Raw genomic sequence first — 101534 nt, 5'->3', positions numbered from 1 at the left:
AGGTTGGTGCACGCTCCTAGCAGAGAGCCAAAAAAGGCTCACAGGTGCTGAGAAAGCATCAACTTTTTCTTCCCCTGCTTGCTTTCCCCTTCTCCTGCCCCTGAAGCACTTCCCTTTGGGGCTTGGAAGCTGAAAGTTAATGCTCCATGTGCCCCAACAGAGTATGGGGCAGCCAGGAACTTATTATTACATTAATTATTAACAGTGTATATATATACCGCTTTTCAACTAAAAGTTCACAAAGCGGTTTACAGAGAAAAATCAAATCACTAAATGGCTCCCTGTCCCAAAAGGGCTCACAATCTAAAAAAAAATGCAAATGAATACCAGCAGACAGCCACTAGAACAGACAGTGCTGAGGTGAGGTGGGCCAGTTACTCTCCCCCTGCTAAAAAAAGGAGCACCCACTTGAAAAAGTGCCTCTCACCCAATTAGCAGGGGTTCACTGGGACTGGGAACTACCCCGTTATCCCTTCAGAAGGCTTTCTTCCCACAAAAATAATGCAAATGGAATCAGTTTTCTACTGGGGATTCTGGAACTGGTAGTGCCAAGTTTATTCCACTGAAGCTCTGGGTGTACCTTCTGTGGCCACCACCTTACCCAGGCCCTAAGATAAGAACAGGGCTGTGGGGACAGGGGCAAAAGAAGGTGGCGGCAAGTTGCAGGACTGAGGTGAGCACAAGCCTGCTTGAAATAGGTTGCAAGCAGAGCCTGCATACCTTGTTCACCCTTGCAAGCATTCAAATAGACTTTCTGAGTGTTCTGAACAAATGCTTGCAATGCGTTTACCATCTCCTCTTCATCCCTGTGAAACTCTCCCACCCCTTGTCTTCTAGGCCCTCGTACTTCACTTCTCAGGCCACTACCACCCTTTGCCTGGCCTGTCCTCGCTCGTAGATACCCTATGGCAGCCAGAGATGTTCCTCCCTGCTCCACCTCTCTATGACATCATGACAGCTCAGCCAATCACTGTCAAAGGCTTCACCACCACAAAAGCAGTATACAGGTGAACACAAGACACTTAAGCAAAAGAAAGCCACAGAAATAATCCTATACCCAGAATGCCCCCCCCCCCCGTTTGTAAAAACTCAAATTCTGTGCTTTGAGCACTCACAAAGAATGCATTCCCTCTCCCTTCCCACTCTGAGGCAAGGCTGAAGGAGACTAGGACTGCAATCTTATACACACTCTCCTGGGAGTAAGTACCATTGAATAAATTGAGTCTTACTTCTGAGTAGACACGCATAGGATTGTGCTGTAGGGTTGCCAGCCACCCTTTCTCCAGAAGGGTTTTTGTGCCTGGGGCTGTGGTGTGACAAGCAGATGGTATTCAGCAAGTGATTCCCTCCCTCGCAAACGGGCAGTGACAGGAGATCTTCCTCTTGAATTTCTCCCTGTCAGGAAATCCTGATGAAAGGCCCCACAACCATCCCAAAAAATAAACTGGGAGCCACAATAGATGCAGCAACAACCAAGGAAGCCTTAAGAACATAAGAACATAAGAACAGCCCCACTGGATCAGGCCATAGGCCCATCTAGTCCAGCTTCCTGTATCTCACAGCGGCCCACCAAATGCCCCAGGGAGCACACCAGATAACAAGAGACCTCATCCTGGTGCCCTCCCTTGCATCTGGCATTCTGATATAACCCATTTCTAAAATCAGGAGGTTGCGCATACACATCATGGCTTGTACCCTGTAATGGATTTTTCCTCCAGAAACTTGTCCAATCCCCTTTTAAAGGTGTCTAGGCTAGACGCCAGCACCATATCCTGTGGCAAGGAGTTCCACAGACCAACCACACGCTGAGTAAAGAAATATTTTCTTTTGTCTGTCCTAACCCGCCCAACACTCAATTTTAGTGGATGTCCCCTGGTTCTGGTATTATGTGAGAGTGTAAAGAGCATCTCCCTATCCACTCTGTCCATCACCTGCATAATTTTGTATGTCTCAATCATGTCCCCCCTCAAGCGTCTCTTTTCTAGGCTGAAGAGGCCCAAACACCGTAGCCTTTCCTCATAAGGAAGGTGCCCCAGCCCCGTAATCATCTTAGTCGCTCTCTTTTGCACCTTTTCCATTTCCACTATGTCTTTTTTGAGATACGGCGACCAGAACTGGACACAATACTCCAGGTGTGGCCTTACCATCGATTTGTACAACGGCATTATAATACTAGCCGTTTTGTTCTCAATACCCTTCCTAATGATCCCAAGCATAGAATTGGCCTTCTTCACTGCCGCCGCACATTGGGTCGACACTTTCATCGACCTGTCCACCACCACCCCAAGATCTTTCTCCCGATCTGTCACAGACAGCTCAGAACCCATCAGCCTATATCTAAAGTTTTGATTTTTTTGCCCCAATCTGCATGACTTTACACTTACTGACATTGAAGCGCATCTGCCATTTTGCTGCCCATTCTGCCAGTCTGGAGAGATCCTTCTGGAGCTCCTCACAATCACTTCTGGTCTTCACCACTCGGAAAAGTTTGGTGTCGTCTGCAAACTTAGCCACCTCACTGCTCAACCCTGTCTCCAGGTCATTTATGAAGAGGTTGAAAAGTACCGGTCCCAGGACAGATCCTTGGGGCACACCGCTTTTCACTTCTCTCCACTGTGAAAATTGCCCATTGACACCCACTCTCTGTTTCCTGGCCTTCAACCAGTTTTCAATCCATGAGAGGACCTGTCCTCTAATTCCCTGACTGTGGAGTTTTTTCAGTAGCCTTTGGTGAGGGACCGTGTCAAACACCTTCTGAAAGTCCAGCTATATAATGTCCACGGGTTCTCCCGCATCCACATGCCTGTTGACCTTTTCAAAGAATTCTATAAGGTTTGTGAGGCAAGACTTACCCTTACAGAAGCCATGCTGACTCTCCCTCAGCAAGGCCTGTTCGTCTATGTGTTTTGAGATCCTATCTTTGATGAGGCATTCCACCATCTTACCCGGTATGGATGTTAGGCTGACCGGCCTATAGTTTCCCGGGTCCCCCCTCTTTCCCTTTTTAAAGATAGGCGTGACATTTGCTATCCTCCAATCTTCTGGCACCGTGGCCGTTTTGAGGGACAAGTTGCATATCTTAGTCAAGAGATCTGCAACTTCATTCTTCAATTCCTTAATAACTCTTGGGTGGATGCCATCAGGGCCCGGTGACTTATTGATCTTTAGTTTATCAATGAGGTCTGAAACATCTTCTCTTTTAACCTCTATCTGACTTAACTCCTCGGTCAGGAGGGGCCGTTCGGGCAATGGTATCTGCCCGAGGTCTTCTGCCGTGAAGACAGATGCAAAGAACTCATTTACTTTCTCTGCCATCTCTAAGTCTCCTTTTATCTCCCCTTAAGGAACCTGGCATAGATGTCAGTGGTGTGGTTTATTCCAGTTCAAGCAGCCCTTTCTCTCCACTGAGGCGGACATGCGACAAGCTGGCTCCAAAGGCTTAGAGGCACATTTCTCCACCAGGACCATATAAAGCACAAATCAGTTCTGTTTATAGACACTGAGACAGGAAAGCTCAACAAAGCCATTCAGAGACTGGAAAGCTATAACACTGTTTGATTGGACTTACACCAGGTGTGGGCAGACTTCAGGCTTTTGACACCTACTCTGTTTTTTTACAAGAAGACTGAGATCCAGCAGCCACAGCCAGGTGCATACAAAATATATGGCTTAGGAAGGAAGAGCCACATGCCAAATGGTGGTTCACAGTGGACCCAATTACCTGTCACACCCGATGACACTGAATTGACTGCAGATCAGGGATTCTACAGCCTATTTAGGGGGGAGCAGCTTTCTGGTTGTTGCTAACAAGGTCTCTTGTTATCTGGTGTGCTCCCTGGGGCATTTGGTGGGCCGCTGTGAGATACAGGAAGCTGGACTAGATGGGCCTATGGCCTGATCCAGTGGGGCTGTTCTTATGTTCTTATGTTCTTATAATGTGAAACAATTAGGAGTTGGACACAAGTGCCAATCACTGCAAATGATCCCACAATCTACTAGCACAGTGGTCCTCAAACTGAGGGTCGGAAGCCCATTTTTGGTGGGTTGCGAAACTAACAAGCGGATAGCCGGCAAGGAAAATGTAACGAGCCCTATGGAGACTGAGATGCAGCAGTACACGCACATTTATGTGCAAGTAGGGGAACATGCCTTGGTCCACTTTGAAGAGCATGCCGAGGGGAACTCAACAACACCAGAATGATCCTGATCCGATGAACGCGGCCCCAACAAACTCTCAAGAAGGAAAGACCCCCCCATCTGACAAGGAAAATGTATTTGCTAAAAAAAGCAAAACTGAGCCACCCATGGCATTCACTTGTAAGCAGGCGACCGTACCTTGTTCCTCTCAAAGGCCAACAGAATGGCCCTGATCAGATTAATGTGGAGCTCAACAAATGCTCCAGAAGACGGGGGTACCATAGTATAAATGATTTAGTGACTAGTAGAATGATTTTTTTAAAGTCTTATAAAGCTAGGTGGGTCCCAATAGAGCGTCATCTTATTAAGTGGGTCCCAATGCTAAAATGTTTGGGAACCGCTGTACTAGCAGATCAGAACTCCTTGCATATCCAAGGCTAAGTTTGGATGACCTGGACTAGGATCCATCCTAGTCATCCTTTGCCAAGGGTGGGCCGTGACTCAGATGATTCGGACTCGAGTTACGAAAACACACATTTTTTGTGACTCGTATGGATTCAAATCCAACTTGGCACTGACTTGGGATTTGTGGGTTTTACCCTAAAAATGAATAAACTTACTTTTGTGTGTGCGTTTGCGATGCTGTTTTGTGTGTGTATTGCTTGCTTGCTACTTTTGCCGCTTCAGCAACTCAACTTGTTTCTCAAAAAGACTCAGACTTGAGTCAAAAAGGCTCAAAAATAGCTCTGTATGAGTCACGATGGCCACCCGCTCTGACTTGTAGGAAACTCAAGTCAAGAGGGAGTGGACATTCAGGCCTCAAGACTCAGTGCTGTGACTCCAGCAGATCCCTGCTATTTGCCTAGACAGCTTACATAAGTCTAAATTGGTATTCCCATGCCTTTAACAAAGCCTCTTACTATAAATAGGCAAAAGCATCTGTAGTCAAAAATAACTTCTTACTCACCACACACCTTTTGGTGCCAATACTATTAATTTGGCGTTAACAACATGGAGGAGGCACTTGGACTAGGTGGGAAAGTTACAGAAAAACAACAATGCCAGATTAGGGCAATACCTTTATTGGAGCCAACTTGAATGTCACAAAGTCATGAGCAAACTTTCAAGTTTCCCAGAACTAGACATTTTGGCTGGTTACAAAGAAATGACTGATTTCCCACTAAATACCACCTGGAAAAGCAGCAGTCCCACCTTGCAATGGAGGCTGGCGATGGCCCTGGTTCTTATTGAACCTCCTGTCACATTGCAAAGCTGGCAGAGTCCATAACAGAGACAGACAGAAGACCGATGAACATGCTAATGTATTGTTATGGAAGGAGGAAAAGGGTTTTGGGGTTAAGGCTATCAATATTAGGCCGACTGGTTGCTTAAACGCAGAACGTTGGATTTCTTAACCACATAAGGCTGGCAGTGGCTGGTAGCAGAGAATCATATTCAAGCAATAAGAACATAAGAACAGCCCCACTGGATCAGGCCATAGGCCCATCTAGTCCAGCTTCCTGTATCTCACAGCGGCCCACCAAATGCCCCAGGGAGCACACCAGATAACAAGAGACCTCATCCCTACCCCTGCTAATTGAGTAAGGCACTTTTTCAAGTGGGTGCTCCTTTTTTTAGCAGGGGGAGAGTAACTGGCCCACCTCACCCCAGCACTGTCTGTTCTAGTGGCTGTCTGCTGGTATTCCTTGACATCTTTTTAGATTGTGAGCCCTTTTGGGACAGGGAGCCATTTAGTTATTTGATTTTTCTCTGTAAACCGCTTTGTGAACTTTTAGTTGAAAAGCGGTATATAAATACTGTTAATAATTAATAATAATCCTGGTGCCCTCCCTTGCATTGGCATTCTGACATAGCCCATTTCTAAAATCAGGAGGTTGCACATACACATCATGGCTTGTAACCCCTAATGGATTTTTCCTCCAGAGACTTGTCCAATCCCCTTTTAAAGGCGTCCAGGCCAGACGCCGTCACCACATCCTGCAGCAAGGAGTTCCACAGACCAACCACACGCTGCATAAAGAAATATTTTCTTTTATCTGTTCTAACTCTCCCAACACTCAATTTTAGCGGATGTCCCCTAGTTCTGGTATTATGTGAGAGTGTAAAGAGCATCTCCCTATCCACTCTGTCCATCCCCTGCATAATTTTGTATGTCTCAATCATGTCTCCCCTCAGGCGTCTCTTTTCTAGGCTGAAGAGGCCCGAACGCCGTAGCCTTTCCTCATAAGGAAGGTGCCCCAGCCTCGTAATCATCTTAGTCATTCTCTTTTGCACCTTTTCCATTTCCACTATGTCTTTTTTGAGATGCGGCGACCAGAACTGGACACAATACTCCAGGTGTGGCCTTACCATCGATTTGTACAACGGCATTATAATATTAGCCGTTTTGTTCTCAATACCTTTCCTAATGATCCCAAGCATAGAATTGGCCTTCTTCACTGCCGCCGCACATTGGGTTGACACTTTCATCGTCCTGTCCACCACCACCCCAAGATCTCTCTCCTGATCTGGCACAGACAGCTCAGAACCCATCAACCTATATCTAAAGTTTTGATTTTTTGCCCCAATGTGCATGACTTTACACTTACTGACATTGAAGCGCATCTGCCATTTTGCTGCCCATTCTGCCAGTCTGGAGAGATCCTTCTGGAGCTCCTCACAATCACTTCTGGTCTTCACCACTCGGAAATTTTGGTGTCATCTGCAAATTTTGCAACCTCACTGCTCACCCCTGTCTCCAGGTCATTTATGAAGAGGTTTGGCCTGGGGTTAAATGTTTGGCCTGGGGTTAAAAAAAGGGGGGGTTAGCAAGCGCTAATGATTGATGAGGGTCTCTGAGTGGAAGCCCCTGTCAGGGATCCTCAGGACTCTCAAGTACGTCCTCTCCTTCTCCCTCTCTGAGTTAGTGAGAAGTGTCACCTGGAAAACTGGCTCTCAACCAGTGCCTGACCTGGCCAACCTCTGACCCCACCCTTGCTGTGATCCCACACCAAACCCATCCCCTTCCCACGAATGTTTTGATGCTGAAAAGGATCATTCCAATCCAAGGCTCTCTCTTAATGACAGTCCAGGTGTGTGGCAACGTGAAATGGCTGCAAAGTGTAGCTTGTTCCTAACACGTTCTGCTTTAGACAACAGTGCAAGGCAAATTTTGGCAGAGTAAATAAATAGAGTAGGCAGAAAAGAGTCTTCAGCAACATGTGACAGCAGAGGAGGAAACTCAGGCAGCGATCTCTGGAGTGAGATAGGGCTGCCCCAAGCATGGAAGAGTGTCCCTCCTTCCATCCCAGAGAAGGGATTGGGCTTTCCCTTGCTCAGTTTTTCTTGGTGGTGCTGTATGTGCTTGCATAATGCGCCCTGATGTATGCCACAGACTCTGCACCAGGGCGGAAGAGCCCTTCGCTCCATCTCCTGCTGCCGGCTGCCTCCTTGTAAGGGGAGAAGGCAGATCTGCGGGTTCCTGCATGCTCTGCTTCGAGGGCTGGGCTCCGGCTTTGGACGGGAGCTGGATCTGGGAGGGGGTCATCCATATTGAGGAAAGGGAGGGGAAGATGACCCCGGCTGGATCTCCGCCAGTCTCGCTGCTTATAGTGGGGCTCCTTCTCGTCGGCATCAGTGGCCACAGGCTGGCCGTCTTTCTGCGCTTGGTCCGATCCTGCAGTTTCTTTTGCTGTCACCAGGATCCGTGGAAGCTGACCCAGGGTGAACAGAAAGAGAGAAGCAAAGGCAGTGTGAACTTGGGCTGCACAAACAGCGTGGCAGGTACCTTCTCTAACCACACGGCCCTCCCCCCTTTCCAGCGTCCCACCTTCCCACCTATTCTGGGCTGAGCACCAGGCCTCACTCCCACTGGGAATCTGCCCAGCCCAGCAGCTCTGCGCCGTGCATTTTCAGCCCTGTATTTTCAATGAAGGCTGAGTCAGATGCTACATGACCCATCTTGCAGTTGGCTTGTGACCCATCTAGCGGGTCCCGATCCACAGTTTGAGAAACACTGGAGGATAACATTTGTGCATCTACAAGAAATGTGTCAGTGTTCCCAAACTCTTGATTGTTTTAATTGCAATTGACTAATGTGGCTATCTCCCTGGCAGTGAAGGTAACGCGGGTGTACGTGTGAAAAGAGGCCGCGGAGTGCGCAGGCAAGGAAAGATTCAAACTATCACGCACAGCCCAGCCCTGCCTACCACTCCATGCGCCCATCGTTGCCATTGTGGAGCAGAGATGTCACTTACCGGTACATAGCGAGAGATGGTCCCCAGCAGGCTGCCCGTGACACTGTGCAGGGTCTCTGGTAACTTGCCCACCTTTGCGCTTGCCTCGGACACTGCCTTGAGTGGAGAAACGTGTAGAAGTTGCCCAACCACATTCCAGGCAGCAAAGGGGGCCTTCTTCATGCTAGAGATGGCGGAGAGAAAGACTGACTGCAGGTTCTGAGCCTGGTTGTCCATCAAGGCCTGTGCTGCGGTACTCTTGGCTGTCTAGTACAAATAGACAAGAACAGCAATTATCTTGGTGACCAGTGGCAATTTTCCATGCATGTGTCAGGTTTGTCTGCTGACACATGCGTGTAAAATGCGTGTTAAGGGAACTGAACGTCTTCGAACACAATGGTGCGCAGAGGCCCTGTGCCCTTTGGTGGCCCACAAAGTCTGTGGAATCAGATTTCATGCATATAATTGTTTATGATGCTGAATGCAACAAAAAAAAAAAAGACTACTCTGCCATAGGGCTGTGAATACATTTTTGCTGGCCTGACCAACAGAGAATAATAGCTCTGTTCCAATCTTTGAAGTGTTTGTTTCTGATGCTATGAAACCCACCCACTTCAATTTCAGGATGAATGAAAATAGATATGAATGGGCCTCGTTCCTATGCATTTGTAGTCATTCCAAAGTGAATGCGTCCTAGAACTAATGAGGCAGCCATCTTTTACGCTGGTGGCCATTTTTGTTTAACCCACAATGACTCCACGTCATGGAGAACACAGGAAACAAAGGGCTGCCCAAAGAGGTGTCAGCACAAGCTCTGCGCAGCAGTTGAGATGCGTAAGATGTACACAAGCACTGTAATTTTTTCTTTAAAGAAAAGTAAAACCACCCCACCCCCCAAAATGCAAAGGAAGGCAAAAATGAATGGAAGTCTTGTAATAGCAGAAGGAAAATTAATTGCATGAAAGAAAAATGAAATGTGTTGGGCAAAGCCTCCGCAACAAAATCAAAGGAAAATGCATGGAAAACAGTGCACATCGTTCCCCCATGCTCTGCAAAACGGTCCTTTCCCTACCCTCCGGCCCCCGAGTTTAGCAACTCCCAGCTTTGGAACAAAAACAGAGGTCATGATATCAACAGCAGTGGCATTTCCAGGGTCATCGCTACTATCAAAGGCCCTGCACTAGGCCTTTTAATTCCATGGTCCTTTGGGACAGAGCTACAGCCTTCCCCCCCAGTTGTTTAGTCAGAAGCTGCATTGCCCATCGAAAGTGGACCTCTGCCCTGACTCCCCCAGTTATTCCTCTTACAGCAAGAAGGAGCTGTGTGGGATGCCGATTCCCTTGGCCTTTCAGTCACAAAACAGCTGCTGGGATTCAGCGGATAAACATAAGCCCACGATCCACAGAAGCTGAGATCTCAGCCCCAGGTAACGAATTCTACCTTTCTGAAACAGAACTAGGGCCAAACGACAAGTGAGGTTAATAACATAAGTGCAGGGCTATTTTCATTTTGCGAGTTGCAAGTGCCTGGGGGGCCCAATCCAAGAAAACCATGCAGGGTAAAGAAGGTGTGAACTGTTCTTCCACATGCCATGGGTCCCAGTCTGGATTCCTTCCTGAAGTTGTCTTTTGACTAAACAAAAACCCAGGTCCTTTCTGTTTTAAACCTGTCACTTAACGACAGACCTAGGGCACAATCCTAACCTGGTCTACTCAGAAGTAAGTCCTATTGTGTTCAATGGGACTTACTCCCAGGAAAGTGAGGTTAGGATTGCAACCCTAATGTAATGCATGATTTAGCCAAGGTTCCTCATTTCTTTTGCCATCTTCCTGCTTTCACTGATGCCTTTCCCCTTTGCTTAGCCATCCGGTTCCATATCTGTTCTGCCCATAGGAGAGGACCTGATGGGCCTGGCCAAGCCTCCCTGTACAGAAACGATTGTGCCATATAATTTTCCCTGCCCCGGCCCAAAAGTGCGCAGATCAAATGAATTAGTATCACAATTCATCACTTCTGGAGACTGCCCAGTTTCCAAGCTATCTTGATCAGATCTAGAGGAGAAGCAGCTTGGCATTTAAACCCCCAGACCTCGTCCAACTAAGGCTGCAATCCTGTGCACACCTACCTAGGAGTAAGCCCCATTGACTATAATGGAACTTACTTCTGAATAGGCCTGCATAGGACTGGGCTCTAAAGTGACAAGAGGCCTACCTGAGCAATGGTCCATTGTGAGCTCAGGCTGGGCGCACTTTCCATTCATGAGGCTCCAGCTTCGATCAGGTTTATAAAAAGAAATATAAAGCCCACCCTGTAAAGAGTATTCATCTGCAGGATAAGCACCTCTCGAATCCCAATCCCCAACGCCACTAGCGCCAGGATCGCCTTTGTCTGGCCTCGCCATGGCACTTGACTTCATAATTTAAATTTACCGGCGCGTGGTGGAGGCCTGGCCTCGCCACAGCCGTGCTTCCAGCCCATGGCCATTACGCACACAGTTTTTGATCTCGGGAACAAGAATTGGGCATAAACCAAGACCACAGCTGAGAGGCTCAAAGCGGGTGCAGATCTTCAGAAGTGTTCTCTTTCCCCAGAAGCAGATGTCTGCAAAAGCTGCCTTAGAGGAACTTAAAGAAGTTGTTCCACTTCCAGTTAAATATCACAGCACACCAGCATACCCAAAACATTCCTCTTAGTATGAGCTGTAGGAATCAGGCTGTGTCTAGAAAACCCCAGCAGATGTATATGGCAGCAAAAGGCCAAAGAGGGACTGTGGCGGTGAGATCCTGGCCGCGGTTCCCAGGAACCACAACAGCAGGATGTTGGGAGGACCGTCTTCCTCTTCCTCTCTGACATCTGTGTCCCAGTGAGAGTTTTTTTGCTTTGAGAAAGATGCTAATCAAGGCCAGGAATCAATACAGTGCCAGTTAAAAATAAACCAGCATTTTTGCCTTGATGTGTGAACTGATAGGGGCGAGATCAGAACCCTGACGCTCAGAATAAACTACACTCTGCTTTAACCATGTGAGAGTCAGGATGATGTCGTGGTTTGAGAGTTGGACCTGGAAGATCCCCATTCAGACGTGAAGCCTGCTGGGTGGCCTTGGGCCAGTCACTATCTCTCAGCCTCACCTACCTCACAGGGTTGTGAGGACAAAAGGAGGGGAGCAGCTGTGTACATGGCCTTGAGCTCCTTGGAGGAAGGGCTGTATAAAATGTGAAAAATAAACATGGCTGGCACCAGGCTGCTGGAGGACTTGGGGCAAATTCCTCAATGCCCCGCCCACTGCACCCCATGACAGCACACTGGACACTGCAACTGCTTCCAGTACTGAGGTTTCAGGGGTCCGCTTGGCCAGCTGGGTCTCCAGTGGTCCTGCGCCTACAGCCAGCACCTGACCTCACTGATCCCTGACATCATTCCTGTGTTTAGTTCTAGTGTGCTTACTTACTAGTTTGTTTTTAAACCAGATAGCTTCTAGTTAGGCCCTCTGCAGACTGAGTAGAGAGAGGCTTGTTTCATCCTCTGTCTTCATCCATCTAGATCACGACTCTCCCAGCAAGGCTGTTGTTCGCCTTCCCATTTTATTGGGATCCTATTATTGGAATTTTACAGTTCTTCTTCTGGTTGAATCATCTTATGTTCTATTGTGAATGCTTCTTGCACTGGTTTTTAATCTGATCAGTGCTACTAGTCTTCCTTGAAAGCAGTGCTTTTTTTGTAAAAAAAAAAAAAAAGTGCAGGAACTCACAACTTTTATTTGTTTGTTTGTTTGTTTATTTATTTATTTATAACCCACAGTTAAACTCCTGGAGTGAGCCCCCTGCTGGAGGCTGTGGGTTAAGTCCTACCTGGGACTTAAAAAAAAAAAAAAAGAGGTCAAAAAAGAGCCTGCCTGGGACTGAACTTTGAGGAGTTTTGCAGCCTCAGCTGGCCCCCCTTTTGGCAACTGGCAACCAAGCTTTATATTTTGCAGCCATGGAGCACCTCCCCACCTAAAAAAATAAAATTATTCCTCATAGGGATTTGAACCCCTAGCTTCTGGCTCCACAGACCAGCACTTTAACAATTGAGCCGTAAGAGCTCTTAGGCTCAAAGTGTTTGGAACTAATACTTGAGGCGCTGATGGCCACCAGCTGGGCTCAAGAATTATATATTAGTTCTGAACACTTTAACTATAGGCTTTCAATGGAGAGAGTGCTGGGCTGTGGAGCACAAGGTTGGAGGTTTGAATCCCTCCCTAGCCAGCAGTGCGGGGTGGGGTGGTGCAGGCAGGGAAAAAAGGTGGGGGCAGAGAGGAGGGGAAAAAAAAGGTGCCAGAATGTGCGTTCCATTAGAAAAAAAGCCCTGCTTGAAAGACTGGATAGGTCAGAGATATTTCAAATAAATGTTGTGAGCCACTTTGGGTGTGGGGAAAAAAAGGCAAAATAATGTCCTGTACCAGCAAAAGTAGTGCCATGCCATGTTTGTCTTTCTAAGTGAAGGGGTCAGTATGGTGGAATGCCTCTCCATTAGTCAAGTCCATCCACCTGACCATGACCAAGCACTGAGACTTCCAGTGCCTTGGTAATTTTTGCAATTATTTGCAACCTAGCAGCACATTCTGGGGAACAAATGAACACTGCCAGCACAGAGCATGACTGCAGATATTGTATTATTATATAACAAAGGCAGGGTAAGTCACCAGCGCTCTCTCCTCCTGAAGATACAAACTGGAATAGCACTGGATTTCTTAACACTCAGGGAAGAGCTTAATCACAATGTATTAGCTCCAAGAGGTTGAAGCATAGTGAGATACCATAGATGCAGTAAAGGCACAGGCAGGTGAGGTCAGAGTGCCAGGAAAGCTTAGCTGCTGATCAGCTTAGCTACATGGCATACTGATCTCTATGTCTTCACACCTTGTGATGTCACTCCCAGTTTCCAGGAGACTCTTCTAGATTCCACGGCTCTCTTTCTAGGGCAAGTGTCTTTAGTAACAAATTGTCTGTTCCTCTTTCTCCAGTTGCTCTAGAAACAGAGCTGCAGAACCCCGAAGAGTTTTTCAACAATTTTCAACCACTGTGCTTCAAACCTCCGTGTCACACCTGTGGACCTTTCACAGCACAGCGGTTGAAAACCACTGATGTCGAGTCTTGAGGAGCTATTTGAAAGTTGGTCAAGCTCCTGACTGAAGAAGGCTGTGTTGCTGGAGGTGTGGGACAGACGGATTTCCAGTTCTGACTTCACAAGCAAAGCATTCTGCATGGCCTAATACATGAGCACATTATGTTTGCACAGGGATCCCCACATAGGAGTGATGCCCCGAATGGAAAATACATCATGAGATGATGATGGACTTCACTAAGCCATTGCTCAATACAACAGGAGGCTCATCTTAACTGAAACAATCATAGACCATAGCACTTAAGAACATAAGAACAGCCCCACTGGATCAGGCCATAGGCCCATCTAGTCCAGCTTCCTGTATCTCACAGCGGCCCACCAAATGCCCCAGGGAGCACACCAGATAACAAGAGACCTCATCCTGGTGCCCTCCCTTGCATCTGGCATTCTGACATAACCCATTCCTAAAATCAGGAGGTTGCGCATACACATCATGGTTTGTAACCCGTAATGGATTTTTCCTCCAGAAACTTAGATTTGTACAACGGCATTATAATACTAGCCGTTTTGTTCTCAATACCCTTCCTAATGATCCCAAGCATAGAATTGGCCTTCTTCACTGCCGCCGCACATTGGGTCGACACTTTCATCGACCTGTCCACCACCACCCCAAGATCTCTCTCCTGATCTGTCACAGACAGCTCAGAACCCATCAGCCTATATCTGAAGTTTTGATTTTTTGCCCCAATCTGCATGACTTTACACTTACTGACATTGAAGCGCATCTGCCATTTTGCTGCCCATTCTGCCAGTCTGGAGAGATCCTTCTGGAGCTCCTCACAATCACTTCTGGTCTTCACCACTCAGAAAAGTTTGGTGTCGTCTGCAAACTTAGCCACTTCACTGCTCAACCCTGTCTCCAGGTCATTTATGAAGAGGTTGAAAAGCACCGGTCCCAGGACAGATCCTTGGGGCACACCGCTTTTCACCTCTCTCCATTGTGAAAATTGCCCATTGACACCCACTCTCTGCTTCCTGGCCTCCAACCAGTTCTCAATCCATGAGAGGACCTGTCCTCTAATTCCCTGATTGTGGAGTTTTTTTCAGTAGCCTTTGGTGAGGGACCGTGTCAAACGCCTTCTGAAAGTCCAGATATATAATGTCCACGGGTTCTCCCGCATCCACATGCCTGTTGACCTTTTCAAAGAATTCTATAAGGTTCGTGAGGCAAGACTTACCCTTACAGAAGCCATGCTGACTCTCCCTCAGCAAGGCCTGTTCGTCTATGTGTTTTGAGATCCTATCTTTGATGAGGCATTCCACCATCTTACCCGGTATGGATGTTAGGCTGACCGGCCTATAGTTTCCCGGGTCCCCCCTCTTTCCCCTTTTAAAGATAGGCGTGACATTTGCTATCCTCCAATCTTCTGGCACCATGGCCGTTTTGAGGGACAAGTTGCATACCTTAGTCAAGAGGTCTGCAACTTCATTCTTCAATTCCTTAATAACTCTTGGGTGGATGCCATCAGGGCCCGGTGACTTATTGATCTTTAGTTTATCAATGAGGTCTGAAACATCTTCTCTTTTAACCTCTATCTGACTTAACTCCTCGGTTAGGAGGGGCCGTTCGGGCAGCGGTATCTGCCCGAGGTCTTCTGCCGTGAAGACAGATGCAAAGAACTCATTTAATTTCTCTGCCATCTCTAAGTCTCCTTTTATCTCCCCTTTCCCTCCCTCACCATCCAGAGGGCCAACCGCTTCTCTGGCGGGTTTCCTGCTTCTAACATATTTGAAGAAGCTTTTATTATTCCCCTTAATGTTGCTGGCCATGCGTTCCTCATAGTCTCGCTTGGCCTCCAGTATCACCTTCTTACATTTCTTTTGCCACAGTTTATGTTCCTTTTTATTCTCCTCATTAGGGCAAGACTTCCATTTACGGAAGGAAGCTTCCTTGCCCTTCGCAGCCTCTCTAACTTGGCTGGTTAGCCATGAGGGCACCCTCCTGGATTTAGTGGAACCCTTCTTTCTTTGCGGTATACACCTCTGCTGGGTCTCTATTACTGTTGTTTTAAGCAGCCTCCATGCACTCTGGAGAGATTGGACTCTTTTTACCCTCCCTTTCAACCTCCTTCTAACCAGCCTCCTCATTTGAGGGAAGTCCGCCCGTCGGAAGTCAAGGGTTTTTGTTAGAGATTTGCCTGGTATTCTTCCCCCAACGTGCACGTCAAAACGGATCACAGCATGATCACTGTTCCCCAATGGCTCAGTAACGTTTACATCTCTAACCAGGTCCTGCGTACCGCACAATATTAAATCCAGAGTCACCTGTCCTCTGGTGGGCTCCGTGACTAGCTGATCTAAGCCACAGTCATTTAGCACGTCAAGAAATCCGGTTTCCTTATCGTGACCAGAACACAAATTGACCCAGTCAATATGAGGATAATTGAAGTCCCCCAAGATTACAACCCTGTCCCCCCTTTTCACCTCCCTGATCTGTTTCCTCATTTCAAGGTCCCCAACCGATTTCTGGTCTGGCGGACGATAGCACGCCCCCAGTATTACATGGTTGCACAAACCTGGTAATTTAACCCACAGAGATTCTACGGTGGAGTCGGACCCACCTTCAATCTCTACTTACCAGACTTGGAATCCACGAAGCCAGTTCCTGCCCTTTGTCTCTAGTGTATTGGATGGTTTGGACTGTCTGTTTGTAGGCATGCTGAGAGATGGTGCTGGCTAAGGTTCTTAACCTGCTGAAGATGTTGGTGGGAGATTTCTCCTTTGATGCACATCCCTTTGGGGGCTTCTGGCCTAAAGAAAAATGTGGGGAAGTGATGAGAATGAAGTCCCCCAACAAATTAAACCATCTCTAGAGCCACTGTGTGGAATTGGCTTCTGGGGCTATGAACAATGGCCACAGACCCACCAGCTAGGAACAGCTTGGTTTTCCTTTGTTTGTTTTAATTATAAAAGTGGCTGGCAAGACCTTGAGACTGTATCCTGAAGTACCCAGTTTCTGAGATGGGAAAATAACTGGTTTTCACTTCCACAGAAAGAAAAAGGCATATGAAATTAACAAGGGAACCTCGTTAAGTGGTGAACAGATGTAATAACAGAAATCGAACATTTCTAAAAGAAGAAGAAGAATAATTCTGGTTATAATAGAGGAACTCCAGTAGCATAACTAGGGCATCACATAAATTTTTGGCACCCCCATACACACAGATACGCCCTGGCCTCCAGGAGGCCTTTTGAAGCTCCCTGTAAAACTTAGTGCTTTGCACCCCCTCTAGCTACGCTACTGATTCTCTGCTGTAATAACAAGATGGCTACCACTGGTGCGCAGCTCAGTACATGCAGGTACAGCCTCACTGTCCTCAGAACCAGGGTATTTGAGCAAATTTAGAGAGAGTTTCATGATATGGGAACATTACTCTGCAAGAGAACTGAAGCGGGAAATCTAGGAACCTTATTCAGCTGAGGGCACAGGATCTGTACATTCTCCCCCTTGTGGTGGACAGTTCAGAGATATATTTGCATGGCCAGCTTCATGCTGGAGGAGGACTTCTCTTTCCGGGTCTGCTCCCCTAAGGTTCATGAGAGCGGCTTTCTTAGGTGGCAGCAACTGCTTGTTTTCTTGTTTTGTTTTTCGCTCCTCTCAATATCTGCTAACTGCCACTGCTGCACAACAAAAATGTGGTCCCCATTTGGATTGCATCTTACCATTCTGCTGGGTTTCCACGTGTAGTTCACCTGGACTGGGGGGCAGGGACAGTTTGGGCAGTCACATCTGTTGCCCTGCATCCCAGAAGGCTGCATGATAGGGCGTCCAGGCAGGCATGACTGCCCAGAGAGTCCCTGTCCCCCAATCTAGGAGGACTACACATGGTGACCCGGCAGAATGGTAAGGTTCACTCACTGTGTGGACAGGTTCATCTGAACCCTGGATCTGGCCCCCAGGACAGGGTTTGGGTGGCCCTGGCATAAAGCATGGATCTTGGCATAGTGGGAAGAAGGTGCCCTCACTGGCTGCCACCTTTCTGCCCCCTCAATCATTCTATGTCAGCAGCACTGTAGGAAGACACGGCAGCCACCATTCAAATGGGATCCAGTCCAGATCTCATTGTGGAGAGAGTCGAGGGCAGGCACCAGTGCTGGGACTCCAGTGGTTGCCCAAGGTTGCCATATATTGAAAGCGCTTGGGAGTTGCCCAAGCAAAAGGGCAGGACGGGCTTAAGATCGTGTGGGGCCTGTAGCATATTTTATAAAGGGGCCATAATTTTTTTAAAAATACACATAAATTTTAAAACTTAAATTATTTACATGCACAGTAAACTAATTCAATTTTTTCATTTGCTCTACCGGTGCCTCGAACTCTTCCACTGTCGCCACAGGCTTTCCAGTGCGTTTGCGACAGCCAAGGCTGGGCAGAGCACCTGGAAAAGGATGTCCCCGCAGTAAAGTTAAATTTGAACAGAATTGCTGATTTGTATCATGTTGTTAATGATGTCCATAATGTAATGAACTACATACCGTGCAACTCCCCTGACAAGTAAACAACAGGGTTGCCATATAATGAGATGCCAATTTCACCAGACACAGCTTGCAAGCATTTTGTGTGGGCCTTGAAAATGTGGGGCCCATAGCACAAGCTACCAGGTTAATCCAGCATTGCCCAAGAGTGTTGCCCAAGGTCACTATATGTTGAAAGCTATTTGTAGAGTCCAGGCTTTTAGTCCTGGGCTTTCTAAAGAGATAACCTACTTTGTTATCTCTTGGTTGATCCAAGTCCACCCAGAGATGGCTATCGGGTGCATTTATCCACCCAGAGAATGGATATTGACCTGGTTGGCACTCAGGTTTTGGAAAGAGGAAAGCCACCAGTTTCTCTAGGTTGCTGATTGTAGCATCAACTCCAGCTTCCGCCATCTGGCTCACTGGACTGGTCCTGGCATACTCCACTGTGTCCCTCACAGTGCTCTCAGACAGCTCATAGCCATCTGCAGCCAGTCCCCAGATCCTGTCCATGGAGTCTGCCATAGAGCGTGTGGCACTTTGGATATAAGTAGAGATGGAGTCTTTTAGATCAGATGTGACCTAGAGGAGAAAGAGAGAAATGACAGAGACAGGCACATTTAGGAAGCTCCTTCAGCAAAGTCAGACCATTGATTCACATATAGTCTACTCTACACTGACTGGAAGCAGCTCTCCAGGGTTTCAGGCAGGAGTCTCTTCCTGTCCTTAAAGATGTCAAGGACAGCTGGAACCTTCTGAATGCAAAAGGAGCTGTGTCACTGAGCAGTGGCCCCATCCTCAAAGGGTCTTTATCTCTTTGTCCAAATATTTGTGCCACATCTCGCTGGGCACCTACATGCTTGGTGGGTCTCATGGGCTTCCAAATGAGCAGGTAGGAGCTGTTGACTTTGCACAACCCTTTACAAATATATGAAATCACAGCTGTAAGACGTTTGATGGTGAATAGCTTGATGGTTTCAAATAAAGGATTACAAATCCATGAGGGCTAAGCCTGCCGATCAAGGTAGTTAAATGGAACCTCCATATTCAAGGACAGCGTACCTCTGAATGTCAGATGCTGGAGACAGCCACATTCCACAGGGAATGCTGTCACTGCCTCCATGCCCTCATTAGGAGCATTTCAGAACTGCTCTTGGAAACAAAACTCTCTAGATCCACAGGCGCTTGGTTAGACCCAGCAAGACAGTTTCTTACAACCTTAACTTACTTTCTCCACTGGCTCCTGAAGGGCAGGAATTCTTTGTTCTAAATGATCCAAGCCACGACAGGCCAGCGTATTGGCTGCTGCAACTGAATCAAAGATACAGATGTTAGCACGGCGTTCTGTGTGCATGCACATGTGCAGAACCAGGGGACATCCACTAAAACTGAGTGTTGGGAGAGTTAGAACAAACAAGAGAAAATATTTCTTTACTCAGCATGTGGTCGGTCTGTGGAACTCCTTGCCACAGGAAGTGGTGACTGCATCTGGCCTGAACACCTTTAAAAGGGGATTGGACAAGTTTCTGGAGGAAAAATCCATTACGGGTTACAAGCCATGATCTGTATGCGCAACCTCCTGATTTTAGAAATGGGTTATGTCAGAATGCCAGATGCAAGGGAGGGCACCAGGATGAGGTCTCTTGTTATCTGGTGTGCTCCCTGGGGCATTTGGTGGGCCGCTGTGAGATACAGGAAGCTGGACTAGATGGGCCTATGGCCTGATCCAGTGGGGCTGTTCTTATGTTCTTAACTACAATTCCCAGGAGGCCTTGCAGGTCTCTTGTTATCTGGTGTGCTCCCTGGGGCATTTGGTGGGCCGCTGTGAGATACAGGAAGCTGGACTAGATGGGCCTATGGCCTGATCCAGTGGGGCTGTTCTTATGTTCTTATGCAAATAAATAGTTGGATGGTTAAAAAAGGTCTGTCATGTGTTGCTATCACATGTATTCAGTAGGTACAGTCAGAAGTCCCTTATGATAATTTTATTGCAATGGCACCTCCCCCCCTTCCATTTATGGAACTTCCTTTCTGAATTGGTAAAGAAATAAATAACTTGGGTGGTGTGTTCTCTCTCTCTCTGAAGGGGCTCAGAGCTCCCCTCTTCTGTCAGAATTTTGCTGTTATTATTCATTTATCTAGTATATCATTGCACATGGTGCTTTACATGCAGTGAAAACAAAGGTCCCTGCTCCAAGAGGCAAACTAGAGCAGCAATTTTTTTTATTTAATGTCATGACACACTAACAAAGTGCTAAAATTGTCAAGGTACACCATGCTGCTGGCAAGGGGCTCAAATCACCCAATGGCCCTACACTGCTCAAACTCCCACAGCACACCTGTGGGCCATACGTGGCACACCACTGTGCCACAACATGGTGATTGAAAACTGCTGATCTAGATAGAGACAATAAGAGAGACAACAGAGCACGGGAGGCAGAAGTAAACAGAGGAAGCATACGTAATTTAGAGGTGAGTGAAAACAGTGATTATGAAATAAAAACACAGAACACCGCTTTTTGCACTACAACCTTTGGAAAACACCAAAATCTGCCCCCCCCCATTTTTTTTTGCCCACTCCTAATAATTGTTTCAGAAAATTGTACCTCACTTAGATTTCATTATGGTAGGGTACAGGAACTAAGGCATATTGTCAAAAGGTTTGGAAAATGGGTAAGTTTTAAAAAGGCATTTGAAGGAAGTAAACAAAGCAGCTTTCCACAGGTGTACCAGCAGGCAGTTGCATGCAAAAAGTGGTAGCGAGGGAAAAAAAGACAGTCATTTGTGAGAGCAGAAGACCTTCATACTACTGAGAGTGATGCTGGAAAGGTCGCAAGCAGGAATGCAGCAAGGTATGCGGAGCATGGCTCGTCCCAGACCTCCTGGCAACTGAGGTGGTGTGCCAAATTCTGTCCTCTTGGTGTTGCACCAGTCTCTCCTCCTCCTGCCCCCTGGATTGGAAAAGGAAGGAGGAGATGGAGTGGAAGAGGAAATGGTGTCAGAGACACTCTAGCTCACCACTCTCCTTTCCTCCATGCATCCTCTTCTGCCTCAATCCAGAGAGTGAGAGAAGGAAGAGCAGAAGTCAAGGGCCTGGACGGAGGCAGGTGCCCTGTGCCAATCTGCTGGCTGCTGCAACAATCTCAGTTGGACTCATGGATGGACCAGACCTGGTTGAGAGGTAGGGCGAGGTTTTGGTTGATTTCTATGGCAGTCTTTATTTTGATGCTGTTGTTATGCAATATTATATCCTTGGCTTTGAAATGGTTTCTTTGTCACAGTAAACAGCTTTGAACTTTGTGGGAAAGACTTACTAAGCCTTTTAATACACGAAAGACACTGCCCCATCACATCTCTTTTGCCCCTCAGGCAACACGCACATTGAGGCTCAAGCATCTGTACCACAGGCTTCACACTCCAGACAGCTAGGGAAGTGGCGCTCTGAACGCCTCTCTCGTAGGCCTGGCACACTGACGCCATCAAGGGATGAGCCTCCTTGGTGGTCGCGTACGTCTTCTGGATGCTGATGCAGGCTGAATTCACCACTGGCAGATGCAAGACCCTGAGAAACACATTGTCCTCCTGCTTACGAAGGAAGGAGAAAGAGAAGTTTAAGAGCAGTTCCTTCGAGGGATGCTTAGTGGCAACCTTTCGTGTGCTCTTGCTCCCGTCAGATTTGACAGAGAGGCCCTGAAATCCCTGACCTTGCCATTGGACGCATCAAGTGTAGCATCCCTGAACCCCCTTCCTAGAGAGACCTAGGCAGCCTTGGGCTCTCAGGTTACGATCCTATGCACACTTCTATGGGCAGGAGGTCTGGTCTAGAGGGTAGAGCCTCCGTCTGCCTGAAGATAACATCCACAAGGTCGCCAGTTCGAGGCCACCGGCACCATGCGACCTTGGAGCAGCTGACAAGCTGAAGCCGAGCAATTCCATCTGCTCTGAGCTTGGGAGGATGGAGCCAGAATGTGAAGCCAGATCGGAATGAAACACCTTGAATGTAGTGGCTCTTGAAAGAAAGAACCTTCTTTCAAATTGTAAAAATCCCTATTTAATAAGGGATTTAATATAGCCTGCCTATGTAAACCGCCTTGAATAAAGTCTTGAATAAAGACCAAGAAAGGCGGTATATAAATACCTGTTATTATTATTATTATTCTTGAGAGTAAGCCACATTGAAGACAATGGAACTTACTTCTGAGTAGATAAACATAGGATTGTGCTCTCAGTCAACAACAACAACAACAACAACATGGAATAGCTGGGGTTGTTTTGTTAAAACAAAACCTTTTGCTTTAAGGTTGGAGACCTAGAAACCTAGCCGCCCTGGGTCCCTCTGGGGAGAAGGGCGGGGTATAAATAAAGTTTATTTATTATTATTATTATTATTATTATTATTATTAGAAACGTAGTTTTGTATCTAAATAAAGTGTCTAAATGTAACTGAAATTAATGGGACTTAAGTGCTTCATGACTAGCTCATCTCGATTGATTTGAAAGGTTTTCTTTGAATGTAATGCATCATGGCCTGATCTGCTAGACTTGCTCAACATGCCAGGGCACTCATTTTAATATAGCAGAGCTCATTTTTACATCTGAAGAAAAAGAAATCTGCTTGGCAGACCCAGCATGAGAACTTCCTGCCCTCAATAGGCTGAGCAATTTCTGCACCAGGAGGTGTGGATCCTCCAACATTAGTCAAGGTTTTCTTTCAGAAGCTGAGACTTCGATGAAAGACGCAAAGACATCTACATCTGCTGAAAATAATTTTTGTTTCCTACCAAGAGATGTTTGGAGAGGCCGTAATTATAGATCTGCTGTAAAGATAATGATGGTGCTTCTCCAGGAGGGTGTAATCATCACATACCACACTGGGGTAGCTTGTGTATCTATTGTCTTCCCTGAAATGCAGCTAGTGTTTGCTTAATTTCTATCTACCTGCTTACCTTGGAGTTTCCGTTCTGCACTGCCTTCTTGCTGTTGGCTGCCATTGTTAAACATCCACCTGAGAACTAAAGCACAGAAAATTAATCCACATAAGCAAAATGCCTTCCTAGTGAGTTTTCAGGACACCCTAGGCTTGTCAGCTTCTTGTCTTCCTCTCCAGTGCTATGCTGGAATCTCAGGCCTTGGGCTTTGGGTGCAGACAGTCAGAAGCACCAGTCAGCGTGCCCTATAATCTCCATTGGCACAAATATAATTAACGTGAATTGCTACTCAAAGTTGCAGGGAATCCAAGTATCAAGCTATCAAGGGATAGCTTCAAGCGATCATGGGATGCTTAGCTGTCATTTATTTATCTGCTAGTTTTAAAGCATGTGTGCATTTAGCTAACAGAGTGAAAATTGCTGAATGATTTCTACATGCCCCATTAAAAAAACTAAAAACAGGGAAAACATCATTTTTGTAAGGTTAACGTGATGGAATGCAATTTAATAATAATAAAACAATGTCATCATCTGATCTGGTGGAAGGAAAAACCACTGACATTCAGGAAGACAGAAGAACAGGAGGAGTTTGGCATTTACACCTTCATGATTAAGAGGAATACAGAAGGGGAGCATGTGGCATGAGACCAGGAGTGTAGCTAGAGGGGGTGCAAAGCACTAAGTTTTGCAGGGAGTCTCACCGCAGTGTGCAACAGGCCCCTCTCCCTCCCCTTCAGAGCCATTCCAGGGGGTGGGAGCAAAATGGAGCTGTATGCCTGCATTTTGCTCCCCCTATACGCCCCCCATGTGCCTCCATTTTACACCCCCCCCCCCGTTTCTCTTGTCACAGCAGCATTAAGTCTGCTGAAACCAATTTGGTGGACCTCTCACTTCCTATGAAAACAACAGAATCCTCTTTCATTTGAAATCTTACAGTTACATCTATTTAAGTAGTAACAATGTGAAGAATGAATAATAAAATTTCATCTAAGCATGTACAAAGTGCCTTTTCATTGTAAGGAACCACAGACTGTCCCAACACACCTGGGATTCAAGAGAAGAGTTTCCAGAGAAAACGGCACCACTCCCAGGAAAGTCTGAGTGCTGATCTCTTGCTTTGTAAAAGTTAAACAGAAATACCAGAAAAGCTGAAAGATGCCAGAAATGCGGGAGGGGGGAGCAGGAATAAGCAGGAAAACATGTTTTAACTTAAAAAAAAAATAAGCAGGATGATCACACGCAACGCCTTTGATTGCAAGAGTAACATACTAATTCCTTTGAACTCAGTGTGATTTATTTCTGAGGAGACAAGCATAGGATTGAACTATAAATTAAAGCTCATTATCAGACACATTGCAAATTAAAAGAGTGAACACAGTACAGGATACCCTCTCATGTGGCTACATGCATCTGTTTGACTGCATGTATCTGTGCCAATCACTCTGTTCTGCCATGTGTTCACCATGGACTAGACCTGTGGTTCTAACTGTGGGGCGGGACCCACTGGTGGGTTGTGACCCAGGTCCCTGAAGGGTGATGGAAAGATCAGGTAACTAATTGCCTCAAGCCCTGAGGCCATTCAAAAGTCAGATTCTGTAGCTGCTATTGACCCTGCAAAGAGCTCAGCTCCTGCAGTTTGCAAGCTTGCGTAAATATAGGGAGATATAATAATTAGAAAAAAGACCCTCAAACATTTTAACAAACACTTTCTTTCTGGATCTCCCTTTTTAAAAGTCTGGTAAACCTAGGTGGGTCCCAACAGAGTGTCATTCTATAAAAGTGAGTCCCAGTGCTAGAAGGTTTGGGAACCACTGAACTAGACACATATAGCCGCTTTAACCTAACACAGGAGTACTCATTTGACCCCTATTGCATATATGCAATGTTGGGCAGAAATGGTTTAAACACCTACTATTTGCACATGCAGATGTAACTCAAAGCATGTCAAGCAGGCCCCGAAAGTAATTTCCATCTGCTGCAAATACCCATCTCTTTGCTATATAGGGCTAACTTTACGATAACTGTATTGGGAAGGTACTCACAGAGCAGAAGTCAGGCTATCTTTGGTGTCAGGTGCCAGGAATGGACAGCATGTGGTCTTCTTTCTCTCCGAAATGCAGATTCTGACAGAAGTGAGCCTTGCCCCAGACAGTAGCGCTTGCAAGCCCCGCCTTCCAGCCAAAGGGGTCAAAGTGTCTGCTATGGGTCTGTGGCAACTTGGGCAAAGAACTCCCCGTGGAACCTGTACATCTCCAGACTTCTATTTGGCCTATCGTTTTCTTTTAAAGTGGCTGAGGGATGGGAGGTATTTTGCTCAATACCCAAAGGGTCACATTGCATCTCTTCAAGACATTCCTTCCAGATTTGTGTTCCTTCCTTTGCAGATCTCAAAAAGGATGAGAGCCTGCTGGTGATTTAAGGCATTTTAAAGTATTTTCTTTATTTGCAAACGATCAAGCAGAGGGCAAGCAGGGGCAAACAGCAGGCACTCCTACAAGTATAGGATCCTCTGCCCCACGTCAGAACCTCTGAGAGAGGTAACTTGCCGTCCAAGTATCATCACGTAACTCACATCTCTCTCTGCCTCTTTCCAAATTGATATTACTTGTTCTTTTCTTTCTCTATTTAGTCTCTCATACAAACACACAGGGAGATGCCAACTTCCTCCAAACCCTTAAATCCCATTAGCATCATCCACTCACCCTGGATAAACCGCTTTAGGAAGGAATCATTGGCCAGTATCACCATAAGCAGGGTCAGCCGACCCATAAGGCCAACTGAGATAGTTGCCTCAGGCAGCAAATTGGCAAGGGCTTTGTCACTGCTCAGCTTCTCACTCCCTAGATCCAAAAACAATCAGGCAGAAGAGGAAGTATGGAGAATGGCAAGTGAGCTGCTATAGCCCAGCACTCTCCTTCACACATCCTCTTCTGTTCCTAATACAGGGAGTGGGAGGGTGAGCGCATGACCAGTTAAGAGGGGGCAGCGTTTGGCACCCTGTCAGGAGACCTCAACCTAGTCCTGGTAGTAAGAATTTGTGCCCTTATATTGCATAAGTGCCTGGAGCTTACACTGAATGAGTGTTAGTTTGCAAACAGCAAGAGTCGCCATGCCAAAGAACATTAACAACCCTTTGTGAAGACAAGTAGTAACAACAGGATTTGTACAATGCCTACTCCAGCCTATGAAAACATTTGTCGTTTCTTCCTGGCCTCATGTATGGCAGAGGGTGTTGCCTTTTCTCACCTTCTTTATAATGGCTGCTTTGGGGGCCAAAGCATCAAATGTGTTAATTAAAAAATTGAGTACATGTGCAATCCTTAAACTTGGAATTGCTAAGACTGAGAAAGTACTGGGCTGCCTACTTCACCTTTCCTGACCTCTTGCACCAGGTGACAAAATCTAGTGATGCCACTGACTGTATCTCTTCAGACATGATAGGCTTGTCATGAAGGATATAGTGTTATTTTAAATGCTGCATGAGTTACTATATACTACTTGTGTGAAACTGCAGATTATTCTGCAACCTGTTGATTGCAGAACTACAATGCTGCAGCTAACGTTATTGGGTTCTACTGTGGAAGGGGCCTGAATAAAATTAGAACTGATGAACTGGCAAATTTACAGCAAGTCTCGTAAAGCATGACTATTCAAAAGCAAGTCCCATTAAGTTTAATGGTACATACCCAGGTGTACAGAACCGCAGCCCTTGGCAGGGATGAGTTTTTTTAGGTTTGAAGTATGTGTAGACAAAGGCTAGGGAGGGACCCTAACAACTGACCTTATACCCTGATTCAAACCCAATCTCTGCACATCCCAGTCTCCGCGAATAATTTTTAAAAGATGCAGGGCTTCTCACCCAGATTGATGATTGCCACAAATGTAGGTGAAAAAGCAAAGGCTCTGTATGCAAGTGGAAATTGTTTCTTTAGGCCCATGGATGAGTCACTGCTTTCTCCAGACATCTGTACAAAGGGCAACAGTCACTTGGCAATGAACTCCTGCATAGACTGGCTTTAATGCCAAATAAAAATAAGTCAGTCCCATGGCACAGGTGTGCCTTGTCCAAGCATGAAGAGGGGGTTCACTATATTGGATCTCAGAATGTCAGCATCTGTGATTGCTCAGCAGTTTTAAAAGGGGGGAGTCCTTCCTTCCATGTTTTCTGCCTGTTGCACACAGACACACACTAAAATAAAAAAAGGAATTCTACCACAAGAGGCACTCAATTTTTTTATTTTTATTTTTCAATGTCACTATTTCTTTGTCCAAGGCACTCAGACATGGGATTGCCAGCTAGCCAGTTTTACAGGTCCAGGCTACAAGACCATGTCGTCAGGAAGCCAGTAAGTACTGTGTAATCTGAAAAGCAAGTAAATTCTAGGTCTGCGAAGTTCCTTCCCTCATGTGCTCTGGCTCCATTCCCAATCTGGTCAACTATGACATGGCTCTTCCTTTGACATCAGAACCCACCCTGGCTCTGTCCTTCAGAATCTGCCCTGGTTCTGTCCTGACTCTGCTGGTGCTGTTGACACTGTCTAGGAAAGCTGTATGCTCGAAACCATGTTGGCAACACTAGCCAAGGCTCATACATAAGCAGCCTGCCAACAGGCCTTAGGGCAAGCCACAGGGCTGCACAGCGTCATAAATGGACTTAAACTAGAGGCCTTCCCTTTCAGACTGTTCTTGGGAATCTGTGGGATTCCTGTTTAGGCTGCTTGGGCTGCAGCCAGCACCAGGAAGGAAGCTCTGCAACGGAACTGTAAACACAGACTGTGAGCTTCCATTAATGGCCTCCCCACTTCATAGGGGAACAAGCGAAGACTTCTTTATCATACTTTCCTCTCATTCTGTGGAACAACAGACAATTCAGATTCAAAGTCAGGATTAGAACAGACCTGATATACAAGATAAAAGGCACAAAAAGGACCCTGGCCTATGGCTTGACTATGCAATCTCAGAAATGCTATAAATCACACAAACCAAGCATTCCAACGTTTTCCCACCACACCTCAGTGTTTAAACTGGAACTCTTAATGATAAAGGTGGGGACATTTTTTCTGAAAAATGTCTCTGTTTTTCCAAGTAATGGTTTTAGGGCTATTGGCCAAAACTTAGGACCAAACTACATATTATGTTAAATAAGCAGTTTGGCTCTGTATGTTTTTTATCATTAAACAGTAGCTGTCCCTCTATGGAGAAGAGATTGATCAGGACCACTGTTTGTGTGTGTGGGGGCGGGGCTATTTTCCCCTTTTCCCCTACCTCAGCTGCTACTAAATCCGGAAGGGAAGCTTTCTCTGGCATCAAGGGACTTCAACTGAATACATACATACTTTCATGGACAGAATGTTCAGTAGTCCAGTTAAAAGTGTCCTGGCTCGAAGGCCATGGTCCAACAAAATCCCTCTCCTGACATTTCGCCCCCATCTGAAGAGCACATTTTCAAAGGTTCTGTGATCCAAAGATCACCCCCATTCCATCCCCCCTTCCTGGAAGAAAGCAGAGTTTGAAGTTCTACTAATTGCTAGGCATGTGTTTTCAATAATCAGAACTAAGCATTAGGTTAGGTGCTGATCAGCCAAACAACCAGCCATTTGCTATCCTAGATTGTTAAAGTATGTAACAGATCTGATAGGTAAGGTGCTGGAGAAGGCTAAACTAAGACCTATCTACAAGCCAACACAGAAGGTCCAACAAGCTCTACACTCTGTGAAGGATTCAAGACACCCTCTTTCTGCAGCTGGGCTATACTGTATACCCTGTAGTTGTGGCAAGGTGCATATATGTACAACAAAGAGGAGCGTGGCCCCGAGGATAAAAGGGCGTTATAGATATTGCTGCCTGCTGCAAGCAGAGAGATCCGCAGTGGTGAAGAATGTTCTAAAAACATGAGATGAGGTTTGGCCAAACTCAGACGCTATCTACAGAAAAACATTTCCAAACTTGCCTCTACAGAGAAGCAATAGAAATACAAAAGCACAGACAGGAAGAACCAGCAAGTATCAGTAATGCCTGCCTCTGGGCCCTTAAGAACACAAAGACCAGGAGGCATATAGTATAGAAAGGGTCAAGGTAAGAGAAAAACAGCACTGTTACTTAAAAAGAAAAAGAAAGCTGTGCTACTGCTTTAACAAGCTAGGCTAGCAAGTAGCTGGTTTGGTTAACAGACGATCTAATGCTTAGGCGCTGATTAAAAACACACGCCTAGCAATCAGCAGGACTTAAAACTCTGCTTTCTTCCAGAGAGGGGGAATGAAATGATATGATCTTTGGATCATGGAACCTTTGAAAATGCCCTCCCTGGATGGGCACAAAGTCTCAGGCAGGTGCAAAACAGATGGGTGCGAAACATCACTCTTGTATTATAAGTAACCTTAACACAAAAAAAGGCACAGGTGAATAAGAGTAGAGGTACTTGTTAAAGTCCTGTCTAACCTGCTTTTGCAATGTTTTAAAATGAAGTCCTTTGACAAAAGAGCCCTTAAACTACCCCTGTCACTTCAAAGTAATCAGCAGAGGAAACATTAACTGCTTAAACAAATACTGTTTTTGAAGTCTGTCTTTTCAGGGTCAGCATCTTTGCTTGTCAGAAGTTGAGAGAGGCAGCTTTGGTCAGGGAATTAAGATATGCTGCTTGTGGTGCATATGGGCTGTTGTGTAGTTGCCTCTCAAAACCCAGTAAAACCTGCTTAACCAAAAATCTCACAAGGCCTATGGGACTTGCAGCAAGATTAAACAAAGGCAAAGAAGGAGAGAGGTTTAAGAGTCTTGCTCTGCTATGGTGCATAAACTTTTTTTTTTTTTTTAAAAAAACCTTCTCCAACCTACCATGGCCTGATGAGAAACGCCCAACCCCAAGCTGCTAATTGCATCAGAAGGGAACCTGCCAGAGGTGACAACTGCAAGTTCCTTCCTGGAGTAAACAACAGCTTCAGAGGGCCATTTTTATCAGGTCTGCAGTGAAAGGGGAACCCCTTCCCTAGTACGCTGTGGTCCTTTCAAGACCCTCTGCAACTATTTAAGTTTTTAAAAACCACAAAAAAAACAAGGCCAAATGGCATGTTTAACACAATGTACAGCTTGGCCCAAAGTCTCAGCCACATTATTGTGTCCAATGTGGACACATGCCATTTTTTCCACATTCAGATACAGTCTTCACTTGCGGCAGTTCTATACACTTCTGCTTTCTCTGTTGCATAGCCACAGAAAAGTTTTGCTCCATCATTTAAGTGCTGTCAATGAGTTGCTCTTTGCACTGAGTTGCTGCCTTGGAGCAAAATCTTCATTCATAAAGGCAAGCGGGCAGAAGAGGATCGGAGGCTGGTTCCAGAGAACTTGCTCATTGACAGCGAGAATGCCCTTCGTGTTTTATTTACTAAGTGCCACGCTGCGAAACAGAAGCTGTTGGAGAAGCTCCCCAAGTCAAGGCTTTAGCCTCAGACGAGGGCTGGCAACTGTGAGGATTCCCACAATGGAGGAAATAATGCCACAAAGTCCAATTATTCCTGGGTTGGTCTTGCAGATTCCCAGCCGGTCTAACGGGCTAGAGAGGTCACAAAGGTTCTTCACTGTGTCGAGCAACAGAGGAGGATGTTTCCTCAGTGTGAGGCAGAGGAGCAGGAGAAAAGGCTGCAGCCCACCAGTGAGCAGGGAAACCAAGTTCTGGACTCGCTGGCTGTTAGGAGGCAAGTCCGTCTGCGCTTTCTCCGTCCGCACTGTCTGCTCCATGCGCCAGCAGAGCTCATACACGTCCTCGATCAGGTTCAGCACCAGGGAATAGTAATAGCATTTGGTGGCCCGGTGACGCCACTTCTTCTTATTGATGTCTGAGCACAGCCCCACGCTTCGTACCCACAGGATCGTGTCGCAGATGAAGTACAGGGTGCGGTTCAGGTTGGAGAATGTCAGGCAAAAGCGGGGGACCAGGTCCGGCAAACGGGTGGCTCTCCTGGTTGCCACAAAGGCATGCACCATGTTGCCAAGCCTGAACACTGCAAGAAAAAATGCACCAAGGTTAGGTCAATGTATTCGTGGAGGCTAGGAACCTATGGGAGATGGCTTCCCTCGACTAGAGAATTCTACAGGCCAGTCGCTTCTAGGCCTGTGACAAATATAACTTTCTTACAAACGGGGTTATCTGTGAGGTAAAGACACTCTGCACATGGGGAAGAAGGTTCAAAATAAAGCACATAAAAGAGCTGAAAGCCACAGCAGCATAAGACAGAGTGCAGGATATTCAAGTTTGAGTTCTTTGGAAGAAAAGTGATGTGCAGGTGTGGTAGAATATTAGATACCAAACATTTCGTTGGTTATTATGTGGTTGTTATTAGTTCTTCCAAGTCATTTTGAGAACTTCAACCTTCCTGTCTTCTGGCAGCTCCCGATGATACACACAAATCTCTCTGTCCATCCTTTTCCTGTCCGAGACGCCCTCATCTTGCCATCTTCCTCATGTTCTCCTGGCACGCTCCTAACCTTGCTTTTTGAGGCCTTGTTTCTGCCTTTTCTAAGACCATGCCCCTAACCACAAGTTTTGCAGTAAGGGAGCAGACAGCCATATTCAACACAGCTTTGTCTCAAGCTGAAAAGTGTGACTGAGGAGAAATGGGAAGCAGCCACTACCCAACCCATGAGAGTTCTTCTACCAGATCAACTGTCTCACTATCAAGCAACAGATTTCATAACTGCAATTTGAAACATCTGCACATTTGAACACCTTAATAAAGATGCTGAGAAACAAGGCAGACAAGTTTCTATTAAAAATAATAATAATTAATAATAATTGTTAATAATAATAAACTGCTAATAATAATAATAATAATAATAATAATAATAATAATAATAATAATAATAATAATAATAATAATAACAATAACAATAACAATAACAATAATAATAATTTAGAGAATTTGCACTCTCTCTCACACACACACACACACACTCACTATGCATGGAGGTGGGTGGGTAGGTGGGTGGGTGAGGTCCCTGAGAAAGAGGGGGAACAGTTCTTCCTTGTCTTCAAGAACTTATGGATCTTTTACAACTTTTGATCAGAAGGCAGCTAATTAAAATACTGGGAAACTGCGGAAATTAGCAAATTAATGGATGTAATTCATTGAAGATCTGGAGCAGTGCCATCGATTGGACAGAAAAATGAACTCCATTCATTGCATACTGGAACACACATTATGCTATGGTTAAAAAGATTTTTCCTTTTTCTGGAAATGTGAATTCTAGATTTTAAGAGATAAAAGCTTTTTTTTTTTTTTAAACCTTTTTAAAACCTTTTTTTAAAACCTAAAATGTGGGATTCAAATTTTGAAAGCATCTCAATAGTGGCATGTCCCACTTTCCATCATTTCACTCCTTGGATTCTTTCCAAAAGTAGTGGTAACTACATATTCCAGTAGCTCCTTTGGCATGCTCACTAATCCAGTCTCCAAACCAGTACAATCTTCTCTATTATGTGGAATGAAACAGCATTGCTTCATCACATTGGGTAATGCCAGTCCAACAGGAAAACTAACCACAGCCTCTGAAATAAAGTGCCTATTTCATCTGCAGGGACAATAAACCTCTTTCCACACTTCTTCTGAAGGGCACCAACACTCTACAGTTATCTCTGGGAATAATCATGTGCTTAAAATTAGAAGTGTTTATTTCAATAATTATCTTTCACCTCATAGACACTGGTGGCACTATATGTTGTGTAATTGTTCAAAGTTGATTTAAGTAATTACCCCTTCTATCTGGGTAAGGAGGCATTTTTATAAGTGGTGTTCCTCTTATATTTAGCAGGGGGAGAGCAACAGTCCCTAATCATCCAAGCAAAGCAACCTTCCCAGTGGCTGTTGCTGGTATCCCCTTTGTGTGCTGGTGTGATTTTTTTTTTTTTTTTTTTTTTTAAGATTATGAGCTTATTTGGAACAGGGAACTATCTTTCCATTCCTCTACTATGCGAACCACTTTGTGATTTTTTTTTTGTAATAGAATAGAAGTATATAAATATTCTCAATATATAATTGGAGGAATGGGAACTGTGTGTGTGTAGACTTCCTTTGTAAACATTCCCTGCTGCCAGCACTGTGTTTAATACAAAGAGAAAACCTATACCAAGGAAAGCTGTATTCTGCAACCTATATAAAACTGAACGTAAACTGAGCAAACATCAATAATGGCTCTTCTTCTGCTAAATGGACGTGCTGCTTTTGGCATTAAGCATTCCGGGTTTGCAGATCAGTGGAAGGGGTAAAGCGTTGGTGTCAAAGTCCACCACACTTGATAGTGCATGCACATGCATACTGCCACCCTGGCTTGCCCCTCTGCCACTTACCAGACATGGGGCAAGCAAGGTGGGCTTGGCGACAGATAGGAAGCTCCTTCTGTTCTTCCCAGCATGCTCACAGTGGTAGCAGAAGTCTCACCACTGGCCTCTAGGGAGAGCAAAGATGAAGACTCCAACTTAACTCTTCCTCTCACCCTGCGGCCCAAGGCCAACAGAGATCCCACCATCACTGGGAGCATCCCAGCCACACTGGCCTCTGACAGAATGAGAGAGAGAGAAATGCCCTGCCAGGCACTTTCTCTTCCTTCCCTGCCAGAGACCAAGAGGGATTCTCCAAAAGGCTGTAGAGGCTCCTGGAAGAATCTCATTGGCCGTTGTGAGAGTTGCACCAGTCTCAGGAGTTTCTTAAGACAATTGAGAGTTGTGATGACTCTGCATAAGGCAATGCTGAAGTTGCTTTAACTCCCACAACAGCCAATGAGGGGATAGAGCTCTGGCACATACCCAGGTAGGCCTGCCCACTAAAGCTTTCCTTGAAGAACTATATTACAGGGCACCAAAACCTTTCCTGACAATTTGGAAACTGCATTCGGTCACCCCCTGGGGTTCTGCAATTCCAGCAGGCACGGCCCATACTTCTTCAAGCCTCTTTGCAGTTGAAACCTGACATTGTGAGAAGCTGAATTCTGCAACTAAAAGAACACTCAGCATGATTTTCTCCCAGAGATTCACAGCATCCATAAAAGTCCTTTCCATTGTCTAAACAATGCAAGGGCAGGAGGACAGCAAAAAGAAGGGCACTTGGAATGCGACTATACTTACACTTGCGACCCGAGCTCATGCTTGTCTCCAGTTGCTTGAGCTTCGTTACCACCTTCTCTTTGCCCATCTTATGCTCTAACATATAGCTAAGCAGCATGCATGAGTACTGAGTTGCTCTGGAATGGAGGGGAAAATAAAAAGGTGAAGATGTTCATATCACAGGTGAGCAGGCAATTCACACTGGAAGGGGACTGTGGCTTCCCAGAATGAAGCCAGGCAAAAGGGTAGCTTAGAATGGCAGCACCAAACAGGCAGAAACAGACTCTTTCTCAAGGCAAAGTCATGTAGAACAAGCACACACACACTAGTGTGACGTTCCTCTACCGAGAAGCCAGCTGAACATAACTTTTCTATTTTTTAACAGCATTCACAGAATGGTCATCAATAAAAACCACAAAGGTACACATGAGCACCAGTGCCTGAAGATGGACTGACAGGCAATGCTTTAATTGTGACCCAATCTCTCCATCACATAAGTATTCTATGTAAGAAGCAGCAACACCTCTGACCTGATAGAGCGGCACAAAGCTATCTCTTGGGTATCATCACCGTGTGCTGGAGAGGAAGGATTGCTACCAAACCCCCCACCTCTTGTTATGCTCAAAAAAAGACATGTGCGCTTTGCTTTTGGGCTGCAAAAAGCAAGGAAGTTGGATCTCGCTGGCTACTGAAAACAACAGCTGGCTATGAAGTCCAGCGGAAATAAGCAAACCTTGACTGTTATTACAATCTTCTCATACAGAAACTGCCCATTAAGCGTCTGAGGAATCCCCCCCCCAAAAAAAAACGTTTGAAAGAGACTGCAGTAATGTTAATAGCAGCATGCAATGCAATAAGTGTTGACAAATTCACTCAGGCGTCCCAAAGCATGGAAATTGTAAGCTACAGTCCTACGCCATAAGCCGTCTGACATGTTCTGCTCACTTACAACTCAGCTTCCCTGCATTTTCCCTGGATCTTTCAGCCCCAACCCTGCAGGCTGGTGCAGTAATACTGATGCTCAGAAACTATGGGGGCAGCAGCCACCTTCACAGCACATTGACCCCCTGCTCTCTTTACAGTGCCACCAGACTCTTATGCATACTGACGACATTAAAAAAAAAGAATGCCTGAGATTCTGGAGCTTCTTCCTTCAATGAAGCCACAGGCTGAATTACCTCTGCCTGACAGATCCACCAGACAAGTCTCTTTTCCTGACCCAAAGTTCACTGCCATGCTGTCCCCCAGTACTGATTAGGTTTGCAAGCAACAGAGTGGTCAACTTCAATATTTGTTTTTTGTTTTTTTAAATAAGTGTTATAACAATGTGCTGGATGTCTGACTGGGGAAGGGCATAAAGAAAAAAAATTCAAATGTCTCTTTTCTACTGCTAGCTGTAATGGGGTTGCAGGTACCCTATTTCCCCTCTGTTAGATCTCTCTGGCTTATCTGGATCTGAGAAGAACTCTTAACCATCATCTGGGGAATTATGAGCAATTGAAGCAAGCCAGATTAAATCATCCGGGTACACCCACTATGTGAGAGGAGTGTGCACATGCAGGACATCCCCACCCCTGCATACTCATGTGGGGTATGGAATGCCTGAATCACCCCAACTGTACAGGTACAATATTAATTAAGGGGCAGGTTGCGCATTCTGTTGCCATGTGATTACGTAGAGTCCTGAACAATTTGGGACTCAATATACCTGAGGGGTAATTCCCTCCCACAGAAGCTTGCCCATCCCATGAGGTCATCACAGGTGGCCCTGTCGCAGGTGGCCCTCACAAACCTTATAGAATTCTTTGAAAAGGTCAACAGGCATGTGGATGCGGGAGAACCCGTGGACATTATATATCTGGACTTTCAGAAGGCGTTTGACACGGTCCCTCACCAAAGGCTACTGAAAAAACTCCACAGTCAGGGAATTAGAGGACAGGTCCTCTCCTGGATTGAGAACTGGTTGGAGGCTAGGAAGCAGAGAGTGGGTGTCAATGGGCAATTTTCACAATGGAGAGAGGTGAAAAGCGGTGTGCCCCAAGGATCTATCCTGGGACCGGTGCTTTTCAACCTCTTCATAAATGACCTGGAGACAGGGTTGAGCAGTGAAGTGGCTAAGTTTGCAGATGACACCAAACTTTTCCGAGTGGTAAAGACCAGAAGTGATTGTGAGGAGCTCCAGAAGGATCTCTCCAGACTGGCAGAATGGGCAGCAAAATGGCAGATGCGCTTCAATGTCAGTAAGTGTAAAGTCATGCACATTGGGGCAAAAAATCAAAACTTGACATATAGGCTGATGGGTTCTGAGCTGTCTGTGACAGATCAGGAGAGAGATCTTGGGGTGGTGGTGGACAGGTCGATGAAAGTGTCGACCCAATGTGCGGCGGCAGTGAAGAAGGCCAATTCTATGCTTGGGATCATTAGGAAGGGTATTGAGAACAAAACGGCTAGTATTATAATGCCGTTGTACAAATCGATGGTAAGGCCACACCTGGAGTATTGTGTCCAGTTCTGGTCGCCGCATCTCAAAAAAGACATAGTGGAAATGGAAAAGGTGCAAAAGAGAGCGACTAAGATGATTACGGGGCTGGGGCACCTTCCTTATGAGGAAAGGCTACGGCGTTTGGGCCTCTTCAGCCTAGAAAAGAGACGCTTGAGGGGGGACATGATTGAGACATACAAAATTATGCAGGGGATGGACAGAGTGGATAGCGAGATGCTCTTTACACTCTCACATAATACCAGAACCAGGGGACATCCACTAAAATTGAGTGTTGGGTGGGTTAGGACAGACAAAAGAAAATATTTCTTTACTCAGCGCGTGGTCGGTCTGTGGAACTCCTTGCCACAGGATGGGGTGCTGGCGTCTAGCCTAGACGCCTTTAAAAGGGGATTGGATAAGTTTCTGGAGGAAAAATCCATTATGGGGTACAAGCCATGATGTGTATGCGCAACCTCCTGATTTTAGAAATGGGTTATGTCAGAATGCCAGATGCAAGGGAGGGCACCAGGATGAGGTCTCTTGTTATCTGGTGTGCTCCCTGGGGCATTTGGTGGGCCGCTGTGAGATACAGGAAGCTGGACTAGATGGGCCTATGGCCTGACCCAGTGGGGCTGTTCTTATGTTCTTAGGTGCCACTACTATGTGATGCAACCCATGGTCAGCAACAACCCATGACAGGGCCTTCTCTGTTACGACACCTGGTCTCTGGAACTCTCTTCCTCTTGATCCTAGGGCTGCCTCCCCCCCCCTTGCTGAACTCCCACAGGAGTCTAAAGATCTTTTATACTGCTTTTTATTAAGGCTTCACTGTTCCTACTGTCTGTTTTTATGTACCTAATCGTTTTAGACTGTTTTACCTTGGCTTCTGTTTTGAAAGTTGGGTTAGAAACCTTTTCAAGAAATATATAAACAAAAGTGGGCAAAACAGTACCACTGGACCGTGGGGGATGGACGGACGGACACGACTTGCTGACATTAATCAGCAGGCAGGTGGAAGAGTTTAGCATCATCTCCTATGTACTGATCTTTCCCTACAAATACTAGCCATCACAAGCAAAGCTGGGAACAAGCCTGCAGATGTAAAAGGCCTGGTTCCACCCTCAGGAGAAAATCAAAGAGCAGAGCATTTAGGCTTATATGGCCAGAGCTGAAACTTGGTTGTCTCCTTTTTCCAAACCCAGAGATAACTCTGAATCTTGGGTCATGTCTGCACCACAAACTAGTTCTCTCCTTCCTCTTCAGGCAACCCTGGGAATGTACTTGCACAAACAAGGCTCCGATGAAGGTAAACAAGATGTGGGGGACGACGACAGAGAAGACCTCAAAGTACAAAGACCACTTGTGCCCCAATGTCTCAAATATTGTAAATTTTTGACATGGTAACCCTAATTCTGTTATTTCAAGAAGGGACTTGAACTGCATTTCCATTCAACCTCATTGCACTGCAATCTCAAACAACACTGCATTGCAAAACAACCTACTTTTGACTTTTGGTTTCTCTCCAAAAGGGCCAAGTTAGAAATTTTCTCACTCAATGAGGAGTTACAATATTTTTTTCAAAAAACTGTTTATTGCTATCATACTTTTTTTGTATATATGCTAACAGCAAACTCAAATTACGGAGTACCTCTCGAAAACAAATCAGAAGCAAAATGGGGTCCCCCCCATAAAATGGGGGCTTCTACAAACAATACTGGGAGTGTGGGCTTCCTAGGTATGCCAAAGAAAATAAATATGTAAGTTAAAAAACAAACCCTAAGGATCAGGTCCAAAAAGAACATAACTAGGACAGGCCATGCTCAAAGAAAACCATCCCAAGGGAAGAGGTTAAATAAAACCACAAATGCACATAATAATTCAAATCAAAAATCAAGTTGTGAATTCAACTGATTGGTTTTGATTTGACCTGCACAGCCAAAGCTAAAACCACGATTTCCTCTAAGAAGTGAAAAGTGAAAGGAAAACCAAAACTGTGATTAATTTTTTGTTTCACTTTCAGCCACACAGAGAGCAGTGTCTCAGTTTTCCTCTTGAGCAGTGGTGTCCAAAGTTTTTAGTAGGAGGGCCACATCATCTCTCTGACACTGTGTCGGGGCCGGGGCAAAAAAAGAATTAATTTACAATTAAAATTTGAATAAATTTGCATATATTTACATAAATGAATATATTAAAGATGAACTTACATGAATGAATGAAGGTCTTGCAATAGCTCAAGGCCTATAAAAGGCCTTCCACAAAGCAAGGTTGGTCTTTCCTTTGCTGCTGCTACTGCATCACAGACATGAAACAACAAGCATTGGAGGGAGCCCTCCTCCCACAGCTTATGTAAGAGGTCAAACAATCGCCCTCACACTGAGAGCAGTTGCGTCGGGCCAGTGTGGGCTCCAACGAATTTCTGGAGGGCCAGAGGTTCATTGGAGACTGGGGGCTCCCTGAGGGTCGCATTGAGAGGCCGCAAGTGGCCCCAGGGCCAGGGTTTGGGCTCCCCTGCTCTTGAGCTACACAAGCTGACAGTGTCTATTAGTGCTTTGGTTTGGATTCCTTAGAAATAGCATCATAAAGACTAAACAGAAAAGAAAAGAAAAACTATTGTGTGACATCCCTACAGTGAAGACATTGAAGAGAGGAAGAATATTGGTAGATGCAAATATTACAAAACCTTTGATTTTTTTAAAAAAATGTAACCATTAATTGCATTTTCATGTCATTTTTTTTTCCTAATCACTCAATTTCATGTTTTTTTCCCCCTAATCAAATATTTCAGCTCAAATACTTATGGCCACAGGGACATAAGATTAGCAAGGGGTACTATGCTGGTCAGAGGCCATAACAATAAAGAATATGACAATACACAACAAGAGGTACTTTTTTAGTTTTGTGTATTAAATATAAGTCAAATAAACATGCTAAAAATCAGTCCACAGTCTACTTAGGATTTTGTTCAATTCAAAATTTTCTGGAAAACCCACATTGTTGATCAGCCCTTTGGGGACAGAGAATCATTTACTATATAAACCACTTTGTAAAATATGCTTCTTGGAAATGTTATATAAATACAGTATTCTTAATAGTAATAATAATAATAACTGTTGAGGTGGTGCAACTTTTTTTTTTTTTTGCAGGCTCTGCTTGTTATATACTAATAAACAAACTTGGGCAGCCAAGCACTTATCACAATGGATAACAATAATTATCCATTATTTGCATAATGCAATTATAACATTATTTGCATAATGGATAATGCAAAACAGGGCAAACATTTGTGGCTGCTGCATCCTGAGAGGCAGATGGACTACTTAAAAATACAAAAGTAAATAACTGTGTATAGTAAAAGAAAAAGTAAAGGGGATCCCTTCCCCAAAACAGCCTGATGAAGACTGAGCATCCTTTGGGGACCATAAGAGCCACAGAATGTTGAAAGTATTAGCTTGGAAAATCTAGCAGTGGGCTAGGAAAGGAGAATTGGTCTGCTTGAGCCTTTAAGTGTGTGTGCTACCTTAGAAGTGGGCAAAAGGGTTGGTAAGATGCACTATGCTATGGAGCGCCTTACTTACATTTGAGCCCCACCTTTTTCCCATCACAGAACTCGGACTGGCATGCATGGACATCCCAGGCATCAGCAGGGTGGCTCAGGGTTCTTAGACCATACCTGCTGTCAGGCAAGGAATTATCTTTGCTGCACACCACTATGAAGGAAGCTGAAGGAAGGGCCTCCCTCAGTGGCAGAGCACCTGCCTGGCATACAGAAGGCCTCAGGTTCAAGAGTATCCCTAGGCCTGGGAAAGACTTGTCTTTGAACTCCCAGAGAGCAGCTACCAGTCAGTGCAGGCGACACTGAGCTCAACGGACGAATGACTCAGGTAAGGCAGCGCAATATGTTCGTATCACCAGGTGTATGCAACATGGATCAAAGGTGTACACCTGTGGGCTGGGCAGAAATGGACTAAATATGTGGAGATATTTAACCACATATTTAACCCATTTCTGCCCAGCCCACAGGTGTACACCTTTGATCCCTATTGCATATATGCAATGTTAAAGTCATGGATTGGAGGCTCTCCCTAAAGAACATGGGCCCACTATAATACACATTCAGATATAAAATATTCACACCACCACCTAAAGTGCAATAATTTTCAGTGGTGTCAGTTCACATCCACCAAGTAATCAAACATAGAGAAACTAGGGATGCAGTCCTAACCCCTTATGTCAGTGCTTTCCAGCACTGGCATAGTGATGCCAATGGGACATGTGCTTCATCCTGCAGTTGGGTGTCACTCATAGAGGCCTTCTCAAAGTAAGGGAATTTTTGTTTTCTTACCTTGGAGTTGCATTGCCCTTATGTCAGTGCTGGAAAGCACTGACATAAGGGGTTAGGATTGCGCCCTAGGAGGTGTTGAACCAGCCTCTTCAGCCCATTCTTGAAATCAGAGGGAAGAGCACTGCCCCCCCCCCCAAACTCCCAACATTCAGCTTGTGTTTGTTATACTGACACCAGAAGCACAACTTTACTCTTACATATGAAAGTATTTCCTCCTAGGTGTGTGTATGAGACAGCTGATTCACCTTCAGTGTAAAATTGGCTCATCAGTCAAAAAAAACACACACCTGCCTGACTTGCTCCTTCAGCAGAAACCTGATATACAGAAACCAGCAGGTGAAGACTTTTCAGAGCAGGTATATACATGCTCACCTGCAAACGAAAGGGACAACTATGGGGCAGTTCAGAAGTCAGCAAGATTACATACAGAAGCATCCCCCCCTTGAGAATCATCAATAAGTGCCTGGCTCTTGACTGGAGAGCACCTCCCACAGAGATGCAGCAGGCACACTCCTCCAAGAGCAAGTAATTCTCCATAATCCTGAGTGGGTACATTATCCCAGTCACACCCAAGGAAGAGACAGGGCTGAATTACCTGCTTCTCCCCCCCCCCTGCACAGCACCTGCACAGCACCTGCACAGAGATTCTCACAGATACAGAGTGCAGCCTCCTGCAAGGTGCAGGGTGACAATGGAGGACACAGTGTCTATACCTTTAACCACTGAAGAGAAGAGGCAATTTCAGCAGGTGCAGCTCAACATGGAAGGGCTGCCTGCCAAAACTCCCTCTTCTCTACAGTGCTTAAAGGTGCAGGCACTGTGTCCTTCAACCTGGTTTGGAGTCTTTGCTCATTCAACTAAACCCATCCCTCATGGTTCACTGAGACATGGCACCCATCACACACCTCTGAGGAACTACAGAAAGTCCTGGGGGCCTCCGAAGCCATCATGCCTTCATTGCAGCATAAGCATTGGCAGCCCCACAAGGTGCATATGCTTAGGGACAAACAGGGACAGCAGAGCACCTCTACCTTTAACCACTGTACATTTTGACAGGTACAGCTCAACATGGAAGGGTTTAAAAGCTGCACCTACCAAAATTCTCTCTTCTGTACAAAGGTTTAAGGCAGCATTTCCCCACCATACCATTTTGCCTGGTCCACCAGTGGAAGTAACTGGTGAGGACCTCACCCATTACTTCTGGGTTGGGAGGCCAGGTGCAATGCGACAAACACCAGTAAGAGGCTCAGGGTGGATGGGAGGGCTTCTTTGAGCATGTGAAAAGCATACTTTGGAGCTCTGCCAACTGAGCCAAGCCTCCTGTCTTTTGCATCACACTGCTGTGCAGCAGGTCCTACAAGCACCTCCAGCACCACTGGTGGTGCCCTTACCACTGATGGAGAAACACTGGTTTAAGGTACAGGCACTCTGACTGCCTTTGCATTCGTTAACCCTACATATGCTGGCTGGAACCAATTCAAGGCCATGCAGTACTCCTGAATTGTGGTGCCAGGCTGCTATGCTCCACAGCAGACATTTTCCTGGGAGTAAGCCCCACTGAACACAACGAGCCTTACTCCTGAGTAGACCTGCCGGGGTGGTGCTGCTTGGAGGGCACCCTCTGCAAGGGGGGAAGATTTACACACCTGTTGCCCCTGGGAAGCAGCCAAGCACTGCATGCACCTGGCACCTGCTGCCCCTGGGATGCACGTGTGCAAGCAGGGGGTGCCTGCCAGCCCACCCCTTCCCCCCGCAAGCCCACTGCCCAGTCCCTCACCGAAGGAGCCGCTCCCGGCCCTGCGTCTGGTTGGTGAAGTCCACGAAGGCTTCCATTGGCGTCACCTGCAGCGCCCGCACAGAACGCTCAGCCCGAGCGGCGCGCGCACCACCTGGCTCAGCGCCGGCAGCCCGGGCAAAGGGGCGGGGCCAGGCAGCCACGCCTCCCTGCCTCCCTCCTCCACGCCCCCTCCCCAGAGCCGGAAGCGGCTGGATGTGGTGTCGCCATGGCAACGCGTCAACGTTCGGAAGGCGGGGCGCCTGGACCAGACACAGGTGAGTGGGAGGGAGGAGGATGGAGAGGCTCTGAGGCTGCAGTCCTAGCCACACTTACCTGGGAGTAAGGCCCACTGACTTTAATGGGACTTACCTCTGAGTTGACAAGCCTAGGACTGGGCTCTGGGGCTGCAGTCCTAGCCACACTTACCTGAGAGTAAGACCCACTGACTAGACTTACTTCCAAGTAGACATGCCTAGGACTGTGCTCTTAGGCTGCTATCCTATCCATGCTGATCCGGGAGGAAGCCCCATTGACTCTAATGGGGCTTACTTCTGAGTAGACATGCACAGGCTTGGGCTCTAAGGCTGCAGTCGTATCCTCGGAATAAGCCCCATTGACTAGAATGGGACTTCTGAGTTATAATACTTTATTATGTTCATTATAGATACCATTGTGTTTGTTATTTATATTATGTCTTATAATATAAAAGACAGCATCCCTGCTGAAGTCCTAAAATGCTGCAAAGAGATCATCGTCACTGAGCTGCATGAAATCCTCTGTCTCTGCTGGAGAGAAGGTGGAGTACCTCAAGACATGAGGGATGCAAACATCATCACGCTGTACAAGAACAAAGGTGACAGGGGTGACTGCAACAACTACCGCGGCATCTCTCTCCTTAGCGTTGTAGGAAAGCTGTTTGCCCGAGTTGTACTAAAGAGGCTCCAGGTACTTGCAGAGAGCGTCTATCCAGAATCGCAGTGTGGATTCCGAGCCAACAGGTCCACCACTGATATGGTATTCTCCCTTAGACAACTGCAGGAGAAATGCAGGGAACAACGACAGCCACTCTTTATAGCCTTCATAGATCTCACAAAGGCTTTCGACTTGGTCAGCAGAGACGGCCTCTTCAAGATTCTCCCCAAGATTGGATGTCCACCCAGGCTCCTCAGCATCATCAGATCCTTCCACAAGGACATGAAGGGCACTGTTGTCTTCGATGGCTCCACATCAGACCCTTTTGACATCCGAAGCGGAGTGAAGCAGGGCTGTGTTCTTGCACCAACCTTGTTTGGGATTTTCTTCGCTGTCCTGCTGAAGCAGGCCTTTGGAACTGCAACAGAAGGCATCTATCTCCGGACCAGATCAGACGGAAAGCTCTTCAACCTCTCCAGACTGAGAGCAAAATCCAAAGTCCAGCTGAAATGTCTGCGTGACTTCCTCTTTGCCGACGATGCAGCTGTCACTACCCACTCTGCCAAAGATCTCCAGCAGCTCATGGATCGTTTTAGCAAGGCCTGCCAAGATTTTGGACTGACAATCAGCCTGAAGAAAACACAGGTCATGGTTCAGGATGTGGACTCACCTCCCTGCATTACAATCTCTGAGCATGAACTGGAGGTTGTCCATGACTTTGTGTACCTTGGCTCAACGATCTCCGACACTCATTCTCTCGATGCCGAGCTAAACAGGCGCATCGGTAAAGCAGCTACCACGTTTTCCAGACTCACAAAGAGAGTCTGGTCCAACAAGAAGCTGACGGAACATACCAAGATCCAGGTCTACAGAGCTTGCGTCCTGAGTACACTTCTGTACTGCAGCGAGTCATGGACTCTTCGCCCACAACAGGAGAGGAAACTGAGCGCTTTCCACATGCGCTGCCTCCGACGCATCCTCGGCATCACCTGGCAGGACAAAGTTCCAAACAACACAGTCCTGGAACGTGCTGGAATCCCTAGCATGTATTCACTGCTGAAACAGAGACGCCTGCGTTGGCTTGGTCATGTCGTGAGAATGGATGATGGCCGGATCCCAAAGGATCTCCTCTATGGAGAACTCGTGCAAGGAAAGCGCCCTACAGGTAGACCACAGCTGCGATACAAGGACATCTGCAAGAGGGATCTGAAGGCCTTAGGGATGGACCTCAACAAGTGGGAAACCCTGGCCTCTGAGCGGCCCGCTTGGAGGCAGGCTGTGCAGCATGGCCTTTCCCAGTTTGAAGAGACACTTTGCCAACAGTCTGAGGCTAAGAGGCAAAGAAGGAAGGCCCATAGCCAGGGAGACAGACCAGGGACAGACTGCACTTGCTCCCGGTGTGGAAGGGATTGTCACTCCCGGATTGGCCTTTTCAGCCACACTAGACGCTGTGCCAGAACCACCTTTCAGAGCGCGATACCATAGTCTTTCGAGACTGAAGGTTGCCAATACTTATATTATGTGATATAATGAATTTTATATATAATTTTCATTTATAACAACTATTGATGGTCTTTTATTATGTTTGTTATAACTACCCTATATTTGTTGCATGTATTATTATTTAATATCTTGTGACTTTTGTTGTATTCTGCATATTGCATATTTGTTTTTATTATTGGGCTTATAGTATTTATTACTCAATTGTTTTGATATTGTTTTTTTTTTACTGCATTTCTGACAGTTGCATAGCTGTTAACAGCATTCAAAAGGTAAAGGAAAACCAACTAACCCTGTAAATCCTAAAACATAGGGTTACTTATACAAAGGGGGAAAGAATGCCTCTATCTTTAACCGATGTGTAGAAGAGGGAATTTCGGCAGATGCCGCTTTTCAGACCCTTCCATGTTGAGCTGCACCTGCCAAAATTCCCTCTTCTATACAGCGGTTAAAGGTATAGGCACTCTGCCCTCCATTGCAGCTGGTAACTCTACTAAAACTGTACCCTGACCTCTCTGACCTTGGTCCTTTCCTCTTCTGTTCCAGGGTCCATGTGCATGTGTGCCTACACATACACCTGCCAGGCCCGTAACCAGGATTCTAGAGGTGGGGGTGGCGACTGTTTTTTCAAGGGGGTCAATGATGTCAGGTATCCATACTGGTGGGCAAAATGAAAGGATAAGTCTGGAGAAACATCAAATACCCATAACTCCTCCAAATTTCATGAAGAGAAAATGATGTGGCTTTTTTTTGAAAGATGCATTCATTATCTGTAAAGCAATGTAATAATAATTTGCATAGAATAAATGCATATCTGCATGCAATGTAAAATGTACTGCCTACATAGAAATAACATGCAACATATCCTTTCATTTACACACCAGTGCAATACGCAGGCTTGCAACCCCGCAAAAGTAAAACATATCACTGTGATGCAGGTAGTTTTTACTTGTATTGAAAGTGCCTATTTAACACCTATATAGTACTTATCTAACACCTATATAATGCCTATCTAGTGCCTATGCAACACCTATCTAGCACCTACATAGTGCCTATTTAACACCTATGCAGCGCCTATCTAACACCTATCTAGCGCTTATCTAATGCCTATCTAGTGCCCATTTCACACCTATCTAGTACCTATATAGTACCTAACACCTATATAGCACCTATTTAACGCCTATATAGTGTCTTTTAACACCTATCTAGCGCCTATTTAACGCCTATCTAGCACCTATCTAACAGCTATCTAGCGCCTATTTAACACCTATCTAGTGCCTATATAACACATATCTAGTGCCTATTTAACACCTATATAGTACCTATTTAACGCCTATATAGCGTCTTTTTAACACCTATCTAGCGCCTATCTAACGCCTATCTAGCACCTATCTAGAGCCTATATGCCTATCTTACCTATGTTGTGCCTATCTAGCACCTATCTAGCATCTATTTAACACCTATATAGCACCTATGTAGCCTATCTAGCACCTATACAGCGCCTAATTAACACCTATATAGCGCCTGTCTAACAGCTGTCTATCACCTATATAATGCTATATAGCGCCTATCTAACACCTATCTAACATTTGTTGATGACACATTGCTGATACATACCTGCTGTGTAGACCTGGGCTCCTGCTTGAGCTTATCGCTTCTGTGGACATTTGCTGGGCAGGCAGACCTGGGTCTGGGCTACTACCTGGACTTGGAGCCCAGGTCTATCTGCTTGGGTAGACCTGGCTCCTGATTGAGCTTATAGCCTACATAAGAACATAAGAAGAGCCCTGCTAAATCAGGCCAAAGGCCCATCTAGTCCAGTTGTCGTCACCACTTCCTGTGGCAAGGAGTTCCACAGACTAATTACACGCTGGGTAAAGAAATATTTTCTTTTGTCTGTCCTAACTCTCCCAACACTCAATTTTTGTTCCCTGGTTCTGGTGTTATGTGAGAGGGAAAAGAACATCTCTCTAGCCATCCCTTGCATATATATCTCAATCATGTCCCCCCTCAGGCATCTGTGGCTATTTGCTGAGTGGGTAGATTTGGGCTCCTGATTTGGAAACTCCACTTTGGAGTTTCCAGTTGCCCTGGACAAGTGTTTACTTACTTGCACTGTTTCATTAGGAAAAAAAACCCCATGCATGCAGCTATTTTAAAATATGTTTATAAAGCCGACATATTTGGCCGTTTGGCAGTGGAACAGATTGCTGAGAGAGGTGGTGGACTCTCCCTCACTAGAGATATTCAAGCATAGGCTCGACAAGCACCTGTTGGAGATGCTCTAAGAGGATTTCCTGCCTAAGGCAGGGGGTTGGACTAGATCAGGGGTGTCAGTCATAAGGCCCGGGGGGTCGGATAAGGCCCCCCCCCAAGCTTTGTATCCAGCCCTCAGGCTCTCAGCTGCTGAGGTGTTACAGTTGAAATGGCAGCCCACATGAAAATTGGGCTTTCTCAAATCTTGAAATATGATCAAGATATGCGTACTTTCTTTTCTGTCATTTGCAGTTAATGAGTTTCTAGATGAGAATAGGGTCTGATTTCTGGCCAATAGCTGCTCAATGATGTCACTTTCTGCTTAATGACATCACTTCTGGCCCTCAGATGGAGCCCTGAATGCTAACTTCAGCCCCCTGTACGAAACGAGTTTGACACCCTTGGACTAGATGACCTACTAGGTCCCTTCCAACTCTATGATTCTATATATTTACCTGTGGCTAACCTGTAACTATGTTTATTACACTTGTAATGTGGGCAGTTAAAGAAGATGAGGAAACAGCAATGGGACCAGCAGGCAAGACGTTGATGAATATCAGCCCAATCCTATGCATGTCTACTCAGAAGTAAGTCCCATTAGGGTCAGTGGGGCTTACTCCCAGGAAAGTGTGGATAGGATTGGGCTGTTTGTCATCGCATTCATCTAAAAATGTGGTCAATAATAAGATTGCTCTTACTTCAGAACGTGCTTTACATGCAGCGTTTGCAAACTGTTCCATCTGCCGTTCCTGGTTTGTAGAGTAACACCAAAACTAGGAGCAGCAAGATGCCTTTCTACATCCGGAAACAGCACCTGGAGATCCCTCCACCCTCAGAAAAGGACTGGATTAAAAAAGACGAGGAGGAGGATTTCTACCTGAAGGACCCAGATCAAGCTGTTGACTCATTGCCTCAGCCTTATCGGATGATCAATAAGCTGCTGGTGCTTTTATTTGAACAGGCCTGGGAAATCATTGCAGGGCGGGATCGTCAGGAGATAAAGAAACAGCTTCTTGCACCCACGCTGTACCAACCTTCAGCTAGATTCCAGGTATTCAGATTGACTGGCATCAGCTTCTTGTAGTAATTTGGTCAGGGAGAGGAAGCATCATGTGTAACTCTGATTGAGATGGATGTTATTGGAGATACATAGGAAGCTGACCTGCCCTGAGCCATAGAGTTGGTCCATCTTGTCTTCACTGCCTGGCATGAACTTTCAGATAGAGGTCTTTCCCAGCCCTACATAGCGGTCGAGGGTTAAATCTAGGTCCTTGGGCAAGCAAAGCATTTTCTCTTCTCTTGAACCAGAACCCTTCCCCCAAACAGCAGTTCCTCATCTCCTGAATATCCTCCAGTAACGCCTAGTTGCATCAGATGCATGGCGTGATATTATCATGCTCTGAGTTCACCGGACCTGTCTTAGCTATATTGGCCACTGATTGTCAGAGGTGAAGAAACCTGTGGCACGATCAGATCATGTTACACATTTTACTGGACATTCAACTGAGGAAAAGGAGACACAGGACAGTGGTTTTTTTTGGTAAGGTCTAATTCTGGCCTCACTGTGTATCCAGCTAACACCTCGCCTCTCCATCAGCCTCTCCACCAGCACTGTGAGCTCACCGCCAGTGCCTTATGGCACTTGTGCTGGCTGTGGGCCAGGAGCCCGGCAGTAAACCCAATAGGATTGGGCCCATGGTGTCTGTATATAGCAATGATTTGCTGCTAACCTGTGTAGCTGGAAAACTTTGTAAGAAGCAGTTTGTCTTTGGTTTAGGCCTGACATTGTTGAGATGGACTCTGTCTTCTCTTTATTTTAATTCTTCCCACAGGTAGTGGGAAGGACAAACTGCCTGGCAGCCTCTGGCGATTATATCTTCATTGGGCTTTCTACAGGACTTTCTGTCTTCAGCATGTCCCTGTGCGAGAAGCTTTGCTCCTGGGAGGCAGCCAGGGTTGAGGTTTGTGCCATCCAGACCTCAGACTTGGGCAATGGCTCTCACCTCCTTGGTTCAGTGGATGAGATGGGTAGGTGTGGTGGCTTCTGCTAAACGTATGTATAATTTATATAGCACAGTTAATTTGCCAAGTGTATACCTGTGCAACAACCTTGGTTCAATGGATGAGTTTTTATTATTCCCATTTTACAGAAAGAAACTGAGGCTAAGAAAAAGTAGCTGGTCTGAGGTTACGTAGTGGCCACATGACTGCCAGGATGCGAAGAATCTTCCTGTTGTTTAATAGTGTTGCTAGGGAAAATGAAGCTTGCCTGACATTGCTTATTGGTTTGATTCAGTTTGTTTTATTCTGTTTAAATACTTTGCCTTTCAGTCTTCAAAAGGGACTCAGTGAGGCCTCCCTGTGGGGGGAGGGGGACCCCCTTGTGGAGGCCTCAGAACAGTTCACCAGAAGAAGGGGGGGTTGTGTCACCCAATTCCCCCTCTTTGGGTTGGCAGCATTTGCCAGTCAGGAGCAGGGGCTGCTGTCAGCAGATCCTCCTGCCTGCTCCTCTGACTCCCAACTGCCTTGTCATCCCTGGTCTCCAGGTTTATGTAGGGCAGGCCCCTCCCCTTTGGCCCCTCCCCTTCCCTCACAGGGAGGGTACGAAAAGGGCCTGTCTCTGGGACTGCCCTCCCCTGGGATTACCACCACTCCTCCCCTTCCTCTCTCTGTTTCCCTCCCACCTTCTCTCACCTGGAGCTGCCAGGGTTGCTCCTCAGAGGGCTGGGAAGGCTGCTGCCTCTGCTCTGGTACCTGCCTTTGGGGGGTGGGCTGGCCCTGCCCACCTGGGTCCTGTAGCTCTGCAGACGACTCAGGGAGGTCCAGCTGTGGGTTCCTGGTGTCACAGCCAGGTGCCCTGCCCGGCAAGGCAGGCCCCGGCTGGTTGGGTGTGCTCCCCTTCCCCCCAAGGCGGGGGAGGGGCGGTTCCCCAGCAGCCGAATGGCCTGCGTCCTGTCTCCCCCCTCCCTCCTCCAAGGTGGGGGGGGCAAAGCGGGGGTTCAGCACGCAGTGTTCCTCTGCTGTGCCTTGCTGCCCACAGGAGTGCCCAGGCAGCCTATGGGGAGGTAGCCCCATGTTCCACTGGCTTCCTCCCTGATCCTCTGGCCCAGAAGCCTTCTCCCTGGGTAAGTTGGGGACTTGTGGGAGGAGGGGAACCCCGACAGACTCCAATATGTCTTACTTGTCTTAAAAAAGGAAACAATCTAATAAAAATGATATTAATGAGAACTGATAATGAAAGCCAAAAAAGGAGAGAAACTAAAGATGAACTTGGAGCAAGGGAACCTGGAGAGCCTCATAGCCTCATAAGGCACAGACTTTCATAACCTGAGTAGCAACCAAAAGGGCCTTGTCTCATGAGCTCACTATTCAAAGTTCTGAAGGTGATAAAATGCAGAGCAGGGCCTTCAATGATAAACAAAGTGGGTAGGCAGATTCATAGGTCACTGTGGCACAATCCTAACCCCTTATGTCAGTGCTTTCCAGCTTTCACTGACTTTGAGGAGGCCTCCGTGAGTGACACCCAACTGCAGCATGCAGCACATGTCCCATTGGTACCGCTATGCTAGTGCTGGAAAGCACTGACATAAGGGGTTAGGACTGCGCCCTGTATGGTTTGGTCCTGTTCTGTCTGACATCAGGAGGTGCTCAATGGCTCTGTGACTAGTTAGCCCCACCAATTGTATTCCATTATTCAGCCCAGAACTTATGCATGACCTCTGTGTAAGCAGCTGCCTGTATGCTAGCGATCTTTCGTTAAGTGACCTGGATACAGTTGAATTAGGGAGCCCAGCGAGGCCAGGGGCAGTGGGAGCAAGCCAGGGACAAGCCCGGAAGAGCATAACCATTCTCAGATGGTTCAGTGAGAGCAAGTCAGACCTGGAAGTGATTAGAGGTGTTAGGCCTTCCCACATTACCTGCTCTGGCCTGTTGCGTCCCTAAGAGGCTCCTTTGCTGGCTGGGCTTGTTACTGTCCAGCTCTTTTCTTAGGGCAGAGTTTGACAGAGTGCTGGCAGTGCACTGGTAGAACCTGCCATCTCTGAGCTTTAGGGTTGGAATGCACTGGAAACCTGGTGGCCACTTTCTTCCCTTCTGCCCTCTGCTATTACTCCTGCCTTGCTGGGTTTGCCACAGGGGAAATAGCAGGCTCACCCCACCAGTGTGTTACTGAGCACCAGGCATGAGTAGCACTAGTTGTTTGTGTCCAAGAGAACTCTTTACCTCCAAGCAAATGGTGTCAACAGGTCTTGGAATTCTCAACAGTGATATTTAAGTTGATAAGATTTCTCACTTCACAGTGGGAAAGCATATACCATTCGACATTTTGCCTGAGAAAGTGAACGTAAAAATTGCTTAACGAAATCATTGCTCTGTTTTGTATTCCAGGTATTGCCCGTCTCTTTTATTTTATTAGAGAGAACCTCCTGCATATAAAAGCCATAAATGAAGTGGTGAGTACTTTCTTTGGACTAATAGCCCTTTGATGGAATCCCCTAAAACCCAACTGGGCGGCTAATTATCGTAAATGCCAATTAACCCCAGTTATCCAAATTTAAATGGGGAAAATGTTTCCCATTTTGAAGTAATCTTGGGTTGCGTGTGTGCGCATGCATGTGTGTATGTTTATTTCAAACACATTGGAGCTTACTACTGAGTCAATAAATGGATAGGATGAGGCTAAACACGTGGTTACAGGTCAACCGCAAATCCTTTGCATATGTCAACCAAAGTAAAGCAATTTTAAGACCCATAGATATCGGCAGGAGAGATCTAGGATGCAATTCTGTCCATGGTAACCTTGGAGTAAGGCCCACTTAGTAAACTTTCATTGTGTGTTGGCAACCTTCAGTCTCGAGAGACTATGGTATCACGCCCTGAATGGTGGTTCTGGCACAGCATCTAGTGTGGCTGAAAAGGCCGATTTGGGAATGACAATCCCTTCCACACTGGGAGCAAGTGCAGTCTGTCCCTATCGTTGAAGTGCAGTCTGGGAGTGATGGTGCTTGTTGTGAAAGGGGGAAAGCATCAAACCTTAGTATGGATGGCACACATAAGGGCTGTGTTTTTAATTTACAACTAAAGCACACTAATCTCTTAGCTAAAGTTTGGGTTTGTTTCTTTCCTGGTGGTAAGAAATTTTATGTTGAAGATTATCTTAAAGTGTTTACTGGACTTTTTCCAAGAAGAAATTCATAGTGATTGTGATTCAGGATTGAATTTTACTTGTCATTAAATGGAGAGCTGAATGAAATTCAGTTAGCATTTGAGCTTGTTGATTAAGCTTCTAATTTAAGTGGTAATATTGTAATTAATTGGGGATTGCAGAGGGGGGAGTGGGAGAGAGGGGGTTGTGTGTAATGGGGAACTGCAGAGGGAGAGTGGGGATGGGGCTAACGGAGGATTGAAACTTTCATTAGTGTGTGTCATGAAGTGCATATTTAATTATGCCATTGCCATCAGTGGTACTTGGGACCAAGTTGTGGCAGGGCTGGGACCACAACATAAAGGCAGAGGGCTTTTACACTTTGCCACTACCACTGTCCTGATTTGGATCTTTTCTGGTCTCCAATATTCAGCAATTAAGATTATGGCTACAGTAATCCTGTATAATAGCATTTCATGCCTTACTACAAGTAAGTCCCTTGTCTGTGTTAGTAAGATAATAACAGGGCCTAAGTCCTGGAAGTCTGGTGTCCTAATAGATGCAGTTCTAAATTAGACTAGTACTTTTATACAAGTGAATAAGACCACCTTAAATAACAGAAAATTCCTAATTCTTCCCTGTTTCCAACAATATTGTTCCCACTTCAGATCCCAGAAGTGATGATGAATGGAGTAGGGCCCTTCATTTTCAAATGTACATTTTGTATCCTGTTTCTGCACTTCTTTCTGTGAAATGGAGCATTCTCCCCAAAGCCTTCCTGACTGTCACGTTTGCTGTCACCATCCAGACCTCTCTCAGGCTAGGTGTGCTCAGGGGCCTTAATGATGGAGGCGCACATGCAGGGTGGAATTCCTTGACTTGCCAACCCTGTTCAGCAAGCCCAAGAAACACATGAGTGTGTTTATAGCAATATTTACACTACTGCTAATAAACGCTATGTGTTTGTTTCTCTTTTGGGGGGGGGGCAGGAAGATGTCAGCAAGCGAAACACATGCGTGGAACTGGAGCTCTCTCGTGGGGGCGATTATGCAGGCTTCCTGTTGCAAGGTGAGTACCAGAGAATTTGCCAATGTCTGTCAAATGTTACTTAAACAAGTTCAAACCTGCAGGCTGAATTAAGACAGTTTTAGATTTGCTTAAATGGTTCCTTGAGGTTTCGCTTAGGAATTTATTTCCTAGGATTTGGCTGACTTTGCACCTACTTTTCACCACCTCTAATCTTCCAAACCAGAAGGCCAAACTACAGCCCACACTCTCTGAAGGCATTCAGTGGATTCAGTCAGTTTTTCCTGATAATTCCTGAAGATAGACCTGTAGAACTGGTTGGCCTTCTCAGGAACAACTTTATGAATTAGCCTGAGGCTGGTGTTAGCACAGATGCTTACTGAGATATGGAAATGCACTTACACATGCACTGAAATTGCATGTTCAAGGGACCTTTGACTTTTGGCTTATGGTGCTCTCCCAAGGAAGGTGTCATTCTCAAAAGATGGAAGAATGAATCGGATGCAGGTGCAAACACTGTTATTGATTGAACGGGAGATATGCTTACAGTCAGAGGCAAAAGAAGTACAGAATGAAAATGCAACCAGTTAGACATAAAACAATTCAGGTAGCCACATTCGCATTAATGTTGTCTATAAGATGCTTTTAGACTAGTGGTTCCCAAACTGGTAGGTCGAGACCCACCAGGGGAACCGGAAGCAGAGCATTTCCCCTTAAGGGGGGGGTGGCCCTGTTCCAATGGCAGCGACAGTGCTGCAGAGATTGTAGTGCTGCCACTACCACGGTCTTTTTTACTTACCTGAGGGACAGCACTGGCCTCCTGCAAGGTCCTGGAGGCTCACAGCCCCCCCCCATCTCCTCTGCAGCTTGTTTACAAAGCCCTAATCTTTGATCTGAAACTTTAGTTTGAAGTTAAATGCTGTTTACAGCAGCCTCAGGGGGGTCTACAAGCCTTAAGGATCCTGCAGGAGGCCAGCGCTGCCCTCCAAGTAAGTAAAAAAGACCCTTGGCAGTGGCAGCATTGTGATCTCTGCAGCACTGTTGCTGCCCGCTCCCCACCCACGCAAATACTTAACTGGTTCCCGACTCTCCTGGAGGAATTTGGGAACCACAGTTTTAGACTATGTGTGAAGTGAGGGGGAGAGAGAGAGAGAGAGGGGGGGGGAGAGTGGAGATTCAAAAGAGATTCGTGTTCTATGCAGATTATGTTTTTACTAGAGGCAAGCAGTTCTTTGGTGAAAAAAGGCTTTAGGACTTGGAGGAGGAGGACAGAAGAATTCTGTGAGTGTGACTCAGAAACGAGCTGAGGGCCAGAGAATGAGGGTACTTGCTTGGGTGCTCAGTGTGCCTGCTTAGCTCAGTTAAGGAGCTGGCTTTGACCTGCTGGAAGTAGAGAAATAAGTGAAAACAAGATTTGAAATTTCTGAATTGGACTGTTACCAATTGGAAAATGCAGGTACTCTATTTTATGTGAGTTATTGCTTGTGTTTTGATGATAAACTTTTTTTCCTGATAATTAACTCCCTATGTTCAGAGCCTCAGGTTCATGAGGCTGCCTGCTATGTCATTTTTTTAAAAAGTACCCACTATGTATTAACTAAACCAGGGGTGTCAAACTCATTTCATACAGAGGGCCACATAGCATTCATGATGCCTGCTGAGAGCCGAAAGTGATGTCATTAGGCAAGAAGTGATGTCATTAAGCTGGTCATAACCAAAAATAAACACTTTTTTCTTACTTAGGAACTTATTAGCTGCAAATGACAGAAGAGAAAATACACAAATCTTGATCGTATTTCAAGATATGGGAGAGCCCAATTTTCATGTGGGCTGCCCTTTCAGCAGTAACACCTCAGCACCACTCAGCAGCTGAAAGCCTGAGGGCCACATAAAAAGCTTCCACGGGCCACATCCGGCCCCACTATCTATAGGATGACACATTCAACACAGCAACTTCCTTTTGCTGAAAGCCTCAAAATGGGATCTTAGTGGGCATGTGGCAGCATCTCTTGAGTTTACTGTCAGTAGCATGTAACAGCCAGTGGACTCCCATGTTTGAGGGGCATAGCAAGAGAGTTTCCTGGACTGAGAGACCGACCTTTCTTCTCCTTCCCAGTTGCTTAATGTGCGTTCCTCTGGTTTCTCAATGCAGGCAGCTCAGAGGCTTGGCTAGAGATCTACCGATTGCCCAAGGATTCCTGGCTGAAGGAGCTGGAACATATCCAAACATTTGCAGTGACAGTTCCAGTCCCCACTTCAGTTCCCACTTTCAAGGAGGCAAGAGCTGGCCAGCCAGTCCCGGTGCAAAATATTTTTGTTTACTGTAGGAATATATTCTTGTCTATCCTTTCCTCTACATTTCTCTTCTAAGTGTTTTTTCTCGCACATAAATGGCACGGCAGAGAGGGGTGGCAGTTGGAACAGGGAGACATCATGATGCTCCTGGGTTGCGAGTTGTCATTAATTCTCCTTTAGTTATTTGGACATGGTGAAGACCCTCAAGGCAAAAATTCGCATGAGCAGTTTTGATTCTCAGTCCTGAGTTCAAAGCTTTTTCTTCCCTGATTCTGTTACTGAACTTAGCCACAATCAGCTTGATGAAGACATGAAGCTGCACAGCACTTTCTCTTTTTGAAAAACAATTGGTTTGTTTTGCGCAGTGTTCAGGCATGAGGGGGTCCTTAATGACATTTGCCAGCTCTCCCATTCTTCCACATTTGGGCCAAATAATGCTCCCAATCCAGACTCCTAAAAATGATAGCGAATGGGGTCATAACAAAAGCTAAGGGAGCCACGTTCTGTATGGCCCCCCCTTTTTAGAGACCTCGGGCTTTAGTAAGATCATCTTGCTGAAAAATCATATTCCCATAAACCCTTAACTGACTCCGATTCTTCTGTTCTTCCAAATATAGCTGCTCCTTCCTGTAATAATGCATAAAATCTCCCCCTGTTAAAGTTAGATATGTATCACTTTCTGCATAGTACCAATGTTTTCTTCCGCACCTTAGAGTGAAACTTCCTTGTACTGAATCAGGCCATTGTTCCATTTAGGCTGATATTGTCTCTGACACAAAACCATTTTCTGGTTGTCAGGCAGGGGACTTTCTCTACTGAGATGTGTCCCTAGGAGGGGAATGTGTTCCTCTAGAAACAGGAATATGTACCTGCTCTTTCCTTGGTTCAGTGAAAGCAAGACTTAACAGTGTTTTAAGGGCTTATAGAGCCCTTAAGTGATTTCATGGGTACCTGGTCTTAGATGAAAGCAGGTTCCCCTGAGTCACTTTGGGTGTCGGAGGGACTACAATCTGTGTATACTAACTGCTGCTTTTTCCAATTCTGCAGATGAAGAATCCTGATTTACAAGCATCAGCCGCAGACATCATGGTAACTCAGTGTAAACCTTGAAGTACCTGAAGCTTTTGAAAGTTTTAAAGAATTGGTCAGCCACTGTTCTTTCCAGAGGACCACTTTGAGAAGAGTTTGGGGAGCAACAAGCCAAAGCTCCAATTCTCATTTCCTTAGATCCCCTGCTGCCAAGCACCAAAGATGCTTCACACTTTGTGTGGTTCTTGCTGGGCAACTGAGAGTGGGGCCATTTTGTGCCCTTATGAAGCCAGGCTTTCAGTAGTTGCTCCTAGTAAAGAGTTAGGGGAGCAGAAGTCTTTATCATTCTGTGACCCTTGCCTTAGAGCTTAGGAGGCATTCTGGGAAAGGGAGGCACTTTTTAAATTACCTAGGACCCAATCCTGTCCAACTTTCCAGCACCGGTGCAACCGCAGTGCAGCCCCGAGGTAAGGGAACAAACGTTCCCTTACCCTGAGGAGGCTTTTGTGACTGCGCCTCTGCCGCAGGAGGCAGTGCATGCCCCGTTGGTACAGTTGCATCAGCACAGGAAAATTGGATAGGATTGGACCTGTAGTCTGCCTACTGTAACTCTGAGGCAGTCCCCCTGCCTTAGTATGATTTGATTGGTTAGCACTGCCTAAAGAGGGTGGGCTTAGAACAGGCAGGGATTTTTATGCTAGGCTAAAAAACCCTTGGGGGAAAATAGTGATGGAGGCATAGGCTGCAATCCTAAGCACATTTTCCTGAGAGTAATCCTCATTGAACAAAATAGGACTTCTAAGTAGACCTGGTGAGGATTGTGCCCGCAGTCAGATGCAAACTGGTGGCTCACTGGGCACAACCAGCTGCCTCCTGCAGTGAGATGAACGGCATATGCAGGTACTGATCTCTGCCTGAAGCAGGGATCCTAACACAGCATTCTAAAATTGGCCAGCTAAGCAGCCCAGAGACCTGGTCAAAGACGGCCAAGTAATACAGTACTCTTAGGGGTGGTGAATACTGAGATTGATACAGAGCCTTTGTCCCAGGACTAGCCCTGCAGATCTTTTTTTTTTTCATTTTTTAAATTTTCACTTGCCACTTAATTTGCTATTGTTAAACTGTTAGGAGTTGGAAGCTCTTAATAGATCGTGATCTGCCTTCTGCCCACTCCTGGTTTAGGTTTACTCTTTGCTCCATTGCAGGATGCGCAGCAGGAGGTGCAACAGCTGCTAAGCAAAGCTGAATCTAGACTGAGCCCCCCTGCTCTGACCCTGAAGGTCAGATCACCCAAACCACTTGGAGGTTAGGATTCTCTCTACCTTCTTCTGTCCCTGAATGTTTCCTCTTCTGTAACAGCAAGCAGACTTCGGTCAAGGCAGCTGTCTACTTCTGTGCCCTTTCTTGTTTTTCCAATGGTAGTTTTCTGTATGTGTATAAGAGGTTTGCTGAATTGCTGAAAGAGATTCAAATTAATGGCTTTATATTGAGGCTGACGCTTTTTAAGACTGCCTTGTATATCTTCAAATTCAGGAAGCATCTTCAAGAGTCCTTTTGAAGCCCTGATGAAATGCGACGATGGAAACGTGGTTGGTTTGGGGCAGAACCACATGATCAAGCAGTGCCAGTGGGAATGGCAGGAGGCCCTTTTTAACAGCACTTTCCAACAATATCTGGAGATAGAAAATGAGCAGGAGGCCAAAGAAGAGAAACCCAGGTGAGAGGGGATAAAGTGCATCTGGCATTTACTTCCAGTTTCAGTCTTTGAGAGCCTGCTGGAAGCAAGATCCCTTTGGAGCCAGATCCCATTCCCCAAAGTTATTTTCTACTGCTGACGTGGTTTGCCATCTGCTTTCCAGCCATGGGGGAATTTGGTAATTTATTTTAATGTTCATACTGCCTAATTTAATGAGAAGCCACCTTTTGATTTAAGCATCATACTAAAATGTCTAACAGCCCAATCCTATGCATGTCTACTTAGAAGTAATTTCCATTATAGTTAATGGGGCTTACTCCCAGGTAAGTGTGAATAAGATTGCAGCCCAAGGGCCCAATCCTATCCAATTTTCCAGTGCCAGTGCTGCTGTGCCAATGGGGTATGCACTGCTTCCTGTGTTGGGGAGGCAGTCACAGAGGCCTCCTCAAGGTATGGGATCATGTGTTCCCTTACCTTGGGGCTGCACTGCTGCTGCACCGGTGCTGGAAAGTTGGGTAGGATTGGGTCCTAAGTGTGGTACAGAAGCTTAAAAAGCAAAAAGCAACCCAGAGTCCATGCTGACAGACTCAGTAGACACATTACTGAGAAAGGGAAATCTAAAGACCCAATCCCATCCAACTTCCCAGCACCGATGTAGCCACAAACATTTCCTGACTTTAAGGAGGCCTCCATGACTTTATGCCTCAATGGCATGCAGCTCCTTGGCATGGCTGCATCAGTGCTGGAAATTTGGTTAGGATTGGACCCAAAGTCAGAGGGTCAGTTGGGATAAGCTGGAAGAAGAGTTGCAGCTGAGAGAGTTCAGATATCAAGTGGAAGGGGGTTCCAGTGAACAGGGGATACATGGGGAAAGGGATGCACCTGGGGAATAGGGAGAGATGTCTTAGGCTGAATGAGGAGGCTGTTCCTCCTCAGAGTGAAGAATCCAGGGAAGAGCAGAAAGTGAAAGAGGCAGAGATGGATATTGAAATTGAACTGCAGGCCACAAAATTCTAAATAAAATTAAGAAATAGCATTCTACAACCAGTTCCAGCATCATGTAGTTGCTCTTACTTTCTCAGGTCTTTTGAATATAAAACCTGTTCTCCTTTTCTTTTAAAAAAAATTGACCCATAACCTCTCTGTATTTCAGCCATGCTATGTTTCATTTCCACTTATCTGGCCGCACGTTGCAAGCTGGAACCGAAACCAAAGCTGAACCAGGTAATCCCAGATTTTGATCCACTGGGTGGGGCGGGGGGGCAGCAGTGCAGTAACCCTATTATCATTTCAAGCACAGGCAGAATTCAGGCAGGGAGGGCACTGCAGAGTTCAGAACTCTGTTCCTGGAATTTGAATGTCAAGTGCGCTATCTTGATTGCACTGTAAGTTCTCAGACTTTGTGTTTTGGGGGTTTCCTTTTGGTCCCGAAGGGGAAGAGGACAGATGGACCTCTGCAGCTGTATCTTTCTCACTGCCTTGTCTTTGGTGACCTCCTCTTTTTTCCCTTAGTAGATACACCCATTGCTTTCAGTGTCCACTGGAGCAGGAGCAACAACCTCTGCTTCTATCTTCTCTCTCGTCCTCCAAAGGAGAAAATGGGTAAGGCAAAGAAGGGGGGGTGCTGCTGAATATTCTCTTACGAAGAAAAGGTGAAGATTTTTTGAAAGCACTGGAAAGACTCTGGTTTTATATTCATTGTTAAAGCACCTTTCAACCTTCCCAGCAGAATCCTTAGGGCATCTCTATACTATGAAACATACATCCATAGGACAGATAAAAAGGTGCCTTGTAAGCCATAGATTAGCAGGTCTCTTATATAGGCCAACATGACTTATCAATCATTCCTTCTCCCTAGATCACCCTGGGAATTGTAGATCTGTGAGGTAGTGGGAGTGACTAAGAAAGGTAATGGTGAATTCTCAGCACCTCATCAAATTGCAATGCCCTGGATTCTATATGGGGAAACCTTTACATTTAAAGTGGTATAAACCCTCTCTCTGGTAACGTCCATAAAGCAGAAGGAGGGACTGCAAAATATGCCACACTTCTGACAGCAGGAAGAGGTGTGACAATGCTGAAGCGAAAGAGCATCCTCTGTAAGTAGATTCCAGCTGTAGATTGCAAATTTCCAGCCCCTGGAAGGAAGCCCCAAAAGAAGAAGGTTGTACCCCAAAGTCGCTTTGGGTGCCTTCAGGGAGAAAGGCGGGTTAAAAGTACTGTAGGTACTGTAAATAAATAAAGTACCACACCTGTGATGCCAAAAAAAAAGATGGGCAGAGTCCCAGTAGAGTAAGAGGCACTGCCCCTTCTCTTCACAGAGGCTCCACCATTCACAGGGTTTTCTTTCCCTCTAGATTCGGATCCCAAACCGGATATTGTTTGGCCATGTGCCTCTCCAATCACATGTTCAGCAGTCACGCCTTGCTTGTCTTACCTGGCTTTTGCCTGCGAAGATGGGACCATTACTATTTGGGACAAATCTCTTGGTGAGCTTTCTCCTTACCAGCAGTCATGAGGCTGACCAAGGGCTGTCCCTCCCTCTGCCCCCCACCTGAGTTTCAGTATGAAGCAGCACTTGGAGTGTCTCTAACTTCCAAGGACCATTGCACAGTTCCCTCTGATGCACTGGGAACTAGCACATCTGGTGAAGGGGGGGGGGGAGGAAAAAATAGCCTCCTTGCACTGCAGGGGAGGCAGGAAGAAAGAACTCCTTGCTCCCTACTCATTGCTCATCATCAATCACCACTACTGACAGTCCCATCACCTGACAGGTAAGTAAAATGCTGGGTGGAGTGATTCTCATACAGTGTGGCAATAAGGAGCTTGTGTGAAACTTATTAAAACATTTATGCTGTGCCTCTCAATAAAGAATACCCAGGCAGCATACATAAAAGAACCTCCAACATAGTTAAATCCATAGTAAAAGTTTATAAACAAAGAAGCTAAACATTTAAAAACCCAGCAGCAGCAGCAGCATTAAGCCATTTCTCTCCAACGTTACATATACACAACAGGGACCAAATGTGTCCATCTGTGGGCCAGGCAAAAATAGGTTAAAACAAAATGCCCTCAAAAGCCAACAAGTGAGTTTGCCCGGAAACCATCTGCAGGGGTACCTGGCGAGTGAACAGGGGGAGGAGGTCTGAGAGATGAGGGGCAACAACGGAAGCGGCCTTGCTCCTTGTTGCCACCCAGTGCCCCTTGTCAGGTGGGAACACTCTGAGCGGGGATATCAAAGGCGGTCTTAGTAGTATGGCAGGTTCGTATGGGAGCAGGCAGACCGTAAAGTACTCCAAGCCTTTCTTGGCTTCGTAGATTGAAACCTGCCCACTGAATTGTGCCCAGAAAACAACAGCAACAATATCAGTGCAGAAGATTCACTGCAGTTGGCAAGGATTCTGTGTTGCCCACGCAAAGAAGCAGACACGTTGGTATGAGAAAAGTCTACTGAAAGAGTTTTAGATGAATACGTCCATTAGAGGGAGGTTGTTTAGTCTCTTCCTGGCATTCAGGCTACTTGGAACCATCCTTAGCATCTCACTCAGTGTGATTGTGCTGTTATTTCAGTTCTCACTCTGCAGTGTTTCTGCTTTTCCTAGGGTTCCCATTGGCTGTCACTGTGCTCCGAGAAGAATACGTTGTACGCAGCATTCAGTTTATGCCACTTCCACTCCCACCCGGCGAGAAGACGACTTTTTCTAGCAAGAGCTTTGCCGGTACCAAAGTGCAACTTCTGGTGCTGTGTACAGATGGGTCTCTCCACCTCATTACATCTGGGGCCAAAGAATTCAGCACAAAACTGCTGAGATGCAGGTGAGACAGGCTGTAATTAGCCCCAGAACCAGATTTGAATTGGTAGGGTCCTGGGGTCCCGAAGGGCTCTCTGTGGCCCAAGCTCTCCAAGGAAAGTAGCACTACGTACTCTGAGGTACTTTCTAGGAAAAATGAGTACTCTGTGTGTGTTTGTTTTTCCTCTTTGTTCCTCTTTCTCGGGTCAGGCGGAAGCAATTTGGGATTCAAGGGGTTATTTGAGGAAGAGGGTGCAGTGCTTTCTGAGAAAGGACAAGGAACTAGGCTATGTATAAAAATTGAGTTCCCTTGTGAAAAATCCAGTACACTCCTGTCCCCTATTTTGTGAATTTAGGAATCTTCCCCAGTGTATTTCTGGGATTTCCTATCCCCATCCTACACTGCAGTAAGAGGCTCAGGGTTTTTTTTTTTGAGCATGCAAAGGAAGTGCGCCCTGGAGCCCTGTCCACCAAGCTCAGCTTTCTACTGCTGTTTGTTGCATCGCATTGCTGGTCTCACTGCTGGGCAGTGGGTGTCCGGGGACCCTGTGAGTACCATACGACTGGTTGAGAAACACTGATTTAAAGCAAAAGTAATTTAAAATAGCACAAGTTGAAAGTAACAGTTTAAAAGAGCAATAACAATGTACAAGAAGAGCCTTCTGTTGATAATGTCTCTTGTTTAAGTGCCCAGGAAAGGGACGCACAGGCAGCTTTGCAAACTCTGTTATTTATTTGGCATTTATAGGTCACTTTCCCACTCACTGATGGCCTGTCAAAACAGATTCCAACCTGTTTTTCTTTTCTTTTATAGGCCTGAGTCACCCAGCCAAACCATCAGTGCTGTGGCAACTATTCCAACTTTACCTAATGCAGTGAGTGTTTTAAACTACCAACTTCAGAATACCAGCATTATGAAACTCCCAGGGGGGAGGACTGGAGACGAACTAAATGTGCTATTCCTTTTTTTTGTCCTTCTCAATAAATGCATTAGCAGTTGTCCTTGATCCCAAAGACTGACAAGTTTGGGTGTGATGATAATGCCAGGAACCTCCTAAGTACCCTGGAAGGGACCTGCAGTGATATCAGCCCTGGGGCGGAACCAAAGCTTAAAGTCAGGGTGGGGTTGCTCAGACAAGGCAGATAGTGGGAGGCATGGCTGCCAATTCTTTCTTCTTAAAGGCAGACTCTTGCAGTGTAGGATGGGGATAGAATCAGCTAGTTATCACCTTGAATCTCAAAGTATAATTTATCTCAAATAGTAATAATATAGCCTGTCTCACCTGCATTTGTTTACCCTTTCAAATATTCCAAGTACTTCCTGTGTATTATGTTGCAATCCTTGCACCACCCCTATAAGGTGAGTAGTATTATCCCCATATTGCAGCTGAAGGGAGCAGCTTGCCTTAGTGAGCTTGTGGCAGAGGTAAGATTTGAACCCAGGAAGTCCTGATTTTCAGCTCAGCGTCTCAGCCACTTGTACTGCACCAGTTCCATCTCATGTCTTCATTTGGAGGGGGTGGGGATCAATGAGGTATGCACGGTCCTATTTCACTGTGTTCCAGGTGCTGATTTTCTACTGGGAGGGCACAGTTGGTCTGATGGACACTGCTATGCAAGAGACCATTTGCCACTTCATCCCTCCACCCTTGCACAAAGTAGCGTCTCCCTGGCAGCCGGTTTTTAGTGTGGATACTGATGGCCAATTCTTGATCCTCCGAGGTAGGGTGTCACAGCATGGAACAGGGATGGCAGGAAGGAAATGCGTGAGACATAAATGTTTGTTCTTCAGTGTATCTTCCCTGTTCACCCGCAACTCTCCTAGGAACATGTGAGATTGTCTGACACATTGGTCCATCCAGCTCAACGGTGACTATACTGGTTGGCAACACCTCTTGCAAAGCATGCGCTATAACCACTGCCCTGCTCTTAGTCTTTGGGTCTTCTTTGACACCCCCTCTTCCTCTCTCTCCATCAGTTGACAAATCCTGTTGCCTCTCCCTCTTTAACATCTCCAGTGTCTGCCTCTACTGCTCTGCCATGTTTGCTACAGCCCAGTGCTGAAGGTTTTAATTGGAACTCTTTTGGGCAAACATGGGGGCTCGTGGTAGGGAGAAGAGGTCACAAAGTCCCCTCATTCCCCCTTTTCACCAATGCTTCTCGTTTTGTGGTGCTAGCAACAGTGGCATTCATACTCCTGCAAATCTTAGCTGCTGGTGTGGGCTTTTTTCATTCACCAGGTTCCAGACTGAGGACAGGAAGCGTTGCCTTCACTCTACTTTGTCGTCATGGGAGCACCATGATATCACCCGTCACCGTCATCATGAAGCCAGTTCAAAGTGACAACAATGCTTCTTGCTCTTAACTCTGGAGCCTGGTAGTAAGAAAACAAATGAACACGTCAGCAGTTAGGAAGCTGGTTGCCACTGCTTGTAAGTTTTCCCCTACGTTTTACCCCATTCACACTACTGTCCCCAATTTCACAACTGGCAAATAGGGTGGCAAAGTTGGGGGGCCGTCTTGACTAGTACCCCATGCTCTGTTCATCTCTGAACTATTGTAACCTCGGTACAAACTCATTATTCTTGCTTCATGGGAACTGAAAGTGATGTCACTTGTGAAAAAGGCAAAGAAAACCCCATCTCCTTAGTCCTGCAAACGCTGTACTTTCCAGTACTTATCAGGTTCTTTTTGTTAAGGGAATCTCCAGGGGACCATATGTTAATCAGCTGAGATCAGGGTAGCAGGTTCCTTACAGAAGCGATATGGTACTCCCACTGACCTGTAGGGAATCTCAAGTTTTTTCTCCTGCCTGGAAGTTCACTGGTGCTCCCCAGGGTCTTTTTACAGCAGCTGAACTTTGCTGAACCTGGAGGCAAAGCCTGTGAAACTCTAAGAGCCACTTTGCGAGGCTGCCCAGATAATGGAGCCACAGATTCCTTTTTGTGGGGTTCCCTTCCATTCCCACCACCCCTCCCAATTGTTTCTATTTGCAGTGCAATCAGTCTTTCTAGCTAGCAGTTCTTTAACAAGCAGGATGTTTCCCATGGATGAATGTACCCAATATGGTAGGAAAAATAACCGGTTCTATTGACAGTGGGCTCCCAATGCACGAATGTTTGGTAAAACAACCAGATGCATGTGTGATGGCGCATGCAGGGTTTTTCCTTCACTCAAGTTGAGGAAATGGTTGCTTGTGAAGCAGTTAGTGTAGTGTTCCTAGATCCAGAGTGGGCAGATGGGAGGCTTTCAGGTTCTAATGTGTCTCGTAGAATCCTCTACCCTCACACTCCCCAAATCCACCAGTTGGAGCCAGGTGCAGAATAATGGCCTGGGGAGTGGGGAAGAGACAGGTGGACATAAAAGTAAGGAATAAGGTACCTCTGAGTTTATAGTCCACCTAAGAATGTGTTTTCAGTATGAGAGCTTAGCTCAAAGTTCTTTCACGCAGTAATCCCATTCCTGTTTCACACCCTCTCCGCCCTTCGTTTCAGTAGTTTAATGTGCAGTGCAATCCTAACTTTCATTGGAAACAGGCCCCCCCCCAAGACTGCCCGCCTTCCCCTTCCCCGAAACGCCTCTTCCCCGCCCTCCCCACTCCCTCCCCAGACCCCTGCGTCAGCCAAGCTCAGCCGACCCACACTCACTGTCCCCGGGGCCCGCAACAGCACAGTTCGGCTGGCCAGCCTAACTGCCTCCAGGCTGACGCGAAAGTGCTTTATGGCACTTTTGTAACGCCCCTGGGCCGGAGCAAGGGACTTGCGTCAGCCTAACTACCAGTTAGGATTGCACCCTTAGAAAACTAATAAGCATTTGGCCCAAATTCCAACCACTTTCCTGCACTGGCATAGCTGTGCCAATGAGGCATATCCTGCATCCCGCAGTTGGGTGGCACTCATGGAGGCCTCCTCAAGTAAGGGAATGTTTGTTCCCTTACCTTGGAGCTACATTGCCCTTACCTTGTCGCTGGAAAGTTGGTTAGGATTGCGCCCAATAGTGAGTCAAAATCCCTTGCCAATTTACTGCAAGTCATCCAGAGCTCTACCAATAGACCTACTTTACCTTGAACCCCTTCCAGTCTTGGAGGAGCTGGGGGTGGGAGCTGCAGCGGTTGTGGGAGCTGTGCTTGGAGCCTCACATTTTCTGTATCTTCATATAGAATGGACTTGTTTTATTACTAGTTGATTAAAAGTGGGTTGACATGATCAGGAAGGGTGCTGTCCACTCTCATCCTTGCAGGCCCTGCAGAGGGTTCTTCCTGCCCCTCCCCGCTCTCTTTTGTTCTGCTTCCAGGGGATGAGCAGCCTGCAGGTGGTACAGCAGACACTGAAACCATCTTCCTCTTTGACTTCAAGTCCTACCCATTCATGGAGTCTCTGGCAGAGAAAGCTGATCTTCCGCTCGACTACCTGCCATGGGACAGGCAGTGCAACATTTTCCTAGGTGACAGGTAAGCGACTTGAAGCAGAAGAGAGCCAGGACTACCAAGCAATTGTTTATGTGATTTTAATGGGAGATAAAGGGGGCATATCCTCTGAAGAACTCATCCCTTCTCTCCCTAGCCAAAACTGGAGCAGCATCTCCATCTCACAATAGGAGCTGCCCAGTGGCCCTGGTAGGATCCAGCTCTTCTGTACAGGGCACCAAGGACCTCAAGAAAATGCAGGACTAGTGCACAGTGTTAGGGCTACAATTACCAATGTGTGCCACAGAGCCCAGTTTTCTAGGCTGCTCTTGTTCATCCTAGTAAAAATGCAAATTATAGTGTCAGGAGGCTAACAACCTATTCAAAATGCAATCATTTAGCATACAATAAAACAATAGGAGCTTTCACCATATCAGGAGGAGGAGGAGAAAGCTCAGCAACAACTGAAAGGGGAAAAAAACTAAAGGTTTAGAATATATATGTTTCTTATATCCTTGGTGCTGTGCTATGGGAAGAACTAGGTCATACTGAGATTATTTGACAGTTTAGTACCATTAGATTCTGTACTTTTCCAGACTCCAACATTACAGGAAAGCTTACACAGTACTTTTAACATAAATTCATGGGGTTTATTGCATTTATCCTGTTGTATTCCTAAGAGGTGTAATTCATGATATTGTCACTAGATGGCAATATGACATGCACTATGAAGGTATCTGAAACTGATGCCAGATTGATTGATAATACTTTATTTAATAAATAATACTTGAATGACTTGTAACCACTCCCCAGCTGGGGGATAAGAATAGGCCCTCTCTTTGGCTGTACTTGTCGTAAGAGGTGACTAAACAGCCACCGGGTAGATGGGACTCGTTAGCCTGGGAAGGCAGCTCATCAGAGAGAAGGAAAACTCTGATCCCAAACCTCCACTGCCTTGTGGCTACATCCAGTTATGGAAAAGGCTTCAGGAGTCAAGTCAACCCTGAGGCAGTTCATGGCTGAACACAGTCACGTTCTGGCAACTCCTGCGATGCCGCTGGAACAACCGTACTGGCTTCTGCCTTTCCATTGGAACATTCCAGCGACGTGGAGAGGGGGGATTTGCTGCAGGGGTAACAGTCTGTCCTCCATATCTACGAGTACTTTACCCAGGCTTTGCGCACTGGAGAGGACACTCTGTTCCAGAACCACCATTCAGAGCGCAATACCATAATCTTCCGAGACTGAAGGATGCCAACAACAACTAACGACTTGCATTGATCAGTTGCTTTATGTATAATTTCATGTCCTGTTTACATATTCAAAGCAATGTGCAATAAGACAAAATAACCAAAAAATTATTGCAAACATGTCTCATCCTCAACATCCTCTTTTCCCCCCAGAAGAGCAGCTTGGTGAGGGAACAGGGCTGTGTAGGGGTGAAGAGGGATTGTTTAACTCTTTCCTTGCCTGCTCTTTTTCCCCTCCAAATTACACCCCTATGGCAATTTTGCCTCTCAAGACGTCACCAATGCATAGAAACATATTTGGAGCCTTGTGGGGGATGTGTGAGGCCAGAACAAGGGGTGTTTTGGAGAACAGCAAGCAGGGAAAGAGCCAAGCACCTCTCCCTTCCTCCTGCTGCTGCTTCTCTGCTGACTCCTCTCAAAGCTGCTCTTTTGGGGGGAGGGGCTGTTGGGCTGAGTTCCTTTTAGATGTGTGTAAAGGACCATTTAGTTTAGTCCTGGTCCTTCTAGCCAATTGATATCTGCTCTGACTGGCAGGGACCTTTCCTAGCCTTTTTCCCATGGGAGATGCCAGGGATTGAGCCTGGGACGTTCGACATCCAAGGAGGTGAGTGATGACACTTCCCCACCTGCACGAGTCAGGTCATTGGTCCATTTCCCACATACTAGCTTAGTATGCTAGTATGTCACTAGTCACTTTGACTAGCAGTGACTCCCCAGTAGCTGGCATGGAGACCTTCCACTGGGTGTGCCAGAGGTTGAACCCGGGACCCTCAGGCCACCAATTGTGTAGGTTAGGCAGGTCTCAGCCTGGAGTGCGACACCATTAAGTGACAAGGAGCTTTCCCTACCAGACGCTCAGTGGGCTGCCATGTTACTCTCCATGTCTTGTGCTGACTCAGACAAGTCTTCTGAACACCTACTTCAGAGGCATCAGACTAATATGGCATCAGGGTGCTGTGAGCAAAGCAGTCTGGAAACCTGGCAGTGCTGGGCTCGTCTGCAGCACCAGGTTACTGACTATGCTGAAAATGCACCCATCTTGAGTAACTCGTCATCATTTAAGCATCTGGTGAGGAGCAAACGAGGCATGGCAGAGAGGGATTCAGGCCGGAGCGCAGGGAGCTGAAATCTCGGTCTCCTTCTCCTTGCCAGCCTGCAGCGGCTGTCCACAATTAGTCAACAGATGCCGGAGTGCTGGAGCCAGCTGCAGACGTACGCAGCCACCTTGCAGAGAGCGAGGCAGGAGAAGTGAGGCGGCAGCAGAAGCAGCCCAGGTGAGCAGAAGAGGTGCTCCTTCCCCCAGAAAGGGAGCTGGTGGTGTTCTCAGCCCTGTTGTGTCGATGGCAGGTGTTTATTATATGGCAAGTACTCTGCTGTGGTGAGCTTTCTACCCTCCTCTGTGTCCTCAGTCAGGTGAATTAGAACCGTGCCTTCTGCTAGCAAGGGAGAGCAACTGGCAAAATACCGGAATCTCTCTGAATACCAGTTGTAGGAGGCAGTGGCAGGAGAGAAGTGTGTTTTCTCTCTTGCTTGTGAGCTTCCCAGAGTAAGTAGCTTTGTGCCTATAGTGTAGCTGGGGGGGACGGACGGTGGTGCAGTAAGTACTGCAGGTGCTGCAGTGCACTGGTATGTGGCCCCTCCCACTCACCATCAGAACCATTCCAGAAGATGTTACAAGGCGATAGGATGTGGTGTCTGCAGTGACCCTTTGCTCTGGTGAACCAGGGACACGTGGGGATAAAGCCTGGGCTTTCCACAGAAGGTGTGCTGCACAGCCGCAGCCACTAGAGGCAGCAAGGTCTTCAGGGATAGAAGCAGCACCTGCAGCAGGGAGAGTTGGTGGCTTGTGGTTGGAGAGAGTGGAGGAAGGAGAGGAGGCTTGCTAGCTTATTGGACTGACTTTCTGGCTTACTGACCTACTGACTAGTGGACTGACTCACAAAACTGTTAACAGACTGGCTAACTATTTACTGGACTTGTGGATTGATTAACTGGCAGCCTGACTAACGGACTGACTCACGGACTACCCAATTGACTAACAAACTGACTGCCCGGCAAGCTAGCTCAACAGAGACTGCTGGGTGGGGGAGAACTCAGGGGGTGCTGCTGCACCTGGAATTGCTGCTGTCTTCGGAACTAGGAGGAGGGACCCTGAACCCCACAGGCAAGCAACCTTTCTCACCTGTGCTGGGGTACAGTGGTAGCTTTTGCATACTGCTGGGGGGGGAACTAATTAGCTTTAAAGTAGGCATAAATTCTGTTTAGAACAGAAATGGGTGCGGCAGGTGGCAAAATGCAACACGCAGGAGATGCTGAATGTCAGGACCGTTCCAGCACCTGCAGTACTCACCACGCTGCCTGCCCCCTGCACCTACAGCACCGCTTTGGGCAACTGTGGGAACCAGAAAGCGAGACTAAATAGGCTCTTGGCCTGTTCTGGCAGGGCTCTCCTGACGTCCATATTTGTCCCAGCAAAACATCCCCCCCCCCAGTGCTGAATGTCTCCTTTGTGCCTTCTTCTTTGTCTTATTCTGAGTCCCTCTGATATAGGAACAATTTCTTTTTTCCATTTATTTTATTATATCAACTACTTTGTGAACTTATTTTGTTGAAAAGTGGTACAGTATATCAATTTTTTTTATAAAAAATTCTGCTTTCCTGTTGATGCCGAGGATGTGAAGATGTGAAAGACAATTGCTGGAAGAGCAGAGTTGGAGGACTTAACTGAGCATCAGAGCACAAATTGTGTTTACCATGGACAGCGTCCATGCCATTCACTGAGTGCTCCATGAGTTCCAAACCTGAGCATCACTTGGCTGCAGTGCCCCAGGAGCTCTGAGCCCTTTCCAGCAGCATCTGTTCCCTCAGGCATTTTAACCAGCCTCCTGGAGCAAAGCAAGGTCTGAACCCAACAGATAATGAACTCCAAGACAGGAACAGGGCTGTCGGCTCTGGAGATTTTCATGGGCCTCAAAGAGGACTCCACTGAAATATAATCAGTATCAGAGCAGAGCAGAAGTGGACTAGACGTAGGTCCAAAATGCTAAGGAACTGGAACATGTGATGCTATAAGGCATAGATGAAAACTCCACATAGAGATCTTCTTCTCCCCTTTCTTCTTGTCCTGGTGTCCTGAGTACAGTGTCTCTTAATGTTGTGAGCCTGTAGGCAGCATTTGTCTTTCTTTAAAAATGTTTGCATTACATTTGGCAACTAATACATACTAATTGTCCCCTGGGGGCTGGGGATAAGAATAGGCCCTCAGTTTGGCTGTACTTGTCCTAAGAGGCGACTAAACAGCCACTGGGTAGGTGGAACTCATTAGCCTGGGAAGGCAGCTCATCTGAGAGAATGACTCTGATGAGCCAAACCTCCACTGCCTTGTGGCTTCCATCCAGTTATGGAAGAGGCTTCAGGAGTCAACCTCGAGGCAAAATCCGGAGCCAGAGCCCCTGAGGCAGTTCATGGCTGAACACAGTCACGTTCTGGCAACCCCTGCAACACCGCTGGAACCAACCGTATTGGCTTCTGCCTTTCCATTGGACCATTCCAGCGACGTGGAGAGGGGGGATTTGCTGCATGGGTAACAGCCTATCCTCCATACCTACTTTACCCAGGCTTCGCGCACTGGAGAGGACACTCTGTTCCAGAACCACTATTCAGAGCGCGATACCAGAGTCTTCCGAGACTGAAGGATGCCAATAACATACTAATTGTCATAATCTGCTGTGATTATCTTATTAAAATGAAAACTTTGCACGCAAACAAGTGAAAGTAACACTTGAGGCTAGTTGTGTAGCGGCTAGTCCTCTTCTGAAGACATCTCCCTCATCTGGCTCACTTTGCCTCCTGGGTGTGTTGTTTGTGTGAATTGGCAACCTTGCTCAGGGTGGATTCGTCAGGATTCTGATGGCAAAACAGCTGCCTCTGGAAAATAGCTACTGTTTTGCAATCTGGTGCCCCTGCAGTCCACCAGAGAGCAGCCAAGTCCCACAGCCAATGTGAGCAGCACCTCCCTTTCTCTTAAGGGAGAAGCCAAATGGAGCATCAGTGCCTTGCCTTCTGGGTGTCGAATTGGGACTGCTGGCACTTGCCTGCAGATTAAAGGGAGCCCTGGGAATACGCACTGGGGGAACATCCTTGAGGACTGTCTTTTGGGGTAAGGCTCTCTCAGACCTTTTAGCAGCAGTGCCAAGGACCACCATCTTTACAAAACGGAGTGTCGGGCGTACTTCAACATATAAATGTGGCCAAATTCGATTATCCAGCTTTAAATCATTTTATTTTAAAAGAATCTGTTGCGATCTCAGCGTTCCCATTTTAAAAAATAGACTACACATTCCCTGCTTCCCCCTCCCCGTCTCATTTGGGACAGAATTTGAATACCAGCTTTCTTTGTGATTGTGCTCTTTCCATTCTGCTGGTGCTTCTTGACTTAAGAATTGCTTTTAGAATCAGCTGCCCTCCACAATACATTAGGGAAGTCTCATTGCCATGCAGTTATTCCACTGGTAGATGCACATGCAATTTTTCTGGTTCATTCCAGTCTTCTGGGGGAGGGGGGGGAACCCCACCAGTGTTTTCATTTGAATATCCCATTGTAGCGGCTGCCTCCTTGTACTGCTTGAAAATAGTTTCCTTCCTTCCTATTGACACAAGACAACTGTAAAAGCCCAAGAAATTCTAAGGCATGTTCTATCTCCTAAGAAGGTCACCTGGCAGTTCTGAAACATTATCAAAAAATGAATGATGAGGTATGCAAAAAAGGGCAGTCCAGTAATTGCCAGTGAAAAGACCAGCAGAGAAGAATGTTGGTGTTCATGACTAGGAAACCTCCCCCCCCCCCACACACACACCTCCGTGCTATAATGGGGCTAATGGCATAATATCCCCATTGCAGCCCCAGATGCAAGGGAGGGCACCAGGGTACAGGTCTCTTGCTGTCTTGAGCAAAACAGGCGTACCCTTGGCTGGGGAGGGGAGGGGAGAGGCCGCTTGCATACCACGGTGAGGCACCTGCAAAACTTGGTGCTTTACACCCCCTCTAGCTATGCCACTGCTCTTTTCAGCACCCTCTTTCCTGTTTTCCATCTCATGGGTGTTGCTTGAACCACGTCTCCCCCCCCATTGTGTTTTGCCCTCTACTGTTATATCTCTTCAGCCCTTTCAGTAAACTGATTGTGATTCTGACTAATCACCTGCCTGGCTTTGGTTGACTGAGGGTCCAGTCCTATCCAACTTTCCAGTGCCAGTGCAGCTGTGAAAATGGGGCATGTGCCATATCCTGCAGTGGGGATGCAGTCACGGAAGCCTCCTTGAGGTAAGGTATCACATTTGGGTGATAGAAAGCCCAAAAAATAGGTAGTGGGGGAAACTGGGAATTTGCACCGCAACTGTATTAATACCCAACTATTTTTAATACAAGGGAATGTTATTACAATATTGCCTGAGAGGTTATGGCTTGCTCTAAACCACAGCGCTAAGTTTTAATTAACATTGCTGGTCTTCCATCAGGGTTGTTTGTTATTGTTGGGGTGTGTGTGTGTGTGTGGTTTTTGGTTTTGTTTTGTTTTTTTCCCATGTTGGCCAGAGCAGCAAAACACAGCGGTGTGTTTGCCTTGGCTTTCATTGTGGTTTATTAAGGAATGATGGGGAAGGAATAAGCTGTTTGGCAAAGAGAAGGCACTTGTGATTTTGAAATGGCATGGACAGTTTGCTAGCATGCGACAGGGCAAGAAAGTCCAGTACGAGAGGGGAAATAAATTAGGCCGTTTGTTTTCTGAACAGCTTTTTGTAGCAACCCAGACTCATAGAAAGCTGCCTGACAGTGAGTGACAGTGAGTCCATCTCATTCAGTATTTCCTACACTGGATGGCAGCCGCTTCAGGAGTCTTTCCCAGCTGTACTGATGTTTGAGCTCTTGCATGCGAAGCAGGTACTTTACCGCCGAGCTATACAGCCCCACTCTAGCTGATTCAGATCCATTTACCATGTGGTTTAGTCCTCTCATTTTGCATCAGCTCAGCTTTCACACTGAAAATCCCTTGTTTGATCAGCAAACACCAGCACCACGGTTCCATGTGTTTCCAAATGAAAAGTGAAGACTGATCTGTTCTTTGGCATGTAAGGTTTTGACATATGTGTCAGCCCCATCTCCTAGCTGGTGAGGCTAAGGTACAAGAAGAGGAAGGCAACCTGAGCAGTCTCCTAACGGCTCAGCCCAGCAAGCTATCCTGGCAGCTTGGTTGGAGGCCAACAAGCACCACCTGACTTGTTCAGGACTTCTGGGGTAAAAAGGCTTCCTTGCTGGTGCCTCAAGAACAGGAGTGGGAGAGGGCAAAACAAGATAGTGATGGGGGCAGGAAGACGGCAGAGTGGAGCAACAGCAGGACGGGATGGGCAGATTGGGTCTGGGAAGGGGGTGGGTTTGGTGGCAGCAGGAGCGATCAAATCCTGACCACCTTCTCAGACTGGATCCCATGGCACAGGTTCACATGGACCTGTGCCAGCTATTTAGCTAGTGTAGGTTCAAGGAGACCCCCCTGCACCATGGAGGCTTACCCAGAGGAAACTTCCACTGCTCTCCCCATCCCCCATAGGATGCAGTAGTAGCCATTTTGCTGTCGCTGTATCAGCCGGGATGGGGAAGAAGAGAATTGGGCTCTAAATAAACCGTCTTTGGGGTTTCCCAATTCAGGCTTGCCCCAAAGGGGGGAAAAAACAACCTGTAGCAGAAGTGTAAGCAGTTAGTGAGTGGCTTCCAACAGCCTCTGCAGCTTTGAGCCCATCTCATAACCTGAGAGTTATGAAACATCATATGATGTGTGTGCATCAAAGAAAAAATGTGCATATTTCTTAGTGCACTATTTCCATGATAATGGAGAACACTCAATACAGAAGTTATTTTACTGAATCATTCTGAATATTTGAAACAGTCTCCCTCTTGAATCTAGCATGCACTCCTAACTGTACAGAGCACTGGGGTTTTTCTTGTTTTTGTTTTTTAATGCTGGAGGGTTTGAGCTCAATTCTGTGATGAGAAGGAGAACTCAGAGCTCTTGTTATTTATTTATTAAGGCCAATTCTATGCTTGGGATCACTAGAAAAGGTATTGAGAACAAAACGGCTAATATTATAATGCCGTTGTACAAATCGATGGTAAGACCACACCTGGAGTATTGTGTCCAGTTCTGGTCGCCGCATCTCAAAAAAGACATAGTGGAAATGGAAAAGGTGCAAAAGAGAGCGACTAAGATGATTACGGGGCTGGGGCACCTTCCTTATGAGGAAAGGCTACGGCGTTTGGGCCTCTTCAGCCTAGAAAAGAGACTAGCCTGAGGGGGAACATGATTGAGACATACAAAATTATGCAGGGGATGGACAGAGTGGATAGGGAGATGCTCTTTACACTCTCACACAACAACAGAACCAGGGGACATCCACTAAAATTGAGTGTTGGGAGAGTTAGGACAGACAAAAGAAAATATTTCTTTACTCAGCGTGTGGTCGGTCTGTGGAACTCCTTGCCACAGGATGTGGTGCTGGCGTCTAGCCTGGACGCCTTTAAAAGGGGATTGGACAAGTTTCTGGAGGAAAAATCCATTACGGGGTACAAGCCATGATGTGTATGCGCAACCTCCTGATTTTAGAAATGGGTTATGTCAGAATGCCAGATGCAAGGGAGGGCACCAGGATGAGGTCTCTTGTTATCTGGTGTGCTCCCTGGGGCGTTTGGTGGAGGCCGCTGTGAGATACAGGAAGCTGGACTAGATGGGCCTGTGGCCTGATCCAGTGGGGCTGTTCTCATGTTTGTTTGTTTGTTTGTTTGTTTGTTTGTTTGTTTGTTTGTTTGTTTGTACATACATACATACATACATACATACATACATACATACATACATACATACGTACCCTGCTTAATCTCCCAATGGGCATTCTAAGCGGCTTACAATACAAATATAAAAATACAAAAACAGTACAAATATAAAATATGAGCATTAAAGTTACCTAAAAAACAATATGCAACTTAAAAATTCATTACAAGCCAGCAGCAGACAATAAAAAAGTAGCCAGTAAAAATGTAGCCCATTAAAAAAATCAGCAAAAAACCTTAACTCTCAGTGTTGAAAGCTTGAAGTCAGAAGGTGAGTCTGAAAAGAAAAGTCTTTAGACCCCACCAGGAAGCCTCCAAGGAGGGAGCAGTTCTTAAACTAAGGCTGCAATCCTAACCACACTTTCCTGAGAGTAAGCCCCACTGAATAAAATAGGACTTACTTCTGAGTAGACCTGGTTAGGCTTGTGCCCTAAGATGGAGGAAATTGCATAGAGTGGGTGCCACAATGGAGAAGATCTTGCTCCTTGCCGTCAGTCTCATGAAAAGTAGCCACTTGTCAACCAGGCTTTGACTGCCACCCCTTCTATTATGCAGAAATAGGTGGGAGAATCTCTAGAGCAGGGATCTCCAAATACTTTGGCCAGAGGGCCGCATCAAATACCTGGCCAGAAAAAAAATTTAAATATAAAATTTATATAAATAAATTAGAGATAGAACTTAGATGCGCGAATAAATGAATGAATGAATGGGCTCATTCATTCAACATCTCTGGCCCTTAGAACACCCTCCAGACACAACCAGAACATAGTTCCTGTCATGTTCGGCCAAGTGGACCAGAGGCTTTCAGGGGACAGGAGGCTGGCTGTGGGCCTGATAGAGACTTGCGGGCCGCATCTTGGAAACCCCTGCTCTAGACCATACCAGTTCCAACAGCGGGTGGAGAGGTTGTGGCAATCCTCTGTGCGGGAGGTAAATTGAGCAGAAAAGGGATAAAGCACCAGACAAAGAGGTGGCAACCTCAAATACACAATTTAAGGCAAGTAAATGTGCTGTTAGGCTTTCTTTTCCTACAGAGCAAAATGCCTCCTCTCCCCAGTGACAGAACAGCCAGTCTCTCCGTCTTTCTCCTGTATGACTTTTCTTTTTTCTCTTCAAAGGTCCTTGTACAAAGAAGTCCATGCAAGCTAATGGGAAAATATTGCATTTCCTCATTGTCGGGGAAGAGTGACAAACGGATCCCATTATTTTTCTTGAAGACTCACATCTCCCGCTCCCGACGCACACTTTTGCGGCATTCCTGAGCAAAATGGAATGATTTTATTACCCGTGTTCCGCATGAGTTCCAAGATCTCATCAGTTTCCGAAATGCTACCACACGGCCTTCTCGGGAACTTAGATTAACCTGTCTTGTGCTTTGGGGGGGAATAATGAATACACTTCTTTCAGCAAACACAGAGTTTTAAGGCCACTTGGAAAAAAACCCTGCGGTGTTTATAAATGTGTGCTTTATTGCTGCAAGGCCTGACCAACCCGTGGCCTGAAGGCCACTCCAAACATTTTATGCTAGCAAACCCAGGTGCCTGAACAAGCTTATACACAAAAGGAGAACTGCTGCCAATCTTGAGCCTTTCTTGAACATACCTGCGTGATATATAGGTTTCCAAACAGGTTTGTCTCATTCACACATTATTAGTCTCGCACTTAAAAAAATCCTAAATATCACTATCTACTGGAGCAGCGATTTTCAACCAGTGTGCTGCGGCACAAGGTCCACAGGTGTGCCAAGGGAATTTGGAGCACATTGGTTGAAAATCATTGACAAACTCTTCCGGGTTCTGTGGCTTTGTTTTTTAGGGCAACTGTCTATCTCTCTTCCTCCACTTCCTTCCTGGAGGAAGACAGACAGACAGACAGAAAAAGTTGCCCTGGAAACAGAGCTGCAGAACCCCAAAGAGTCTCCCAGAAGCTGGAAGTGACATCACAAAAGGCAGACCATAAAGAAGATCCTAGAGCAGTGTTTCTCTATGTTTGTCCCTTGCCTTACCACTTCGCATAGTCCACCTATCGGAAGTACCACCAGAAGTAACTAGTGATGACGTCATCACTAGTTCCTTCTGTATTGGGAGGCCAGATGCAGCACAACTAACACCAGCAGGAGGCTCAGAGCAGACAGGAGGGCTTTTCAGGCATGCAAAAGCCCAAGCTGAATCTCTGCCCACCTCCTACTGCTGCTAGTCACGTTGCATTGCCTGTTTTGCTGCCAGGTGGCAGGAATGTGGGATCCCACAAGTACCACCAGACACCACCTCAAGTACAAGTACCGTTGGTTGAGAAACACTGCCATAGAGGTCAGCTTGCCATCCGGAAAACAACGCTGAAGATTGCTCCACTGGTGTCTCAAGCAATTGGGGGTCTAAAAAATTTCTTCTTGTTTTGCTAAATGGATCTTCTGCTTATTCAAATATTGCAGGCTCTGGGCGAACTAGAGAAGTGAGAATACTCCCTTTAAACATGCAGGTCCAACTGGAGCCATTAGTCTTTAATTGGGTCTGTGCCACTGGCGATGGCACCATAGACCTTTCCCCGTGTAACGTTAGTATTGCCCTGGAAAGGAGAAAAAAAAAGTGAAAACACTGGCATCTTCCCTCTCAAGTCAGATAGCAGCTGGGGTTCGGGCTGCAATTTTCAGTACGGAGGGAAAAAGCATGAGTCAGTGTCCCAGACCAGATTGTTCCTGCCCGTGTCTGTGATTTGTTGATTAAGAAATGAAAATGGAGTGCGGTTCTCATCACATCAAACTGGGCCTGGAGCTATCAGAATTTTGGGACACGGTCACATGCACAGGACACATCAAAAGAAGGTGACACTTCAATTACTCCGACCACTTAGCCATTGCATTCGGAGATTGCTTTGGAAGCGAGAAGGCATTGTTTAAGCCAATTGCCTATTAAAATTCATTTTTCACTTAAAGGTCAAAGCAACAAATTGAAACCAGCTGCAGTCTATAATTCCCAGCCACGCTGTAATTTGTGTATGATTGTATTATTACATTTCCGCCAAAGTAATTTCTCATGTTGCGCTTCGCTCCATATGCTCAAGCAGCTATTAGCAGCTCTATTAATTAACAGGGCTTTCTGAAAATGTTGATTATTAGGAGATATTTAAAAATGCCTTTTCTTTCTGCATTAAAGCATCCAGGGGTTCCTTTGGTATATACCGAGTCTGACACTGCAGAAGGAAATGGGGAAAGGAATGGTATTTAAACCTGGCTCAGGCATTTCAGTTAATAATGAGTTCAATGTACCTGCCAAGTTTACCTCCAAAGCGTCTTAAATCTGCTGTGGATCAAGCCCCCCTCTGCATGTGCCAGCAGTAGTGTGCGATTGGGTTCCCTGTGCTGAAATCCCAGGTGATCACAGCATGTATATTAACCCAGTAGTGAAACCTCACAGGCAGGGCAAATAATGGTGATCGTTTCCAGCTTGATCTTTGCTCTTCTTTGGGCTACAAAGACAACATCTGACAGCGTTATTGATTGATTTATTCTTCACAGTTTTATCCCACCCTTCCTCCAAGGAGCTCAGGGTGGTGTACATGGCTCCTCTCCCCCTTTTGTCATCACAACAACCCTGTGAGGTAGGTGAGGCTGCGAGGTAGTGGCTGGCCCAAGGTCCCCCAAGAAGCTTCATGGCTGAGCGGGGATTTGAACCGGGCCTTCCACATCCAACTCCTGAAGGACTATCCTGGCTCTCAGCTGACATGGGCCAACTGTGCGCCTCTCCTCAACCACTAGGGCAGCTGAGGGATAGAGAATGATGTAAGGACAGCCAATTAGCTTCATAGCCAAGTGAGGATTTGAACCCAGTTCCACTCTCTGGTCCCAGAGGCGTCACTAGGGTCTATGTCACCCAGTGTGAGAGCTCATCGCATCACCCCCCCCCCCCATGATGGACCTTCTCTCATACCAGACCATACAGAAAAAAATCATAGACACAATCTAAATGCAGTGGAATCACTAGGGCTGGTGTAACCCCCTATTTATTCATTTATTTATAGAACAATACAGATCACCCAACAAATCAGTAACCAACAAAAAACCAGTGGCCAACTTGATGACATTCATACAACTGGATCAGAGTTCTAGTATTAGCTCTGATACATGGAAATGAGAGCTGACTCATACTAACGCCTTATCGATTCCCTGCTGTTTCATAATAACATCTCTTTGGTTTTCGGAACAGTCGGTTTCATAGGTCAGTTCTAAGTTAAGAAAATCCACTTTTTGTGACATGAGGCAGTTGTGTTTTCCCTTTCTGTTTATACGGCTATAACTTTTGATTGAATACAGATATTTCAACGCGGTTAGTTTCACTGCATTCCGCATTAAATTAACCATTGAATGATATATATCATGCCGCTATTATTCAAAAATACCTTAAAGTTCAAAATTTTGGCCAGTAGTGGTGTCAGCCCCCCCAAACTTGGTGTGATCTGCACAACCCGCACTCACTAGTGACACTACTGTCTGTTCGACTCTCTCAAGTCCTCTCTTTACAAATTCTCTGGCTACACCTTTATCTCTCCCCCATGCAATTAAAAAGTCTGCAGGAAAATCCAGTCTCCTTTAGGGTTTTTTTTTTTTTTTTTAGTGTGTGTGTGTGTGTGTGTTTAACTAGTCCATAGCAACCTCATTCATTGAGATTCCTCGCCTCGGATGACTCACTGCTGCTGTCCCAAATAAACTCTCCACACTTGGGTCACCACCTTTTTATGGACAGAGGCTCTGTGCTTTTCACAGCTGCAGAACAGGCAGCAGGAATTAAGGAGCTTTTTTCCATCCAGGCTGGGGAAAGCAGCATCTGTTCGCTCCTGTCTGTTATGTAAATGTCGAAGGCAGAGAACTTCAGCCTATTTTTGAAATGGAAGAATAGAGCGTCAGGTCTGGCTCAGCAAATGTTTGCCCACCTTCACTTGTCCCTCAGCTGCAAACTGCAATTGGGGGCTTGCGTGATTTAGTGCTCTCCCATACGTCAGCAAAAAATATTTTAGAAATGGGTTATGTCAGAATGCCAGATGCAGGGGAGGGCACCAGGATGAGGTCTCTTGTTATCTGGTGTGCTCCCTGGGGCATTTGGTGGGCCGCTGTGAGATACAGGAAGCTGGACTAGATGGGCCTATGGCCTGATCCAGTGGGGCTGTTCTGATGTTCTTATGTTCTTATTAAAAAAGAAAAATTCATTCTTCGTATCACCACCCTCCCTGCAAAATCCCACCTTTGCCTTGAAATGTTCAGCTTCTGCCTCATCCCTGCTAACTAGTAAGAGGCACTTTTTCAAGTGGGTGCTCCTCTTTTATTCAGCAGGGGGAGAGTAACTGGCCCACCTCCCCCCAGCAGTGTCTTTTCTAGTGGCTGTCTGCTGGTGTGCTTTTGCATCTTTTTAGATTGTGAGCCCTTTTGGGACAGGGAGCCATTAGTTATTTGATTTTTTTTCTGTAAACCGCTTTGGGAACTTTTTGTTAAAAAGCGGTATATAAATAGTTATTATTATTATCCAGAAGTGAGCTGAATTAGAAGGTGTCATGAGGGCGCATGCAGGGTGGATGTGCTTTGCCACGGAAGGTCCCAGGTTCAGTCCCTGGCAGCATCTTCAGGTAGGACCAGGGAAGATCCCTGTCTGAACCCCTGGAGGGATGCTGCCAGTCTGTGGCCTGAGCCAGGTAGATCAGTGATCTCATTCAGTATAGGGTAAGCTTCATGTGCTCAATGGCCTTGACCCTTATTCATACCTCTGTGGTGGCTCTTGGGTTCTTTGGGACAGAGGGATCCTGGGCAAGATGCCATCAGTTGGCCTGTCTTCTCCTCACTGCTGCCTTTTTGATTGCCCTGTCCTGCTAGGCCCAGTGCACCACTGCCCAGAGGAAGAGGGCAGAGTGGATGGAAGCTGCTGCTTTTCCAGTGGCATAGCTATGGGGGCAGAGGGGGTACATTGCCTTGGGTACCATACTTTGCGGGGATATCTGAGAGACCTCCAAAAGGCACTTCCGGTTTTTTGCCAAAAACTGGAAGTGCCTATCACAGATCTCTAGAAGGCCCTCTTAGAAGTTTCCAAAAGGCACTTCTGGCACCTGGGGGTGTTAAAAAATTTGGTGTTCCCAGGTGCAAGATGCCTTAGCTGCACCACTCTGCTTTTCTTCTTGTCATTGACAGCAAGCTTTGAGAGGCAGGTAGACAGTGACAGCAAGAAGGAGAGCAGGGCTGCTGACACTCTGAGGGTGGGCAGAGGGTCCCCTACTAGGCTGTAACATCTGAAATTGAGGGCATTCTTTCCAGAATCCTCCTCTCTCTCTTTTGCTTCTGTGATTTTTGGCACAATCCTATACATAACTACTCAGAAGTCTCAATTTTCCAGTGGGCCTTACTCTCAGGTAAGCGTGTACAGGATTGCAGCCTTTGTTAAGTTTGATATGCCAATTGTTCTAAATCAATATCTGCCCCCTGTCCGCCCATGCTTTTTTGTGTTTTGACAAACATTTTACAAATGATTTTCACCCCATTTAAAAGAGGAGGAGAAAGAGGACAGAATATGAATCTACAGTGATGTAGATGGATAGAACAGGTTTTTCCCCCCTTTCTGTTGCAAATTCCACTGGCCAGAAACATCAGTAGCTATATTTGCAGTTGGGAAACCAAAAACCAAAAACTAAAAATTGGGATAGCTGCCAGGATGCGTACTTTGTGGGGGCGTGAGTAAATCGGATTCATAGTAGGATGGGTACAATAAATCACAATGCCAAATATCTCTTGTCTACAAATTGCAGTCTCATTCAAACGCAAAATAACTTCACGGTGTAAAATGAGTTTTCAACCAGGGCACATGCCTTTTGGAAGGAGAGAGGATGGACTTGGATTCACAGTGAGCCCCATTTTCATTTCATCTCTGTTTCACAGACTGTCATGCCAATGCACAAGTCCCTTCCACTGCTGGCTGAGAAGGAGGCTTCTGAAATGCACCTTCTGGCTGGGGGGGGGGGATCAGACAGCAGCACAAGGCCCCAAGACCCTTCCAGCGCTGCCTGGTCAATGCCCAGGGGCTGTCAACCTGAGGGAGGGCCCAGAGCGGTCTGGCTCCTGACAAGCTGTTATAACAAATAAGCAAACAAAATATTTAAATTGGGGAGAGAGGAAAAGTGGGTTTGTAGCATCACAGCACATGCCAGTAGGCAGTCTACAGGAGAATCTTCTTTCCAGCCTACATCTGCAGAACCACAGAGCTCTCATAGGGTCTTCTCTACATGTGTTTACAAAGCAGCAAACTGCTTCTGCTACTCTCCAAATAGTACCCTTAGGGCATCTTACAAAAGGAAGGCCAATTCAACCTTACTTACCTCTTATCTTACTTGGCACCATTTTCTATGCCATGGTGGTGACACTTCTTTTCAGTGGCTGTGGGTTGAGAGACACTCCCCCCAAGTTCCCCCCAGAGCAGAGGTGCCCAAACCCCGGCCCTGGGGCCACTTGTGGCCCTCGAGGCCTCTCAATGCGGCCCTCGGGAAGCCCCCAGTCTCTAATGAGCCACTGGCCCTCCAGAGATTTGTTGGAGCCCACACTGGCCCGACACAACTGCTCTCAGTGTGAGGGCGATTGTTTTACCTCTCAAGTGTGCTGTAGGATGAGGGCTTCCTTCACTGCTTGCTGTGATGCAGCAGCAGCAGCAAAGGAAAGATCAGCCTTGCTTTGTGCAAGGCCTTTTATAGGCCTTGAGCTATGCAAGACCATCATTTATTCATATAAGTTCATCTTTAATATATTCATTTATGTAAACTTATGTACATTTATTCAAATTTTAAATGTAAATTAATTCTTTTTTCCCCCAGCCCCCGATACAGTGTCAGAGAGATGATGTGGCCCTCCTGCCAAAAACTTTGGACACCCCTGCCCCAGAGTGATGCTAAGTGGTGGTGATGATCGTGGTGGTTGCTATCACACACCGTTCCTTTTAACTCAGACGTCTCCTCACCATATTGCTGTGGAAGAATTAGGGTTCTGGTGATGGAACTTCTGGGTAAAAAATGGCAGCTGCCAGCAGCCGTGAGGAAAAGCACTGCCAGGAGACAGCTGCTGATGTAATTTAGGTGGCAGTAGTGGCATATCTAAGGTATAGCAAGTAGGGCATGTGCCACTAGAAGGGGGCACCACTGAACATCAGCTGCCTGGCTGACTCTCTGCTTCCACCAAGCCACTGCAAACCTCCATGAACAGTGCTGTGCTCTGGGACACGCGGTGGCTCGTTAGAAGCAGAAAATTGGCCAGGAAACTGATGGAGAAGGAACGCGGGCGGCAGCCACATTATGAAGCCGCTGCCGCATCCTCCTCTGAACCCAGAAGTAACACCACAGCGTCACATGACATCATCATGTCACACTGCACCTGGCCAGGCCATTGGGTGGTAGTGTGGAGAGGGTGAGCCTGGAAAGGCAGTTTCTGGGGGATCTTCTGCCTCGCCTCACCCTCCACATGTCATAATTGAAAGCTCGCTTGTAAAATTTAGAATATATAGATATAGATTCATGAAATCATAGATATATGAAATTTGGATTCTGACTCAGAGTTAATGAAGTGACTCTCAAACTGCTTCCCTTGGTGGTTTGCGCACAGCCTTGTGACGGGATAAAACATGTCTGTCTTTGATTGCTCTGCAAGCCTGCACCACTCCTGGCAGAATTCAGAGTTCTGTTCACTGTGATTAATGCCTGTAAATTAATCAGCACATATTCACTCTGCGGCCACTTGGCCCTCCCCATTCTGATTTCAAGCAGCAGGCTTCCTGATGCATGAGGTGTATTATCTCATTTGACAGTGGTGACATTTCAATTTTGTAATTACTAAGTGGAGACGATCTGTTGAAAAAAAAAATCCCTGTTATTTGGGAAACAATGCAGAGTGCCTTCGGCCATTTGGATCTTTGTGAGTGGTCACCCTTAGCCCTCAATTTATGAGATTAAAGGCCCAATCCTAACCAGCCCTTGGGCCGGTGCAAGTCACATGTGACAGCCTGGAGGTGTCACGAAAGTGCCGTAAGGGAGCGCCACCGGGAGAGGAGGGAGGCTGGCTCACAGATGTGCGCCGGTCTCTGGAGGTTGATTTGGACCTCACTAAGCTGGCACGCAGGTAAGGTTGCGCTGGCCAAGGCAGGCCAGCACAGTGGCCTGGGAGGGTGAGGGGAGTGTGGAACAGAGGCATTCCAGGACATGAGGAGGGTGGGTCTGGGGGCGGGCCAGGGCAGAGCCTGGGGTGGGGCCAGGATCCAGTACTTAGGCCAAATCCTCACCCCACTCTGGAGTAACCCAGGGCAACTCTAGACCGCTCAGATCTGTGCCACCTCTTTAGGTAACACCGATCCCAGGGGCCCTATTGGAGCTGCTGCTGCATTACCCTGGGCTGAGCCACATGCAGTCTTCCAGTTCTAGAATGATTTTCTTGAGGTATAGCAGCATCGTGTAACCCAAAGAACAAAAAAGAAAGGGAGTCATCTCTCTTATCTGTCATTCATTGCATTGGTTTAAAGATGCCTCAGTTTGTAACTTGTTGCATAGTCATAGCCATCAAATAGATACAAATGTAAAATGAATAATGGTCAGAGCACATAAGAACAGCCTCACTGGATCCGGCCAAAGGCCCATCTAGTCCAGCTTCCTGTATCGTACAGATGCTCCGGGACCTGCATCCTGTGCCCTCCCTTGCAGCTGGCATTCTGAGGTAGCCTACTTCTAAAATCAAGAGGTTGCACATACCCATCATAGCTTGTAAGCTGTTATGAACTTTCTTCAGATATTTGTCCAATCCCCTTTTAAAGACATCTAGGCCAGATGCCATCCAGCGGCAAGGAGTTCCACAGACTAATTTCATGCTGGGTAAAGAAACATTTTCTTTTGTCTGTCCTAACTCTCTCTTTTTTAGTGGATGTTCCCTAGTTCTTGTGGGGGGGGGGGGAGAGAGAGAGAATTGATACAATCTTTTGCTCTCTTCTTAGCAGTCTGAGAAAGGCTGGGCAGAGCATTTGCAGAACAGCAGTGGGAACGAGACAGAAGAAATTGCCATTCCCCGAAGAGATGATTATAGGATACTGAAAAATTGGTCAATTCAAGATGTAATATATGATTGTAAAATGTGATCTAAATTGTGATCAGCTGTGCAAGGAAACAACAGGGTGTGGGAAGGTGGGTTTATGTTGGAAGGGGCAGGATGCCAGGGAGCGGCAGGTACACGGTAAATTCAGAGCTAGGCGACTGCGGCTGCCAGCCTAGCCATGCTTATTTGGGAGTAAGCTTCATTGACTATAACGGGACTTACTTCTGAGTAGAGATGGATAGGGTTGGACTCTGAGGCTCAGAAGCCCACCCGCCCAAGAATATGGCCGTTCAATTTCTCTAGTTGTGCCAGCAGACCCCGGGTTCATTCCCTTAACAGAGGCCAGGAAGACCCTGCAGCTGCGGAGCATGATGGCAAAACACTGATATGAAGCTGCTTTCTAGAAACGTGGGCTGCGCGGCTCAGCAGGGGAGCACCTGCTTGGTATGGAGAAGGTGTCGAGTTCGTTCCCTGGTAGAATCCGCAAGGATGGCAGAAATGAAGTCCTGCTGGGTACCCTTGAGAGCGAACTTCATCCATAACAAAGTCCTACCAAAAACATCAACAATAACCCACCTTTTTTAAGTTGCCAAGCATGTTTGAACAAATCAAGTATATTTTTAGGGTGCTGAATCAGAAAATGACATTGGTTCTGCCCAATTTGCTCCGGTTCTGGGGGTACAGCATAGCCACCTTATATGCCAATTCAAGCAGCTGCCTTGTGAGGAAGCCAACACCATGGTTTCCTCACGAGGAAGCTGCTTGAATCAGCATATGGCTATGCCATACCCACAAAACTAGGGTCTGTTGGGCAGAACCAATGCCATTTTTGTGTTCAGCGCCCTAAAAGTACCCAAGAAGAGGTGTCTAACGTTGACAACAAAATGTGTGTAGGCCTGTAAGTCATATTGCATTCTATTACTACAATCCCACTACAAGAAGCATTCCTGCTGTCCCTGTAAATGAAACCAGAAGTCCTGCACATCTGGATTTCACAGCACCAACAAAGAGCATGGTAAGCGTTCTGGGTTATCTTTTTTAGAAACAGTGCAGAGGTGGTGGGCCCAAGGTGACCAGAGGCTCTCTTCCAGGTCTGTCACCCTGCTCAAGGACCCCCTTCATGGAGGCAGATTCCATCCTGACATGGACGCAAGCCAGTCTTCAGAGTTCCAATTTCCCCACCCTCTTCTTCACAATGCCTTTAGGCCTGTCAGTATAATTCAGAGTGTTGCTTACCCTCTGTCTTTCAAACCCCCCCCCCCCCCCGATTCTCCAGATGTAGCAAACACATGGAAATATGAATGCCATCACCCTCAGCCAGCCCCTTGCGGTGCTGCTTTGCATAATATCTGGAGACAGTGAGGGAGACCGTGTCAGCTGCCAACCCGTCATGGGAATGTCAAATGCTTTAGGTTTGTGGGCTCATTGCTCAGACAATACAGGGGATGAGACATTCCTCCTGTCCCATTCTGTTGCTGTTCTTTGGGCAGTGCTGCAGGCAGTGGACTACAGAGGGCAGATGACACAGAGCACAGTCCTCATCTCACGTGCCCACCACTACCACTGAGAGTAGCCAGGAGAAGAGATGCTCTAGGGCAGCATCTTCCCTTTCTCTCCTCTGCCACTTCTTCTTCTCCCTGCCCTTCCTCCTTTCAAATTCAGCATGCAAAGAGGAGCTGCTCTTCATTCCCCTGTTGGGTATGACTTGTAAAAGAGGCAGGGAGCAGGACAAGGAGAGGTGGCTTTTAGCACCCCACCCCAGGAGATCTTGCCCCCCCTCGTCCATGACTTTCTTCTGCTCTGCATCTCCCTTGTCCTGAACTCTGCTGTACTTAGGGAAATTTCTACAAAGAATGACAAGTGGTGACAAGCAGCTGGGAAAGACCCGCACAATTGGCGCCACCCACCCACCCTTCAGTGAAGGTCTCAGTATCACCCATCTGTGAGGATAGCATGGGGAGCATGGTGAATTGGGTCCCTGCAGAAAAAGCGCGATGCAAATATGGCAAAGCAGTCATGCGATATGCGACCCCATGTACATGTACTTAGAAGCTATCGTGTCTAGTGGGAGCCCCCAGTTTCCAGTGAACCTCTGGCCCTCTGGAGACTGGCTGGAACCCACACTGGCCCGACAAAACTGCTCTTAGTGTGAAGATGACTGTTCAACCGCTTGCATGAGCTGTGGGATGAGGGCTCCCTCCACTGCTTGCTGTTTCACATCTATGATGCAGCAGTGGCAGCGAAGGAAAGGCCGGCCTTGCTTTATGCAAGGTCTTTTATAGGTATGAAGCTATTGCAAGACCTTCATTCATTCATATAAGTTCCACCTCCAATATATTCATTTATGTAAATTTAAGTAAGTCTATTCAAATTTGAAATGTAAATTAATTCTTTTTTCCCGCCTGCCCCCCCCCCCGACACAGAGAGAGGACATGGCCCTCCTGCCAAAAAATTTGGACACCCCTGCTCTAGCCCAAAGCTGTGGTATAAATACTCTTTTGGTTTCCAGGGATATCATATCATGAGTGGTGCTCTTCGGACTCCAGCAAACAACGCATGAAGTTGTGGACACATACAGGGCCTAGGAGAGGAGGGTAAAGGGGGTAATTTGTACCCAAGTCCTGGGTCAAAAGGGGGGCCAGGAGCCAAAGGAGGAATTTCCTGGGATCTGACATTTTCCCATCTACTCAGACTTGTTGCCCGTAGGGGATGCTGGGGACACTACCACGATGGGGTGCTGGGGACTGCTGATGCCACACGGCTGGGTAGATCAGGGCTCCAAAGACTTTTCCAGCTGCCTCTACCTTCCCCTTGCCCTGCTTAACCCCTCCCTGCCCTATTCTCATTACCACCCTCCCCAGCTCTCTTTCACAGCCCCCCTTTGCAAAGCGGCCCAAAAGAAGCTTGGTGCCCCCTGATAGAATTCCTCTGAGGCCCTGGACACATGTGCAGAAGAGTCAAGCTGTCCCCCTTGAGCCTTAGCTGGAGACAGCATTTGCTTCTCTTGATGATTAGCGAACACAAGAGCCAGTGGCGACAACAATGGTATATACTTAAATTTTTTTCATTCCTTTTTATGCAAATGTCAGGCAGACCAGAACCTTCCATTTTCGGACACCCTGTCCATGGTAACGTTGCTGGTGGCAGCCAAGCTCCTCCTCCACAGAGACATGTGGATAATTTAATCTGCAGTTTCCCAAGGACTTGGCATTTTGGACGTCACATAACAACAGGTATCACCGTTTACTTGCTAGCCGGGATTTATCCCTTCCACGCATTGTAATTTATACTGCTTGCCACTGGCGTCGCTAGGGGGGTGCGGGCCGTACCATGTGGCCGCATTTACTCGCAAGTAGTCCATTGGAAAGGGCAGCTGAGAGGACTCCAAGGAGGTCAGAATGGTCCAATGATCCAATGAATGCAGGCCCCAAAAACACAAAAGGGAGAAAGAGGTCCCTCCCTCCCAGCTGCAGTCTACTGAGCCCCATGGAAAGCCAAGCAACCTCATGTTGCGTTTCCTCCCGAGTAGGCAGATGTGCCTTGGCTGCTGGTCAGGCCAGGCAAAGGGGAATGTGAGGACACCGGAAGGGTCCTGATCTGATGGAGCTGGAGCTGCTCCAGAAGGCAGCCTCCCTCCCCCCCCCACTAAAAAGGACAAAAAGGAGACTAGAGCTGGTAAGGGAAAAGTTTTCTATTTTGCACTTGCAAAGCCAGGAGGGTCTTTATTCTGATTCTTGATGTGCCTGAAATAGAAGAACTTTAAACTGGGCACTGGGAGGGCTGGAAATCTCACTGATTCTTTTTTTTTGGGGGGGGGGGGGTGTTATTGCAGGCAGACTACAGAGTAAGCCTGAGGGTCATGCATCTTCTCTTCTCATGGCCGACTCCGTGGCGCGTCGCTCTTGCGGAGCAAATGTTTATCGACAACTATCTCAATACATTACCAAATACATGCTGCACATTGCTGTGTTTTAAATGCTGGCAGATTGCGTGGAGGCACTGACTGTGACGAACGGCCAAGTCCGCGGGCTGTTCCATTGCATTGCGCCAGAAGCGGCCAAAGTTGCACAAGATTCGTTTGGAGACACACGCAACAGTGAAATAAATATTACGTTCAGACTGAAACGAATGACCCACCCTCGGTTGCCATGGATGCCGGGGCCGGGTGACAAAGTGGTTTGTTAATTCACAAGTTAAGTTCGCTCCGGTGCTTTGGACTTCCTTATCAAAATTACGGCAGGCAGATGTGATTTATAAAGTCTTTTCTTCCATTTGGATCTAAGAGGTTCATAATTCAAAGTGGAGTCATGAAATATTTTGGGGAGATGCATCCTGAATGTGCTCCTGCTTCACTTAATGTCATCACTCATGATATGGCCTAATGTGGAATGGCTGCCTGTTGATTGAGTTACAATATCTGTATCCTGGCCTCTCCCCTGCCCTGCAAGGGAGGTACTCAGGGTGGATCACAAATACATTTCTTTATAGATTTATACCCCCTTTTCAGCCAGATCAGGGGTGTCCAAAGTTTTTGGCAGGAGGGCCACATGATACCGTGTCTTGATACCATGTCGGGAGCCTGGGGAAAAAAGAATTAATTTACATTTAAAATTTAAATAAATTTACATAAATGAATATATTAAAGATAAACTTACATGAATGAATGAAGGTCTTGCAATAGCTCAAGGCCTATAAAAGGCCTTGCACAAAGCAAGGCTGCCCTTTCCTTTGCTGCCGCTACTGCATCACAGACGTGAAACAGCAAGCAGTGGAGGGAGCCCTCATCCCACAGCTCACGTGAAGGTCAAACAGTCGCCCTCAGGCTGAGAGCAGTTGCGTCGGGCCAGTGCGGGCTCCAACAAATCTGCGGAGGGCCAGAGGCTCATTGGAGACTGAGGGCTCCCTGAGGGCCGCATTGAGAGGCCTCGAGGGCCACAAGTGGCCCCAGGGCAGGGGTTTGGGCACCCCTGATCCAGATGATCCAGAGGGGTCCTGCAATCTGAAAACAGCTCAAGAGCCGCCTTAGAGCCTGATCCTGAGCTCCTCTCCATTGGCGGTTCAAGCACCTCACCGGCACTGGGAGTTGTAATCATGCCGTAAAGCATGTTTACTGCACCCTGCCTGCATGTAGGGACCACTGGTGCTGCCCCAGTGCCAGTTGGTGTTGACCACAGCACTAGGCATACGCCGGCCAGAACGAAGGAAGAGCTCTGGGGGGCAGTAAGGCTTGTTGGGGCAGGGGAGGCATTCTGGGGTAGGGGGAGGAAGAGGAGCCAGGGCAGGAGGAGGATGGCCCCAGTGGAGCCTTGCTCCGCTAGATCCAATGCACTGTGTCCAGCTGAAAAGGCTGGCACATAACTCCTCCAGACTGGAGGAGAACCATTGAGGGAACTGCTCCCTTACCCTGGGGAAGGGGATGAATGTCCCCTTCCCCTGAGGAGACTCCAGCAGCTGCTGCAGCACCCATAGGATGCAGCAGTAGCCATTTTCGTGTCGCAGCTCTTCTGAGCACCGGGCAACTCAGGATTGGGTTGTAAGTCCTCTGGCCAATGTCAGAGGATGCTTCACTAGCAGTTACGGACCTGCCCCTTGTTGCATCCTGGGGCACAGGTCCGTGATGCCGCCCCCCCATCGCACAGCCCCAGTGCCTGGATCACTCAGTGCAATGGAGCCTTGCTCCAGGAAACCAGAAGTACCACTTAAGACCAGGTTGGAAGCCTCAGAAGACTTTCTGAGTGGCACTGTGTAATGGAAATACGCAAGATCCCTCAAGGAGATAGGGTGTGGTGTCAACAGTGACCCCTTGCTCACCAGGGCCTCAGCTTGCAGTGAGTGCTGCCCAGCTGCAGCCTCTTGAAGGCAAGAGGGTCCTCAGGGATAAAAGCAGCACCTGATGAAGGGAGAGTTTGGTGGGTAGTAGAAGGAGGAAAGCTGAGCGGATGGATCAATGGACTGAGGAACTAATGGCTGATGGACTACCTGACTAGAAGATGGGTGAATGGACTTTGGAGACTGCTGGAGACAGGTGTGTGGCTGCCATGCCCAAGACATGCTGAGGACCAAGCTGTTGCTGTAGTGGCTGGAGAGCCTGCTGGCAGGAGAGAGGAGGACCTCTGCAGCCTGAACAGGTGAGCTGCCCTGTGGTGGGGTCCGGCAGTGCAGAACTAGGGCCATTGTTGGGGAAAGAAGGGGAGCTAATTAGCTGAAAGCGGGCATAATTCTCGAAGTGAAACTTGGACTGGGAATCTGGCAAAAACACTCTGAAAGCCGTGTGGGACTTTGCCTGCCCCCAGAACAGCTCCAGAGGCGGGCAGCAGTGGTACGGAGGGTGTGGTACTGCCGCCCCTGCATGGTGCCTGGGGTTTCTGCCCTCCACTGTTCACCCGCTTCTCCAGTCCCTGGGCAACTGAAGACTGGAGCAGAGCTATTTTCGGGTGCAGGGCAGGGGAGATGAGCTTCTTGGAGTTGCTCCATTTTCTGGCTGAACATGGAAGCCAGGCTGATCTTTCCCTTGCCATGACATCAGTTCCGGGAGGCAGGGGGTGCAGCCTCTCAGGGGCCCCTGACTGAGGCCAGCGGATGCCTCTGCTCTGCAATGTAGGCCAGTTCTTCCAGGGATCTTGAAGCAGGAGACTCAGTTCTAGCTCCTTAATGTTCATCACCACTATGACTATGTACCTGGAGAGGGAGCTGCTCGCCTGTCTGCGGCAAACACCACCAGCACTGCCAGCTGCCATAGAGCAGCTCTTTGTTCAGCTATTCGGGTCCGGTCGCTCACAGGACCACGGAGACTGTGAAGTTGCCTTCTGTATGCAGTCACCTGACGTGGGTTGCATCAGCAGCGGATTGCAAGAGGGTCCGAGGGGGCGGTGACTTGGGTTGCCTTTCACACCGCATCTGCCATCGCCATCCCTCTCCAACGGAAGCCGCAACGACCTCTCACTCAAGCAAGATACTTGGGCAAGCAAGAAGCAGGTCCTTCCCCTCCTGACTGTGTTGCTTGTGCAGTGCTGCACTCCCGGAAGTGCAGGACTTCCAGATTCACTTACAGGGACAGTGCAAATGTGCTTTCCCTGTAAATGAAACCCCAAACCCTGCATTTCTGGGTTTCACAGCAGTATGCACAGAGCATAGCAAGGGTCTGGGTTGTTGTTGTGGTACAGACCAGTGATGTGCAGTGAGGTCCAAGGCTAGGGAGGCACTGTGCGCTGAACTAGGGTAGTGAAGTGGTGACATCGTGTCACTGCCAAACTTCTGGGTCACCAAGAATCCACCTGATTTTACACAGCAGATGTGCAATCACAGCAGAGACTGAGCTTTCGCTGCTGCAGCTCTGCTCTCTATACAGGGAGAGACTGGAGCTGCAGGTGGAAGCTCAGCCCTGTGACCACAGGACCATTCAGCACCTGGATGGAGCAAATGCACAGACACAGGCTCTTTTCCTTGTATGACGGCTGAGGCTCTGCCTCTCTTGCCTGCCTGCCCTGCCCACATGCCCTGCTGCTGAAGTGGTGGAGCTGAGGCCACCTCAGGCAGCGTTCCAGGTCCCCCCACTGCTGCTTTGACCCATATAGGTTCACATGATCTATTCCGATTCGCAGCAGGTCGCCAGGGGGCCCCACCTGGAGTCTCTCCTCACTTGGATACACCAAGCAGCCGGTGTTCCACCAGTGAGCTACAGCCCATCCCCAAGGAAGGCCTCTTCAGCTCCAGGCAGGCACCTTGAGACCTGGCCAAGTGCCAGGACTGAGACAATCTGATTGCCTGGCTGGTGCCTCGTGCCAGCTGTGCATCCTTGGGATGCCTGCCTTATGCATGAAGACACACAGTGTGTCTGTTGTCTCCTTATTCCACAGGATGAGATGAGCTCTTGGCTCGAGTCACCTGCTTCATTTGCTTTGTTTAATAGACTTCAAGGGGAAGGAAGTGTGTCTGCGAGTTTAGAAGATAACGCTCGGCCTGCTTAACTCTGGGGTGGAGTCGGATGTTAGATTTGCCATTTGGTCGTGTCCTTGAGTTTCAGTCGCTTCTAACCTTACTGACAGTCCTAGCTCTGGCTATTCCGCTATGGAGAGAAGCTGGGCCAAACGAGACGATACGCAGAGGCTGCATAACTGGGGCCTGTGTCTGTGTGTTTAAAGGTCAGTAACAGCTCCAGGAGCCCAGGTCTGGTCAGAGAACCAATGCTGTCTGAGCTGGCCACAGAAAAATGCTGCTTGGTTGTGCATGTGTGTCCTGTGCAAACCCCCTGCTCCTTCTCCCCTATAAAAAATCTTGTGTCATAGAATGCACCTGCCTACTCACCCATGGGTGACTAGAGGGAGGAAGCAGGAGAGTGACCCAAACAACTTCAGGTAAGAGAAAAGTGTGGGATGCTCTGCCTTGCCATCTCTAAGCCCACACAACTGCTTTCTGAAGTGGCCAAGAGGCAGGGGGGTGGTCAGGGGGCCATAGTTGGGTTTTTTCCCCTCTTCATGCACTGCCCTTGTCCAGTGGTGTAACTAAGGCTGCAATCCTAACCACACTTTCCTGTGAGTAAGCCCCATTGAACAAAATAGGACTTACTTCTAAGTAGACCTGGTTAGGACTGTGCCCTATGGTATCTCGCACCCCAGGCACAAAAATGTTTCACACTCCCCATACCCATTTTTAACACTTCCCCCATATGAGATCTCAGAGGCCTCTGAAAGGCACTTCTGGTTTTCACGTGGCCTTCTGAGACCTGGAGGCCCCCCCTGGAGGGGGCACTGGGTGGCCTTCTGAGGCCCCGGTTGCCATTCTTAGAGGCCTCCGTAAGGCACTTCCGGCTTTCCGCAAAAACCGGAAGTGACTTTCGGTGGCCTCTGAGACACCCATGGCACCCAGGGCAGCGTATCTCCTGCCTCCTCTTGGCTGTGCCACTGCCAGGACCTCTTTGCGTAAGAAGGAAGGGGATCCGAGCATCAACTGGAGTCTCTCCATTGGTGGCCAGACCAAAGGAGGGGCAAGAAGATGTGGGGTATGGGGCCCTTTCTCTCATTCCTCCACCCTCTCAAACTCGATGCAGGGCTTTCAGGTGGCCTTGATTTGGTCTGTGACGGGCAGGGAGTAGGAAGGCCACTTGCTGGTTTCTTCTTCCTGTCTTGCGCTTTCTGCCCAAAGGCAGTTTGCTCCATGTGGAACTGCTCAGTTCCTCCAGCTCTGCTCACAGGTGGGTGGGTGATGTTGCCCTTCTCTTTAAGCTGGTTCCCATGGAATTTACCAGTGGGCTGGTTCTGCACTCCTCTAGGCCAGTAGAGGTGAACTGTGTCAGGAGCAGCTTCCGGGGCCCTGAGGCCCCTCCATTCATTCTCTAATAGCACACTGGGCACCATCACTGCCACTGGTATTGAGGGTTCAGTGGTTAGGTCTGGCAAGGTTGGCCTTCTGATGAACGTGGACCAAGTCCAGAATTTGACCTGGCCAACCCGGGGGGGGGGCAGCCTTCAGACTGTTCTTGCTGCCACTATGTCTGCAGGTGTTCTTACTACCACTTCTACTGCTATAGACCAGTGTTTCTTAACCAGTGGTACTTGAGGTGGTGTCTGGTGGTACTTGTGGGATCCCTGGCCACCTGCCTAGCAGTGAGACCAGGAGCCCCACACAACAAATAGTGGTAGGTGGCTCCAAAACATGCCTGACAAAGCCCTCCAGTCCATCCTGAGCCTCTTACCGGTATTCTCCATGTCACATCTGCCTTCCCCACTGGTGTCGCTAGGGGGGTGCAGGGGGTGCGGGCCGCTCCAGGTGACGTGCCCGGGGGTGATGCACGCTGGGGGAGGACACGCTAACTTCGCGGGGTTAGGGGCTACTATGTCATGCCATACACCGTTGGATGCAGAATGGCCAGCGGAGTGCAGTGGAAAAAACGGAAGTGCAATAGCTCCTTTCCTTCAAAAGTTATGGCCAAAAAACCGGAAGGAAAAAATGCATGGAGTCCTATGGAAAGTGAAAGTGAGCCGTATCGCGCATTTACTCGGGAGTAGGCATACTGCCATAGTCCGTCGGAAAGGGCAGGCTGAGAGGAATCCAACGACACCACAATGGTCCCAATCCAATGAATGCAGCCCCCCAAAAACACCTGAGAAGGAGGTCCCTCCCACCCAGCTGCCTCCCTCCCAGTCTATGGAGCCTTATGGAAAGCAAAGCAGCCTCACAGTTGTGTTTACTCACGAGTAGGCAGACGTGCCTTGGCTGGTGGTCAGGCCAGGCAAAGGGGAATGTGAGGACACCAGAAGGGTCCTGATCCAATGGAGCTGGAGTGCAACAGAAGGCAGTTCTGTCCCCCCTCCCCCCACACACACAGTAGAAAGGACAAAAAAGAGGATTGAGCTGGTAAGGGGAAGTTTTCTCGTTTGCACTTGCAAAGCCAGGAGGGTCTTTGTATTGATGTGCCTGAAATAGAAGAACTTTAAACTGGGCACTGGGAGGGCTGGAAATCTCACTGATTCTCTTTTTTTGGGGGGGGGGGGTATTACAGGCAGGCTACAGAGTAAGCCCCATTGACCATTATGGGACTTACTTCAGAGTAGACATGCATAGGATTGGGCTCACAGGCTGTAATCCTACCCACACTTTCCTGAGAGTAAGCCCCATTGACCACAATAGGACTTACTTCAGAGTAGACTCACGTGGTGGAACAGGACTGGCTCCCCTTATTTAATTATTTCTTTTATTTTAATTTAATTATTTATTTTAATTTGCATGCTGATGATGTCATTTCTGGTCAGGACATCACTTTCAATGGGTCCTGGACAGATTGTCATTCTAAAAAGTGGGTCCCAGTGCTAAAAGTTTGAGAACTGCTGCAATAAGGTGTTAGTAAGTTGATGGTGTGTGTGTGTGTGTGTGTGTGTGTGTGTGAGAGAGAGAGAGAGAGAGAGAGAGAGAGAGACTCTACAAGTTTTCATAATCACTAAAATCAGAATTTGGGGGAATAACACCATCATGTTATATATCAATCAATGCACAATTTCATGCAGAATGCAATGAAACAAACCACATTGAAATATATGTGTTATAACAAAAGGTACAGCCAAAAAACTGGTGGGGGTGGGGTGATGGTACATCACCACGCCCACCTGGGGCGTTGCCCCGCCCACTGCATGGGGTGATGCGCAGGCCTCCCACACCGGGTGACGCGAATCCTAGTGATGCCACTGGCCTTCCCAACCATAAATAACTGGCAATGATATCATCACCAGTTACTTCAGGTAGTTCTTTGAATAGCTGGACCATGTGAAGTGGTACAGTGGAGGACAAACATTGAGAAACAGTGCTCTAGACAGATTTCCCAGCTTTTAGGATGCTCTAAGTCAATGGTTGTTGGAGACAAAGTAGGGACAGTGATTCATAATGTCTTCCCCTAACTTTTCATGCTGGTGCTACTGCCTTGCAGGTCCACAATGGTAACCATAGGTGAAACAGTCCCTCTCCTAAAAAGGTGACAAGGTGTCTTCAAGGGGTCTTGGGCTGATCTCGAACTACCATGGCTCCGGCTATGCTCTCCTAAAAGATAGCGACAACAATGTGAGGTCCAGGGGAAGGCAGATGTTCGTCCAAGTCTTGTCCCCAGTTCACCAGGTGTACCTGCCACTACTACTAGCATCCTAGCTTTATAATTTTGTTTCTTCTCCCCATTGCAGAAATGGATGAGGCAATCCAGTGTTTGAAAGTGCTTGAGTCTCCCCGGTGATGCATGATAATCCCCTTTATGGAGATAGGTTTCCCGGGGGCAAGAGAACAAGCATTTGTCACCACTGATTGTCAGAAGAATTCAAGAAGAACAATTGCATTAAAATAACATGAGTTGCTCAAATTAGATCTAACATGGAAATAGCTTTAAAAAAATGTTTTATACTAGTATAAAAAGGCAGCTTAAATCTTTCTCATGTCACCAAGTACATAAACAGACAGAATGGATTGAGTTACTGCTGTCAAATCACTACCATGTTTATAAAGTTTAGGGTGAGTTTGGCACTATGATTCTATGTATTTATTTAGGAGATTTATAGTCCACCTTTTGGTCAAATGACCCTCAAGGAGGCTTGCAACAGGACACAGTAATCATCTCAAATGTTGCAAAATCAGCTCTAGTGCGCCAGTCAGACTGGACCCCAGATGGGACCACCTCCAACAGTGGTGGTTGCTTCTGGGTACTGAACTCCAGAACTGGATCCTTTCAAAAAAAGGAAAAAAGATGTTTGCTGCCATGGGAGTCTAATGGTTAAATGAGTGAGGATCTCAGTTCCTAGAGAGAGTTTTGAACTTCCAGCTGATGGGAGGGTGGAAAGAACTTTCAGGTTCAATTTCAACATTAGTCGGAAAGCTTTTGGAACACACACACAAGAAGGTGGGGGGGGAGCAATTAGGCTGTCTGTTCCATGCTGATGACTGGGGGTGCAGGAGGCAAGTGCCCCAGGCGCCATACCTCCAGGGGCGGTGCCACCTTCCTCACCCCACCCCCTGCCCCAGAGAGAGAACATGCAGCCTTCCCAAAGCCATTTGGATGGCAGGGATCAGCACTTGGCAGGGAGGGGGGGACACCCCAGACCTGACCCTGGAGCCAGGGTGACCAGTGCTTTCTGTGCCTGGAAAAATATTCATATTTACCCACGTTTCTTAAAACATTGTTTGGGTTGGATTTATGCTGATGCTGGGTTTTTTACCTCTCTCTCTCTCTCTCTCTCTCTCTCTCTCTCTCTCTCTCTCTCTCTCTCTCTCTCTCTATCTATCTTTTAGTAAATAGTGAATCAATAACTCTTTATTTCCCATAAAAGCAGGTGCTTGTCATAAATTTGCTGTATAATTGAATTTTTTCCCCAAAAAACAGAAACTGAATATGGAGAAAAGAAATTGGCACCCAGATGTATTTGTTGTCATTGGTACACAGTGTTGGAATAGATCCAAAGCTCTCATTTGATTGAATTTAACATTCCCGAAACAAATGCGCTCCAGTTTTAAACATGTATTCTTCTATAAGCTTGTTCTTTGTCCTTATTTAATCTAATTATGACTGCAATCCTACGCATTACCTGGAAGTAACTCCATTTCAACTCATCTAGACTTGTAATTCATAAATATGTGAAGGATAAGACTGCAAGTGTGCTAGTTTTACTATATCTAAATTATTCCTAGCTCTTTCTAGCCAGCCCTCTGTAGACTGGCATTGACAGTTTGCCCATTCATTTGCAGCTTCAGCCCGATCTGTAATAAACAAACTCTTAACCAATTCTTGATTGTTCTGAAATGTGTACATTTAATCTGATTATCTTAATACCCTTGGGAGCTGCCCTGGCAGCGCTGCCACTAAAGGGCAGCATAAATTCCTTAGGAAAATTGAATTAAACAAACAAGTCCAGCCAACAAATAAATACAATGAAATAATACATAAAAGATGTGTATTTATTCTCCAAAGCAGAGCAGACAATTACCTAGTAGCGTGATGCATGCTTGAAATCAGAAAATAGCTGGCTATTGTGTGCCAGTGCGTCCTCCAGGCTGGAAACTGGCAATGCATTGATTATTCCTCCTGCTCAGGACTGGTGTGTGGTTGGCAGGTGTCCATGCGCGATGAGTCAGACCCACATCACCTGGCACTTTATTGCAAAAATATGTTTTAATAAGGGCTCCAGAGTCAGAATTGGATGCTAAGAATTATCTGCTCTACCACCTGTCCCAGAGATAACTTATCTTGCCCCGGAAAGCTGAAACCCCAAGCTCTAACTCTGTATTTCCATCTACTGCACCGTGATGTGTAAATCAGACTTTAAATTATACAGTAGCCACACGGATTGCTGCGGCTTCTCCTGGACCAAGTAGCAATATAGCAACGGGTTCAGATTCTCCTTGGAATGATGTATCGCCACATCTCACCTTCTGTAAGCAACAAAATAGTTGCATACTAAGTACAAGGCCATGCTTGTGAAAATGATGGAATCCTTCTTCTTTTGACGTCTCTGTATTCTAGCACCCAGGGTCATATATTTTTAACATGGCCAGTGTCAGGGTGCCTTCCCGATGCATCAGGATTCATTTCTTTTTATTTTCTGATTTAGTTTATGTGCTCACTTTTTAAAAAAAATTTATATGAATTTATTTATATAGTCACCATGTTGATCTGTCACTGATCTGCCTAAATATAAACCATGTTGATCTGTCAAGGCAACTTTCAAAATAAATAAGCAAAAATTCTGATGTAGAATCCACAATATAAATAGCATAAAATACAACAACAACAACAGTATTTATATACCGCTTTTCAACAAAAAGTTCACAAAGCGGTTACAGAGAAAATCAAATAACTAAATGGCTCCCTGTCCCAAAAGGGCTCACAATCTAAAAAGATGCAAAGGAATACCAGCAGGCAGCCACTAGAACAGACAGTGCTGGGGTGAGGTGGGCCAGTTACTCTCCCCCTGCTAAAAAAAAGGAGCACCCACTTGAAAAAGTGCCTCTTAACCAGTTAGCAGGGGTTAAAATACAGAGTGAAAAGAACTCTGAAAACCATGGTTGCCAAGAGCCACAATAAAATAATATCCTAGCACTTCTTTTCTTAGTCTAATAGATTATGCTGCACATAATAGAACATTATATTAATACAGTGGATGGGATGCCATGTGCAGAACATAACTCTGGCTTCAGTCTTGCACTGGCACAAGGGATTCTTGCCAAGGCCCAAGCAATGGTGAAAGAAACCCTTGACCTGGATCCGGGTGTGAAGACATTGACAGCCCAGTCCTATCCTGGCTGCAGGTGCCACAGTATAGTGGCACAAAAACAGCCACTACTGTATCCTGCAGGACCCAGGAGGCAGCCAGAGTTCTCCTCAAGGTAAGGGAACTGTTGCTCCCTTACCCCATGTCAGAACCAGGCCGCCCAATGGGGTTACTTGGATCTGCATCAGCTCCACAGCTGATGCAGCTTCAAGTAGCCCATATAGGGCTTCAGGCACAGGAGGGGGAATCAGATCCGGCAGTAGCCTCTGCCGCCACCCCCATCCTGAGCCTGAACCACTCTTGGGCCGCCCTCACCCACACAAGAACACCCCCCAGCCTCCGTTTCGCCTTTCCCCTGCCTGCCCGCTGTTGAGTCCAGCAGCCAGTTCCTCTCTTACTCCAGCACCTCCCAGCACCAGTCTCACTGCTGGCAGCATCTAACGCTGGGCCACTGCAAAGTGCTTTATGGCACTTTTGCGACAGCAGTTGCCTGGGGAGCTTGCTCGTGAGAAGCACGGCCCAGGCACAGGATTGGGCCCGGACACTGACAGCCATTCATAGCATCTAGTTTGGTTCTAAAAGTCATCATTTTTAGCTGGCACCTGATGGCAGGAAGCCATCAGCCAGGCTTGGCTGACAGCAACAGGATGGTCCTCTCCTACTCTCAGGTGGTGGAGGCACGTGGAGCAGCACCATGTGGGCAGTTTCACACGGGAGTCGGTTATTCAAAGCCGGCACGTATCAAATCATGCTGATTTCATAAACTTGGAAATGCTTTCAACATTTTTTTTTCCTTTTCGAAAACTCACCTACTGAGGAATTAGGGCAGGCGATTCTCCCTTGAGAGCCGTATTGCAGTGTGGAGACCACGGCTGAGAATTTCTTGTTCTGTGTGCACGACTTGGTCATGCGCCTACAAGCAGT

At 46.9% G+C, this 101534-nt stretch overlaps 3 protein-coding genes across 4 annotated transcripts; 1 reads left to right on the top strand and 2 right to left on the bottom strand.

Annotated features, from left to right (window-relative positions):
• Nucleotides 1-7472: 7472 nt before the first annotated feature.
• PLIN1 (perilipin 1) lies at nt 7473-22982 on the bottom strand. Its single transcript, XM_066635295.1, has 7 exons — nt 22938-22982; nt 21372-21573; nt 19220-19302; nt 18321-18573; nt 16115-16287; nt 8394-8639; nt 7473-7850 (listed from the first exon to the last, which is right to left on the bottom strand). Exons 1-7 carry the CDS (start codon nt 22980-22982, stop codon nt 7473-7475), a joined length of 1380 nt encoding a protein of 459 aa, XP_066491392.1.
• Nucleotides 22983-30344: 7362 nt separating this feature from the next.
• On the bottom strand, nt 30345-42665 carry PEX11A (peroxisomal biogenesis factor 11 alpha). Of its 2 annotated transcripts, none has more exons than XM_066636524.1 (3): nt 42610-42665; nt 34030-34145; nt 30345-30913 (listed from the first exon to the last, which is right to left on the bottom strand). In XM_066636524.1, exons 1-3 carry the CDS (start codon nt 42663-42665, stop codon nt 30345-30347), a joined length of 741 nt encoding a protein of 246 aa, XP_066492621.1. The 2 variants fall into 2 exon arrangements, with proteins under 2 accessions (XP_066492621.1, XP_066492622.1); XM_066636525.1 differs by having other exon boundaries at nt 30345-30821; nt 34031-34145.
• A 170-nt stretch (nt 42666-42835) lies between these two features.
• On the top strand, nt 42836-69164 carry WDR93 (WD repeat domain 93). The gene is made up of 18 exons (XM_066635294.1): nt 42836-42884; nt 45568-45665; nt 48038-48328; nt 49110-49305; nt 51664-51728; nt 53410-53488; nt 55599-55723; nt 56789-56830; nt 57976-58075; nt 58304-58487; nt 59620-59690; nt 59982-60068; nt 60824-60955; nt 62069-62282; nt 63072-63132; nt 63823-63979; nt 66551-66707; nt 69065-69164. Exons 1-18 carry the CDS (start codon nt 42836-42838, stop codon nt 69162-69164), a joined length of 2208 nt encoding a protein of 735 aa, XP_066491391.1.
• Nucleotides 69165-101534: the final 32370 nt, after the last annotated feature.

Source organism: Tiliqua scincoides, chromosome 8 (genome assembly GCF_035046505.1).
Source record: "Tiliqua scincoides isolate rTilSci1 chromosome 8, rTilSci1.hap2, whole genome shotgun sequence".
NCBI lineage: Eukaryota > Metazoa > Chordata > Lepidosauria > Squamata > Scincidae > Tiliqua > Tiliqua scincoides.
This window is presented reverse-complemented; position numbering and strand designations above follow the sequence as displayed.

Coding starts and splice junctions, on each gene's coding strand:
- PLIN1 (XM_066635295.1), bottom strand. CDS start 22,982: ATGGCAGCCAACAGCAAGAAGGCAGTGCAGAACGGAAACTCCAAG. Junction 19,303..21,371: donor ACAGATGCTTGAGCCTCAAT/GTGCGTGTTGCC, acceptor TCTTTGATTCAG/TTGCAGCAGCCAATACGCTG. Junction 16,288..18,320: donor AAAACCTGAGTGCCAACCAG/GTCAATATCCAT, acceptor ATTTTTCTTTAG/GCCAGAAGCCCCCAAAGGGA.
- PEX11A (XM_066636524.1), bottom strand. CDS start 42,665: ATGGAAGCCTTCGTGGACTTCACCAACCAGACGCAGGGCCGGGAGCGG. Junction 34,146..42,609: donor GGCCGGGAGCGGCTCCTTCG/GTGAGGGACTGG, acceptor CCTCCATTCCAG/AGCAACTCAGTACTCATGCA. Junction 30,914..34,029: donor CATGAGCTCGGGTCGCAAGT/GTAAGTATAGTC, acceptor TTTTTCTTGCAG/TGTTCAGGCTTGGCAACATG.
- WDR93 (XM_066635294.1), top strand. CDS start 42,836: ATGGCAACGCGTCAACGTTCGGAAGGCGGGGCGCCTGGACCAGACACA. Junction 51,729..53,409: donor TAAAAGCCATAAATGAAGTG/GTGAGTACTTTC, acceptor GGGGGGGGGCAG/GAAGATGTCAGCAAGCGAAA. Junction 56,831..57,975: donor CATCAGCCGCAGACATCATG/GTAACTCAGTGT, acceptor GCTCCATTGCAG/GATGCGCAGCAGGAGGTGCA.